The sequence below is a fragment of the Furipterus horrens genome, unplaced genomic scaffold, assembly GCF_987537825.1.
Source record: "Furipterus horrens unplaced genomic scaffold, mFurHor1.1.pri manual_scaffold_4, whole genome shotgun sequence".
In the NCBI taxonomy this organism is placed as follows: Eukaryota; Metazoa; Chordata; class Mammalia; order Chiroptera; family Furipteridae; genus Furipterus; species Furipterus horrens.
Window position 1 is genome coordinate 15104395 of NW_028327174.1, and position 144179 is coordinate 15248573.

General features: G+C 40.0%; 1 protein-coding gene across 5 annotated transcripts; it reads left to right on the forward strand.

Moving 5' to 3' along the window:
- Positions 1 to 24648: 24648 nt before the first annotated feature.
- Positions 24649 to 95168, forward strand: IGF1 (insulin like growth factor 1). 5 transcript variants are annotated; one of them, XM_090272606.1, is made up of 5 exons: positions 24651 to 24961; positions 29345 to 29501; positions 78447 to 78628; positions 80113 to 80164; positions 94956 to 95168. In XM_090272606.1, exons 1-5 carry the CDS (start codon positions 24899 to 24901, stop codon positions 94979 to 94981), a joined length of 480 nt encoding a protein of 159 aa, XP_090128732.1. In that variant the 5' UTR covers positions 24651 to 24898; the 3' UTR covers positions 94982 to 95168. The 5 variants fall into 5 exon arrangements, with proteins under 5 accessions (XP_090128730.1, XP_090128732.1, XP_090128733.1 ...); XM_090272604.1 differs by lacking the exon at positions 94956 to 95168 and having other exon boundaries at positions 24649 to 24961; positions 80113 to 80589; XM_090272607.1 differs by lacking the exon at positions 80113 to 80164 and having other exon boundaries at positions 24661 to 24961.
- Positions 95169 to 144179: the final 49011 nt, after the last annotated feature.

Genomic DNA, 144179 nt, shown 5'->3' on the forward strand with positions numbered 1-144179 from the left:
ATCACCATTTTAAAAAATCAGAGATGCCCGGAGACTGATTACAGACTTCTTTAATCTGTAGGTCAGCTAAGGTATGAACGTTTGTTTCCCCCCACCACCACCCAAATTCATATATTGAAATCCTAATCCTTCAGGTGATGGAATAAGGAAGTGGGGCCTTTGGGAAGTGATTAGATCATGAGGAAGACACTCTCATGAACAATATTAATGCCCTTAAGAAAGATACCTCAGCAACATCCTTTGCCCCTATGTGAGGATGGAGCAGTCCGCAACCTGGAGGAGGAGCTCCTTCACTGAACCATACTGCCATCCTGACCTTGGACTTCCAACCTTGAGAATAGTGAGCAACATATTTATGTTGCTTATACGATACTAAGTCTGTGTCATTTTATTATAGCAGCCCAAAGAGACTAAGACAAGATTTATATTTTTAGCAGGCACCTGTATATTTGATCACTTCCTCAGATAATTCCAATGTATAAGCAGGGTTGAGAGCCTTGAATATAGCATATATGTGATCCAATTGGTCTCAGATTGGGTGGTTCTGAGGCAGGTGAAATACAGACTACACTTTGAGAAAGGTTTTTAGCCACTGAAGGTAGTTCAGAAAAGGTGATGCAGCTTCTGCCTAGTTATCTGAGAATACTCCCCCTTGGAATCCAACCACCATGCTGTGAGAAACCCAAGCTCCCTTGTGGAGAGCTACATATGGTAACGGCCAAGGTCCTCTTGGGAGTGGATCTTCTAATATCAGATTAGCCACTCCAAGCAACACCATGTACAACAAATATGAGCTGTCCCCACTAAATCTTACCCTAATTGCAGATCTGTGCTATGAATAAATGATTGTTGTTTTTAAGCCTTTAAGTTTTGCTGTGTTTTGCCATATAGCAATAGATAACTGGAGCACTTAGCAAATGGTGGACCTCACATTTGAACACAGGCATTGTAACCCCAGTGTCCATATTTGCATTTGCTCCAGAGTGCTGCTACTGGTCAGATTCCCATTCAGGGCCTGAAGGCATATTCACTCAAATGGTGGAAGTGTTGCCCACTGACAGCTGTCAGCTCTCAGGCCTCTACAGCAATTGCCCGTGGCTGAAAAGTACCATCTCGCTCAGGGTCATGACTCCCTTCAGGGGAAACCTGCATCCAACATCTGGCTGATGCAGGGATATAAAAGCTCAGTCTCTTTAACCCCAACTTGGGCCAACTCGGAAGGGCTACCTCAGCTTCAGAATGCTCTGGGAGGTCAGCTAAGGCCTTGATGCTGCTGAATCAACTTCTCTCTTTTCCCAGTTCATTCTTTCACTTCCTCCACAGGTGCTGATCTTGAGAGACCTCCCCCAAAACCTCCTGCATGCAGATCTCCATTTCAGAATCTTCTTCTTGGGGAACCCACTTGCAACACTTAAACTACATTATGAGTGAAAGGAGGTGGTTACAAAGGTGGTAAGCAGGAGGCATTCAAGCCAAGTCCCTTGGTGGGAATAGGATAGAGGGAAGTTGGTCTGTGTCAGCTTCTTTTGAATGCTTACTATATGGGAGTGTAAAGATAAGAGACTGTCTCTACCTAGAAAAGCTTGCCATATAATAAAATATATAGGCAAGGAAATATGAAATTACAAGGCAATGTAATAAATACTATGAAAGAGAGGGATTCTAACAGGGCTATGGGAACCCAGAAGGCCAGGAAAGTTTTCTCTGAGCTTGGAAATATAGAAAAACATGAGCAGTGTAAAGGGATTCACAGGCACTGCTCAAAATACAAAGGATGGCAAATGATAAGTGATGTAGCAAGAAAGGGATAAGTGATGGGCTAGACCATGAAAAGCATTGTGTACTCTGATTAGTGTAATATTTTACTTTATAGGAAAATAGGGCTCCACCGAAGGGGTTCAAGAAATGGACTATCAAAGTTGTATCCACATTATCGAAAGATCACTATGGCCCCACCTTGGAAGATGATTCTAAAAGTGGCAGAAAGGAGAGTCTTTGGGGTTGGCTGTTGCAAGATCCAGATGAGAAATTCTGATCTGGTGCCGACTAGGAGAAATGAGAGTTCTATACCTTCCCCTCCCCACCAAACTCCCTGCCAAAGACTGAACCCTCTAATCTGGGCTGTCTATGCTAAATGTGGCTGTCTGTGCTGATTAAATTGAGCAGTTAGCTGATTAATTCTCTCTTCCGTGGAGAGGCTGAGAAAGCAGAAGAAACAGCAGTACTTTACCAGTTTCATAAGAGCAAATGAGTTCCTCTATCCCCCAGCCCTCCAGAAAAAGCATCAATTCCCCAAAATGAAGATCTGTGTTGATTAGTAGACACTCCTGTGACACGCCACTCACTGCCCAGCCAAATGTTGAGACATTCCAGGTATCCCTGAGGAGTGCATCCCTACCCAAGAGTGTCATGACCACTTGAGAAACTTTCCTCAAGGATGAGGACATTTCAGCTGGCAATGTAGTATCAAGAACGTCTATTCCAACTGGTGCCAGAGCTTATTTGTTATTTGTGTTTGTCTTAAAAACATTCATCAACCACCATTTCTTTGGTTCCAGGAAAGCAGAGACCTATGAAAAATGCAACAAAGAATGAAGCCTGGAGGAGATCGCTTTCATGATCGGCTTGGAATGGAACAACCTCATATTACACATCTAAGAGTTCCAGAAAATTGGTGGAATCCTTTGAGATTAAATTCCCTTGGGATTAGAATGTGGGACTGGAGGTAGGGGAAAGAATTTCTATTTTGTTTTATTAACTACAGTCTATACATACATACACACACGACTACTCCAATTCACTTAATATTTTAATTTCTTAAAATAGGTTATACGTGAACATTTTTAAAAATTAGTACAACAGGTTATATTAAATAAAATATGTTTTCTTTTCACTTTGTCTGCCTTTTCTTCCATTCCCAGTTTCCATTTTCCATACCAGAGGAATCACTGTTTCTAACTTCTTCTGCATCCTTCCAGTGATAGCATATATATACTCATTTTTACAATGTATATATATTTCCAGTGATTATATATATATATATATATATAATTTTATAAATATTGTAGCATACTATCCAAAGCTTTATGCATCTTGCTTTTTTAAACAATAATATATGTTGACTATCTTTCTGTATCAATATAAATAGACTCATATTTATTTAGTAGCCACATAGGATTCTGATATATGATTGTGCCATAATATATTTAACCAGCATCCTACAAATAATTCTGCAGTAAATATCTTTGAGTGTCTGTGTGTATTTGTGCAAATGTGTGCATTTATCAAGTGTGTAAATGTGTACAAGTGCAGTTACTGCACGGAAGATATGTACATTTCACATTTTGTAAGATACTAACAAATAGGCCCTGGAGCATTGCTCTTGATGCCCCACCATATCCCTTCCTTAGTCACTCATGGATTCCTACAGCAAACATATGACCCTCTTTGCCTGAGGGATTTCCCTGGCTCTAAGAGTGGGCTTCATTCACCCACCGGGCTGGCCAGAAATGGTGAGGAGTGAACGTATCCAAGAGCAGTCCTCAGTCAACAACAAATAGGAGTTGATGGAAAAAATGTTCCACTTTCTTCATCCTTCAGCAGGGGCCCACTCTGCCCAACAACAGTGGAATTCTACAACAGTGGAATTGAGCCTCAGCTGTCGCCAGTGGTAACTGTCTCATTAACATACTCTTTTATTGACTCCCTTCTTTTTCTTCTCTCACGTTCCCACTCCATTACCAGTGCCTCATAGGATCACCTCCCAAATAAACTACTTGTCCTCAAATCTTTATCTCCAGGTTATCTTCTAAGGAAGCTCAATTAAAAGGTACCCTCTAACTCAGTTGTAATAATTTTCACTTCCATCAGCAATGTCTGTCCCCCATCCCCAACTCAAAGTCAGTTTTACTGTCTATTTATTCATGTGTTCATGCATTCAGTAAATCTTTGAGCATTTTCTATGTGTCAGGCCACTTGCAGGCCCCTGGATACAATACTGAGCACAGGAGATCAGACAAACTATCTCCATTACTTGCACTCTTACCCCCCTAAGATGACACCTATAATACTTCTAAGAAAGCTAAGTCCAATGTTATTCTACAGTTGGAACAAAGCATTTAAAATGCATCACCTTGACTAAGCAATGCATGAGTGAGAGTTTCCAATAATCTAATCAGCAGCAACTATACTGGTTATCAAATCCTTCCCAGGTTTGCTAAGGGATTGGGGTTGAAGAGATCGGAGATATCAGACCTTTGAGGTAGGTCAGGGGGTCTGGGACAAAAGATATGCTTCAGAGATTTGACATGTTGAACTAGACAAAGGTCTAGCCAAGACAAAAAGAAACTACACTCAGCAATATTGTCATAAGACTACAAATGGTCTACTTTCATGATTTATGGACATGTTTTTGTTTTTCAGACTGCCTGTTTTCATAGTAAAGAGCTTATTCCCAGAGCACTAATTAATGGAGGTATTATTGTTTTTAAAAGAACCAGAAGGAAATTCACTCCTTTCCTGGATAAATGCCACAGTCTGCCTTCTCTGCTCTTCAACCAGGACTGCCAAGCTTTGCTGGGAAGAAGTCCCTCCATTCAGTAATCATGGATTCCAACCACACGGGCCCTTGATGCCTTGAATAAAACTTGTAATTGTTTATAGTTAACTTTCTCCCATTCTTCTCAGCAGCTGTTTCATACTTTCTCCTTTCCCTTTAAATGCCTTGTTCTTTTACTTTCTCCCTTCCTCTAAGCACATGAACTTCTTTTCTACTTTAAAGAAAAATACCCAGCATTCCAAACATGGTCTTCTCCATCCACAAACCTCTCTATAGCTGCCTTCATAACCTGCTCTTGGTTGTTGGCCTTTTCACCTGAGGACCTCACCTGTTTCCTCTGGTCCCATCCAACTCATTATTCTAGGGCTGGCCTCCTGTAATATTCAGCTTCTCAAAGCTTCACTACAGCCCTTTGTCTTCAGCCAATAAACATGCCCAAATAACTTGCATCTTTAAATAAAAAGGCTTTTCCTATCACTCATTCTAGCTGGCTCTCTCTTTCATTTCTCTGATAAGTTAGCTCCTTGAAAGAATCATCTCTTTCCACTGCCTCCACTTCTTCTCCCAATCTTTCCTAATTTTTCTGGATCTTCTTCTTCCCACCACAACACAGATATTGTTTTCCTTCCCCACATTTTCAAGTCCCAAAGACCTTTTTCAAATCTTACTTTATTCAAAAATGCTGTAGTAGTGTTTTTCAGAGGTAGTCCCTAAACACCAGTGAAAGAAAGAAAGAAAGAAAGAAAGAAAGAAAGAAAGAAAGAAGAAAGAAAGAAAGAAAGAAAGAAAGAAAGAAAGAAAGAAAGAAAGAAAGAAAGAAAGAAAGAAAGAAAGAAAGAAGGAAAGAAAGAAGGAAAGAAAGAAGGAAAGAAAGAAAGAAGCAGGGAGAGGGAGGGAAGGATGGAAGGAAGGAAGGGGAAGGAACAAACAGAAAGAGAAGGAAAAAAAGGGGAAGGAAACAGAAGAGCAGGAAATAAAAGAAAGAAACTTGTTAGAGACTTAAATTCTTGGGTCCACATGTCTTCTTACTGAATTATAAACTCTGGGATGAGGCCCAGCAGTCTGCATTTTAGCAAGCCCTCTAGGTGATTCTGATGACACTCTCAATTTCAGTTCAATACTCCTAACCTCGCCTCTTCCTTTTTGATATTCTTTCTTTATCTGTTTTCTGTGAACTTGATATTGCCTGTTATTCTTTTACACTCTAAGCTGTTTCTTTTAGTCTCCTTCTTCCATTCATCCCTAACTTTGGTTATTCCTGGTGCTCTATTCTCATACTGTCACTTCCATGTGATGTCATCTATTTACAGCACTTCAGCTACAACCTGTGTTAGTAACAACTCTTGGTTATGAATGGAAGAAAATGTAATTCAACTTAAGCAACATTGAGCAACATTAAACAAAAGATGGAATCTATTGGCTCATGTAACATGTTTGTCTTGATCCTGGATCCTAATATCCCCAGGATTTGGCCTCATTCTCTTCTATCTCAGCTTGGTTTCCATCTGAATTGGTTTTGTTTCCAGCCTAGGTTTCCCCATGTGGCTCCTTGAAGCTCCAAAATTACATGCTCACAGTTGTTTTTTGTATGCATCCTAAACCAATAATTGTTGCCAAGAAAGCAGAATATGATGACTTTCTTAAGCCTGAGCCACATCACCATCCATGACACTCATTGATTTAACATACATTGAGCACCTGCTATGTGCCAAATACTGTTTTTCATTCTGGGGATGCAGCAGTGAACAATGAAGTCAAAGTTCCTAGGCTCATGGAGTTTATATTACAGAGAGAGATATAGGCAATAAACAAATAAACAAACAAATAGTTAAGTATAAGTACAAGAAGATAAAAAGATGAAGAGTGATGAGGCTGCTGAAGGGCAACAGGAGTAACTTCCCAGAGAATATCAGCATATTGTTGACAGAAGGAGGCTAGGTGGGTGAAAATAATAGACGCAATTCCTAGGTCTACATCTTTAATAATTATACCCAAACGTATGAACCCTGTCACTTAACAGGGAAATTGAAATATCCCAGATTGAAATTAGTATATTACTTACTTTGAACTTTCTGCTCAGTTTTATTTGAATTGACTTTTCTTTATAAATAATTATTTAAACTAATGGGGGTAAGTATCTTCTCTCCACTCCCTCATATTGAAGATAAATAACAAGGGGTAGTAGGAAGAAAGCCACAAAAAAATAGAAATGGAAAGAGGTTACAAAGACTAATTTTGTGAAGTCTGAGGTAGAAAGTCCTTGAAGGATGTTCAGGGCAGAAAGAAAGGACCTCTCTAAGAAGTCCCCTACAGATCTTCCAATGAAGTACTCTGAGAAATATCTCAAATTTGGAATGACTCCACTAGTCCATTATCCCTAACTTCTACCTAATGGCTCATGATATGAGCAAAGCTGATTATACAGTTAGTTTCACTCACCAAATCATGCCAATTCTGCCTCCTAAATGTTTCTGGAAAGTATTCTCCAACTTACATTATTGTGACCATTGCTCTAGTGTCTGGCCCATCATCTCTTTTCTGAATCTCTCATCCAAATTTTACCTAGTATTTTTGCTTGTCTCATTGTCTCCTCCCCTGATTTTCTACATATTATCTCTGGAAAGGTCTTAGGTTTCCAGACAGTGTTGAAGGTTGACTTGATGTTTGTGGTCAAAAACCTAATGTGAAGCTGTTCAGCCTAATAACCTGTTTCTTCTGCCACATTCGTCTTCTCAAGTGTAAGCATGGGGCTGGCCAAGGTTCAGAGTTGGGGTTATACCTGGCAAGTATGATGGAAGGAGGAATGGATATGGTATATATACAAATGGAATGGATTAAGGTGATGGGTCATGGAATCTAAGTTTAGTAAAGAAAGAAGCAAGAGCATGAGGGGATATGGTAGGGTTGGCCTATACCAACAGGGACAAAGAATGGTTAGAGGAAGAGTACTAGAAGAAGTGAGCTTCACAGAGAGAAGATTGTGTGCAGGGCAGAAGATGGGATAATTGAAATGAATATTTTGGAGGTAATTCTTTCACTTTTTTCCATTGAGAACATGTTTATATAGTATATTCTGAAGTCAATGGAAAGTGAATTGAATTTAATTAATAGTAGAAGCACACTTCAGCATTGGGGCTGTCATGTGATAGGATTTGGTGACCTAAATAAAGGTTAAAAGCCACAGATGCCCAAACCGGGATTTAAACCCTAGACCCTCAGATTAAAAGTCTGATAGCCTACTAACTGAGCTAACTGGCTGGAGATAATTTATCTAACTCTGTCTGGAATATAAGTGTGGGAGGTGATAGCTAAAGTGGAGTGAAGGAACAGATGATTGGATGCAAACAGATCAAGGACTTCAGAGCATAGGTTGTCAGAAGGACACTCCACATGGATGCTGAAGTCCTCAAGAATGGTGACAAGAACAGTGGTGGAAAGAAAGGCAAGATCCATGTAACGAATCTTCAACAAATGAAGTGGAATGACTGGGAAGACAATGGGAAACAACAAGAAGATGGAAGAAAATGGCATATTTGGATAGGCTGCAGTCTAAAGGAGCTGGAAGTAGAGTAGCTTAGGGAAGAAAGAGCAAAATTCAGGAAGTAGTCTTAAGCAGTAAGGAGGATACCATCGTCTCCAGATTCTGAAATTCTTTGGGGTAGTTAATTTTTTAGATTTAGTGCCTACTGTGGATTGATGACAGGGATAGTAAATTTTATCCTAAATGATACTTTCTAAGGGCTCTGCGGTCATTCGTGTTAGCTGGCTTATTTCTCAAGGCTTAAATAAATTTTTTGAACACCCAAATAATTTTGAAGCAGGTCACCTTGACCTTGACCCAGTTTTCTAATGAAAGAGAGGCCATCAGGAAACTCTGTATGCTGATAATACAAAATATCTGCCAAATTGAAAAACTTTATGGGTTAGTGGTTTATACTAAATATATACAAACATCCTCATACTTATAACATCTGCTTTATTAGCACTTTTTGTGTGCTCAATCTGTGAGGTAGGTATTGATAGCCCAATTTTATAAGTAGTTTCCCAGAGAATGAATAACTTGATCAAGGTCATTCAAGCAGTCAGTGATATTGCTGGGATTTAAGCCTTGGTCTATCTCGACCTGAGATTGAAAGTAGGAAACCTCAGAGAGAATGAGGTTTCCTAGGGCCACAAAACTATCCATTTGGCAACACTTCTGGGATTAAAACCCAGATCTTGTCTCAAGTTCTGCAACTCTGATATGGGGGGACAGTTATTTACACTTTCCAGCACTATGCTTCTATTTCCCCACCTGGACCATCTTTAAGCTTGACCCACCCACCCCAAAATCTGTTTCTAAACTTTCTTTGTTTTAAGTGTTGTCTTTCATTAGGAGGCACATAAATCTAGAGGAAGTGCTTTTCCCAGGCAGGTGCCCATCAGTGTGTCCAAAAGCCACCCTGTTTATCATTTGTCTCTTCTATGAAGTACCACATTTGTGAACATATGTAACAAAAATGCACATTTCCTCCTTCTTGTTCCCTTGCCCAGTTGGGATCATTGTACCTTATTATTCCGTACATTATTCCTCATCAGTTCTCCCTTTCTCCATTTCAATAAGGTATCAAATGAATAGGCAGTTGGACCTGAGATGGCTTCTAAGGTCCCGTCCAGTTCTAAAATTCCATGTGTCTATCAATGCTGTAATTCTGATCCTTGTCTTGAAACATGACGCATTAAGCACTGGTAGCAGATAATGTTTTTTCTTTGCCCTTTCCATGTTTACCCTCAGCAAAAATATGCATAGTAATTCTTTTAAATGTTAGGTTTGCATTTACGTAGTTTCTTCTACGATGTCAAGTAATAAGGTTTGATGAAGGGAGAAGATAGCCATGGTTTTCCATATTTGCAACCCTGTATTTCAAGTACTCAGTGGTAACATGAAAAGATGACGTTGATTGGCTTCTCTCTGAGGCTAAAGATCAGTATGTATTTACCAAATTGTTCATGTTCTTTATCTAGAAGTCTTTATCTGTTCTTAGAAACTGTCTTGCCAACTTACCAGTTGAGCTTTGTCTATTGAAGTCTCTGATTTACTGTGATTTTTCTCAAACAGGTATTCACCTACACCTAACACAATTTTTTGTATGTTTTATTAATTATGCTGTTACAATTGTCCCAATTTCTTTTCCCTTTGCTCCCCTCCACCCAGCAGTCGCCCTCCCTCCAGCAGTCCCCCACCCTTAGTCCATGTCCATGGGTTGTGCATAAAGCTCTTCTCAACACCCCCCTGTTTATTCCCCACCCTCCTACTTTGCTTCTTAATTCCTGCATTTCCCTCCCTCTTCCCCCTCCCAGCTGCCCTCCCCCGACAAGCTCCCCATACCTATAATTCTGTTCCCACTCTGGTGGTCTGCTTAATTTACTTTTGTTCCATTCCCTAGCTTCTGTTGTTGAGAGTTGTGATACTGTTTTTATTTTAATGTTCATAGTTTTGATATCCTTTTTCTTAAATAAGTCCCTTTAACATTTCATATAATAATAGCTTGGTGATGATGAACTTCTTCAGCTTTACTTTGTCTGGGAGGTATTTTATCTGCCCTTCCATCCTGAATGATATCTTTGCTGGGTAGAGTAATCTTGATTGTAGAGCCTTGCTTTTCATCACTTTGAATATTTCTTGCCAGTCCCTTCTTGCCTGCAAACTTTCTTTTGAGAAATCAGCTGACAGTCTTATAGGTACTCCTTTGTAAGTAATTCTCCTCTTCTCTCTTGCTGCTTTTAAGATTCTCTCTTTATCCTTAACCTTTGGCATTTTGATTAAGATGTGTCTTGGTGCAGTCCTCCCTGGGTCTAGTTTGTTTGGGACTCTCTGTGCTTCCTGGACCTGTATGTCCATTTCCTTCCCCAAATTAGGGAAGTCTTCCTTCATTCTCACTTCACCTTCTGGCAACCCTATGATTCGGATGTTGGCACGTTTATAGCTGTCCCAGAGGTTTCTAAGCCTCTCCTCAGTTTTTAAAATTCTCATTTCCTCTTTCCGTACTGGTTGACTGTTTGTTTCTTCATTATGTTCCAATTTGTTGATTTGAACCCTGGTTTCCTTTCCTTCACCACTTGTTTCATATGGATTTTCCTTCATTTCAGCCAGGATAGCCTTTGTTCTTTCCCCGTCCTGTTTAACCTTTGTTGTCAGAGTTGTGAGCATCCTGATCACCAATGCCTTAAACTGCGCATCTGTTAAGTTGCCTATCTCCTCATCCATTAGGCGTGCTATCTGCTCATTGCTTAGGTGTGCGGCTGGGACCTTGACCTGCCCCTGCTTCTGGGTCGTACTTCTCTGTCTCCTCATCTTTCTGTGTTTGCCTCTGTGATTTGGGGAAGCGCTGTTGCAGCTCTTATGATCTAGGGGGCAGAGCCTTAGGGATCCGTCAGTATAGGGCGACCCGTTTCATCAGGTTGTGATGCTGTATGTGGGGGAGGGGAGGGGTCTGAGAGGGAGCAATACCACTCGCTCAGCACTTGCCCCTTTTCCCAGGCACTTCTCCCACTTCCGTATGGGACTGGCGCCTCTCTAGCTGTTGCCCTGCCTGTTGTTCCCAGAGAGGGTAGGTCTGTGGACATTCTAGGACCATGGGAGCCCTTTAAACAAGCGGACTCTGCTGAAAGACCAGCAGTTTCTTCCACCGCCCCAACTCCTACTGGTTTGCACAGTCAGAAGCAATGAGGCTTGATTTTCCCTGGTGCTAGGACCATGATCTTCCAGGTCTGATCAAGAGCTGGGAACGCTCTCCAGGTGTCTCTCCTGACTTTTTAAAATGTGTAACTGCGCCTTCTGCCGGCCTGCTGCTGCCACGGCTCCTGCCGTCACCATACCGCGTCCTCTCCGCTCTGGCTCCACCCCTCCTACCTGCCTGGATGAGTATTTCTTCTTTATATCTTTGTTGGATTTCCATGCAGCTTGATTTTCTGGAACTTCTGGTTGTCTCTAGTTTTGAGGTAGTTGTATTTCTTCTTAGTTGTGGAGGGAGATGCAGCGTGTCTGTCTAGGCCTCCATCTTGGCCAGAAGTCCAACTAACACAATTTTGATATAGTTCTATAAGATAGATTAAATTATTCCCTGCCAATAGACCAAAATCATCATAGTTAAAATTCAGTTACATAAGCAGCAGTACCCTATTTGCTAAAAATTTGTGTGCCAAATATTCATCTACTCCAAGAAATCAGAGGTGTACAAAGAAGTTGAGGCCTGAGGATATTAATCCACTTGCTTGACTCTTGGCTGTGAAGTCACACTATAGTACACAAGTCCTTACTTTTATCCCCATTTCTTTTGTAAATTTTTAAGAGGTCTTTTTTTTTTTCTGTTGTAATCAGACCTTTAGAGGTTCTTAGTAGTGATAAACGATGATTGCCCCTGCTCCCCATAAAAATAATATTTTAAAATTAAAAATTAAAACAAAATAATACTTGTGGCAAAAGGAAGGAGAGAAGTGAGGTGGCAGCTCAATGGGGAAGGAAACTCAAGATGGAAGGAGGGCCAGCGTACACATGCACTGATGAGAATGATACAGAATAGAGGAAAAGAATTTCTGGAGTGAGGTCTTTGAATAGGCAAGAGAGGATGCAGGTGGCAGTTGGTCTCAACTAGGAGCATGGGCTTTTATGTCTACTAATAGGAAAGAAAACCATACATGTTGTGACCCACCCCCCTCAAAAAATGGTGGCTAGTTGAGTATTGTGGGAGGAGCTTGTAGAAAGTTTCTTATGGTTGCTTCTATCTCTCTGATGAAACTGGAAGTAAGATTTTCAACTAAATGTAAAGATGGCAGTGTAGGTGGTAGAGAACTTAAGGGAGAAGAGAAGATCTGAAACAGCTATCTGCCAGAGAAGGTGAGTAAACAGACAAGGGCAATGGAGTATGATTGCCAGGCAAGGTCAAGGGCCCACTCTTCCCTCTCTGCCCACCACAACAATAAATACATAGTGATAATCAGACAATTTAGATATTGATCATGTGTTCAATTTAACACTTGATAAAGGTTCTCTAATTTTTTTGTGTTTAGTGTCTCATAAACTAGATAGCAAGCTCCTCAAGGTCATAGATCCTGTCTTGTACTTCTTTGTGGCCCTAAGGTGCCTACCAAAGGAACTGGGCACACAGCAGAGGTTTTATCAGTACACAATGCATTCAGTTAGAACCATCATGCCACCTCTCTAGGATCTGTAACTGACCTGGTGTGGCAGAACTCACAAGGCTGACGCCAGCACAGAAAGAGAATACAGCTCAGGAAGGTTGATTCAGAGCTTCTTGGATATTTTGGCTTGGGTGTCATGGTTGGGAGGGCACCAACTGAGATACAGATATCCACACTGGACAGTTGTCTGTTCTGTGCAGACATTAGACTATAGAGTTCTCTTTGGAAGACTTCCTTGTGTTCATTATAATGTCTCCAGGCAGGCCTAATGAAACATTATCTGGCCCATGGAAATATAGTAAAATCTTTATCTATAGCATTTAGATGAGTTAACTGAGATTTAGTCTTAATCCATTTGCTTGCTCATTTTTCAAGAACATTTGGGTATTTGTTTCCTACCTCCATGTTTTCAATTTATAGAAACTACAATTTCAAATAAGAACATTTGATTCAGCTTTTAGTACTAAGCTGCTTCTGCCAGCTAAGAGGTTTGAGGCAACTTGAGATTTTAGTTTTTTATTATTGCTTCTTTAAACCATGATTACTATAACAGGTTATTTTTACATGTCAATTTTTTTGAGAACTACTTCTAGATTCTTATATTTCTAATCTCATTTCAACTTTAAATTATCTACCATCCCTCAAGTCTAGCCTATTCTTTACCTGCATTAAAAAAATTACTTTGGTTTCATGTTGTTTAGTTAAAGCCCACAGTTAGTGCCCAGAGCACATTTTCTCTCTGTGTTTCTAGGCCTCTTTTCAAAGTGGGTCAGTGCCACAGTCAATTAATCTAGGTGCTGGGTAGAAGAATACATGTAGAAGAATATAGGTTGGATTTCCAGTTCTTAGCATGTTGCCTATTATGTTCAAAAACTATTTTATGAACAAAGGAATAAATAAATATATGAATGAATGTCTACATGCATACAGAAACACAAGGGGAGAAGGCATGACAGGCAAGAGGAGAGTTCACAAGACAAGTCATCTCTCTAGTTGATGCAGGGAGAAGGACTGAGAAGAGATGGCAGGAAGTTTGAGATATTGAAAAATCTGCCGACATTTTCAGCCAAAAGCGTTGGGGTTGAAGTAGGGGTGAAGATACTTTAGCAGAAGCTAAAGGTACAAAGAGGGCAAAGCATGTCTAGAGTATGATCAGTAGTCCAATTTTGACCAGAGGGATAGATGAAGTTATACAATACGAGGTATATTTGTTTGCAAAAATTAGTTTCAGGCTGAATTGTAAAGGGCTTGGGATTTGCATGGATTCCATAATAACATCAACAAAAAGTTGGCGTGTTTCAATACATTGCCCTCCAGGATAAAGAACACTGTGAAGCAGATTCTGCAGTTTGAATGTCTAAATATTTTTTTTTTTTTTAAGTCTAAATACCTTTCTAATGACAGGGCTCCTTAGGGGTTGCTTAGAACTAATTCCTTTTGGAGGAGATTTTAAAATGTAAGCAGCACAACAAATAAAAGCATCTTTTTTTCCTGATCATGGAGAATACTGAATTATGTGGATTTTACAAAGGTCGATTACTCAGCGGTGCAGTCTGCCTGATCTACATCTGCCTTTACATATTTTTCATACCCTTAGCCCTTCCCAATGAAGGCTCAGTTGGACAGAAGAAATGAGGCTCCACTGGGAAAGACCTCAGGTCAAGATCCTAAAGTATTGCCTTTGCTTGCTCTTTTTTTTTTTTTTTTGTCTTTTGCTCTTTCCTTCTCCCTTCTTCTTTTTACATGTTTGTTTTGTTTTGCACACATACACTTACTTAACAGGAACTATGGGATTTAGCATTATAATTCCAACTGTATCAGATTTCAAGTGTGTCTCTGTCTCAAGGACTAAAATCAAACTTCCTGGGCAAGGAGAAAGCCTCCACTCTGCACCCAGCGAATGACTGGGATGTAATGAACATCTGGAATGTATACTCAGCTTCTTTACATGATGACTGATAGACCCACTCTCATTGCGTTCTTCCGGCACTATAAAAATGTGTTAACAGGGTTACATCACACACTTCAGCTTGTTTGTATAAGGCATGATTTTGCCACATGACACTTATTTGAGAAAGTAAATAACGGTCCCTTTCAAAGTGACGCGGTAGCTCAGGGCACCCATGTGAGCCCGGCCCTGGCATTTCCTGCCCATTTTCTGGACTTAACCTAATTGCTTGATGCTGAGCTGCATAAACTTATTTTCCAGGCATCATAGTTCAGTTGTCCCAAGAGGATAAAGTTTTCTCTAGTTTGGGGTGACCCCGGCTTTAGTGTGGGTGGCAGGGCTGCACCAACAGAGGAGATGCACCTTCTAGTCATGCATTTCAGAAGTGGCTTTCCTGTCACAAAGAAAATCCCTCCTGTGTAGGATCAGACAGCACCTTGTGTGGCATGCTTGGGACACGGTTGTCACTGAAATTTTTCAAAAGGGCTTAATGAAGATCCTATGGAATTGTTATTTATAAACTGCAAAATGCAAATTTTTCACAACTGGTACTAAATGCTGACAATTGCTATTGTCTGGTTATTCCTGATTCCCCTTAGCATCTGTTCTTGGTTCCTCTCTCCTGCTGAAAAGATTTCATGCCCCAAGAGCTTTGGGTTTTCTGTTTTGCCTATTTTGTGTTTGGATTCTAAGAGTTGGTAGGGTTTGGATCACAAAGGTCCTTTGCCCCACTGAAGCTGTCCACAGAGGCAGCACATGGTAAATTGTCTGTGGTTTTGATGACACTTGCTTTATCTGCAAAAACCACAAAAATGAGTGGGTTGGAAAAGTCCAGATGTTGGAAGACATGACCTAGATAGCCTCCTGGGAAAAACAGACGCTCTCACTTAACAGCCCCAGCCTCTCTCCAAACTTTGCAAATGCTACAATTGCCTCTGGAGGTCTCTTGCTTTCCAAAGCGATGGAGTAAGTTTAACAACCTTGGCTCCTTGCAGAGCAGCTAGCCAGTCCAGGATGTGGGATTGCTACCTTGATGGGAACCCAAGCTAGGAAGCAGCCTGCCAGTTGGATTGGCAGTGCTCAAGCCCCAGCAAGATCCAAATCTTAAGTCACCATTTTCCTTGTGAAGAATCAGGGATGTAAAGCCAGAGAGCAGTTGATTAAAGGGAACAAGTTCAACTAGTATTCATTAGCCAGGGAAAGAGGGGAAAGAAAAGGGGTAAAAAGGAACACAAAGAATAACTGGTAGCCAAAGTCAAAATACTAATCTGTGAACACATAATAGGATCAAACCATCCTACCTTGAATTGCAGGAAGTTCAACAAGCCTTTGGGAACTGTCTATCATGAACTCCATTTGGAAATGGCCAGATAGGAAAAGCAACAGTTTTCTGAGAAGTCCCAAGCTACACTGATTCTAAAGCAGGTCGACAGGGATTTCCTATGTTCTCTATCCCATGACAACCTACAGAGGTTTCCCTAACCTTAGGAAGTAAAGATACAAAAGATTGAGTTTGCCCTAGCCTGTAGGACTCCAAGAGATAGAGCAGAAATTATCATTAAGTGGGAAATGTTTAGGCCCTTATGTCTCATCAGAACAAAGTTTATCCAAATCAGAGTGAGATTCAGTAGATAAATATTTGGCAGCATGACTTCCTTTATTTCAGAGCACTACATCAAAAGCTCCAGTAAGACTACACCCCAGAAAACTTGTCTTTGGTTTCTTCTACTGCAACCAGAAAAATATAAGTGTGTTCTTGTCTGAGTCAGGCTTTGCCTGAGCTTCTGACTTGGACTCTTGCTGCTTTGGTTGCTTGTTTTGTCTTATTAGAGGCAAATTCCTATAGTGAAAAAATGGGTTTTCTTCTCTACATATTCTGAGGCAGTAGCTCAAGCTGGCAGTGGTATGAATGAAGACTAGCAAGCATAATTTTTCATTGTCAGTTTCCCCTAAATACTCCAAATATGGCTATAATCAGACTACTCCTAAGTGTTCATCTCTGAACTTTTCAGACTGGCTAATTTGGAAATGGCTATTATAATTATTTTAAACAGATGTTTAGAATTCATCATTTCTCTATTATGCACCAAGGAAAGTACAGCCTTGTAATGTCAAGCACATAGGGTTATACCACAAAATACTGAAAGAGATCATCCATCGACTAAAAGTATGTAAACCATATAGTGTTGTGTGTTAGACCAACCTGAATTTGAACCCTGGCTCTGTAACTTACTAGCTATGGAACAGCAGGCAAATCATTTAACTTCTTTCAGCTCAGTTTTCTCTTCATTCATTTAACAAATATTTTTGAGAATCTGGTATATTCCAAGAACTGAACTAGACACGTTGAAATGAAAGTGGAAGTGGAGTATCTATTTCATTGAAGTATGTGAGAATTAAGAGAGATAATTAAAATAATTTGAAGTAAAGAATTAAATATAATTGATACTCAAAGAACATTAATGCTATTATTATTATTAATTAACAAATATTTATAGAAAACCTATTCAAAATGAAGAACTATGCGGGGGCTAGGGGTATACTGAACAACAGAAGGTTATAAAGAAGCCATCAGAAGCATTAGCAAGAGAGGATGTGGCTGAGAAAGGGAATATTTTGAATGGCAAGAGCAACTAAGCACAGATGTTTATGTGTGTGATTGTGTGCATGTGTCTGAGTCTTATAAATGTGTGTGTGTGTGTGTGTGTGTGTGTGTGTTATATGCACACTTGTTCCCCTTGGTGGTGGGAAAATATGAAACACTTTATTTTCTTGCCATCAGTGAGCAACATCTTTGTAAATTATTAATGGCATAATTGAGGCAAGTGTCCTGTGACTTTTTTTGGCAAATATCACAGAACAGTAAGTGCAGGAGCCAAAAGTTTAAGAAAAATGTATGGGAAGAAAACTTAGAATTGGGAAATGTAACCTATTTACTTGAGTTTTCTTTTCTGCAACTGGGTGAAGGCTATTATTATTCAGTTTTAGTGAGGGAGGACCAGAGAGTACACTTTTTGAGAACCACTGGTGTGATGGTTAATTATATTGGTCAACATTCTAGATGTTTCTGTGAAAGTATTCTTTAGACAAGGGTAACATTTAAATCAGAAAACCTTGAGTAAACCATCCATAAAATGGATGGGCCTCATCCAATCAGTTAAAAGCCTTAATATTAAAAAAGAACACTAGCCTCCCCCAAAGAAGAGGAAATTTTGCCAGCAGATGACCTTTGAACTCAAACTATAACCTTTCCCTGAGTCTTCTGCCTACACTGTAGATTTTGAACTTGCTAAGCCTCCATAATCACATGATCAATTTCTTAAAATAAATTGATAAATAATAGGATAGATGGATAGATAGATGATAGATAATGATCCAGTTAGTTCTGTTTCTCTGGAGAACCTTGATTACTACAAGTTGGTTTAAGTACCTATTTTGAGCTCTGAAAGAAGCTGAGGCCTTCACCAAGGTGTGAAAAGGAACAAAGTATGTTGTAGGTCTACCTGAGTCCACCTGGCACACTTTTGCTCCATACTCATGGGTGTGTGCTGGGTGGAGGATGAGGTACAATCTCCAAAGGTATATGCTTACCAGATGGATCATTAGCAAGGGCTCCCCTAAATTCTGTATCTTCTCTTCAACTGATTACTGAAACTTCTCTTTATGCAGGGAACCCTACCAAGGAGTCTGAAATGTTCCCAGCGGCTACTTTTTTTTTTTTTAATCCTCACCCGAGAACATGCTTATTGATTTTAGAAAGAAAGGAGGGAGAGAGAGGGGGGAGGGAAATGCCAATGTGAGAGAGAAACGTCAATCATTTGCCTCTCATACGTGCCCATACTGGAGACCAAACCCGCAACGCAGGCATGTGCCCTGAGCAGGGATGGAACAGGTGACCTTTCCGTTTGCGTACAGGATGACGCTCCAACCGACTGATCCACACCAGCCGGGGGCAGCTACTTCTAAGTAAAGAACTGAAGCTGACGGTATCTGCCCTGCTCTCAAAGAGCACAGCGTACATTCCGTCACTGACCCACATGAAGAGTGGAATGCTCTGACGAACCAGGTTTTGTAAGACGTTGAGGGTTTTCCAGAAACAAGACCTTTTTGCCTCAACCCATACAGTGGAAAAATGGTATCAAGCACAATCATTTTGTTTTTCCATTAAAATCTACTTACCAAAGTAAAAAGACTACATTAAATCTTTCAAAATGGACTATCTGGCAAGAACATTGGGTGATCAATCTACACCCCAGTTCTTCTTACCCAGGACTGCTCAGATTGACCTCGGTTATAATGTAACCTGGGTCTGTTGTTACATATTTACGGTGAGCCACTATACCATTCCCAGAGTTAATCACAGATTCAGTTACACATGAAGCTTTGTACACAAGGGAGTCGGGAGGGAGTTAAGACTGTTTTTCCAGTCTTGCAGCTATGCAAAGCCTACTGATGGGAGAGGAGAATAAAGGCCTTCCACAGAGCACGCGTCTGAGCGTGTGTAGAAATACAGCCTCAGCTTCCACAGTACCTCAGCACTGAGAGCCTCCTCGTTCCCATATAATTTTGTCCATGCTGTTCCCTCTGCCTGGAATAGCCTTTATGGTCTTGTCCATCTTGGAAGTGAACTCATGCCTCAAAACTTAACTCAAATGTTATTCACTCTACCAACATCTCCAAATCCTATGAGAGGCTAGAATTAAAAAAAAAAAAAAAAAAATGAATGTGAGCCTACAGGGTCTCTAAATTATCAAGAAGCATAATTAATACATACTTGTGGTGGCACTTTTTGTACCCAGGGTCTTTGCTTTTTTGTTGTGGTCATATCTTTTTTCCTAGTGCATGACATCTTGTATGGCAGTAATCCCAAACACCAGACATTCAAACACCAATTAGACACATTTTGTCATAACTTTCAGCCACTTGTAATAGTACTTATTTACTCTAAATTTTTTTCTTAAATTAATTTTTAAGACTTAGATAAATATATTTTAAAGCTCTTTTAACGTGTATTAAAAAAGTACCACTTGTTCTAAATAAAAGGTATTTCTTAAGAACAAAACAGTATTATTAAATTCTGGATAAAGCCGCTGCCTGTAAAGACTTTGGGCTCAAGATTAGTGGTTGGTTGGTTGCTGTTAAAAAGAAAGGTTAGGGAATATTAGGTACTGAACACTGGCTAGTCCCAAACTGAGACCTTCTTCTTGGTAAATTTAAGATAAAAAGATAATTGAAAATAGAACCACTCCCATACGTATGTGATTCTTAGATGCCAGGTCTGACTCTCAGAGCTTTTAGTGCACATTTTGAACCCGGATACGGTAGAAAGAATACTGAACAGACAGGGGGACTGAATTTAGGATCCATTCGTGAGCACGTAAATTTGTTTTATTAAAAAAAACCCTTTTTTCTGATTGCCCTCCTATGTGGAATCTAATGAACAAACAACTAACAAGTAAAATAGACCGACTCATAGATGGAGGGCAGGCTGAGAGCAGGCGGACGGCTCCGGAGGGGGTGTGTGGGGTGTTAAGGGTGGAGGGATTAAGTAAAAACCAGAAAAGACTCGCGCACATGGACAACAGTGTGGTGAATTGTGGGGGTGAGGAGGATACAAGAAGATAAATGGTCATGGAAAAAATGCAAAAAAAATTTTTCTAGAAGTCCCTTGCCTATCTACTCTTGCTGCCCACCCTCATTTTTATCTACAAAATGAGGGAGTTGGTCACTTAACTCTCATAGAGTTTCTTTTTATGTTAAATATTTTACCTTTAGAATAATTAATTTTCCAGACTTTCATTCAACCAACCCAATGTTTTGAGCCCATACCAGGAGTTAAGCATGGGGAACACAGCCATGAAGAAGACACCTGGGCCCTCATGAAGCTTATCTTTCTTTATCCCCTTAGCACGTTACACCTTTTAAAGACTACAGTTATTAAATACCTAGCTTATTTACTTTAAAAGGATTAATAAAACTAAAGATCAGTGCAGGTTAAAGTATATTTGAATCCAGAGCTTTTCAAACGCCCACTCTTCCCCCAAAACGCCGAGCAACGGTTAAACTTTCGGTGGCAGTTTCCCCAGAACCCACTAGAGGGCGCGCACATTTTTTGATTTCAAAAGAAAGCGCGTTTGTGGGTACTCGCCCTGAAGTTTAGACCTGGTGTCTCCTCTCCCCACTTTCTCTTCGACTTGGGGCATTTGTGGTGAACCCTCTGCTTCTCCTAATCCACGAAGCCATCCTCGCCCCATGCAGTGACTCCTCGCTGCCATTCCGAAGAATTCTTTTGCTCCCACAACCACAGCCGTTTTGCTTCTGACTGCTTTCAGCATTTGCCCCTTTGACATTTTAGAAGAAATAAGATCCAAGTTTAATGCTGAAAAGAAAGCATTGATTTCTTTAGTGAGAGGATTTCTTTCCTCTGTTGCTGTTTTCCCTTGCTGTGAGGAAAATGCTCCTCCAAGGATTTAAAGCTGCTTCTTTGAGCTACACAAGATCTTTCTGAGGACTAACAGAACTACTTCTGAGCAGATCTTTTGGAGCCGACATTAGTCCCCTTGTTCAGCAGAATGTTATGTTTTTGAAGTCCAGCCTTTTCCTTGGAGTTTTACATTCTGAATTGACAAGCTCTTGTTCTCAGACCTCGGAGAATACGCTCCCGGACCAACCCTCCCCACAAACCATGATCCAAGACACACGTCCAATAGCTTCCCCAAGTTCTTGGCCTGGTGGGTGGTCCTAGAACCTTAGACCTCACCCTTTATTTGGTTCCAAAGTCCTTCTACCTCCAAATATCCATTTTGAGCTTTTCTTGGGAGTCAGCAAAAACATTAATAAACTAAATTGTAAATATGCCCTATTGCACGTGGATATGAAATGAGCTTTTGGATCAGCTCCTCTGCAGTTGGCGCGGGGAAGATGGGGAACATGGCTTGAGCAGAAGGAGTGGGGACTGGGCCTTGCCCACATCTTTCTGTGAATCTCAGTCAGCCTACATGTTAAGGAGATGAACAACTGTTTTTCTTTCCTTTTTTTTTTTTTTTTTTTTTTTTTTAAGGTGTTGGAAGTCTTCTGAGGCTGCAGCTTTATGCGAATGCACTGCTCAAGAAGTAGACTTTAGGGTAGAGTTATGTATATCCCCTCAGCATTATGCATGCAAGAGGCGGAAATGTGAATCTCTGGATTTCCAGGAGTGGATGTTCTCATGATGAGCACATTCTTGCAGTTAGCTATTTTGGTGGCACACAATTCCAATACCTAACTGTCAGAGTTCCAGAGAGGAGATGACACAATCCTTCAGTCATTTTAGAATGGCCCCATAGGTTTCTTCCCACTGGGACTACATGACCTGAACTTCCCTGGAGATTAGATTTACTACCACCTTGGGCTCTCTTAGTAATAGGTGCATTCATTTTTTTTTTTTTTCTCTTAGTCAGGTACAGCAACTCAGTCATTAAAAGGTAATCATGTGGCACATTTATTGCCCTCTCCCTTTCATGTTGACTCTGGAATTAGCAAAGAAAATGGCCATTTCTCTAGGAAATGATTGCCCTGTTCTGGGGCTGGCTCACCCTATGTAGAAATATAGACCATTCCCCATATTGAAATATACAATAATTGCTCCAGGAAATTGCTTTTCCTATTGGAAACTGAGAGCTCACATTGGAGTGTTTCCACAGCACAGCTGATGATAATTACGACTCATTGAAATTTCAGTTTTCTTTGATTGTGGCATAAAAACTGGGACATAAATTAAAACTCAATTATCCTGTAAGGGTAATTAGGGTTATAAAACCAAGAGACGGTGAGTCAGTGTGTCGATATTACAGGAGCACAGAGTCTGATGGAGTGGTATGTGTTCCATCTCCCAAAGCAGCCCTTCCCATGACATGGTTGCCCAGGGCATGCCAAGAGGTTCCAACCAGACTGGGTTCCAGCCTCAGAGAAATGCAGTGAGCTCCTAGGACATCTTGAGACAATTAAAACATGCTAAAACTGTAATGGGAAGGTCCTGGCCTTCACCTGTGATGGTGCATGGCTAAGGAGCAAGGAGCTCAGCAACAAGACTAACTGATTCCTGAGGCCATGCACATGGAAATGGTAGTTCTTTCTACCTGGGAGATAGGTGTAGCTCTTTGGTTATACATTCGACATCATCGAAGTCTACACGAGAAGGATGGACTTTGTTTTTCACAAAGTAGGTGATCCGCAAAAGCTGCAGGGAAAAAAAAAAAAAAAGAATTATGGTAAATCAACTCATGAATGAAATGCATGAAGGGGAGCTCGTTAAAGGAAGTCTTGCATTATTCTTTAAGTACAGGAATTGCCCACACATGTGCGGATGCCTGCCTGGCCATCTCTTGATAATGCATGTTTGTATCCACTGAACTTCCCAACTTTGTACCCGAAGTGTGTCATGATATATCCCTTCTCCCCATTCTGGATTTTCAAAAGATTTTCACTTCCCTGTCTTTCCAGAGAATTTATTACTCCCCCACAGTGTGCACTGCTCATATTTTTAAAAGAGCAGATACCCACTCCATGACAGTGACATTTCCTCCCTGTCTCTGCCGCTCAGCTGAACACCCTGAGGGGCTTTGACCATGATGCATGTAGTTGGGCACACAACAGGCACTCAATAAACTTGTGCAGCACTGAAACAGCTTAAGTCCAGAGAATTTCTAGTTTTTCTTTCTGGAAAGTACACCTTGCTTCAAATTATTAACCACACATCAGACTTGACCATACTGAACCCCCTTTCAAAATCACCCAGGTTTTCCTTTGAGGGCACTCACACCTGCCAACAACTTTCTATCCACAGGACAACAAAAAGATCCAGACTAGGGTTTCCAGCACCTTCTGTTTTCAGTTGATGCATCAGTATCATCATGTCCCCTGAGCATCATGAGAGAAAGATGTAAGCTCCAGGTTATTTCCACCATCCCTGGGAAACCATGCCTGGATAGGCATCCAGGGGAAGTCTATAATCTGCTTTCTTATCTCCTACCTCTCAAAACCAAAGAGAAATTGCCACGCACTGTATTGACAAGAGATCAGAACTTGATTCTCAATGGCAAAGGCAAGTGTACATTATAAATAGCAAAACAGCTGGCTTGGACCATGTTGCCGGCCACTTGTCCAGTTGAGGGATTTGAATGACATCATAACCCTTGAGAGGGTATTGCTAGCCAGCTGGTGTTATTTAGAATACACAAACATTGGAGAAAGAACACACACACACACACACACACACAGAGTTTCCAGTTATGCAGAACAATATGACAAGGGGAAAATAGTTGGCCCCTCAGGTGCCCTTTCCCTGGGGGGTGATAGGCAGCCTCGTAAAGGAAGGAAAAAAAATATTTTTTTATTTTTTCATTTGGCTTTACAGCACAGCAAAATCTTTGCCCTGTGGTGGGCAAAAAGCACAGAACAGTGTCGTCCTAAAGGGAGCCAATTGCAAGGCTGCCTGCCCCTTTTCTAGGTTCTAGGAAATGAGATCATTCCCCTCGCTTGGCAAGTAGGACAAGGGGTCACCCCAGTGCTGTTTTCCAATCTAGTTCACCCCAGTCACTTTAGGGTTAAAATCGTAGCTTTTGCTTGGGGTGGTCTTCACGTCTTTTATTTTAATTTTGCGTTTGCTCTAGAATTTAAAATTGCTCACCCATCCCCCATGTACCTTCCTTTAAGACTGATAAGGTGTATTAACAGATGTGTGTGTGCCTTCATGCCCAGGAGAAAGTTAATCAGAAAGCTGATCTTCATTTTCTATGGCAGCATCAGTATTTTTAATATCTGCTCACCCTGTCACTAACACACATTCTTTTAAGGAAAAAAAAAATGCTTCTGTGCTCTAGTTTTAAAATGCAAAGGTATGATGTTATTTGTCACCATGCCCAAAAAAGTCCTTACTCGATAACTTTGCCAGAAGAGGGAGAGAGAGAGAAGGCAAATGTTCCCCCAGCTGTTTCCTGTCTACAGTGTCTGTGTTTTGTAGATAAATGTGAGGATTTTCTCTAAATCCCTCTTCTGTTTGCTAAATCTCACTGTCACTGCTAAATTCAGAGCAGATAGAGCCTGCGCAATGGAATAAAGTCCTCAAAATTGAAATGTGACATTGCTCTCAACATCTCCCATCTCTCTGGATTTCTTTTTGCCTCATTATTCCTGCTAACCAATTCATTTCCAGACTTTGCACTTCAGAAGCAATGGAAAAAATCAGCAGTCTTCCAACCCAATTATTTAAGTGCTGCTTTTGTGATTCCTTGAAGGTAAATATTTCTTACTCTTTGAAGTCATTGGGGAATTTTCTTTTAAATTGTGTACTGTTTGCTTCTGCCTAGAAATGTTATTCATTTCAGAATTTTCATTGTTTCGGAACTGGGAGTTATTTATAAATTGCTGAATATGCAATTCTGTGGGATCTGAAAAAATAGCTTCGGGAGATAGATGCCTTTGCACAGAAATATGTATGAGTAGAAACTATTGCAAGGTACTTATGCTAAATCCTCCACTTCTGCAGAGCTTCAATGGTATCATTATAGGAGATTCCTTTAATTCCTGTCTATGATTAAGGGCTATAGAGCATGGATATATGGACTTTGGAGATTTTTTTTTTTTTTTTTTTGCAGGTGCAGATGTTTAATTTTAAGACCTTGTTCTTGTATGTGTGTGTGTGAGCATGTGTATGTATGTGTATATATATATATGGGGGGTGTGTAACTTGGTAGGACTTTTATTATAAGGCATGCCACATACAAAGAGTTACATTTTAGATGGTATTAAAGCTTTTAAATATGATCTTTGGAGTTAAGGTCCCGGAACTCTCTGCACTTTTGCCCAGGGAGTCAAAGTTAAAGTGAAGTTTAATTTGCTCTTCCAAAAAAGAACTTGACAACTCTTGCTGACCTTGCATATTTGTATAATTTAAACAAATGCATACTGTACACGGAAAGTGGAAAATTTCTAGCAACTGCTTGTCCAAGTGTTCTGATTTAAAGAGGACTTTCACGGGCAAAGTTTGGGCTTGGCGTTTGTGTTGTAAAACTCTGATTTCACGCTCGGTGCTGTGAAGTCTCTTTAGGTGAATCCGACTGCCACTATCAATGCACTGGCTTCTCATTTCCAATCACTGGCCCTAGTTCAAGTTTCCATTCTCAGCAAAATTATATCCTTCAAGACTTATGTTTTTCCAATTTGCAGGCACTTTTAAGCTGCTGTCACTGGTTCCCCGATGAAATTGCCTGAGGTCTCAATTCATAAAATGTCCCTGCCCCTTAGTACAACATTCATTTGCTGCTTTTAAATGCTCCACCACCGGGACTTTTCTAGTGGCTTAGGAGTTAAGGGTCCATGCTCATCATCAGGCACCTGAGATTCTGCTGCCCTTGAGAAGCCAAAACGCAGGCTGGCTACCTTGTTCTTAAAAGAAATCAAGTCACTATACATATATACTATGTGGTCTGACTGCTGGGGGATTTGTCTCCCGGCTCAGATGATCATAAAAGAGGCAGTGAAGTGTTATGTCTGCCTTAATTACAAGTTTGGAAAACTGTCTCCAAATGAACTTTCCATGCTGTGTATGCTGAACTTTTCAGAAGCAGAACTAGCACTACGTTGTTACTTTTTCCTGCACTTTGAGCAGGAAGTGGTTTGAGGGAGGTGAGTGGTCTTTCAACCGTAGTTTGTAATTCGGGAGTAAAGGTGTCCTGTCTAGAGGCAGAACTCACAAGCTGATTGATTGTACTCTGAGTCTCAAGGTATTTTCCAAGTGTTTGAGTCAGAGGGAAGGGGATAAGGGAGAGGACTGGAGCTTGGGTCACTGTTTGGGGGAGCTGCAATCGGCATACATACAATGGAAATTGGTGGCTTGATTGAAGGGAAGAGATTGCCACAAATCCCAGCTGTGCAATTTGTTCATTGTTCAAGTGGACAAAAGGCAGTTTACCCAGACTTATAGCATACCTGCCTGGGTGTCCAAATGTAACTAGATGCTTTCACAAACCCCACCCACAAAGCAGCACATGTTTTTAAGTCCTCAGTTTTCCATTCACATCAGCCTCATAATACCCACCCTGACCTGCTGTAAAAGATCTGGAACAAACAAACATGGTTACACCTACAGTGAGTATTTTCTTATGACTATTGCCCTCAAATTTTGCTGGGCATTTTCATTGTAGCCCAGACATCTGGAATCAATTGATATTCCATTTATTTAAGATAAAAAAGAAAGGTCTTTTAAATTTTGGATTTGTAAAGGATTTCTGAGAGAGAGTGCTCTGATTTTTTTCCTCTTTTTTCTCTTCTCTTGCTGGGTCTTCCTTCCTTTATCTCTAGCATATCATTCCGTTCTCTCTCGTTGTTTCTCTTGTGTTTGGCAAAACAAAAGGCCAAGGAAATGATGAACATGTGGAGCCACTTGTTTCAAACTTTTAACTCCTAAACAACTTCATTATTGTTTTCTTTTGGGGAACGTAATGTGATAAATTCTCTGGGTCTCTGTGGGTATGCTGAACTGCTTTGTGAACTAAAGGAAAATGCACTAGAGGTTCTATCTTGTCCTAGAACTGTAAGTGCTGATATTTATCTGACAATATAACTCAGCAGCAGAGAGAGAGGAAGGGGAAAATCTGTAACAAAAAATCTTAAATTCTTAACTGCTGGAGATTTATATGTATTGCCGGGCTTGAGTGTGTTATACCAGAAATAACTGTTAAAAATATAGTTTTGACATGTAATGAGGTCCTGAACTCACTAAGGTTATAAGTTGTGTATCTTTTCCCCTGGATTTCATGAGAACTGAAGAACTTGAAGGCATCTACAATTGCAGGTGCTTGGCCTTGAACATTACCATAAATTCAACAAAGAAGGGAGGCGTGGAGAAATAAGATTAGCAGTGTAGGATACATTCTAAAACTGGCCCGTTGCCAGGGTGCGGGGGTATGTTCTGTAAGATCCATTACAAGTTGCTCTTTTGAAAAAGGTAATGAAGTCCAGTTGGGTTGGTTTTGTTGTGATTTCCACTGGAAATATTGGTAACTAAGGAAAATGAGGATTGGATGATCATTTGTTTCTAGCAGTCTCGGTGGTTTGGGCTTTGTAGGGGTGGAGGGTTTCCATAGGGCTCCAGTCGGGGTCTATTGAGAAAAAGGAAGAAATGTTCGGTTGTGTTTTTACCTCCTCTTCCATTTTATGTCCATTATTTACAATGATTTGCAAATAGAGGTTGCTTTTTGTGGTCAATTGTTTAACAAGAGTCAGGGGTTTAGGGGTTTTTTTCCCAATTGCTCAGCTGGAGTTCTGGCCACAAACATGGAAATCTTAATTTAAAAGATGGGGCACACTTTGCCACTGATAGAGAGCCATGAAGGGAAGTGGTAGAAAAATCAATGACTGAGTCTGCTTCTGCAAAAGTGATGGGGTTGGACAGACCTGCCACTACTGGGAGGTTCAAAAAAGGGCTCTTTTTATCATGATGGTTTCCAGCCTAGTTCCACGACTCTTTGATAGGATCCCTCACTGAACCTCTTCTGAGTGACTCTCCCCACGCTGCTGAAAGGAGATGCGTCTAAGAAAGGGGAAACTACTCATATTAGGAGCCTTCCTAGAAGAAACCACATCTTTGTGGCACAAGCAGCCATATGGAAAAACTTAATGATCACCTTAGCCTTGTTTCTACCGCTTCAAGTGAGGATGGAGATGTAAGCCACAGGAATTCTGCCTCTGGCAGGGCTGCCACCTGGCTGTCTGTCGCTGGCTAAGGCGAGCCAACCAGGGGTCCCTCGGTATATTTTGCTATAAAATGGATATAGTGTCACATAGGTTCTCCAAGAGATGAAGTCAGACTTCCTATGAATTCAATAAAAAAGAAGAGCTTTTGTAGGTTTTGAGCTCAGTGCCCTGTTCATGGAAGGTATTCTACCTATGTGTTGATTTGATATGGAGCTTGACACACACACACACACACACAAAAAAAAAAAAAAACTGTGGAATGCATAAGCCAATTTCATTCCTAAATCCTCACGTTTTTCCTGTTTCTGTTTTTTTACTTCCGCCTGTGGTTGTGTTAACTTCTGATATCCCCCAGGTAAGAAATATCTGTTTCTCTGTCTTTCTTCTCTCTTTCTTGTTAAGTGAAAAAAAAAAAAAGAAAGAAAAAGAAAAAATCTATAACAACATGTAGAATTTCAACAAGTTCTTTTCTTTAGCCACAGTAAATTCTCTTTAATCACTAACTAGGGAAGGATGTTCTGGCTTATTTGATATTCTGGTCAATAATGAATGCATATGCCATCTGTGGCTGGCCAATCTTTAGAGAATTTAAATTAATAAAACATATTTGACACCAGATCTGGACTGAGCACAATTTAAACTTCGCTAACTCAAAAGGTAGGAACCCATAAAGAAGGGGCTCGGGGAGGAGTTTTCCAAGGTTCCACAGTAGCAAGGGGATTAAACACCAGGTCGTTTGACGCCAAGATGTGCTCAGTGCAGGCCACCTTGTGGTCTCTCATGCACGCTGTTGCACTTCTGTGCAGGGTGGTTCTGACTCATGACAGTGATGGAATGCTGGAGGTCAACGCACCCGGGCCCAAGCCCCCGCCCCTTGCAAGGACCGAGGAGGAAATATGACCCTCCTTCTGTTTCCTCCGCAGATCAAGGTGCACATCATGTCCTCTTCGAATCTCTTCTACCTGGCCCTGTGCTTGCTCACCTTCACCGGCTCTGCCTCAGCCGGACCAGAGACACTCTGCGGGGCTGAGCTGGTGGACGCCCTTCAGTTCGTGTGCGGAGACAGGGGCTTTTATTTCAGTAAGTAGCCCTCCCTTCCACGGCTCTGTGGATTTACAACTGCAGAGAGTGTGTGAATAACTGAATGACTGCCCGTGGCTGGCAGCCATCCTCAGCCTGCGATTCCTCACCTTAAAGGAAACCTAGTGTTTCAGTGGAGCTCGGGCAGGTTTTGTAGATTCCGGATGGAATTTTCCTCCTTCGCAGCTTGTCTTTTAACTACTTCCTGATGAGCTCTCCAGCAACTGGTCATGCCCTACCCTCACTATTCCATTCCCTCGGTACAAGGGGGGAGGACACGAAGTGACCCTGGGGGATTGAGGTTTTTGTTCTGGAGACCCATGTGTGCACATATAAACATATGGAAACGTGTAGACCTGTTTGAAGTGCTAGGTAATTTGGAGTAAAATACTGAGGCGGACTTGCAAAAAGAATTAAGGGGGCACATCCCAGATGTCTCCATGATAAACAAAATCACCAGGAACAGACAGAAGGTGAACTCCCTCAAAGGCACATTTGCAAATACGCAGATTCCCTCTTAAATGCAAACAGAAATGCCAGGTTAATTTGTCCTCTCTGCAAACTGACCTTGGTTTTTTGTTATTGCTTTCCTTTGACATAGCCCTTTTCGGAGGCTCCCCTGTGATACCTCCATCTGGAGAAGGGTTTCTGACAACTGTGGGGGTTACTTATCCCACCGGGAGGTCTCAGGCGATTAAAAAGTCAACAGTCAATAAAAAGTAGTAGGCCAAGTCAACGCTTGCAAATAATAAACACAAACAAAAGTCAGTGCTGCCTGAGAGAACTCATCACTGAAACTAGGATCTACCTCAGAAGCATCTCTCTCATTGTACATTACAGAACAGTGGACTTTAAAGCCAGATGCTCATTCTATGTAATTCTTTGGAATTTTGGAGAGTGCCAGGACACTGATGTTCAGGTCCTCGGTGAACATGAATCATTCTTAGAGATTCATATCCCTCAAGTGTAGACAGCTTACCTCAGTTACCCACTAAGTTTGAATAGCTTCTGGGATGACTCACACATTTCAAGTCTCTCTCATCTTCTTCCCAGGGAATGTGGTGGTGGTGTGGGGGGGGGGGGGTAGAGGGGGAGACTGGGATAAGGGTCCATGCATATCGGTCTGGGATGGGTGGGGGGATGGAAAGGAAGAGGCTAAAAGGACAATTGATTGTGTGTACTCATAGATTTGGCAACAAATAGCATTTAAACAACTAGTAACAGAGAACGAGATGTGCTTTCTGCTACTTGAATGGGCAACTTCCCACTCCGTTTCCAGCCAATACTTTAATTGAACTAATTCATCTATTTTTCTGGCAATAAAGTGATTCTATCCAGTTCTTGGTTGCAGTGCAGATGAATCAGTTCATCAGGTGGGTTCTTTCCAAACAACAGACTTGTTTCACGGGAGGCAAATATGTCACATCAACATCACTCAACAGTAGGTTGTCATTATTCTGTACTGTGCTGCTACTGATCCACATTAAAAAATGAACAAGTAGTCCTCATTTATTATGCCCAAGAGGATTTCTTTCAACCTTGATAATTCATCTGTGCAGTTTCTTTTGATCCAGTTCACTAGGTGAGATTGCCAAGCCTGCAAGTGTCTTTTCTGCTATGTGCCAGGTTGAATTGTCTTGTTCAACGTGATATGCTCCAAGATTTCCATACACAGTGCATGGAAACTGAATCCTTCCATGCCTACAACGTTTGCATTAGATGGTGAAAAGTGGGAATGGAAAAAAGGGTTTGGTCCCAAGTAATCACGTGGTACCTATGTCTGTTCACACCGACACTTAAGAATATTGGACAACTACGATGGAAACCAACTTCAAGGCACTGAAAGTATTCCTTTGTTCTGCTGCTACAATGATCAAGTTTAAGCAAATGTGTTTACACTGAAAATGGCAACTCTTGATGTTTAAAATATGACTTTGGAGAAGAAGGGGTTTTATAATTTGTGTATTATTGTCAGTACTGTCATTGAGAGTCTACGTTTCATCAGGGTTGTAGGATACAATTCCATGGCTTATGTTAATCCTTTCTCTGACAAATACCCTTATGCACAAAAGTGTTCTTCTTAACTTTCTAGCCAACTGGACGATCCTGTTTGCCAAAGAGAAGTTAGCACCTTTAAATTCTTTAACTCAGAACATTGATGGAGAATTTGCTTCATGGAAGACACTATACTAGTTATTAATGAGATGCCTAGAAATGAATGAGAGAGAGAGACTTTGCCTTCAAGGAATTCAGACTAGTTACTAGTTGGGAGGTTTAAAAAAGTGCATAAAAGTATTATCAAGTGTCATAGGAGAAAAATAATCACGGGAGATTAGATTATAGTTATTTATGCTTTTTCTAAATATTTTGTCCCATTTTGAAATTGCCTAAGCAGGATTTACCCTTTCAGTGGGCTCCTTGATGCCAAGTGCTCTATTTATTTACTATTAAATTCAAGTACCTAGCTCAATGCCTGGCTTCTATAGTAGTGGTTCCTATTTGGTTGTTGAACTGACAGGATTGAATTGAATTGAATCTAGTTGAATGAAATGGAATTGTTTGGGTTCTCGGTCTTCAACACCATCAAGTATTAGGTTTGTCAAGTACCTTGGGTAATTCTTCTCACCTCATATTTACCTAGCTATTTGATAAAACTGTTTTTTATAAGGACTACAACATATACTAACAGACTTAGAGACCACATTCTAGTCATCCCCCAACCTACACCGATGGTCTGTTCTGTGTCTGAGCCAATTATTTTTACAGGCATTAACTGTTGTCAACAAATTTTATTGAGTTTCCTTTTTGTCCCCTGAGATTTACTGTGTGTGGGGAAGTCAGCTCTAAGCATTTACAGTCTTTGAAATACTTACTAGAGCAAAGCAGTCATCTCTACCTCTGTCCCTTGTCAATTAACTCTTATATTCTTACCCTTATTTTCAAAGTTTTATTGTGGCTGTTCCTTTTATTTTAAGCTGCTCGAAATCCCATTTTGAAAGTATGGATTTATTTATTTATTTTTAATAGTGGAAGACAGTTTTGGTCCTACTTTGAAGTTCAAACATCTAAAAAAAATTGCCTTCATATCTATCATCTTTTGGGGGGGGCAGGATGTTTAACAAGGGAAGTTTTTTTAAAACCTTATTAGAAACACAACGGAATAAAATGTTCTGTCATGCTTATTTTGTATAGATTGACTCAGCATTGTGAATGAGCTCATATTTTTCTAAGAGCCCAAGTTCCACTAGGGCACAGTGGAAAACAACCATCTAGATGATCTTTTTGGGGAACATCTTCCCAGCATAAGTGAAACATTTCCTCTATAATTAATGCAGCTTCCCCAGACATTTTCGGAAATGAAAGTTCCAATGAAGAGCTAATTACTGATTCTTCCCTATGCATCACAGTAAGAGAGCGTATCAGCCAGTCTTGTGTGCTCATAGTCCTATGAGAAAAATGGTGGCTTAATGGAGGTGGTACATTGGGGAAGAGCTGGCTATTATCTTACCAGATTGATGGAGCTCTCACAGAAGGTAGCTTGTTATAACCTCATTTTGTGTGAAACTGCAAGAGGAAAAGGGCTTCAAGTGAAATAGGAGACATTAAGCTTACTGTAGATATAATTTTTGACAGCCATCGACCATTTTAACATGTACTTTAAGGGCCTGTGGAATTTCTCTCCTTGGAGATACTTTAAAAATTGATGAAGCCATCTTGTATGGTTTCAATTAAAAGCAACCAAAAGGAAGTGAATTTCTGGGGTCTTTTTTAGTTTTAAGAGTCTATAAACAGCCCCTTAAATAAACTATATATGCTTTACTTCAGCAATCTGGGAAAAAGAGAAGTAAATCAATTAGAAAAGAAAGTTGGATACCCTTTCAGCTATTCCAGATTTATAGCTTTTATAAAACATACTTCCAATGCATCGTTATTAAGAACAAATGGCATTCTTCACATGTTAAAACATACTGTTTGCAGAGTTTAAGTAAAATTTTGCCATGAATTTCATTGTTATTAATTGAAACAACCTCCTTAGATCTAGGTTATTATTATTACCTCAAGCTTTTTTCATTTGAAATGTAGTGCTCAGAAAACTGCTCCCAGACCTGTCATTCATTAGCTCTATGACTTTGGCAAACATTTAAACTTCCTGGGCTGAAATGTCCTTGTCTGTAAAACAAGGAGATTTTGTTAAGGTAAATGACCTCTTCTAACTTTAACCGACTCATGGTCTCAGTTGTAATTAACAAAGATTTGGTGCTATTCAAGAAAGGAGAATCTGGGATTTAACTAGTGACCAAAGAACGTTGAATCTCCTTTATCTTCTTTACAGAGATTCTGTTTGTCCCCAAAGACAGGAGATTAAACCTACTGAAAGAAAGAGGAGCCCGTTTCTTTGTTTTGTTTTAAATTGGATTGCAAACCCTCAGAGATGAACTAGAAGCTCAGTTATGATGAAAGACATACAGGTAATCTGGCCAAAAGGGCACACACCTCATGAAAACAGATGGTCATTTTTCTTTGCAAGGAAGGATCAACTGGCAGTTCTCATTTACATTTTCTCACTCTCTTGGACATGATGGGGACAAGTGAGGTCAGATTTTAGCTGCCCTTTATTAAATGAGAAGGGACAAATACGGCCTTTTCCCAACCCATTGATACTGCCTTTCCAATTAAAGAAGAGACTGTACAATTTGGGGCAAAGATATAGTCACCCGCTATTACTAGCATTCCTTCGAGTGGGGCTGGATTTAAGCTGCACTACTGGCATTCTTGGCTTGGTACCTCTTAGACCACCCGCCATGCATTTGTGTGACAGCTGGTCAAAGTTAGGGGTACAGTTACTGGCTAAGGAAGAGCTTTTCTCTTTGAAACCAATTGACACATGTGTAGTTTGACCTTAATGCCCGACCTCATCATTAGCGCTACTAAGCTAATAAACCACAGATATTCTTAAAGAAAAACACTGTTTTTATATTGACCCCTAAGTACTTGCTGTTACTCTTTAAATAGGTTCAATAGAACCAAAGAACCACTGAGAAAGTAGTGGTTTCTATACAAAATTAGAGAATAATTTACATTTTTCTGCTATTTCAATGCTTTCAAGATCATCTGCTCCCTGACAGAAAATTATGAGAAGCAGAAGAGTGAAGGGTTCAAGACCAAGAACATGGTCTCTAGTGCCCAGGCCTTAGGGTTTGAATTCCAGCTCTGCAACTTACTTGGGGGGTGAACTTAAACAAATGACCTAATCAGTTTGTTCCTCGATTTCCTCGTCTGTAAAATGGGACCTGCCTCAGAACTGGTGTAAGGGTTAAATGAGTTAATATATTAGAGCATATTAACCTAGATGTTTTCCTGGCACACGACGAGCACCTTACACATGTTAGCTATTATACTTATTTATTCTCCTCTGGAATTAGCTGCAGAGCCTGTTGCAAATGTTAAGGTATCTGAACGACCAATTTATTATACACTTATTTTCTTTCCTTAGGGGCAGCTTATAAACCCTGTTATTAGTAGTAACAATTAAATAGTAGGGTCACGAACAAAAAGAATGTCTTATGTTTGACTAGTATTTTTCAAAATCCAGTAGTATGAGCTCTATCTCCTTGTCTATATCCCAGTCTTGGAAGGCAAGAATTAGAGCTTCATTGGATAAATGAGAAATGTGAGACACTGAGACTTTGCGACTTAACCCGCTGGATGGATCCGGAACCAAAGTCAAGTTCTCCACGTTGTTTAGAGGCTCAGAATGTTGTAGCAGAGGAGCTTTCAAAATCCCAGTCCTCTTCTAAGAAGTAAGGAACAGGAGCCACTCGGTGACTCAGTTGATTTTGAACACTTCTTTGAAAGAGGGCATGAGGGAGATATCCATGTAATTTTACCTTCTAGAAAAATTTAGGAAATAATAACAGAATTTTCTCAAGGTGCACAAGAAGTCTTCTTGATGAGAGGCTGCTGCTGTTCAAGAGCCTTCACAGACTGGATTCTTGGACCCCACTCAAACAGAATACTGTAATTCACCTTTGGGTACTAGGATATGTAACATAATCTGGGAGAGCCCTTCCTTGGGCCAACTTCAAGTTTCCCTCTATCTCTGCCAGCAAGCTTCAACTTTTCATTTCTTCCAACTATTAGTTTTCTTGGTTTTTCTCAAAGATCTACTGAAGAAGGGCTTTTTATCTGGACCAGGGACCTTTCTCTGGGTGCTATGAGAAAGGGGGTAAAGGAGAGGTGGTCACAAGGTACCATAATCCCAATAGTGTACTAGGCAGAAAGGGACTTCCCCAGCTTGACCTAGAAAGAGTGATGGGAGCAGCCAAGGGTTTGGATGCAAGGCTTCGACCTGTGCAGGAATCACTCAACCAGTTGTTTGAGGACCATTGATATTGGAATGTCTCGTGTCTTCAGTGGCTGGTAGGTTAGACATTTTAGAACTAAAAGAGTTTTGGTGTTCTTCAGATTCTCTAGGCCTTCATGTAGCTTGTCCAGATATCATGCACCATGCCAGCATTCCTCGGGGCCTCTGTTAATTAAAGAGCCAACCTCATCCCTCTCACAGCCTTCTTTCTGATTTCACAGCCCATACCAGAGAATCAGACACACTAAAAACAGGCAAAGGATCTCCCAAGGAGGTTTCTCATTGTTCTCAATAACAGGCTACAAAGCCTGTGCTCTTTTATGCAGCCAGACATCTTTAACAACCATGGTGGCAAAAAATCGTTTTGCACTGAGCTGCTGCTTTGGCCAAGTTCCATCCTACACCTCTTGGTGAAACATCAGCAGGCTCTTACATCACAAAGCATTACTTTTGGTTGCCTGGAAAGTTCAAATCCTCAGGCCTTATTAGCTGTTAGACGAAGGAGATGACAACATAGCATTTTGTTTGTCTTTATCTATATGCAAGATCATGTTTAAAACATAGCAAAGAGCTGTTATTTGACATGCAATTTCTTAACTGCAGTAGGCTGTATGCCTATTTAATGCATTGTTTAGTCTCACATTGGCTAAAGCCACTTAAAGGAGCACTTGGCAAGCTCTGGCTTCTCATTCTTGGCATAGCTGCCCCTCTTACTTTTTCACTGAACCTTAAATACCAAGAAAAACCCTTCACTTACTTTGCATTTGGCATATTGCTTTATGCAATTGGCCAGAATTTTTGCATGTGGCTCTCTGCATTTGTCCTACGGTAATTGACGGCTTTGCAATATCTGGTCAGCAGCATCACAGATACAAAGAGAAATTGTGCAACCAGCAGATACCGCAGTCTTTTAAATTAAAACCTTTTACATTACATTTACATTAAATGCACAAGTGTTCTTCAGGAATAAGGGTTTATATGCCAACTAAAGGGGGTGGGGCATGTGATAACCCTGGGAAGACACCCAAGAACCTGATTATTGATTAAGTACACATCTCTGTAATATCTCCCTCTTAAAACTACCTCATTGTTCAAAGGAAGTAAAATTGAAAACTGCTACAAGCTTGGAAGCCCTTGAAAAATAATTTTGTCAAACACCAGGCATTAAACTCAGAGAGAAGTGACGTATGCAAAGTGACACTGCTCACTAGTGGCAGAGGTGGAAGGAGATATTATTGATTCTGTTTTCTGATTCCAATGTCGTGCTCCGTCTTCTGCAGCCATAAACCATGCCTATGTCAAAGTTACCTGGTAAAGTAATATGACCAGGGGAAGCCTCCACTCAAGCTTACCCAAATGAATATAGGCCTTGGTGGCTCACCTGAGACTTACATTAACACTTCGGTTTCTTTGCATACAAATTCATACATATTGAAGGGACCCCCTGCCTGTTCCCTATACAGTGCTCAAAACTTTCAGACGTGCTTCAGGCATTCCAAGTCCACTTAAGGTCATATTTAGACTATTATTGTAGATTGTATTATTCTGACTGTCTCTCTCCAATGTCAACTCGGGTAGAGCTGCTCTGGAATGACTTAGCAAAGCCGTGCTCCTGGAAAATCTGAAACAGTCTGACGAGTTGTTGGATTAGCTTTTTTTTTTTCTTCTGGATATTTCTCTGACTGCCCCAAGCCAAAAGAAATTTACACCTGATTTTTTTTTTCTTTTTTGCAGTCTTCCAAGTAAATACTCTATGAATCTCTTCAGGCTTTCTTCTTTCATCTGTGGTCTTTATGAGGAAATGGAGAGGCTGTTGGAGGGGTCTTTCTAAACTTTGAAAATGTGTTAGTTACGGAATCAATTCTGTGACTCTTGTTGGGAGGATGGAACTACCTCTGTGCCATTTACCCTGATGAAATGGGTCTTTCATCAGAGGGAAGTGATTAAGAAAGTCTGCACGGAGCCAACCCATATGCAGCCAATTCCTAGTTATCTATGAAACTGGGGAAAGGAGCACCAGGAGTTAGAACTCTAGATTTAAAAGATTTCAGGACACTGTAGATTTCAGGTCCCTGGCTTCCCCTTTCTCCCTGGCTTCAGCCTCAGCCTTTTTGGAAGACCAAGTGGCATGTTTTTAAATGCTATTTCAATTTTCCACTCCCCCACTCACCTCCCCCAGCAGTGCCGTTGGCAAAAGAGTTTCTCAACCTCCACACTATTGACATTTGAGGGCAGATAATTTTTGTTGGGGGCAGGGGGTTGTCCTGAGCCTTTTGGAATGTTTAGCACCATATTTGGCTCTACCTCTACATGCCAGGAGCCCCCTCCTCCCAGCTGAGACTATCAAAAATGCCTCTAGACATTGCCAAATGTCCCTGGGTTGCGGGGAGCGAAAATCTCCCCTCTTTGAGAACTAATGGACTAGAAAAATCTCTAGAAAAGAAGTGACTAGAGATATGGGAAACCATGAGTGGAAAGTAACACACAAATTGTCAGTCACCGGTTAATCAGGAGTCTGTGGGCCATTCCCCAGAGTAAGCAATAAGAAGAGTGATTATGGTTTTGAAAGCTTTTCTCTGAAAATAAAAAGCTCTTTCTATAGGATAAATACAAGGTGTTTGCAGGTCCTCCCTTTCGCCTTATAGCTATGAAACTCATTTATGTTAGTTAACAGCAGTAAAGGGAGGCAGAAATGATAGAGAGCAAAGCTGTGTGCTTAGAAGTTTGTGGCCATCTGAAACAAATGAAAGAGAAGCTGGTTATCTTTGTGACTTCAATGTTTGTGGCCATTCTCTTCTTGGTTATATAATAAGCTCTCAATTCCTCACAAATGAAAAAACCTGGTTCAGAGATAGTGGCTACAATATTTCTCCTCTCTTCTTGCACCTTTCCTACTTGAGTAACATCACAGTCATTTTATTGCTCATGAACAGCCCAACCAGAAAGCAGAAAGAGAAGACCAATGAAGTTTTCATTTGGAAATCAGAAGTCCCACATTTGGGCCTCACCCAATCCCCCTACTTAATAGTTCTATGACCTTGGAGAAGTCACTTAATATCCTTGGGACTTACGTTCCTCATTAGTAAAATGGGGATAAAAATATTGCACCTCAGGCTGAACTATAGAAGGGCTCTGGAAACCAGAAGGACCAGTCATATGTGTCTATTAATGGATTGAATCAAATAGTTTGCCTTGTCCCTCTAATCACCATTCACAAATTAATTTAGTGGTTTGACTTCAACCATTAATGACATTGGCCCATTAACTCAATGGTTCTGCAATAATTGCAGTCTAAAAAGTTAATTTGGCAGTGTATCTTCTCAACCTTATTAATAAAAAAAAAAAGCATGTTCGTATCTCCTATTCACATGTCACCTTGCATTTAGACCACCCAAGAGATAATTAATGGATCTTCAGAATGCTCACTCAGTATTACTGCTTATTTCCTCATTGGAGGAAGCAGAAAAAAGATGGGCCTGTCACTTTACCACAGAGAGTGAGCTTGCTTAAAGAGTTTGTCTCTATAAGGTGGTTCGGTGGTCAGTGAGATATCACACACATAGGCGTAAAAGTTCTATTCTCCCAAGTCAGCTGTTGGTGATTTCCACTTAACCTCAAAAGGTAATGTTCAGCAGAAGGAAGGTACTCACTAATCAGAAAAGTTTCTCTGGACTCCCGCGTTGCCCCTCTAAACTGCTTCCTTATCACAGCCTGACTTAGGAGAATTGAATTTCTTTGTTTAAGTGTGGCTTTGATGAAATCAAAACTGTGAGTTTTATCACCATGTGGACCAGTGACCATGTGATTCTATCCCAGAGGCTTCACATCCAATGGTTCCCAGAGATGCAGCATTTGACATTAGGTAAGACACAAACAACACAATCAAATGCCAGTTACTGCTGGTGGGAAAATTTTCTTCCTCTCTATTTTGAGCTCTTTCAGGAAAAAAATCCTCAGTTAAAAAAATTTTTTTCCATCCTCCACAGCATCCAGTGGTGGGCACTTAATTAAACTCCTTGACTTGATGTTGAAAAAGGCATTCCAAAAGCTATTTTCTTCTGCCAATCTCCAGAATATACCCCACGACTTTCTATTTGCTACTGCCTCCATCGTGGATCTCAGATCAAAGGTATAGATTTTAAAAGCCTGTTTGATTTGAGGTGTCATCTCTTGAGACCCCTTGACAGTTGTCCCATGGAAACTTCTCCCAGATTAACAGTAAACTAATTCTAGTCAACAGGGAGTTTTCAAGGGCTACCACAAGAGGCCTCACTGATAGGTTCCACCTCTGGAAGTGGTTATGGAAAGAGAACCTCCACTCAATTTCTCTATCTTATTTCATCAAGAGAAAGTACTCAACAAATGATATGTCCCTGGCAAATAAGCCCCAAGGCAGATATAACAGCTGGAGCACCAGCCCTCAGAGATTACTACTAGCATTGCTCTATTTCTGTTTGCCAAAGCATAATTGAAGGATTGGAGCACTAGAAAAAACCATATACAGTATTCCCTCACTTATCGTGGGTATTACGTTCTAGACCCCCCCGCGATAGGTGAAAATCCACGAAGTGGGAACCTTACATTTATTTTAGTATTTATATATATCTTACGGCTTTATAAACCCTTCCCACACACTTATAAACTGTTCCCAGTTCCTTATTAACCTTTCCCACTCCCTTATTAACCTTTTCCACTCTTTTATAAACACTACTTATGTTCTTAAACATATTCTACACTCTTAAACCTATGTAACTTTAACATACGTATACAGTACCGCAAAATCCTGCGATATAGTGAAAAATCCATGATAAATAATTAAATATAATATTTTAGAAAGTCCCGCGATACAGTGAGGCCATGATAAGTGAACCACGATATAGAGAGGGACCACTGTAGAGCAATCTGGTTCAGTGTTCTCACTTCCCAGGTAAGGAAAGCAACACCCAGAGAAAAAATGATGTACATGAAGTCACAAAGCGTACTCCTGGGAAAACCAGCACTGTGATTTGGTCACCTTATTCCCAGTCTAGAACTCTTAGCAGAGTGGAACACTTTAAACTTAACCGTAAAACTTACACGAAGGTAAACTGCTATGTCATAGTCTTCTGGTATAATCCATCAGAATTGTCTTTGAAAACTCAAACCCTTAACCATTCATAAAATCTTTTTTCCAATTTCTACCATCCATTGAATAATAGCATCAAGTTTAAATCAGACCAACCTGACTATAGGACTATGGATCTTCATAGACCTTAATAGTCTGATGGATAGGACGCTTTTTTTAAAAAAAGTAATGAGCTAATTATTTTTTAGAGATAATTTTAATTTGAAGTCACGTCAGCTGGTTGACAAGTTTATGCCTTTTGTATTGCATGTTAAGTCAGATGCTACCCCAAACAAAAGGTGCTATCGATGCATTAGTTCTGTCTCTGCACATTCCTGACTTGCTAGTCTTCCATGAAGGTCTTCCATGAAGAAGCTTAAATTTTCCTACGTATTTTGAGTTTTATGTTTCTTTCCATTAAAGTTTCCAGCCGTTCATAGACATATTTAGTTTGGCAGAAGGTAGTGGTGACTCATAGAATGAAGAAATTTGAAAGCAAAGCTACTGAAAATGGATCTAATTTCTTTTTTGGGTAATTTGGGAGCAAGCGATTGATAATTTGTCTAATTTTTCCTGGTTTCATCAGCTGCCATACTGCCAAATATTTGTTCCATATGGATGCTTTGTTATTCCTGAAACATAACACATTCCAGCTGCAACTATATATAATATGGCCAACGGGTAAGACTATTGTTGGCTCATTTTCTCATTGTTTTTGGCTGGACATCCTCAATCAATGGGTATTGAGTGAAAATACAGGATCATATTGAAACCATTTTCGGCATGTTCCTTCCTATGGATCCAGCTCTTTCACTGAGTTTGTCAAGCACAGCAAATGTTCCCTATTACAGGGATGATTATGTTTTCGGCATAGTCGAGACTGCCAGCTAATTGCATTCAGCTTATAACTCCACTCTCTGTTTGATGTAGAGATGTTTTTGGCTCTCCAAAGATTCCTTCTTTTCAGCTGATTCTTGTCTCCCACTATGGAACAGATACTTGGGGATAAATTCTGAGAAGACCCGTAACACACTCATACAATAGACATCATTTCAGGCTTACCTTGAGATAAACAGTTTGTGGGCCCTGAGTCATATGAATCATAAGACTTATAACAGGTATTACTGCTGCAAATCTGGCTGGCATTTCTGTAGATTACTAGTGCTTTGCATGCAATTATGGAAATCCTTACCAGAGAAGCCAGACAAGGGTTCATTAACATTGCACAAAAACACCATGATGTGTAAACTACAGACATAGAAGGATTTACTTCTGGCTGGTTCTAAGGTAGGCACTGATCACTTTGTGTCTTAAAGCCTTTCAGCAAGTGATTGGTTTCAATCATTATAAATTATTTTGATGCCCAACCCAATAAAAAACAGCAATAATAATGAAGAACAGAGAATCTGTCCCTTAGAAGAAACAAGATTTTATTGCAGGCCATGGAAAGTGTTTTGTGGAAAGAAACAATCTCTTGTCTATAAGGGAAAAATTTAGTTTGATTAACAAATGGTCTCAGGGGCACACATCATCATCACATAGTAAAAACAGAGTTTCATGTGTAAAACAGATCTAGAGCCTTGCTACTGGAAGCAACCTGAGAGCTTGTTAGAAATGCAGAATAAGGACCCTACTCTGGAATAATTAGTACAAAAACTGCATTTTAACCAGATAACCAGAGGATTTGCATGCATCTTAGGGTTTGAGGAGCCCTGGCCTAGGGAATCACAGGAAATAACAGGTAAAATAGCATGTTGATTGGTGCCTCCATCTGTTAAGAGAGAGCACAAAATAGGAGTGAACTTTCACTGAAGATTTGAAAAATGTTGTTGGGGCCAAACATGCTTTTTTGACCATTGACAGTATATATGCTGATTCAGCTACATCAAATCTCAATTCCCTCAAGTCAGTGGAGCCTTTCCTCAGAGAAAGTATAGAACTGCTCCAAGGATAACCCCATGGCCTGACCTTCTGTGAACTGGAAATTGGAACTCCTAATTGCTGTGGCTGCAATTTCCAGACCCATCACTGGGGCCAGAAGCTGCAATCCAGTCCTTAAGATCTTGCCAGTTTCTTTTTCAATAGTTACATTTTTTAAAGAATAGCCAAGCAAGAGTCCTTAAAAAATTTTTTTTCTAATTGCATTGAGTAGACAAATGTGTTTTATTCATATCAAATTACTTCCCTTGTCATGCTTGGCCAGGTTCTAATATTATTTCTTATGACTCTGAGTTGATTAGTTTTATTAGGGTTGCCTATTAGGATTTAAAAGAAATGCCTATTAGAAGATGAAGGGTAAACTTTGAAACTGTTTTTTCAGAGACAGCTGACTCCTTAGGTGAAAGCCTGCACTAGACCTGTTCTGGAACTCAGCATGTTCCCTAGCCTGAGCCCATTAATGAAGGTTGAGTTATCTAAAGGATGTAACTTCAGAAAGACATTATCCCACAGCAGGACAGGTAAGAGCGACAGAGAGTCAGTTTGTAACTTCTAGTCCTTAAATGACATTAGAAAAAAGGAAGGGCTTTGAACTTGGGAGTTAGGAAATCTTGAATTTACTCAGTGCTTTACTACTAAATAACTGGATAAATTTGGTAATTAGTCCCATGGGTCTCAAAACCTGTTTCCATTGGAACAATGATATTAAGGTAAAGCAAGACATTCCACTTCTGAAGTCGGATCATTGTGGTGTCTTTTTACAATTTTCCAAGGGAAGAATATAAAACACAGAGTTTTCACTTTTTTTTCACATACATTTTTCTTAAACTTAAGTACATGCCACCTCTTGATGCTATCCCACTCAGGATAACATGATATTGGACTTAGCTCACAATTATATATTTAATTTGTTTAGCTTTAACCCAAAGCATAAGACAACAACATACCTGACTTCTTAGCACTCTACCAAATGAAAGAATGTGTTGACCAGATAAGACCTTTTTCAGAACTAACATCTACTATTGTTTCATAGAAATTTCTAAAATCCTTTAAGAAATTCAACTGGATATTTAGTTTATTGTATGTTTCTTTCTTAGCATTCTTCTTTCATTACTTTTGCTCAGTGTTTTAACAAAATGTGTGGAAGTAAAATTATACCACTAACCAATTTAATTATAGCATCATCAGTTGAGTACCTGCTCTGCACTAAGCAATATACAAGGGAGGGTGAAGGTATGCCTTCAAAGAGGTTTCATAATAGCATGTGGGGACCCATTAAGTATCAGTCCTACAACCCCAAGCTTAAGTCAGATAGGAATATTTCACCCTTATATTAGTCCAGCCCATTGTCATTCATTGAGTGCCTCCAATTTTGTCTGGTCTGCTCAATATGTTTTCCTAAATTTTGGAATTATAAAAATGAAGAGATTTTAAATAAAAACAATATTTACAGCTTCCCTTTTTTAAAAAGTTGGGTCCTCTTACGTTGCTGACCAGAATTCCTGAATGGCAGCTATTGGCTGGAGCCTTTTAGGCAGGACGCATGCTTCTGTAGGTTATTCATCTATATACCCATCTGGCCTGAGCAAAGGTTGGCCCATGTTACCCCTGCCCCATGTGTGCAACATCTCTCTGGATGTTAACCATATACCTTTCTCTTTCATTCAGTTCAACACTCATGTATGGCCTTTGTACTACTATCTAGACTAGACTAGCCACTGCTGTTTCAGATGAACAAGACGCAAAACTTATCTTTAAGGAACTTCAAAGCTCTCTTCAAACATAACAAGTATACAGCTCAGATAGAATTTTTAAAACAACCAAGTTCTCCTAGGGAGCAAAGAACCTAAATCTGAAAAACCAAACATTCAATAATTTACAGATGATCAAAGGCTTATTTCTTCAAGAGCAAGTTGAGTTTTTGGCCAGTGACCTTGTAAAGCAGGAAAGGCCAGGTTCGCAGGCAATGCAATAGACAACTTACACAATCACTCAGGGTGTTTAGGACAGTGGAGGCCATCACACCCCACTTTTCAGACAAAGCGAGTTGTAGCATTGTAGTTTATTTTGCACCAAGTCCAGAACAGCTGTTACCACTTCACTGAAGATTACACGTGTCCCTGCTTCCATTCCCATCACTATGTAGGTCCTCCTCATCACTCACCAAAACTATTGCAACAGCCTCCTCAATGATTAGTCTGTGTCCAATATTGGTTGACACCAGCCATCCCACCCATGAGATTAATCTTTCTAAAGCACAGCTCTAATCACTTTATCCCTTTTCTAAACAATTTCCAGTGACCATCCATGACTAAGTAAATTGAATCAAAACTTCCCAATTTGACAGTAAGGCATTTATATAAGGCCTCTATATAACTCTCTGATTTTATTTCCTAATTTTTCCCTTCAGCAAAACTCACAAACTGGCAGTCTGTAAGTTGGATCCAATCTTCAGGAGTGTTTTTTTTTTTGAAAATAGTGTACTCTTATAAAACTTGAAACGATCTATATTAATAAAGTACTCTCCCCTCTATATTGGCACATGCTTTTTGCTATCAGAAATCCCCACCGCTCTCTATTAACTTACTTTGGCCCACTTAACTTCTTTATATGATTTCCTTGGTTCTGATAGGCATTTGAGTTTACAAATGCCCTACATATTCCAACATCCAGCCTAGATGACTTACTACCACATGTTTTATTTTCCAGACTTTCCTTCTGTTCTTCTTTCAGATGTCACCTCCTCTGTAAAAGCTCCTACTAGATGTCAACTTTCTTCCCTCTGAATTGCAATCATATTCTTACAACACTTATAAGCTATTCTATATTGTGGTTTTTTGGTGAGTGTTCATGCTTTATACCATAAAGTTGATTATAAGCTCCTCAAAGATGAAGACTGCCTTATTAATCTCTGTAAAATCCTATATATTCCTTGTGCACAGTATGGTCAGTGTCTACATGGAATTAATTGCTATCTATTTTTCTTTCACTGTCCAGCCCTAGATTAGTTATGTATAGCCATAAGAAGACAATAACTCATTTGAAATGTAGACATGGCTGAGTCAGAAGGCCCCCATGGATTTTTCAGGCATTTCAAGTAGGGAGTGAGAAATGCCGTATCTAAAGGAAACTACTGAGGGAATTTGGGTAAACAAAACATGATCCTTTTTCTTGGAAGCTGGCTGTGATCTTCCGATTAAGTCACTATTGCAAGTCTCATGAGAAACATCAGCAAACACTTTAGTATTCTTAACTGGTGTCAGAATTATAGGCGTCAATCCATTCCTGGGGGCCCTGCTGAAATAGTGAACTAAGCCAGGTAGAGCTCCAATACCCTGGAAAAAATGAAACAGAAAGAGCTCTGCATGCTGCATTCAAGAGTGCCCATTTCTAAAGGCTGAATGCCCAGAAAAGAGCTCTCACTCCTCTTTGCTCTGGCAGAAAGGCTGTCACCAACTTACAGGGTTATAGAGTTAAAACTCGGTGGCTCCAGAATTGATGCAACCTAATGGATGTTCATCAAAATGACCAGTTGTAAAATATGGGCTAAAATGAAGAAAGTCACTCTTCTAAAATGAAGTTCAATTTGGCAATGTTTTATGGACTACTCTGTATCCAGAATAGTTCTAGAAATCAAGAGAAAGCTGGAATAGGAAAGCAAGTGCAGACAACTAACATTAATGAATGCCTATCATGTTTTCAAAGTGTGACATAAACCTGTGTTGAGGTTATCTTCAATCCGGTTAAAAGTGCACCCTTAACCCCCATATAGGAATTATTATCAAAGTTAACCGATAGCATAAAAATAATATATATAAATGGCATTGTTTTTTCCTATTCCTCCTAGACATGACAGATCTCAAAACATGCTTACTGAATTTCCAAATAAATACCAAGAAGATTCATGCTCCTCTCCCCATATACAGTCTTTTGAGGTTTTCCACTGAGGTTTAAAATAAGGTGAAATTTGTCTCCTTCATTCACCTTCTGTCTCCCTGGGTCCTTGACTAGGTAGAGGTATAGATGTGCTCTGTTACCCAGGAGGGGCCAGAAATACTATGTGAACAAGCAGCTTTGATTTTGAGTTGATGGAAATCTCATTAAAGAATCCTTCCTTTTGTGAAGTTGCCAAGCCAATCTTTCCAATTCAAGTTCAAGTTTACATCCAAATCCCACCTGGAGCCATGACATTTCCCTTCCACCTGATCCTCTGTATCCCTCAGTCTAGATGGAATCTGATGCAGAGAACATGAGCATCGGTTGTACCTCTTCTTTCAGGACAAGGATTCCTCAAAGCAGAGATTTTTCCAAGTTAAACAGGAATCCAACGGTGAGCTGGATTGGGTATATTTGAACAATATTTATTTTGTTGCCAAAGAGAGAATCTTAGGTATCAGAAGGAGCTCTGACTATGAGGTGATGGGACATGAACACCCTAAAGTGGCTGTCTGGATTAAAAGCAGGGTGCCTTTGGGCTATCCTCTTGCTTGTAAAATGGATAAAGTCAGCTCTGCCCTGCATCCCAAAAAGGATTTTTCTGAGATAATACTTATGAAGTAATCACAAAATTGTCAGGTAATCAAGGCCAGCTATAGGATTCTAAAGATAATTTGAAGTATTTTTTTAATTGAAGGGCACTAGATCAGGGTGCATTTGGAAGTTGCAAATGGGTTAGCCAAAATGGCATTCATGAATATTCCTGTAGAGATTGGGGGACTGCCATTCCTTTTTGGGTCATGTATGCTTCTTGTGGACTGAAACCACAAGGCAAAAGTAGTAATACCTATGCTATTGGTCAGTGCTTCTTTACCCACTATCCATGAGTAGGGATAAGAGGTTAATTAAATACATCTCTTGGGCAACAGAAATGATCAAGGCTGTCCCTGGAACACAGTTGCTTCAAAAAGTAGGCTTTTGTTTCAGGGAAAATCTCCCACAGAGAAACATGGAACGCTGAAGAGAACTATAAATAGGACTATCATTTATGTCAATTATAAATAGATTTGTTCCCTTTTGATTAGAAGATTGGTGCTAGCTGAAAACCTGGAGTTGAACAGAAATGAGGGAAAAACTCCTGACAAAATATTGTTACACGTTAATAGTTAGATTTGACATCTTTTCCTCCCTTAGGTGTTTTCTCTGACTTTCTCTAAACGAAGACATTTGAGTTTAGAATTCAGTTTTTAGCCTTTGAAATATATTTGTTCATACTTCCTTAGCTCCTCAAGATCACTTCTTACCATCTAGATTAGAAAAAACACACACATGCACATACACTTTTCTTTACGTGGAAAAAATTGACTATCAGTGTTAGAAATTCAAAAGGGGCAGAACATTCTCCTCAGGTGTTCCCAAGATGGTCACCATATACTATCACAAAAGTTATTTTCTATTTTGTTAATAAGATTATATAGGTTTCAAGTTGTATACTTCTATGATACATCATCTGTATATTGCATTGTGTGCCCACCATCCAAAGTCACCATATATTTGATCCCTTTACCCTTTACTACTCCCTCACTGGTCACTGCCATACTATTGTCTGTGTTTATAAGTTTTTGTTTTTTATTTTTTCTGCTTGTTCATTTGTTATTTTCAGTTTTAGATCCCACATATGAATGAAATCATATGGTTCTTAACTTTTTTTCTCTGACTTATTTCCCTTAGCATGATATTCTCAAGATCCATCCATGTTACACATGGCAGTATTTCATCTTTCCTTATGGCTGAGTAGTATTCTAGTACACACACACACACACACACACACAGTAGTCCCTCTCTATATCACGGTTCACTTATCGTGGCCTCACTGTATCACGGGATTTTAAAAAATATTATATTTAATTATTTATCACAGATTTTTCTCTATATTGTGGGATTTTGCAATACTGTATATGTATGTTGTTAAAGTTACATAGTTTTAAGAGTGTAGAATAAATATAAGGTTCCTACTTCACGGGGGGGGGGTCTAGAATATAATACCTGTGATAAGTGAGAAAATACTGTATATATATCATCTTCTTTCTCCAATTATCTAGCAAAGGATACTTGGGTTGTTTCCATGCATTAAAAAAATAACAACGGGGGATATCAAGGTAAAAAGAGTTATTTTCATGAAGGAGATTCTTCCAAATTCCAAATTATTATGTACATGTAGGTCCTTAGAAAACATCTATCAACAGTGAGCATAGTGACTGAAGGGAAAGATCAAGTGGAAGAAGGGACACATCCCAGAGGCTGTTGCTACTGAGCACTTGTCAGATGTGCAGCCATTTTCCTTTCATGCTGGAGGGAGCCTTATTGAGAGGGGATCCCAGTTCTTTAGATCCGGTTAACCATCTCCTTATTCTCTGCTCAGGTTCATTACTCATCTCTTCCCAGGGCCAAAAAGAGACATGGCAGCTTCCTGTCCAAGTGGTCTGCTAGGCTTATCCTGGGGGGAAGGTTTATGGATAAACCAGAGAAGTGTCTCCATCCTTTATGAAGTTCAATTGAATGTATGTCTCCCACCTGCTGGGATGAGGGGATAGAAAATCTTACCTGAGTTTACCCACCTTACCTCATGGATGCTCTTGATTTCAGCTACCCCAGACTCAGCATTAAGAAAGAGAAAAGAAGGGACAGATGAAATGAGCAGGGACCCTACTGGGACATTACTCCACAACTTTAAATGCCCTATTCTGGTCTCACTGTGGAATATTTAAAAATGAACTTAGCTTGTCAACTGGAAAGTCACTGCATGACCTGAGAGTCAGGGAGGGTTCTGGGGGAAAAAAAAAAAATCAGACTAATCAGGGATTTGGAAAGCCTGGATCCCAACACATAAAGAAATATATTGAATATTTTTAAAGATATAAAATTCTTAGAACTGTTGGACAGGTTTCTGCGGATGACCTCTCTCTTCCAAGGGGCATTGCTCAATAGCCCGGCTCCCAGCAGAAGGCTGACATCATGCTGTTGTGCAAGTCACAGCCGTCGCAATATCTCTTTGCCGCGGCACTGGCTGTGCGTTCAACTACTGAGAAGTCGAGCAGCTTTAGGTTTTGACTCAGAACTTCGGAGCAGGATCATTTCCATGAAACCCGAGCCCTTGGTTCTTCTAAAAAGTCAAACTACATTTGGATCTTGCAAATCGAGACTGTCAGAGCCAATATTTTCCTCTTTAATCAAAACTCAGGAATGGCATGGTGGCTGGGGCCAGGTCCTCCCTTCCTCCCCTTCCTTCCCCCACACTCCCAGCTGAGATTCCCCAGGCTTGAGAGCTGAATGGGAAAGAAACACGCTCAGCCCTGAAGCTCTCTGCCAAACACGGCATTGACGGTGGACTCTGACACAGTGAGATGTAGAAACATGAGCCTCAGATCTCCAATTTGTTCCCAGACTGATAGGTAAACACAAAACAGGAAAGGCTCCTTCCCACTCATCCTCACATTTTCAATCAAATGTTAGAGGTTCTAGCCAACAGCCTGACTCTATATCCAATCTTAGCCACTGACTTGGTTGACCCCTTGGTGGAAAATCCTCCCTCCATGCTGGATCCTTCCTCTGGCTCAATCCGATACAATTTTCAAAATTGAGGAAATAAGCCCCTTTTTCTATTCTTAACTAGGCTGTCCCAGAATGTTCTTGGGAGCTTCATGCAGAACTCTGAGTCCTGGCTTTGATGGCAGTGGCCTTTAGATTTGGCTAACTGAAACATTGGCACACACGGGTGGCCAGCTTTATCTTGTTCCTTCTGTGTTGCTGTCATCTTTCAGGGAAATCTAGAAATAAAGAACGATGAATCTTCTCCTCCCCCCAGTGCATGCACGCCCCTCTAGAGAGAAGGAAGGGAAAACTGTGACATTCCCCAGACCTCATGAATCACCCCAGAGGGTCAGTAGTAGCCTTGGTTAATGGCAAGTTTCAGAAAGGCATCTTCCAAAAATTTGCCATGACGTCTGTTAAGTGCAATAAGGTTACTCACATTTGTCGGGAAATCATATCTGGCTATGATAGGCTTTGATTAGATAGGATTTGATAGATGGAGAAAAATGGAAAAACACATAGCAGAGGATAGAGCATGTGTACATGTATGTGCATGAGCCATCAAGCCAGGAATCTGGGTAATATGCCAGTGGAGAGTAGTGCAAGATAAGCCCAAAGACATAGGTTAGAACAACATTTGTATTAAAGAATAAAAATAGCTAGCATTTTCTGAACTCTTATTGCACGCATGGTGCTATTTTAAATGTCAATATCTATGTATTAACTCTTAATCCTTACGACAAACCCAGAAGGTGGGTATAATCATTATCTTCACTTTACAAGTGGGGCCACAAAGAAGTACATAACATGCCTAAAGGTACATAGCTTCTAAGTGGGACAAAACCAGAGTTTTAATTCAAGCAACTGATGCCAGTGCCCATGGTCTTGGCAGTCTGTACAGCACACTGCCCATAACAAGCCTTTATTTTGCCTTTTTTTTTTCATTCCCTTCCCCTAGCTGTGGAAATACCAGGTAAGATCTAAGACCAAGCTTATATATCCCCTTCTTAGTGAGACCTCTTGCAGCTCCATCAGCAAGAATGTGTCTTTCTCTAATCCAGACTTTTCTTTATTTTTAGCTACAGTAATATTTCCAATCTAACTTATATTAGAGTTTAAGTATGTGCTCATTTGCAGACTCCTTGTGTCCATAATGGACATCAAATTCCTTTTTATATCTTCAGATATTGGAACAGTAAACTGTGCAGGTAGTCAGTGTTCAATTAGCATTGTCTGAATTATATTGAATATCAGAATCCACTGGTTGAGGCCTAAGGAAATATCTGTTAACCCCCACCACACTTCTTTAAGATCATCTTTCCTAATTTAAAAAAAAAAAAAGAAGAAGAAGAAATCTTGAGCCCCACAGGGGACTCTCTCACTCCTGAAAACCTACAATCCATAAAAAAAAAAAAAAAAAAAAAAAACTCATTGGAAAAGCACAGTGTGGACAATCCCAGGCCACAGACCAAGAACACCATTCCAGGTTTAGCCCTGCTTGGCTGCAAAAGAGTGCTAATGGTAACAGTGCTTCTAAAGGCAAAAACATAGCCACACAGGGGTGAAGTGTATCACCAAGCAGCGTGGAGTTCCAGGATTTCTGAAAAGGCTCCCTTTAGCCTGATAAAGTTCTCAGCTTCTCGACCCTCTCAAACCCAGCCTCCCTGTGGGAGACTGAAAAACACCCAATTTAATTAAAACCTCTCTTTTTCACATTGAAGTCACAAGTTTCCACAGGGTGCAACGTGTTGCTAACTCAGCAGTTTCCAGACTAGACTGCTCAGCAAAGCAGGTGTTGTTTTCTTTTTAGGGTCCATGTCCTTAAATTGCTTTGCTGCTTAAATATCTCTCAGACAATCTCTAAGAAAGACATGCTTTCAGATAATCTGCTCTGGCAGATTCCAGGCCAAGGTCTCCCTCTTTTACCCAACTCTTTTCTGGCCTGGAAGATTCCTTTCTCCCATGGGTGAGGTTAGCCAATAGAAAGGAAATGCCTTATACTTAAAAAAAAAAAAAAGTATACTTTTAATATTTAACATTACTTATATCCAAGCTCAGAGAATCAATAACAATAATAAGCACAACATTATGCCTTGTGGAAGAATGTCAAATAAACATTTGAAATGGCCTACAATTATCTATTTGGCAAGAACAGTATTACACAGCTTGAGCATTATAGAACTGCAAAGTTGAAGGCTAAAATGTTATGGCTGAGTTCACAGATATTTACTGAGCACCTATTACATGCCAGGCTCTGTAGTTTACACTGGAGTTATTGAGTTGAAGCAAACTGACAGGGCTCCTGCCTTAGGTGCTCAGAGTTTAGCCAGAAATGTTCTGATGGCTAAGGAATAATGAGACCCCGTATCCTGGAATCATCTGGGAGAACTATACAGTACATTCAGCAAGCTTTCTTTCCTTCCCAACTGTTGGCATATCTTTCTCTTCAATCTCCTATCTTCATCTTTTTATCTTTTCTTCTTCTTATGGTCCTCTACAGCATGTATTGTTACACACCCACTGTTATAGCTGCTGGTTTTAGATTCTTTGTGGCAAGGAAGCCTCACTGTTAGGTTCATTCGGAGCTCTTGGTTTTTCCTCTTCTTATCCCAACCAACCAAGGGAGGCAAGTTAAATTGTATGATGTGTGGTTTCCACCTAGCGTCAGACTCATTGTACCTCTCTGTTTTCCTACATATATTGAGACAATCAGGTTGGAGCCTCTTGTCCTGGGAAGATCCCCAATTCCTGAGGTGTTAAGAAGAGGAAACCATACAATGTCCATGGGTTTATATCTTGGACCTTGACCTCAAGGTGCCGGACTCTTGAAAATTTATTACCCACTCTGTGTAAACAAACAAACTAGGAAGTAGTAGAACACATTAGATAGTTTTCAGATTACTTGTTTGAGAAATTCTCAAGTGATCCTTTAAGCTGAAATCCATAAGGAAGTCACAAATATTGATACAACTTCATTAATTAATTAAATTTCTATCTAGGAATCAATTGGTCTACCTAGGAGAGTCCTGGAAATAAACAAGCTAGACTAGGTATGGGGGGAAAAAAACCATTGATGAAGTTCCAGCTTTGAAACTGACTCAGCTGATATGACATTAGAACTTATATTTTGACATTGGCTTATTTTCTCACCATTAGCCTTTTTGATTTGCCAAAACTCTTTTCCTTGCTCTCCTCTGACACTATCAGACTAACCTTCTATAACAAGATCATGTGAAGCATCTTTTAAGACTGAATTTCTGTGGTTCTGTTTTCCTAGATCCCAAATTCTAAAAATAACAGACATTTAGGAGAAATGATCCAAGACTCTCCTTCTGAAAATCTACCCAAGCTATTATTAGAGTTGTATTAGAATTGGAAAGAATTAATCAAAGTTAGATGCATAGATAAAAGAATAGAATATTGACAAACAGCATCAGATCTTGAAAAAAGAACAAAATAAGAAAATAGCAAAAAACACTTGTTTAAGTGCACCAAATGAGTTTGAAAGAAACAAAAGCAAATGTGTCCTTTATCTACATTTGCCAACACAGAGTAATAACCATAATCTCCAAATTAGATGGTGCATAGCCTTGGCCTTCAAACCCAGGGTGAAAGAAATTGAGAAGTCCACAAAAGCAGTGTTTTATCAGGTCTAATTTAGTCCCAGAGCTATCAGGAGTCCGTTTGTCTCCAAGTGGAGCATTGCCTGGTGGCTGTGTTTCCATTCATGGCAGAAAACTGCTAGGGCCATCAGAGTAAGAGAAAGCTCACAAAGAAAGTCAGAAAGCAGCGCCAAAAGGCAAATACGTTCCTGTCACAGCCAAAATAGTTCAGTTAGCTCTTTGTGTTAACTCCCTTACTCTTTGTTACGGAGCAATTTCTATGAGAATTGTGTAAAAATAAGATTTTTTAGCTTTGAGCAATAAACGAGTGAACTGGGCAAGAAAAGCATGAAAAATGTTAGTGAGAAAAAGAGCGTGATAGGGGAACAATATAAAAGCCCTGGGAAAAAAGTGTTCCCCCTTTAAAGAATCTATAATACCACGTAAAAATCCACACCTCAAAATCAGGTCTACTCTGGATGGATTTTCTCAGTTCAGAAGAATCCATCACTTCACTAAAACACTTTTAAGTGTTCATCTCCTGACTTCACGTTTGACGTGGTTCAGCACTTCCTTTTGGACACCCTCTTTGTCTCTTAATTGGAAGAGATGAAAAGGAGAATCCATGAGGTGGGGGTACCTTGGAGGTCTCTGTGCCTATCCATGTTTGTGCTTCTCTTCTGCCAAGTGGATGTAATATGACAAACTTGGAAACCCTGAGAAGCCCAGAGGGTAAGAGTTTCTGTCAAGAATAAAGATAGAAGAACTGTGGAACTAGAGGACTGGAAAAAGCGTTCAAGCTCATAAAATCTATCTACTGAGAAGTAATCGCTTCTTCAATGCCCTGAACACAGGCCTCTGCTAAAAATGCCCCCAGTGGTAGAACAACTCTACTGCCACCCCTGTTCTGCACTCAGAAAACCATAGCAATGGGTGTTACAGCCATTCATGAGATGGGCATCTCTCTCATGAGTGGAGGTGGCCCCTCCGTGACTCAGCACAGTTCCTTCTCTGAAGGCACTTAACCTCACTTATGGTCACCTGTGGGTTATCTCATCCCCCTGCTGGGTGGTAAGCCCTTTGCTTTATACAGCCGTTTTCACATGCTCTGCTACACTTAGGACAGTGTCTTAAATATGCCAGCTAACCAATAGTTTCTTTGGTTGTTGCTTTCTAAAGTGACTTTTTAAACAATATTATTTATTTATTTATTCATTTATTTTGAGAGAGAGAGGAAAGTAGGGAGAGAGGGAGAGAATCCTCGACGCGATAGGTGAGTGAACATCGATCAGTTGCCTCTCGCACACCCCCAACCAGGGGCCTGGCTCACAACCCAGGCATGTGCCCTGACTGGGAATCAAACTTGTAATCTTTCAGTTTGCAGGATGATGCTCAGCCCACTGAGCCACACCAGTCAGGGCTAAAGTGACTTGTTTTTGAATTGTACTTAGTTCTACAGAAAGAGTAGATTAAAAATGATTTTGTATCACCACATTTCCCTTAATGTTTAATCCATAGAAAGTATGCCTGACACATAGTATACAGTTGATAAGATTGTTGAGTGAATTTAAGAGTGAATATATCAGTGAATGACTGCTCAGAGAAGGTGCTCCCCTTTTCCCTGTGAAGTTGAGGCAGTGTTGAGAGAATTTTTTAATCCATCTCATCCTAACTCTCCTGTTTCAGTCTAGTACAGCTGATTCAAAGGTATCATCATCACCATTAATTCAATACTGATGTAACCTGAACTTTTGCTCTGTGTAATCACAGATCTGGGTGAATTTCCTAGAAAAAGAACAGTCCCTGAACTAAACTGTTTGAACAAAATAAAAATTGGGCCTCTTCCATATTGTTAAGAGCAAGGATGGCTTTAACTCTGCTCTGCCCCTTCCATTGTGGGCCCTGCATCCCATAGCTGCACCCACAGAGGCCAGGCATAGAACTATAGGCACCTAAAACCTGCCTATTTTGTGCCTCCTCCTGCTTAATTATGCACCCTAGGTGATCTGTTGCTTTTCTCCCCAGCAGCTCTCTATAAATATATCTTAACCCAATGGAACAAAACTGTAATGGGGACATTGAGGTAACAGTAGCAACTAGCAACCTTCAGTGAATTTTGTTCATTCAGTAAGTGGTTATGATTAAGATATTTTTCAGGTAACAGAATTCCAGGATTATTTTGGCTTAAACAACATGAAAGTGTATTTCTTTCATGTAGAAATCCCAAGATACATAGTTTAGGGTAACTGAACTATCTGCTGAACAGCAGCTCTGTTTTACAAAATCCTCAGAGATCTAGCCTCCTTCTCGCTTTCTATTTTACCATATTAACATCATGGCCAGCATCCATATGACCCAAAATAGCTGCTGCTGGAGCATCTTGGAGCAACATTCCAGCCAGCAGAAAGATTGAAAAGAAGCAAAGGGTGCATGACAATTGTCTTTTAAGGAAAGATCCCAGAAGTTGTCATGTAACACCTTAACTTACAGTCTGTTATATAGAATTTGAGTAAATGGTCACACATAGCTGCAAGGGAAGCTAGGAACTAAAGTCAACTGAAAATTAGTGTTTCCATTATTATGAGAGGAGGGAAGAATGGATATTGGGCAATGAGCAGGAATCCCTACCAGAAGGACCATCTCAAGCCTTTTAAGTCATATCACCTAGGAGCTCAACTATGCACTACAAAATCAAAGGTTGATCTAGTCTCAGCCAGATCCAGATGCCAATCCTCACAGTGTCACTTCATGAACTATATGATCTCTGAACTCTTCCCCATGCTGTTAAAATCAGAAGTAAAACTTGACCCCTAGGTTCCTGGAGAATGATGTGAGATGATCAGTAGTGCCTAGCACAATATCTGGCACAGAGTAAATGTTCAGCTAACATTTATTGTTATCATTATTATTCTGCCTGCATATAAGGCTGGCTCTGTTCCAGGCTTTAGACCAAGTTGGTTATAAAAACATCAACAATGCTTTTGGTGGCCACATTTCTTGAGCAATTTCATACTCTCTCTATTTGCCAGATGTGTTAGAGCAAATGAGTTGCTGCTAAGAGAATGTCTTTATCCTTAGTTGCTCTTTCCTTTATGTCTTTGTTGGATTGTGTCCAAAAAGACAAAAGCAATTAATAAACTTCACAGCACTGTAAGAAATGACAAATAATATCAGCAGGGATTTTTTAAAAAGGAGCTTAAAATGATGGAGTGGAGCATAGTGGGCTTTTTATAATGCAAACAGCATTCATTTTCACTTCATTGTTTATCAGGCCAAGCATACTAATATGGAAAGTTACTCTGGAAAAGGGTAAAGAAAAATATACCTCTTTTGGTACCATCTGTTGTGCCATACCAAGTAAATGAGTTAAGAGATGTACTGGGCTTTATTTTTTTATTGCTTCATACTAATTTCTCTGAGAAGATGCCCTAAGATGCATTACACTCACCCCATTGGTTTCTGTCTAGCCAGAAAGTTTCTACTCAAGTTGAGAAGTACTGTAATAGAATACTTAGTGCTCAGACAGAGCTGAGTTTGAACTTTGGCTTAGCCACTTAATAGGTGGGTGATCTTGATACAAATTAATAAACTTGTCTAAGGCTCAGTATTTTCAACTTTAAGATGGGAATAATAAATGATGCCCATCTCATAAGATTGTTTAAGAACTGAATGAGATATTATATGTATAAAGAGACATCCCCAGGTTTTCCCATCTTCTTGGATCACAGTTTTATCCAATATCTATATAAAATGGCTTATGACCCCTTTTCATATTCCATGAGAAGACCATGCCTTTCCCAAAAGCTCTGAAGATCTGGAGTACCATGATTTTCCCAATTCATTCACTCTACAGTCTGCTTGCCAACTCTTTCCCACTCCTAGCGTATCACTCTTAACTCCTGAACTTAACATCTCTATCACACATTCCCTTTCCTGTAGCTCCTCTAAAAGATCAATCAAGGGCAGGAAAAAGCTGGAGGCAGGAGAGTCATGAGTGCCTGGGATTTTGTCAGAGCAGTGGAAGACCCAAGAAGTCTTAAAGGGACTAAGAATATCCTCCAATATATCACAAGTGATCTCCACAAAAACTCATTTGTTAAGTCCAGCAACTGAGTTTCTATTCATTATTATTTTTGTTTCTATTCAATATTACTAACTAAAATGTAAGATCACAACATCATAACATATTGCTGTTGGAATAAGTCTTAAAATGTTCCTGGTCCAAATGCCTCACATATGGGGAAACTCTTGTTGTCGGCAGCCGTCCGTCTCGAGAGACGATGGTGTAGCTTCTCAAGAGTCCATCTGCACCGCCGAGAATGGCTGTGCAGTCCGACTCGGGAGTGACATCGTATCTGTCTCCTCCCGCGTTGAATCGACATCTTGCGATGACGCTGAAGCTACAGAGCCTGGGCAGGGTGATATGGAGGGTCTGCTGTTGCCCATGCAGCAGACCCCCCCTCTCTTCGCAGCTGAAGGGTCCAAGGGAAAGACGGAGTCAATACAGCTTGGCTTCAGGTGCGCCGCAGGAGTTGCCGGTGTTGACTACAACGTCAAACCGCCTTAGGGACTCCGGCTCCGGATTTTCTGTCAGGGTTTACTCCCTTAGCCTTTCCCCTGAAGAGGTATGCCGCAAGGCAGCGGAGGTTTTTTGGAGTCAGAGTTTTCCTTCTCTGATGTACCCTGACTGGAAGATCGAACCAGCGACACCTAGCTCGCAGGCCGACGCTCAATCCACTGAGCTAAACCAGCCAGGGCCATGGGGAAACTGATCTGCTAAAAAGTATGGATGATTTATCCTTGCTTCACTCAAGTTGAGTAAAGCTGTCAAGTGTCCATATAGCCTACTAGTAGAATTTCAACTCTTCCTTGCTCACTTTTTACCTACAGTTCAGCTACTGAAGATACATTTTCAGACATTCTACTGGCATTAAAAATGTTTCTCCCAACTGAAGCACAAGCACAGGTAGTGAGGAGAGCCAGAAGGCCTGAATTTCAGTCCCAGGTGGAAAGAACTGGCTGCATAACGTGAGGAGAGTCATTTAGTCTTTCAAGATCTCAGATTCCTCATTTAACAGCAAGGGGATCAGTCTGAATGAGCTCTGAGGTGCCTCGAGCTTGAATATTCCTGAATTCTTGGCGGTGTCATCTGTCTCCCACTGTATCCACATCTTCCGATCCCACACAAGATGGAGAGCAGGCCCATCCCAGTATTTGGGGAGGCCCATCAGGACAAGAGTTGTCCTCTCTCTGTGGGGACTGGGGAAGTGAAGCAGCTGAAGCAACACTATCCATTTCCTTCCCATTCAGAAGAGAACAATCGAGTTCCTCCCAGGGGACATCATCAGGATTTCGACAGTGTGGGGTCTGTCTTGTGACGGGAATGGAGGATTATTATGGAAGGGGAGTGCTTAGTGGCTGTGATTCTGAACACAGAATCAAAGATGGAAGGAAAGCCAAGAGGTCCTTAGGTCCAGTCCCCTGCCTCTTTCTAAGCCTTCCAAGGCAGATGGTTGTCATCCTACATTTAAAAATCTCCTGGGCAGCTTCCCACAGCGCCCTGGGGTCCATATGTTTTCCCCTTACAATCAAGAAATTTTTCCCAATATTTTAGTGAATAGACTTTCAAAGTAGCACAAGTCCATTTATCCTTGTCTAGTCTTGGAGATGAAGTAGAATACTCTGTGTAATAATAATCCTTCTTATACCTGGCAGTCGTGATTAAGTCACCTCCTGGCCTTTTCTTTTGGGGGATAAATCTTAATTTTCTGTCCAGTTAATCTTTTTTTTTTTTTTAACTTCTATCTGGACCCTTTCCAGTTTCCCCAAATGAGTCTTAAAATAGAAGGATGAAATCTGAGTTCCCACTCTAATTAAAACCTCAGCGATGCCAAGTTTTGTGGAAGGATTAACTCTAGGCTTTCATTTCATAATTCTCGACATTCACACTCCTCATATTACAGTTTTGTTGTAGTACTTTCTTGCTCACTCAGGGCCCACAGTTATTTTGCTGTATAGTACTTCTCTCTGACCGTTGGAGTCCATTTTTGTCCATTTTAAACATCTTTCTGTTTTTAATGACCTCTCTCCTTTCTAAATTGTTAAAGGTCATTTCAAATTCTAATCCTACCTCCTAACATTTGAAGATGTTTTTCTGCCTCAGTGCAATATGAAAGACACTCTAGTCTATTAACTTCAGTTCTTGAGGAAGGAATCTCAATTTATATCAACCCTAGAAGGGCCTGAATGTCACTCATTTCTTCCAAGACCCACAAGTGTGGTTTTAGCTTGAAAAGCAATGCAGACTGCCCCTCTCCACTCATTTATTCAACCAACATGTTTTCCACTACCAGTGATATAAGCACTGGGGCTATGAACAGACGTTCCTGTTTCATTAAGCACTTACTCTCTGCAGACATGGGGTGGGTGCTGGGTTTAAAGCAGTGAAGAGGACACATAAGGCTCTTCTTCCTTTCACGGACCTCCCATTCCAAAGGGGATGATGGGGGGAGACAAATTACAGGTCAACCAATAAATAAACATTACCATGTCAACTCTTGATAAATGTTTTGAAAGAAACAATGGAACAATAGTCCTCAGGGTAATGGCTACCTTAGATGGGGGAGACAGGAGAGGAGACCTCCCCAAGAAGGGAGCTCTAAAGACCTTATAGTCTAGCGGGCAGGGTCTGCTATTCTGAACCAATTCCCTTTAGCAAACCAACTTTCCTTTTGTCTCTCTTCTCCCAGACCTAGAACTTTCTTTTCCTGGGATGTTAATGGCTGACAATGTGCCATTTATTAGTTAAAGTTAATTACTAACATTTTCAAAGGACTCTTTATCATTTCTTTAAACAAAAGATGTGATAAACAGAAGGAATTTCAGGATATAGTTGCTTTAGGTCCTCAGAAAGTTAATAAACATTCCTAGAGGGCCAGTAAGTGGGGAGAGTGGACTTTGGTGACAACAAATAGATGTCTTCACTGACGTCTCAAAACCTTAGATAGGCTGGTGAACTTTAAGGCTTTCCAAAGTGTGATAACATTTGCAGCTGATTCTTAAGCCTTTGGCATGGAACCTCTTGAAGAGCCCACTCTTGGGTGAATGCTGGGCTGAGGAGATACCTTGTGTCCTTTGAAGTCTTTTGACATTGGAGTTGGCATTTGAGGTATGATTCTGATCACAGCAGCCAATGTACAAGCCAGACCTGGCTGTTTCTGAAAGGTATAATGTATGCAAGACAAGCTTCTCTCAGAACTTGGACCTGTACTTCCCTAGTTTCCTCACATCATGGAGCCTTTGGAGAATGTTTTAATTCAATTCATTGGGGTGACATTGGTTAATAAGATTGGCTAGGTTTCACGTGTATAATTCTATGATATGTCAGCTGTATATTGCATTGTGTGCCCGCCACCCAACATCAAATCTTCACCTGTCACCTTTACCCTTTACTGTGTCCTTACTCCCATGTTCTCTGGTGACCACCACACTGTTGTCTGTGTCTATGAGTTCTTGTTTACCTCCTTGTCTTGTTTGTTCATTTGTTGCTTTCAATTTTATATCCCACATATGAGTGAACCATATGGTTCTTTCTTTTTCTTTTTTTATTGAATTTATTGAGGTGACATTGGATCATAGAAGTACACATACAGGTTAACTTTTTCTGTCTGACTTATTTCATTTAGCATGATATTCTCAAGATCCATCCGTGTCATTGCAAAGGGCAATATTTCATCTTGAGACCCTTTCGAGTGTCTGAATTTCCTCTGTCCAGGAAAAGCCACAAACATACATAATTACACATCATGCAGAGGGTTCACAGGCTTCCCCTCAGAACTCACCCACAGATGAGGATTTCTAAGGACCTGTTGGTGCTCAAGTTCTAATAAGTTTCTGCTCTGAGATCCTGTTGACCCTTTGGTCCCCATTTTTATTAGTCTCTGGGTTTCTTAGAACCTGGCCAAGTGTTTTTCCTCCTCACAAGCTTCCTGCAGCCTTCATACAGTGCTCAGTACACAAGGGGGGCTTATAAGTGTCCTTGCGCCTGTTGCCACCTCCCCAGAGGCTCCCATGGTGATTGCTACCCGAGAAACAGTCAGAGAGGGTGGGGAGACTCCTCACCACAGAAGTACCTGCCAACCCTGGGGATACCCAGTTGGCTTCCCAATTAGTAAATGAAGTCATTTCCCCTCTGATCTTCTTCAGAAAAAGATCTGTGAAGAAAGCGTGTACTGAAACGACCTAGCCAGGCAACTGGAGGGAAGTGACTAGAGAGAGAATCATTAAAAATCCAACTCCTTCTTTAAAGGGAAATGGAAACAGGGACCTGGAGGAAAGTTATAATTGTCAAGCCAGCAGTGGCCCCAGCTCTCCTCCCAGTGCTCCCAATATGGATTTCCTGACTGCAGGGAACCATTTGATTTAAGGCCACAAGAGCCTTGTACACACTCTCAGGAGAAGGGCTGAGAAAAAAGTAGAGCAGCCTCTGCCCTCTTTCTGCCACTTCCATACGGAAGCAGTTGAATTAATTAACCATTTTTTCTGAAAGATCAATCCTAACACTTGCTTGAGAAATTTTGGTGATGTGTAGCCTGAGTGACAAATAACAAACTATACGTTTGTTCTTTTTTTGTAAACTTGAACGTCCTTTGGTTTATGTAACCACCTCTTCTATAGGCAATCATCAGTAGTGTATTTCCAGATTGCTCTCCTCTGCCACAAGTTTTGAATGATCCATGAAAGGGTGCTTTGATGATGTGCTCCTGAAGGTGTGCCAGAAACCCACTCTACCTGTTCGGCTTCTCTGCATTGCCCTAGGAGGTTATAAAAGGAGAAAACACAGAAAAGGTAGATTTAGGTCCTCGGAAAGTCTGTCTTCTGAACTAAGTTTTACAATCATGCAGATTGGCTTAAATACACACCTAACAATTTTGAAAGCCTAAAAATAAATTCAACCTGGTACTTAGTAAAGGCAGCTTTTATTATTATAGGATGTCCCTGTGTTCCTAGCTTTAGTTTTGGCCAGGGAACCTGAGAAGGCTCTGATTTCCTTCCCTGTAACCTACCTGGCATGTTGTCTTCAAGTGCTAGCTAGAAGACAGAATGACACAGATGGAGTAAATAAATAAGGCAGGAAGGGGAAAAAGATCAACATGTATTTTTTGTTTCGGTTTGGTTTCTTTGGAGGGTAATGACTTTTATTTTCCTTCTTCGATAAAACTCGTTCTGCTTACTAGACTAACATATGGATACCTATATTAGGCAATAATCAAGAGATATGAAGCCTTTCTGGAGATCCCAGAACTGCAGTCCTCATTGGCCCTTTTTCCTCTCTAGTGCTCTTCTAATTAATCGTATATCATACGCTGTACACTTGTTGGAAGTCCACATCACACAGAGGCGCCGGCATCAGCTACAAACTTGTCGGAAATGCAGGTTCTCAGGCACAGCTCAGACCTATTAATACAGAAACTCTGAGGGTGGGGCCCAGTGACGATATTTTAACCAGTCCTCTAGGAGATACTGAGGCAGGCTCACATTTGAGAAGCACTGATATATATCATCCTGTCACCGTCCACCCCACTGCCTGCTGGTCATGTTGGGCTCTGGCTATTTCTGGGACCTCCACAGATTTATGAACCTGAAATTCACCCTTTCATGGGGGTCAGGGGTCAAGTATGTGGGTGGAGAAGTTTTACTAACTAGACTCAAAAGAACTTCTAGATTTGTAAGTCACTTAAACTCTGTTTTCTCATCTATAAAATGGGAATAATTCCATCTATTTCCTAGGGTTGTTGAAATGGTGGCAGGGCGGAATGTGTATGAAAGTGTTTTGTGAACTGCCAGGCACTCCCTGCAGTTAGCTCTGGAGTTAGCTTGGTGGGGGGGCGGGGGCAGGGGAGGAGAGAGGACACATACCCTCACTCCTTTGTCCTCATCAGTATTCTGAACCCCGAGTCCAGGCACATAATCGCCATTCACTGACTCCTTGCTGAGTAATTGTAGCTAACATGTGGTAAGTGCTTACTCATGCATTCATCACAAGGACCCTGTGAGGTGGGTTTGCATCCCCTTTTCAAATGAGAACTGAGAGTTTAAATAATCTACCCACAGCCACATAATTAGAAATGGGTGGAGCCGGCATCTAAACTCAGGCACACTGGCTCCAGAGCCTGTGCTCTAACCGCTTCACCACACAGCCTCATAATGAATTCATCAATGGCCCTGCCTAGGATGGGGCTAGAAAGTGCTGTTTCATGAGTGCTTGCTCTATGCCCCTTGCTGTTCCCAGCTCTTTATTTGCCTTAACTCATCACAACCTGGTAGAGGTCAATACTCTTATCATCCCCTTTTAATAAGAAAGGAAACAGAGATGTTGGGTCGTTTCTTTCCTCTGTAAACATTTCTTTACATTGTGCCTCTCTGTGTACTGATTTTTCTCTCAACTTTTCAGCCCACTAATCAGTGAGCATTTATGAAGTGCCTGATTGTGCTTCTAGACACAGTAATATGAGACACTTAAGATGCTTCAAATCAAGCTGGGGAATTGAACCAGTTCTCATTAAACAGAAAATAAAGGCTAATAGATAGTTAAGGGATAGTTTATGATGCACAAAGGAATCGTTTTACACCTTCACAGAGGTTAGTGGGAATAAGTCCTCAGGCAGGGATTTCCCAGGAGCCTAAAGGCAATGTCTCCTGCTAAACTCAGCCTTAATGGCTCTGGGCAGTTGTCATTAAACTGTTGAGTTCAGCAACCCTACACTACAGTTTCCTTTATAATTGTCATAATCATCAGGGTTATAAAGGGGATGGTGACCTCTTATCTCATTTTTGTCTGTTTTGTTCACTTTGGATCCTCAGTACTGAGAGCAGTGTCTAGAACATATTAGGTGCTCAATAAACATTGGGGATTGCATAATTTACCATCAAGAGAGAAATGATGTGGCTGAAGGAAGACAGATGTAGTTGGCCAAATTTTTGTATTGGTTAGGGAGGCAGGCTGTCAGGGATATTACTCCCTGAAAGAAGATTGAAAGACAGCATATTGGGCAGGAGCCTGGTGACCCAGAAAAGACCTCTGTTCAGAAGGAGCATAGAAGCAGAGTGTTATTTAGAACATATTCCCCCTCTCCATACAGTGGGGTGTGGTGCTGTCTTGACTCCTTGGCCTTCCTCTCTCCCCACCCTAAAGAAAAAAACTGACAGGTACTTGGTGCTTTTGAAAGTTGAGAATCAGTTTCTCTTGTCATCAATTTCATTTTCCCTGGTTTTTCTTCTACTTGGCAAACCTTTGGGTACCAAGCCCAAGTCTTGGTTACACCCCATGTTTCCTTCAGAGGAAACTGCACTAGTAATTGAAAACAGAGATTGGTTCTCTTATTCTCATTCATGGGATGCAGGTAAGATTCCTGTTTGCATTCCACCTTGGCCGTTTCTTTTCTAATCTTAGAAGAAAATCTGGTTATAATTCTCTGCTTCGGTCCTTTGGTCTTCCTTTCTGGTCCTTATGCAAAATGGTGAGCTTTTGTCAAAAATATTAAATGCACTTATATTCAGAAAAAAATAAGACTGTCTGATAATATCCTTTGTCTTAGTAATTCCACTCCTGGGAATTAAGTCTTATAAATGATCTCAAAGGGGTAGAAAGTTATGTGCTCAGAGACACTGCTATATTAGTTAAAATTATGATAAAACTGTAAATAGCCTAAATGTCTAATAATGAGAAAGTAGTTAAAAAATAAATTATGACAGATCTACTTAATAAAGTACTCTGTGGCTTTAAAATGATAATTATGAAGCATATGCAGCGGTATGAAAAATGTTTGTGATATAATGTTAAGTGAAAGAAACACAAAGCTACCTTAAATTTAGGTTGTGACTGTAGCTCTGTCAAAATGTGTACATCTGGATGAGAACTAGAAAAGTTACAAAAATGAAGATAATGTGATTGGTTAGGATGCCAAGATAATGAGTAAAATGTCTATATTAATTTCTGATAAGTTTTTTTATAACTTAAAGCAGTTCAAGGAGATTGGAAATAAACTGGTCTGGCTGCATGACAGACAGAGCCAACTGACCCATTTGAAACTGGAAAAAATCACAGTGTACTGGGTGAGAAGTGAGCTTTGCCCTCAATGGCAGGATTGCACAGACTTCTGTCTCTGGCAAAAGCCATGCATGACATTCCTTCTGGCACTCTCTGGAGTACCCAGGATAAAACTCTGTCTACTGCACATGATGAAATCCTGGGCTTGGTCTTCTGACTTACATGACCTCACTCATACATACCTTCATGAATATTAGCATTATGTACCTTTGGGAATTCCAGTAACAGTGTCAACTTAAGAGTTTGATCTCACCTGGGAATTCTCTCACTTACAAGATGTCCCCAATTAACTGGCTCTGTACTTACTAGCTATATGGTTTGGGTTAAGTTACTAACCTTGCTACACCTGTTTGCTCATATGCAAAATGGCTATAATAATAATGCCTATTCCATGTAGTTGCTGTAGGATGTAAATGAGATAAGACATGAAAAGTAATATTTGCAATAGTAGCTTAATAGAAAGCACTCACCAAAAGGAAGCTATTGGTAGTTATTATTTCAAGGCTTCCTGATGTTCTAAATGTCAAATAAATAAGTTTAAATATAAAATGAACAGCAGAATGAAATGCCCCCCTTTCAATCTGAGAAGAAGCTTGTGTTTAATGGAAAAGTTTCTGATCTCATTTGATTATATTTTGGGGTCTCATTATAGTTTTTTTTTTTTTTTCATTAGCTGATTAGTACCCTCTAGGTTTGTGTCTTTTCAAGTGTTCTTGTTGCATGGAGATGTTTGTCCTCCTATGTTTAAGTCATGTTAGGGAGCTTAATTTTGCTTAAACCAGGGAGCATGGTCTGCATAGCAAATCTTGCATTTAAGAAAATACATAATTTTAGATAGAAGGCTGGAAGAAATATACGACTCTTGGTGGGACCAGAGATGGCTACCCTAGACAGGGTGATGAGAAGGCTGGGAAGCCAAGAGCCACAGCCAAGGACAAGAGAGGAATTTGGTGGAAAGGAGAGTATTAAGACATCAACAGCCTGAAAAGAGAAGTCCAAGGTGATTTGTGCCCTATTGAGTATCAGGAAATGAGATGTGGCAGAAGAAGGCACAGATGTTCTGAAGAATAAAAGGAATTTATATGATGGCTCGTAGTCTGACTGCAGAAAATGCCTCCTGAGGGCAGACATCGCAGGACCAAAGGAGTACTGGTGCAGTGAGAAGATATTGGAAGACGAAGACTTCACAAGTGACTTTAAACAATGTTTCATCCTGAATCAGGAGCAAAGGAAGAGGAGGACTAAATGTTGCCTGAAAACAAAAAATAATAAATTAGCAAATCTTAGAAGTAAATTAAAATGTTTCTAAACCAGCAGCCCCTTTTTTCCTACCATACTTTTCTTTAAAAGTCATTGCCAATGACTTAAGTTCACAGTTCAGGAATGGGGATCTGTGTAGCTCTCTACATTCTCTTATGAGAACCTACTATGCAGTCAAAAATCTTCACCTCTCTTCTCCCATCCCTATTATACAGAAGCTGCTATAAGACCTTAAGGGGTCATTTCTTCTCATCAACCTAACAGTTTATATATGCAGTTTTTTTGTACAAATATCCGTCTGTTTGCCATCATGGTGATTGTGGAGACCATACCCATCCAGAGATCCATGGATTTTTAAAAATATTTTATTTTCAGAGAGAAGAAAAGGGGGGGGGGAGAGAAACATTGATCCATTGCCTCTTGTACCAGCCTCAACCTTGGACCAAACTCACAACCCCAGCATGTGCCCTGACCAGGAATCGAACTGGTGACTTTTCACTTTGCAGGACGATGACCAACCAACTGAGCCACACTGGTCAGGGCCAGAGGTCCATGGATTTGATATTCTCCTTTCTCACAAGTGTGAGAGGAAGCAGTAGAAAAAGCAGGTACAGAAGGTCCTTGACTTATTATGGTTCGACTTAATGATTTTTAAAATTTATGATGGTGCAAAACCAATATGCATTCACTAGAAACTGTACTTTGAATTTTGAATGTTGGTCTTTTTCTGGGTTAGCAATATGCAATACGATACACCCTCATGATGTTGGACAGAGGCAGGGAGCCTCCAGCTCCCAGTCAGTCATGTGACTGCAAGGGTAAACAGATGATACTCCTCACTGTAGTATTAACTGCATTTTCAACAAGATATTTTCATCTTACAATGATGGGTTTATTGGAACATCGGTACTTAGTGGAAGTCTGGGAAGATAAAATGGAGGTTGCTGGGCTAAAACACTGTCCATCAGGAGGTAACACCTTGCCTCTGAGCTTGGGCCCTCATTTCTAGCTGGTTAGGACAGAGCCAATTATGTCTAAATATTAGCATAAGCAGTACCTCCATACAGCCTTCCCAATACAGATCTGAGCCAAAGAGAGGAGACAGAAGGCAAGTGTTGAGGGAAATAAAATGTCCCACAAGCAGTTATTCTGGTCCTGTGTCCCTGCCCAAAGGAGCCTCCCCAGCTTTATGTCACATTAAGCCTCACATTGCTTACTCCTAATGAAGCTAACTAGCTCTGCAACCGTGGATAGGTTTTGTGATAAACTGAATATAACTGCTGGGGCAATTGTCCCCAGTTTGCAGAAAGGAAATTCACAGAAGTGAGTGATTGTCTAGGAGGCCAAGTGACCATTGCCTCAAAGTGGTGTCCCAGAGTGATGTGGTCATTTATTCACAGTGTGTTGGAATAGTGAGAAAAAATTAAAAATAAAAAGTTTGATTTTTTTCAGCCAATATCAAAAACTAAGAATGTTTTTTTCTTTATTGAATTTAGTGAAATAAATAAGATCAGGTAATATTCTTGATTGATAATAACATTTGCTATAAAGTATGTAACGAGGTTTGGAGATATGGGCATGATATTGACCCCAGATGAAATAAAGATGAGGACAGGATCTAGCTTGGAGACAGGCTGTAGCTGAACCAAACCGCTCTTTCTTCTTATTCATAGTCTTTTCTTCAGTTCAGTTCAGTTTTAGGGGTAAAAAGCTAGCAGGTTCAGTGGTTGACAGATTACTAAGAATCCTCTAAAGTTGACTTTGAGTCTTGCTATCATGTGCAAAGATATATAAAATTCTAAAATACAATACTTTGAGAAAAACCTCTTGGTCATGTTTAAGCAATCAAATAGTAAGGGAAATGTTATAGCAGCAAAATTCCATAGGAGTTAAAGAAAGAAAAGAGGGTCTGATAAGTCCAGATTTTAGCTGAAGTTTCCTGAAAATATAATCACTCTCTAAATGAACCCATTCTGCCTGAGTCTGCATACCTAAGTATTTTGATGAAAGATATTAACACATGCTTGAGAACTCCTTGTACAGACTTTAAAATTTCATTTAACATTAGCTTATTTTACAAAAAAGGGAAATGTTTGAAAAGCCATGTTTATAATGGTCATATTCTAATTTTATCCTCTGGGCAGAAGTTGGGTACCAATAGCAGAGATGATGACCTTCCTAGAAGCCCATTCACATTACTGGAGATGAGATAACAGGTAGTGATAGCTGGAATTTTTAAGGAACACTATGCATCTGTTCCCTGGCAAGAACTGAATATTGTGCAGAGGATTCATATACCATTGACAGATACTGAGGAAACTAGTAAAATAAAATGCTGGCCACATTGAGCACTAGGAAGATCAACAATATTAACCACCTTCCTAGAGCCTGTCACTTACCTGTCTTTGAAGACGGAGCTTTGTACAATGTGGTGGTAGTGAGTCATGCCCCGGGATTTCTAGAGTCTTCTCACACTAATCCTCATTTCCAAGCACGCACTCAAGTGAGGGTCATTCCTTTTCCTTATTCTTCAAAGCTTTAGGACCCTGGTTTTCAAAATGTATTTGACTCTTTCCACTGTTTCAAGTGTCCAGTAAATGACTGTCATCCTTCTTGTCCTTTTTCTAATTACACATGTGTCCTGTCTTGAGCTGCCTTGTATAATCCCCATAGATGGTCTTATCTCCCCACCTTACTTCAGCCTACCTCCATATTGGACATTTTCCCCATTTTCCTCCACCAAACTTAACATTGATCCCTGATTTCCTAAAATCCAGCCTACATATCTTGTTCTTATCAAAAATTGAACCTGATAGAAAGAAAATCCCTGGTTCTCTCATAAAACTTCTCTTCATTATGTATTTGCCTCATTTTAAGGAGAAACACTGATATGCCATATATATCTTATTGATTAAAAAAGTGGGTAGCATAACCATCCAGGTAATCCTTAGAGTCATCTTGTCAATAAAAGTGCTTAATATTATTACCTAGTGCTTTGGTTGTCTACGTGAGAAAACTGAATCTCAGAGAGTTTGAATGACTTGTGAGTTCACACAAAGGCTCGGGGGCTGGCGTCCAATGTTGTTTTCATTCCCTCTCTGCGTATTGCCCTGTGCTGTGTGCTCTAGAAACACGCCCCAGGACCTTTCAGTACAGAAACAACACTGTTGACATGTCGGTGTGAAAGGCACACCCCACACAACCCAACTGGCACCGAAGCGCACACCGGACAGTTATTTATGTCATGTCGTGTATTAACCGCCTTCTCCGCCTTCCCTCCTCCTTCTCTCCCTGCGTTCAATTTGTTGCCGGCTCTGGCTGTTTCTGCTCTGCAATAATGTCAAGGACTGTCTCTGCTGCTGTGGAGGCTGCCCTCCGCCAGCTCGCCCCCTGATGCGGGCCCGGACACCTCTCCTCATGGGGCCTCCACCTCCTGACACTCTCGCTCAGACGCACCAGACTTCCCTGGCAGACGTTCCGCCTTCACCTGCCATCCTGACCGTGTCACACCCACCCCTGGGAAAAGCTCCAGATGTTCCCTGAGCAAAACACGGAGGCCCAAGTGAAGAGACTGACAGGGAGCAGGGCCCCTGAGAACACAGGGCAGGTGCCAAGTTGCAAAGAAAAGAGAAATGATAGACTTTAGAGTGAAACTAAAAATAAAGAGAATGTGTTTTAATGCTCCTTTGGCTGATTCATCTATCTGTGGAACCAGAAGGAGGGGCGTTCCCCTCTATTCACGAGTGCCTTCTGTTTTGCCTACAAGGCCTCTCTTCCCACATCTGAAAGAGTAGACTAACAATAACAGTGAAAGAATAGGAGATAATGCTCGTGGCATGGCTACAATCTCCAGCTTGGAGCCAGGGTCACCTTACAATTTCCGTCACAGTCTTTCTCAACCAAAATGAGATAACTAAGGTCCACATACGCGATTCCTCAACATCCCTTCTTATCCTTTCTCTTGTGGTCTGTTTTCATCCATTCCGGCATGGGTCCAAGATGGAGTAGTGATTACATGGGGCTGGTGACATTGTATACTCAGGGGCTGCTTATTCCCAAAGCTTGTTTGGCAGGAGATGGCGCCTTAGTTCTCAGTCATTCCAGGGAGGAAACTAAACTCAAATTCCTAGCCTACCATGAACTCCACGTAGCATGAGCTTTTGCCCAGAAGTTCATCAGTGAGTAAAAAAATGTCAATGGCTGCCAATAGCAGGAGACTGGAAGATACAGGTAAAGAAGAGAAAAGAGAGAGGTGCAGCGTGAAATAGAGAGGAGAGAAATGTGCAGGCTTGTTGAAAGTGACTGGGAAACCCCTCTGACCTGTATTTTGCCCCTCTTATGCCTTGCCACACTGTTTTGAAATAAGCAAATGGATACCAATACTGAAAACCCAATTATTTTAGAAAGTAGATTATTTCGGAGAAAGCAATGGTAACAAGTGGCCAAAAGAAGCCCACGTGCCTTGACCTTGTTTGACTTGGTTGCAGGATCCATTCTCATAAAGTGTGTATTTCATATTAAAACTATTCAGAACAGCCTACAAGAGCAGGCCAATGTGGGTTTATAGTCATGAGTATGCAAAACACAAGGGTCATTCTTGTCTTATTGATAATTGTATTACTTATTTGTATTGTAAACCCACCCTTGTATACAACATAAAGCTTGGATAGCCTTTCAAAAGAACAGATATTCATTCATTTTAATAGAGAACAGTCTTCCTTTATCTAGAAAGGCATCTTTTCAGTGAAATTTTGGGAAGGGTACATTTTTAAGAGAGGAAGAGGATATCTACCCAGATAGCTTTGTTAGCCAATTCAACTCAATAATAATAATAATAATAATAATAATAATAATAGCAACTAACATTTATTTAGAGTTTACTACCTATCAGGCATTGTGCAAAATACTTTACATACATTCTCATATAACCTTCACAGTAGCCCTGGGAGTTACTCTTTATTATGTCTATTTTACATAAAAGGATCTAAGTCTTGGAAGATTTGGTGTCTTGTCCAGGTGAAGAGTGAATAAGTGGCAGAGTCCAGGATTGTCTGACTCCAAAACCTGTGCTTTTAGCCACTCCACATAGTGCTTCCTTTGTTGGCACGACAGATGTCACAGGCAGATCATACTCCAGTCCTATCATATGTTCTAAATAATTGAAGCTATATAACTAGAAAGTAGTAGCTAACTTATATAGCAGACCCAATTGAAATAATTCAAACATAAAAATGACCTCTTTGGCATTTGATTATCTTTTACCTTAGATGTTGATAAACCAAACCGTTCCCTTAGGACAACATTTCTGTCCAGCAAAGCATTTCTCTTGCCAAAGTTTAATATTTTGTTGGCTACATCTAGCTCCTCCAAGCCCTGGAAACAGAACTAAGCTAGTAAATTGTGCTGTCCTGGCAAGACGCTCATCCTCCAGGGCATTATATCAGGATAAAGTAATACATCACATCGCTTCCCACTCTGTCGGCCCATTTCTCCAAAGAGTCCTAAAACAGTAATGTTTCTCCTCTGAATCTCTAGTTCTCTTGTCTCTAGGCCTTGGGCTTTAGTTCCCTGGCCTGGGAGACAGAGGCAGGCTGAATGGCACTATTTTCACACCTGCCCTTGAGTTGGAGCTTCCAAAAGAAAAGAGGGTTTGAACAAAGGGGCAGCTCTCTGTTTCATTCTTTTTAGGCCCAAAGATACACAAACATTGACTTGATTGGGCAATAGAAAGACTTTGGTCTTTTGAGTTATGAGAATTTTAGTAGCTGCGAAAGAGTTGCTGAGTGCTGGGGGTGTTGGCAGGTCAGACAGGGTCATAATTCCTAGAAAAGATGATCTCGTCCAATGGAGAAGTAGTGGGACCAACAAACACTGGCAATTAAAAATTAACACAAGCCAAAGTGAAATCGATGCCTACATTTGATAGGTTTTCAAGAAAAGTTTGTGACATGCAGTTCATAGAAAAGAGAACATTTTCTGTGTTCACTTTTACAGATGCCAAAGGTCAATCTTACTTGGAAAAATCTTTCTTCAGAAAAGCAGAAATGTAGAGTCCTCTAGCACTGTATAAGGCAGGCAATAAGTACATACTTTAGAAAACTTCTTCAAAAACAATTCTAATTTCAAAATGTTTGGCAATAGTTTTGATACTAATGGTAAGTCACTTAATTCCTAATATATGTTTTAATATCTATGTGACTATGCCTATATTAATCTAAGTGCATAGTGTTGTGGCTTGTTTACAGTAGTGAAATCCACATCTTTACTAAGCACATGAATACATATGTCTCAAAAGTGTTTTAATGCAAGTGTGATTTCCATAGACTTTTTAAAAGGTAAAATATTGACTTATCGAAAGGCTTTAAGTAAAATGTGAATCCTACCAATTCAAGGTAGTATTACATTTTGGGTCTGGATAATAATCTTATCATAATTTTCTTTATATTAGGAATTCATGAATGGAGTCCAGTTTTGCATAGAAATCCACAAAATGTGTAAGCAATATTGAGAACTGATTCTAATTTTTCCAGAAATGAAAATAACAACTGAATACTAAAATGGAGAAAACTTTAAAATTATTCACACTTTACCCAACTTTTCTACAACAATCCCATGCAAAAGCATGTCACCAGAATGAGTTTCTATTGGATAAGATAGTCCATGGAGCAATGCTGTGCTAAGAAACTAACCATTCTGAGTTATTCTAAGCTGTCACTCATGCCTGGAGGTTTTGGATAAAGAGTTCGAGAAGGGAACATAACTTTCTGCTTTCTGTAGATTTTAATTGTAGTATTTGATCATGTAATCAATCCTCACCTCAGTTAATCAAAGTTAAATTCAAATTAGCTTTTTCATAAGTTAATAATCCTATTTCTTTTTTCCATAATTGTGAATTTTCTAGAAATAGCGTTTGAATGGTTCAACTTGAATGGTCTTACTTCTTTTTTCCTGCTCTCAAAATATGATCGAATTTATAATAGAACCTCCTTTTGTTAGCAATTTGTAGAGATCAATTTTATTCCTCGGAACCCACAGAGTAACAAATGTAATATCTTCAGAACAGCATATTTCCCTATATGGAAAATGTTTGCATTTTTTGTTATTTAAATACTGATTCTTCAAATCAGTGTCTCCTCTTTTTAGTGGTAAAATTAAATTAATTAAAATAAAGCATTCTCAATAAACAAGAAGGGAAGTTTCAAAGGTTAATGAAAGTTGAGTACAATGTTCCAATTACATTCCCGGAAAATTATAAGAAACACAACCCTAGGTAGTACCAGAAGAGGTAGTGTCATTTTTACCAGTGATGAATGACCAGAGTTCTCTTCTCTAGAAGTGATGACACCAGTTAAATCTCAGCCTTACCCCTTCTCCTTCAGGGATGAAAGGAAGCGAGTGGCTTGCAACCAGGACAAAATGTGACACTCAGCTAATTGGTGTGGTTTTGATGATGCCACAATTCTGCCCAAAACCCTTGTAACTAGCAAGTTTGCCCTGAAGATTATTGAATTACTCCACTGACCATGCATTATTTAAAGGGAAGTGCTATTATTATATAAGCCAGTTGTTTAACCATTGGAATCCTGTCATTTGTCTAACTTTCAAGGTACACCAGTGCACTGTAACTACGTATGATATCTATTCACAGGGGATTCAAGGCCTAGGTTAGGTGGTGGCCAACTTGTCTGCTAAGCAATCTTCAATTTGAATGCTCTGGAGAAAAATTACTGACAAAATAAATATATAAATAGGTCAATTCTCACTGTCAAGACTTTGTCAAGAAGAAAAATTCTATTAACTTTTATATACGTCTGTTCACTTTAATGACTGAGTGACTGTGCAGACACTTCATTATGTCAGTACGAAAGAACTCTGGAACCATACCTAGTTGTAGAAGGGACTATTCCAGTCACCTGTCTTTTGTTTTAGCATCAAGTACGGAAAAATGTTTTGAGCACCTTGGGGAGCTCAATGACAAACGTAATTTTTTTTCACCCTGTAAGATAGAAAATATTTCAACCTTTCTCGAAGACAATGCATATGGCTTCTAACTGTATTGAATATTTGGCCTGGATGGGTTTTCTTCTGCATTTCTTCACTTGTTACAGATTCTTTGGAATAGAAAGCACCATAGCAGTCATACATTGTGGTCAGTACAGGAATATAATCCTAGGGTCTTCATAGGTGCTCATATAACTTTTACTTAACTGCTTCTAGCAACAGGAAGTTTATTAATTTTAAAAGAAGTCTGTCCTATTTTTAAAACCTTTGAGTTCAAATTGTTACAATTTTTTTTTTCTTGTATTAAGCCAATATTTGTTTCCCGCTCACCTACCAAGTTGTGATTCCACCCACTGGAGCAGAATTGCAGAGTGCCTAATGAGGAGTTTTTAAAGGAAAGGGTGAACAATTTGCTCTATGACATTTAAAATTTAGTCATAATGGCTGTAGCTACAATTTAGAGGTCATTAAAAATCCTTGTTTTTCTCAAAATTGATATTGGATCAAATTATGTTACTGCCTTTCTAGTAAACCACATTGTATCAGGTTTCTAGTGTTAGTTCATAGCAACAAGTGTCTTTATTTCAGTTCTGAAAAGAGAAGTAATGTGAGGCATTTGAAGATAAAGAGCAAAACTTTGACCCTCAACTGTGACCTCTCAACTGGTGAGAAATGATTTTTTTGTTAAATATCTTGATGTAGAACCAAAAACCAAGCCTATAGGATACTTCAAGGGACTAATTAAACTTTGAAAGGCAATAGGTAGACACTGTTATATTCATATATCCCCGATGAAATACAATTAGTCAATTGTAGACATTATGAATAGATAAAGAAAAACATCTTTCTAGGTTTGTGGTAGAAAAACTGATAGTTACCTTTATGGCAAAATCCAGGTCTTTATACCACTATTTCAACAACATTTAAAAAAATATATGGACATAAGGTAAACTTTCTTTATAAAACATTACAGAAAAGTCCTAAATCTCTCTGTCCCTAAATTCATTGATCTATGGACTGGAAAAGCAAAGTTGTTTTATAGACTCAGTCTTCTGCACTGGCTGATCTTCAAGCCCCACTGAAGTTCCAACTGGGTGCCTGGTCCCCCAAAGCCCTCAATCACAAGGAGCCCACAGGGTTTGCCCCAGCGAAAGGAGCAGACTCCATCCAGAGAGACCACAAACTGAACCCTCACTGAGTTACTACCCTCTGGTGTCCTAAGTGACAATGATCCTGCCTGATGGGGAATATGCATCCCCAGTCTCCTGTGCTGAGCATTTGAGTTCTTCGAGGATGCCAGGAATGGTTGGCCCTTTGAGCACCAAGACTGCCAAACCAATGTGGTGGTCAGCCATGAACCTGGGTCTGATATTCCCCATCCAGAGAGTTCAAAATACACTTTAGGGATTCTGACTTTCAAAATTCTATCCTAAAGAATGACGTCATTATTATGCAAATGGAAGACTTTGTTATTTAAAATATAATGCTGTCTTCTGTGCCAGGAATTAAGACTGAATGTAGGTCAGATTGATTAATTGGATTTTTCTGGATAAATGGTGTACAAATTTTCTTCCATGGAGCCTGAACAACAGTGGAGAAAACCCAGTCCACCCCACCCCCACCCCCACCCTCGCCACGTCCCAAGGGAGTTAAGGGAAGTGAAAGAAAGGTTAGACCGGGTCTCCCTGCCCTTGCCTGAATCAGCGCAGTTTGACTTTCATCAATTTTATTTATTGGTGTATAAGCAAGGTTTGGTTTAACAGAAGTTCTACTATGACAGCAAGCTTACAAAGAACTCAGGTACCTTTTAAGGTCCATGGAAGCTTGTTTTGCCCTTTCTTTTAATTCTAGAGCCAGGAAAAGGTGTGTTCAAATCAAAACAAAAAATGAAACCAAACCAAAACCTACTTGCCAAGTAAATAGGTTTAACTGATTTGCAAATATCAAGAGAAATTTGACTCATGGTGTTCCTTACAGGCAATCCAAATCTCATGAAAGATGGACATTTAGTTCATTCTCGGTCTGATAATTATTCCATAAGAAAACAAAATTGGGGGGGGGGACCAGAATTGATTGTTCTGGTCTCTGTAGTGTAATAGGGAGGGAGCCCCATCACACTGGGACTGGCATCAGCTCCAAATTCTAAAGTTTCTGGATGTAATCCACGGTCGCACTGTTTCTTAACAAACCATATAAGGTCCTGGAAAGAGGTGCTCAAAGGACATAAACCAATATTTGTTTAAGACCTACTATGTGTTTGGTGATACTCTAAGTACTTTTCATACATTATCACACATAATCCTCAAACAATCCTTACAAGAAAGATATCACTAACCCCACTTTACAGATGAGTAAAGTGAGGCCCAGGAAGTTTAACTGCCTTGTCCAGAGTTGTACAATGGGTCTTCTGGGCTCTACAAATCACTCCAGCTTTGCAGAGAGAAGATCTGAGTTTAAATTTTGATTCAACCATTTGCTACATGATGACTTCGACCGAGTCATTTCCAACTCCATGTCTCAGACTCCACGTCAGGGAAGTGGCAGTCCTTTCTAGATTTAAAACTTCACTGATGCTTATTCTGATTTTACAGTGGAAGCGATTAAGCAAAAAAGGCAAATATTGGGGCCAGCCTACATATAAAAACTATGCAGATTTGCTAAAAAGATTCAGAGAACTGAATACATGATCTTCTTTTCATTAATACCCCTAGCAGTTTCTCAACTAAGCCAACATGTAAGGAAAAGCTAGGATTGGGCAAACGCAAGATTCTTGATGTTGCTGAGCACTTCAGGAGAATGAACACAAGTGTGCTGTGAATGAGGTAGTGCTAACACGTACATTACAGACCCCAGGAGACACTCTGGACCCCAGAAGGATCTATGGTGACAGGAATTGTTGGAGAAGCTTCAAAAAGAGGTTGGCGTACAAACGTGTGCGCAGCCTAGGTGCGGGGAGAGGGGGGTCTTCAGGGGCTGGTGACACCGCAAAGATGGAATATCCCACTCTAACACCAGGCCACTCTGCATTTGATTTGCACAGACAAGCCCACAGGGTATGGCTCCAACAGTCGGAGAGCGCCTCAGACAGGCATCGTGGACGAGTGCTGCTTCCGCAGCTGTGATCTGAGGAGGCTGGAGATGTACTGCGCTCCCCTCAAGGCTGCCAAGGCTGCCCGCTCGGTCCGTGCCCAGCGCCACACCGAGATGCCCAAGGCTCAGAAGGTAAGCCAGCTGGGGTGGGATATGGCCATCCTCAAGAGATCTGTATCCCGTACGTGTTGGGGGTGGGGGTACGGGGTGGGGGAGACGGGAATAATATCGCCTTAGTCTCCTGGCTTACAGGTCAAAAGAGCTCCTTTCCCACACTAGATGTCCATCCCTTCGGTTACCCCACATTGCAAATTCTCTCCTCTCCTGCTCTGGATGAGCTAATAACCAGAAGGTGCAGGAGAACAGTGACTAAACATAAGTTTGGGAGTCAGACAAAACTGAAGCCCTACCTTGGCAACCCACCAGTTGAGAGCCCTTAGTGGAATAGTGTAACCTATGCAAGCCTTACTTGCATCTACAAAATTGGGAGGATGATAATAGCTACCTCATTAGGTTGCTGTCAGAATTAAGTTAATGAACATATGATGCTCCCTATGTGTCTGCCCAACGCAACTGCTGGACGAGTGTGAACATCTAACATAACTGTAATTCACAACAAAGCCTGGAAAATGGCAAGCCCTGGTGTTCTGCAAAGGCGCAAAAAAAAAAAAAAAACCTCTAAAACGGGAACTATTTGTAATTCACATTCAGTGGCAAACAATTAAACAACATTAAAAATAGAAATTTCTGTCTGGCTCAAAGAATACCTAGAAATTTCTAATGACCAAAATTTGTAAGTGTCTTTTTAAGGGCTAAACTTTAAACAAACCTTAGAGGTACTGTCTCTGCCATCAAAAGTGTGTAAACCATCCGATGCACGTTCGTCACCTGATAAATTTTTGTTGAATGAGTGAATGAATGAGTGAGCAAATGATTAAAATTTCAGTCATGAAGTAGAGAAAGGGAGAACCAAAGAGGAGGTGAGGGAAGAAACGGGAAGTGAGGAAGGTTGAGTAAGGAGAGTGTCTCCTTGGGGACTCTGTAGACAAAATGGAAAACCAAACCAAACAAAATCCACCACCTGTGGTTTTAATCTTTGGAGCCAAAAGTAGCATTGTGCAGAGAGCCCAAGAGGAGGACACCCTGGCCGCTTCCTGGTCCTAAACTGCAGCTGCGGCCGTGGCCGGGGCTGGTGGAGGACCAGAGGTATTGAGAAGAGATGAGACTCCAGGGAGCCGCAGTGAGGGATGGAAAGGGGCTGGGCACAGCCTGATGCACAGAGAACACAGCAGCCAATGGTCAGGGAGCAAGCATCAGGGCAGCTACTTTGAGGTGAATGAAACGGGAAAGCTGTGCTGGGGATGGAGAAGGCAGGTTAATTCTTTTTCTTCTCAGGCAACTCAGTGTTTTTCAATGCCTAGTTGGAAAAACGGTGGGGGTCAGGGAAGAGTCCCAAAGTTCTGGAATGTTAGGTCCCGTGATTGAGATCTAGACACCAGTGCTGTCTCCCGCATCCTGTGAAGCCCGGGCATTCTGGGCTGACTCAAAGGCTCTGTCTTCTGGGACGCCAAGGGACCTGCCCGTTCTCAATGCAATTATTTTTGTGATGTTTACAGTATCAGCCCCCACCTACCAACAAGAAAACGAAGTCTCAGAGGAGGAGGAAAGGTGGGCCAAAGAAACATCCAGGAGGGGAACAGATGGAGGGGACGGAAGCAAGTCAGCAGATGAAAGGAAAGAAGAAAGAGCAGAGGAGGGAGACTGGAGCTAGAATCTGAACACAGAAGCAAAATGAAAAATGGAGGAGAAAAGCAGAGAGAGGCAAGGACAAGGAGAGAGAAGCAGACAGCGATAAAGAAAAGTGGGAAATGCTATAGAGGAAATGAAGAACAGTAGCCTAGTGGAGCTAGATAATGCCCAGGACGGAAGGAAAAGAAGGAACCTGTTGTAGGATGTGGCTATTAAACGTGGAGAAAGTGGAAAAGAAGCATGTAATGGCCAAGAAAATCCAAAGAAAGACAGTGGCAAGAATGAAAAAAGAACAAAAATTATAAAAGAGGCAAATAAGCCACAGTTTTCTCCCCCCACCAAAAAAAAAAAAAAAAATTAAATAAAAGAATTAAGATTAAAACATCAAGGCTTTTATATGCATTTTAAATTTCTGTGTAAATCTACAATCAAAGAATTGCTCAGGTCAATATATGTCCAGAGTTAAATATTGGTATTAGCCCCAAGTTCTCTGCAAGACTGAATTGTGCCATAGAAGTTCCCAGATTTCCTTTCCTGCAATGTCCTTGGAGGCTGTGTTTCTTAGTCAAGTCCAGGTTTGGGCCAAAGGGCATCGAGTATTTGCCTAAAGGCCTGTAAGGTAACCTATGAGAAGAGATCATTGAATCTTTTTTCTTTTTCACTTTGGAATCAGATATAAAAGCTGTATTAGTTTGTGAGGGCTGCTATAACAAAGTACCACAAACTAGGTGGTATAAACAACAGACATTTATTTTCACATACTGCTGAAGGCTGCAAGTCCCAGATCAAAGTGTTGGCAGGGTTGGTTCCTTCTGAGAAATATTAAGGAAAGATCTGTTCCAGGCTTTTCTCCATGGCTTGTAATTGGCCTTCTTCTCCCTGTGTCTTCACATCATCTTCCCTCTGTACATACCTTTGTGCCCAAACTTCCTCCTCTTATAAGGACACCAGTCATGTTGGATTAGGACCTATCATAATGACCTCATTTAAATTTAATTACCTGTAGGAGGACCCCCATCCCCAAATACAGTCACATTTTGAGGTACTGGAGAATGCCGCTTCAATATGTAAATTTTGGGGTGGGTGGCACAATCCAGCCCTAACAAAGACTTCTGATGTGTGATTTACTACCTTCTGATTCCATCTCCTAGAAAACTCTCTCTCTCTCCCAACACACACTTACATTTTTAGATCTGAAATCCTGAGTTTCTGCTCCATGGAAATACTAGGACCATATTATATTAGAGCTGAAAAAGGCCTCAGAAAACATTTGGTTCAATTGCTTCATTTTAAAGATTAGGATACCCATTCCAGAAATGGGTAGAGATGTGTTTGGGGTCTAAGCTGCTTTCCTTCTGGCCAAGAAAGAACAGCACTTAATCAACATGGACTAATAAAAATTCCAAAAGAAAAAGATGGGGCAGAAATGACCACATGAAATCTTCCACTAATTTAATATTTTTCCACCACAAGGAAGGGAGTAAATGAGAGTAGAGGTGCTGATTCTCCTGAGTGTAAAGAAAAGCTAAATCGAATCACAAAGTGTAAGTCTTGGAGACCTACACGCCCCTTGATTTAAACAGTAGAGTTAGGGTCTTCATAGATAATAAAGCAAAAAGTCTCAAGACCATCCAAATGATTAATTATCAGATCTGAGAGAGGGTAAAGTCCTCAGCCAAGCAAATGATGACCCTTGGGGTACAAAAATGACTAAACCAAGAAGCAAAGCATTTTGTCCCAGTAGCCTACTTTGAAGATGTCATGGTATAAAGGAACCTCCTTTTTGCCTGGCCCTTCATGCCGCTGCCATGATTTCTACTTCAGGGTCATCCTTCCTCCATGGTTCACTGAAAACCCAAGACATGTAATACATGGATATGCTCAAGGCTCAATTTAAAAGGAAAAGGTCCAATCAGAAGCCTCTCAAAGCTCCAGATGGGAGCCAAGCCACTACTGCTGTGGTTGCAAAGCAGATCCTGGCTTATCAGAGCAGACGACAGCCAGCCTGTTTACCTGGGCCCATCTGGCTGCCCACCTTACTCAAGAGATGCTAGGTTCTCCCACTAACACATAATGCTCTAGGACCAGCCTCAGGCACAGGCCAATACCTACTGTGACTACCACCTGAGAGTAGCCAGCAAACACAGATGGCTCTTCAAGGGACCATAGCTGAGCAGAAGAATTAATAGTTCATGTCTTACAAAAAGGTTCCTTAGAGAATTATCTCTTCCTTCTTTCATTCATGACAGCATAAGTGTCAATTATAAATCAAGGCTTTGGATAAACTATAATTATATCCAGTGATGAACTTCATTCAAGAAGAAATAAGACAAAGACATTAAAAGAAAAAAATACAATAAAACTTTCTATAGTTAGAAAATATTTAACTCCAAGATTATGGATTAAAATGTACTCCTTTTGGAATGGGTTTTTTATCAACTCTAAAGCAATTATCTTAAACGACTATGAGTTATTTCTGAATAATATGAACTAAGTAAACAGGAAGAATCTATTATTGTCTTTTCACACACACACACCCCCATAGTATCAATACTAATCACCTAGTGACACATGGCATATAATGCTGGATGGATGGATAGACAGACAGACAAATGGATGATGTAGGCAGGTGAATAGTGGTAGAAAGACAGATATAAAAATACATAGCACTGGTGAGACGGTAGGATTCCTCTCATCCTTGCATAAGCCAGTGAGTCAAGTACAGAGTAAAAGAGACAGCAAAGGAGTTGTGCTAATGCAAATGTTACATGTTTAGAATTTTCATCTCTAGCCTAAATTGAAATTATTCAAGACCTACTGCTAAAGGTAGCAACTGCCTCAGTATTTTATAATGAGTATTATGTACCTATTCGTCCCCTCAACCCTTTTTTGAATTAGGCAGAGTAGTAGTCATTATCTGAAATTCTGTTGTTTCAGCTGTTTATCTTAGGGAAAATTGATGATTGTGTGTAAAACATATGGGAATAGGCAAAGAATCAGGATCCTGAAATAAAATAAAATTGTTGAAAATATATTTGTTTATTGAACACCTACAGTACGCAAACTTCTATACTTGGCATGAAGGAGAATTATAAAGATTGGCGAGGCAGTAAAACACTAGTGCGTTAAGAGTACGGAATCTAGAACCACACTGCCTAGGTTCAAATCCTGACTTGCTTACTAGTGGTATGAACTTGAGCAAATTATGTACCTTACCTGTGCCTCCATTTCCTCATCTGTCAATGAGAATCTACCTAACTGATTCTATTTGAATAGTATAGTTGTGAGGATTTGAGATTCTGTGTGTGTGTGTGTGTGTGTGTGTACAAATATATATTATAGTGAATAAATTGTTGCCTGGTACATAGTAAGCACTATTAAAGTTTTTGTTAATATTATTTTACTTAGTTCTAGAGAGGCATCTGAAATAGAAATAGGTCTCCTCTGGTAGAAGTAGGACTCATATCACTCAAAACTTTAAGCCCAAGCTGCCAACACTTTTCAGCAACGTGGTAGTGGGTTTCAAGCATGACAAGAAAAGAGAACTCTGTGACCTAAGACCTCTTCCAACCAGAGAACCCAGTTCTACAAATAATTAAAACTTAAAAGGAAACTCACTCCTCTCGTGCGAGGATCCTTTAACTTTTATTTTTAGGTCATAGAATGAACTTTCAGAAAACTACCATTTTTCTCAACCAGTTAAAATCAAATGTAATATGTGTTTTCATTTCATGGTGCCTGAGGAAAATTTAATTGCAGCATCAACTCCAGCTCTTACTAGTTTTAAGTCAAATTGCCAAAATAAATAGAAATGTGGGATATTTCCGGGCTCACACCGCTTCCGGGACATTTCAATTTCTAGGGCTGCCGATCCAGTGCTTTTCACAAGCATTTGATCTTCTTTCAAACATCTCTTGAAAACAAACAAAACCTCATACAGCTTCTAGTGTGAGTTCTGTTAGGATGTAAGGGTGGAGAAAGAGGCAAAGAAATGAGCTCCAGAGAGCTTTTCCTCTTCTCTCCCTCCATCCCCTGACCACCTCCCCCCTCCACCAACCACCAACGGTAAACAGTGTTTTCCTCAGTAATACATTTTGCAATTTCTCATGTCCATTCGCATCCATGAGGGTAGATGAGGTTTATTCTCTTTACTTGCTTATATAAAGGGTATAGGGATTTTTGCAATATTTACTAGATAAGAGGGAGCTGACTTTTTAAATTTTTATTGAATTTATTATGGTGACATTGCTTAATAAAATGATGTAGGTGTCAGGTGTACAATTCTATAATAACATCATCTGTATTCTGTATTACGTGTTCACCACTCCAAGTAAAGTCTCTTTCCATCACTGTTTATCCCCCCTTTAGCCTCTTCTACCTCGCCGACCTCCCTTTTCCTCCAGTAATCACCATACTGTTGTCTGTGTCTGTGGGAGCTGATTTTAATCCAAGGGTGAAGTTGATAGTCTGAAGTTCAAGTGGAAGGCTTTGGTAGAAATCATTTTTAGATGAAGTCGCATGTTCTTAAGGAGGTTTGCAATATCCCCTACAGAATCCCTCTGCTTGTTTGCTCACCAGCTACTGATTGCTTTGAAAAGTCAGTGACGATATTTATTGACTTGAACAAGATAAGTCCATTTTTAAAGCAGGAGCAGGTGAGATTAGCAAAGTGGCCACTGATCTTTGAAACCTACAAGGTCAAAATCAGCTTCTCTATTCTCAAGGGCCCAACTGAAATCTGAGCGCCTTTCGCTGATGCCCACGTATTTGGGGTTCTTTTTTAGCGGGATTCTTGGAATATTTTTAGTGTCACCTTATTTTTATTCAGCAACTAAAAGAGATAATTGAGAAATAAAGACTCAGGTTTAAGCTCAATCAGAGAGAAATAAAAATTGAGAACAGCAGGGAAACAATGAAATGTGGGGCAACGGGTCTGTGAGTCTATATCTGGTACTTTTCGAGCAGCTAACAGAGTTCTCACCATACTAGGAACTCAGTTATAACTCTGCTAGATAAGTAATGGGTGGTAGAAAACATTTTGGAAAATTTCATCTTTACTTATTAATTAATGTGGTTATAGTTTTAAGACCTATTGGTCAGGAAACTAGCTCTTGAGAAAGTAGAGGTTTGATAAAAAATAAGAATGCTAAAGGTACATTTAAGTTATTTTAATTTTAAATGCCCTTCATGGTAATATGCAATCTGTAACTGCAGCAAATAGTTGAGGGAGGGGGAGTTATTTTCTCTTCCTGACTTTTCTTTGTGTGTGTGCGTATGCGTGTGTGCGTGTGTGTGTGTGTGTGTGTGTGTGTGTGTGTGTCTGTGTAGTGATATGTAGTTTTGTTTTTTGCATCCACTGGGGGTTTGGAGTGAGTCACATTCTAAAATTATAGGTAAAATCAGCTTTCTGGCTTTTCTTTCAGTGAAGGTAAATTACTCTAAAATCTAATCATCATTCAGGAAATGCATAATTCATCTTCTCAAAGGTTCTAGTCCTAAGTTAAATATTCTTCATGAAATAGAGGAAGCATTATTGAAGGGGCAGAAAAAAAGTTTTTTTGTTTTGTTTTGTTTTGTTTTGTTTTTTAAAGTGTATCCTCTAAGGATCCAGATACTTCAACCACTTCCAATTTAATCTGTAGTGGTCCTATAGATCAGAATCCAGTAACTTTCACATAGAACTCATTTGCACCTTAGAAACTTTTAGGTCTCATTATTGACGCAATACAATTGAAGGTCAGTGGAACCAGCCAGTCTTGCCTTCAGCATCCCCTGCCTTCTTCCACCAGAGAATGAGATTATTGGCAAAAACTCTCAGATGTTCTTTCCATCGCTTTCACCCTCTGGAGCCATTAACCTCTAACTTCCCCTATTTACTCTGGCATACACTTTTGTTCCCAGAATCAGATAAAGGAACATACATTTATTTGAGCAGGCACAGGTCATTGTCATTCTGGAGAAAAGGTGGCAATTGTTTATACTGCCCTCCCTGGCTCCTCTAACTGGTTTGTCAGAATTTCCAAAAGAAGGTGAGATGTTATGAGCAAAATCTATGAAAGGCTGAACAGGATGGCCACTCTCCCCTCCGGTAAAATAGCCCCAAAGTTCCCACTCAGAGACGAAGAGATTTTACATCAAACCCAAATTAGCCAGGTGGCCCCGGCTCCTGGGTCGGGATTCCTGCGCCAAACACTTTTACAAAATTCTGTGTAAAATATGTAAATGTTCACATAAGGCTTTATGTCTGGCCAACTCCAGGAGGTAAAATAATCAAAGACCAGCCAGCCCTGCCATCTATGAAAATACTATGTGCTACTTTCACAGCCATAGATAACAATTACGGTAGGAAAAAAATTCCAAATGATTAGAAACGAACCCATGGCAAATCGAGGGCTGGGTAAAGATTCCTAATCAGCTGACAACTGTAGACTTGGGAACATGCAATATGTATGTCATGGTATGCGTGCAGCATGCTTGAATAGTTCAGGAGCTAAAAACTATCAAAAGTATAAATGGATCAATAAATACATAGCATTATTACTATTTTGCTGGTATTGGTTGACTAAGGCCATTATTGGGTTCTCTGGTTTGTCTCCCAGGTAAATAATGATGTTTGTTTCTTCTTTGAAAGAGCACTAGGATGAAGGTAGTGCCTTTAAAGTACTTTTGACACAGTGCGACAATTCTGATTTTTTAAAACGGTATACACACATGAATTGTTCTTGTACCATTTTCTGTCTTGGAAAAGCACTGGCTGGCACCAGACATGTTTCCTTCTGTGTGCCGTGGTGTCCCATCAACCTCAAGCAGTTGCAAATCACTTCAACTTGTCATAGTGTAATTTTGTTCATCCTCAAAGTTCAGAAGAGTCTTCCAAACTTCCAAAATTTCCCTCAATTCAGTGTGGAGGAAAGTTTCAAACACAGTATTTTTTTTTAAATTGAATTTATTGGGGTGACATTGGTTAATAAAATTATATAGGTTTCAGGTGTACATCGTCTGTATATTTTGTTGTGTGTTCACCACCCCAAGTCAAGTCTCCTTCCACCACCATTTATCCCTCCCTTTATGCTCTTCTGCCTTTCCACGCCCTCTCCCCCTCTGGTAATCAAACTGTTGTCTGTGTCTATAAGGTTTTCATTTGTTTACTTTGTTTTTGTTTTTATTTTTTGCTTAATCCCTTCACCTTTTTCACCCAGCCCCGCAACAGCTGTCAATATGCAGAACACAGTATTTGAATGTTCTGCCCAGATTTGTCACACACACCAATAATGAGGTGAAGAGGGCAACACCTTTTCCTACCAATCCTGTGACCTATCACTATTGCATTGAAATGACACCAAAGGGTAAAAAACTCTGGGCTTCACATCTCCCCAGCACGTTGTAATATAAATTACTGCATACACTAGTGTAAATAGTCTAGCATAAGATGTCTGTCAGATGAAATAATGGCATTTTGGAGGCTTAACAGAAATAAATAATCAAACTTAGTTTTTAGACAAAAACGTGTTGACTCTTTAGCACATATTAGTGAAATTGCTAGACTCTGGTGTTTCACTCTTTTAAACACCACAACATTTGAACCTTTCAGCAATACCAAAGTCCACTCCCTCTGGGAAAGAGAGTGTGCCTAAACATTTTCTTTTTAATTTAAAAATGTAAAAATATAACACAAACAGCTAACTAAACAAGCTGTCCATAACATGAATAGTCTAAGCAGCCGTGAACACTGAAGTATTTTACAACATCCTTCAAGACTATTAAAGACAACAGACCCTGGCTGGTTTGGCTCAGTGGATTGAGCATCGGCCGGCGAGCTAAGTGTCGCTGGTTCGATCTTCCAGTCAGGGCACATCAGAGAAGGAAAACTCTGACTCCAAAAAACCTCCGCTGCCTTGCGGCATACCTCTTCAGGGGAAAGGCTAAGGGAGTAAACCCCGACAGAAAATCCGGAGCCGGAGTCCCTAAGGCGGTTTGACGTTGTAGTCAACACCGGCAACTCCTGCGGCGCACCTGAAGCCAAGCTGTATTGACTCCGTCTTTCCGTTGGACCCTTCAGCTGCGAAGAGAGGGGGGGTCTGCTGCATGGGCAACAGCAGACCCTCCATATCACCCTGCCCAGGCTCTGTAGCTTCAGCTCCACTGGAGAGGACACTCCAGCGTCATCGCAAGATGTCGATTCAACACGGGAGGAGACAGATACCGTGTCACTCCCGAGTCGGACTGCACAGCCATTCTCGGCGGTGCAGATAGACTCTTAAGAAGCTACACCATCGTCTCTTGAGACGGACGGCTGCCGACGACGACCGATTAAAGACAACAGAAATGCCTCTTGCCACTGAGGGAAAACGCCCCTCAGCTCTTTGGTTTTCGGTTTTGTTTCTTTCTCTTTTTCTCCAGGCTGAGTGATTCCTTACATCACAGGCAGACATATTTGAAATGGACTTAGATGGTATAGTTTGAAGAGTAAGAAAGTTGTTAGGTCAAGATAATTGGGCAATAATGATGGGACATACAGTAGTTCCCTAATTCCCAGGGATTCCTGGGGATGTACAAGTCCCTAGGAAAAGAAGAGCTATCCACCTGCTATCCCAGCACTCAAAGGGATTCTGGGCATCCAGAAAGGTAACTACTCTTTCTCCAGCCAGGGGAAGGGCAGCACCCTAGCAAGGAATGTGTCTTGACAATAGTAACTACCAAAAATAAAAGGCAATATCAATAACAAGGGCTGGTCTTTATTAGGCACATGCCCTACTTAATCTTCAGCATTCAGCCTGTAGGGTACATACTATAATTATTCCCATTGTGTAGGTTAGAAAACTTGGGCAGAGTAAGGTTAAATGTCTTGCCAAAATCTTGCTCTAACAAGAGGCCAGACCAGAATCCAAATCCAAGATGGGCTCCAGTGTGTTAACTATGCACTGCACTCTCTCTTCTTAATCTGTTTGTTGGCATTTACCTTAGCACAGCCTACCAATTTTAAGTTCTGAGACGGGAGCAGGCTGTGTGCTCCTTGTCCTTGTACCGAGCACAGCAGGAAGTAGGTAGCCTTGCTGTTGACTTGAATGAAGTCTATTCCACCAATTGTTAAATCAACTTAAGAAGTATTTCCTGGTGTGTTTGCTCAAAGCACCTTGCATCCGGGGTAGATACAGAGGTGAAGGACCCATGCTACTGCCCTCAAGGACCTTACTTTTTACTGGGGAAACAAAATACATACAAAATTACTCTACAGCATATAGTGGACTCTTGACAACACAGAAGCTAGAGCAGACTGATGTTGCAACACATTCATAAAATGGACCTAAACCAAGGGCCCTTCAAATGGTAGGCTCTCTTGCATACAACTACAGATATCTCTCTACACCAGGTAAATGTGTGAGGGAGATCCAATGTCATCATTACAACATTCTGAGAAGAGGATACTGAGAACTAGAGAAGAACATAGTGATTGTCAAAAGTCAGAAAAGTCCCATTTGGGGAGCTGTAATCCAAGGCACATGTGTAAGCCCAAGTCCTCCAAGGAACAAGAGATGAGACTGAGTTGAGTGAGTAAGGATTTTATTAGGGAAAATTGTATAAAAGGAAATAGGAGAGAATCGGGGGAACCTGAGCAAGCCGTCAGAAGGCCATGCACGTCTGACCCCAAGTGGTGGAGAGAGGAGAGGTAGGTTGAGTGGAAGCATCCTAGTTGGCTGTACAGTCTAAGGAAAGTCCTTGAGCCAAAGCTGGTCCATAAAGGAAAGGTGTCTTGTATTTCCCAGGAATGAGTCTGCTTTGGTATCACTCCCACACTCAGACTTGGGGCTTGGGGAAGGAACCTGCCCTAGGCCAGTCCACTATGGCGAGGGGATAGGGTCATATTGGGGAAAAAATGGCCATTCCCAGGATAATCACATAAAAGGTAGGAGGTGGTGGTTTTCAGGAAAAAAACAAGAGGCTGGCCTGACCAACACTGTGTCCAGTCTGCATACCTTTCATTTTTTTTTGTTAAAGAGGCAGCTACTCCATCAGGAGCACAAGTCTCTCAAAATGTGCACCTTGACCTCTGGTTTTAGAAGTCACATTCCAAAGTGCTGAGTAAAATCACATGACGCTCATCCTGCTTGGCTCACGGAGAGGAAAGGCTGACCTAACTCTCCTGAATTGGAGCTTGTGATTTCCCCAAGTAAAGAGATATCAAAGTTGATACTGAGACATCTCCATTTTCCTCCACAATTTCATGTCTCCGGGCCAAGACAGCAGAATAGCAAGGGCACTCCCTTTTAATGGGGGAAGAGCTGGGGCTTGTGCCGTCTTTTCAATCATCCACTGTTCTTTCTCCCCCGGTGCTAAGTTAGGACCTTATGCTTTATAATAGGCTAATATTCCATGCTGGACAGTATTTTCCTACCATTTTTATAGGGTGCCAGACTTTTCTTAGAGTTATGCCATACAATACTCAACTTGTTTGGAGTGGGTAGAAACGGAACCATAGTCTACTGAAAATACCACTGCTTCCTCCTTGAATGGAAAAAAGCCTATTATCATCCTTCATTTAGATTCTGTCTCACAGGCAAAAATCTCATCAAGATAGGCAGGGAGAAAAGAGGGGTTTATAATACCCATGGGGTTAGCTTTTGCTCACTGAATACTGTGCTACTATCCTCTATCACAATCATACAAATGGAGCTCGGTCCACAATTGTAGTCAGGAGGGCACCCGCCCCCTAAACCAGCATCTACCACCATCTGGCCTCAGGGGGCGTTCATGACATTATCAGCTACAGCTCCTGGAGAGAGAATTGGACTTTGAGGCACCAGACATTGTTTTACATCTTGGGGAGGCCACCAGGCAGAGCAGCTAACTGGTGAGCTCCAGAATCAAAGGAACTGGTGTAAATCCCAACCAGTTACATCTTCACTGCAGAGGAATTAGGCAAGTTGTTTAGCTTTTAGAAGCTTCACATTCCTTAAAAGTAAAATGGGCAAGACACTAGTACCCACTTCCAAAAGAACTAGCAGAAATACATAAGAAAACATACTCAGTTAACATACATAATACAGTGTCCAGCACGTTACATAGGTACAAGTGATGCAATTGTTATTTTGTTAAAGTAATAAAAATTTTTGTTATTAGTCCTAGGTCTAATTTGTTCTTATGTGACCTGAAGCAATTTACTAAATCTTAGCCAGCTTCAAATTATATGAGACTGATGGCAGATAGCATCTCAGGAAGTTATTGTGAGATTACTCTGTAAACTGTTAAGTATCTGCAAATGTTAATCAAGATTATGATTATTGCCATTGTTATTAGCTCTCAGTGACCTTCTTAATCAAAAGGTGTGTGGATAGCTTTCCTTTGAAATGCTTGGCGGTAGGATTAGAGGCAAGAGATAATAGGAGCATGTGAATGACCACTTCAAGGCCTTTTCCAGCTTCATAAATACCTATGTATGGTACACAGTGTGTAATAATGTATATTGCAAAATTAAACCTTACTCAAACTCATTCCCCACTGAGTTGGTCAACCCTTCCTTCAGAGAAATAAATTTCCTCAACCAACCCTGGTGAGCTAGAGAACCAATGTTTTTTTAAAAAAACTTACCTTCCCTGGTGTCAATAAGAAACAATATTTACTCACTACTGTTTTTCTTTCAAAAATCTGTCTAGTTGTGTACTAGAAACAGCTTCAGCTGGTTTGTTTGTCTTGGACAAGCTGTTGAAGTGAAAAGTTTTTGCTTGGCTGAATGTGGGACAGTTTCATAACCCTTCAAGAAGTGCACTGAAGTTGGGTGCCAGCTCTGATCGCTGCCTCTGACATGCCCCCATTTGCTGTCCATGGTCAAGGGTGGCCAGTATAATTAAATTCAAACAATGAGTAAAGCAACAGATGCAACTGAGACCAAATCCCTGAGTGCTTTTGTTTTGTCACTGTCATTGTCTGCAACAAAGAAGTCACATGTGAGAGCCTGGGAAGAGAGCCAAATGCAAACCAGACGGCATCCCAGCTGGTTTTGAATGGCCGCCACCGAACGTGTATATGCATGGGAACCATGCTACTTGGAGCAGAGTTGGCTTTCCTCAAGTGAGTTTCTTTCCATGGCTTTGTTGCGATGCTGACACAGGCCCAGAAGAAATAGGCCGGATCCCTCTGTCCAAACTTTACACTTTACACCTCAGCTTTGAGACGGAATGAAAAGACTCTTCCTGTCAGGGAAAGGATAACATCTATATGGTGGGCCAATCTAACCTCTGTTCTTTTTGCTACAGCACCGTGAATTCGAAGAGTGAAGCATAGAAGATACCTGAATTTCTTCTGCAAATCTGAGATTTAATTTGGCTTGAGATGAAGACTAAAGATTAAACACCTGACGTGGCTTTCTTTCAATTTATTATTATTTTATTCTCGAGTATTTTCCTAGTTTGGGTATTTTCCATAGTCTTAAAAAAAATTTTTTTTTTCTAAGTTAGTATGCCTCTTAAAGAGAAAAAGGAAAAACTCAAATTAGCATATTTTTAGACTTGGTAACATGGTCAGTAGTTTGGTAGAGAGGTAGTGTCCTTAATAATAGCTGTTTGGAGTTTTGATTGTCACATACCTAATCAGCAGGGTTTACTGAGAATTTAACAGAAATGTTTTGAGGCATTTGGGATGACAGTGATCCTACTATGTGACCCCATATATCTTTCTTCCATTCTTCTGAAGAACTCCTCTAAGAAAGTAAAATAACGTATAATATTAGGAATACAAATTTACAGGCAGTTTAACAGTAAATGTTTTATTCAGCAAGAAATTCATATTAAGTGGACTTAATAAAAGGTATATGATATTTGGGGAAAGTGCCAGGATTATAAACAGATGGCATTTCAGACTATCTTATACAAATACCCAATTTCTTTCCGCAAGCTTTTTTCCAGTGGCCACTGAGCTAGATATTTTTTAAATAACTTATTTATTTGTTTGTTTATTTATTTTTAGAGAGAGGGGAAAGGAGAAAGAGAGAGAGAGAAACATCACTGTGTGTTGCCTCTCACACGCCCCCAACTGGGGACCTGATGTGCAACCGAGTCATGTGCCCTGACTGGGAATCGAACCAGTGACACTTGGTTCGCAGGCCGACGCTCAATCCGCTGAGCCACAGCAGCCAGGGCTTTGAGCTAGATATTTTAATAAATATTTTTACAGAATGATGCCATCTTTCTTCTATCCAGTCACTACAGGATATTGACCATCAACTTACAAAGTGCTAACTGGGCTTTTATGAAGGACTTGGTGATAACTCCAATGTTCCAGGTAGAGCTGAAAAGCATGTGTAAGAAAAATGACCAATTCCTTACGGGCCTTAGCACAGGGGGTAGTAGTTGATTCTGCCTCGGCTTCTCATCCTCTCCAGGTATCATGTCTGAGTGAACTTAAACTTCCCTTACAATGATCTCTATGCTTCTAACAAGATTGGGTGAGTGGTGATTGCCTTAGCCAGAAGGAAGAACTTGGAGATTCCAGCCACCATGGAAAGAACTATTGTTTTTGGTCTTGACAGAAACCTATTCTCTAGTGAAGCGCCATTGTGGATCTTTAAACCCTATTCTGTACCAACAATTACACATTATATTCTTCTAGAAGGGCCTCCTGGCTAGAGATGAAACCAAGAGAAGAAGCACCTAATGTTTATGCATGCAAACGCCCCTTCCTCCTGGGTTTTATTTCACATCATATGTATCTAAATAAATTTTGCAATTTAAATATACTCAAGTATAAAATAACTATAAGAAAAGTAAAGTAACTTGACTACAAAATACTCATTTATTCATACATTTAGTTCATTCTACAGGTAGGTATTGAGCACCTGCAAAATCATGGGCGCCATTCTAAACATGGGCTGTAACAGTGAACAAACAGACAAGTCCCCGCTGTCACAGTGCTTCTGTTCTTAGCAAAGCGCAGCTCTCCTTGGATGAAATCATTGCTTGTTGATGAGTGACTGATAGCACCAAAGCAGGGAGCCCTGGGATTTTAATCCAGGAATGGCTACTTTCCAATAAAAATGAAGCACTGATAATAAAAAGAGTAAAATAATAATAATAATAGTTATAATAATTATTATTATGCAGTGCTTACCTTGTGCCAGAACTATTATAAGTGTGCTTTTATGTACTAATTCTTTAATCCTTAATCCTGCAAGGCAAAAACTATGTCAATATATCTGTGATTTCACAGACTCTGAATCAATTACAAGTTTTCCCAATCTTCTATTTCTAAAACTCTGCCTTTCTCCACAGGGCAAAAAGGAAAAAATAAAAAAGAAATATCCTCTTTTTACAAAATATTAAAACAGAACAAAATGCAATAAAATAACTGATGATAACCTCAAAATATGCCTTTTTTTCCCCCCTCATTAGGAAAAGATGCTTCAAGCCAGAAGACTGAATGTTTCAGGATCTCCTTTCTATCCATAAATCTGTGATAGCAGCAGATGAATAGAAACACATGTTTTCATGGTTATAAAGTAATCTGTGGTCCTCATGCCACATAGAAATAGCTTGAGTGAGATTTAGCTAAAAACCTATTTACTTACATATGTCTTTCTCAGAAAAACCTGGCCCAAGCTCTCTATTAGGTTGACTGGTGAGCCATAAAATATAAAAAGGTTGAGATCTAATTAGAAGTAGATGAGTAAGGTATATAAAACTTCCCCAAGTTAATGTCACTTTTTCTCTCTCATTTTTAGGAAGTACATTTGAAGAACGCAAGTAGAGGGAATGCAGGAAATAAGAATTACAGAATGTAGGAAGATCTTCCTGAAGAGCGAAGAATAACATGCCATCAGCAGGGTCCTTTGCTCTGCATGAGTTACCAAAAAATAAGTTTGATAACATTTCAAAAGATGGGCACCCCTCCCCCCAAGCAATGAAATACACAAGTAAACATTTGAAACATTGTCTTTAGGAGTGATTGTTAAAAGCTTTGCACCTTGCAAAAAATGGTCCTGGAGTTGGTAGATTGCTGTTGATCCTTTATCAATAATGTTCTATAAAGAAAAAATATATATCTATATCTATATCTATATATATATATACATATATATATATATATATATATCTTAGTCCCTGCCTCTCAAGAGCCACAAATGCATGGGTGTTGTCTAGATCCAGTTGCACTACATTTGTCTCTGAATCTTGGCTGCTGGAGCCATTGACATCAGCAGTCTTGTCTAAGTGGTTTATTAATTTTTTTTATTTGCACTTCTCTCTACGCAACACAGGCTATTTCTTTTACAGTGTCTGATTACCTTGTTTGTCTATCTCCGCCCCCCACCCCCATCACCATTATATTTGCCGAATTTGGCCTCCGTCATAGCAGCAGCAAGCAGTCAAGTGGCATACCAATTTTTAACACACAAGATTCTATCTGTGGCATTTATACCAAATATAAGTTGGATGCATTTATTTTAGACACAAAGCTTTATTTTTCCACATCTTGCTTAAAAAATGCAAGTAGTTGCAACTTTGAGGCCAAACATTTTTAAGTGTATGTATTAAGCATAGAAAGTCTCAGACTCTCAACAGTTCCTTCAAATGGTAAGTTAGTGTGCAACCTAATTAGCAACGTCTCCCTTTTGATTTTTTCCATATATGGCACTATGTAAATTTCACATATCAGCAACACAGGATATATCAAATAGTATGTAAAATTCTCTTTTTTAGTACAATGGTGCTATTTTGTAGTTTGTTATACGAAAGAATCTGGCCAAAACGGTAAAAGGTGAAAGCAAAACAAAAGAGGATGCCTGGAACCAAAGATGACATAGAGGGGAAGGATATTAATAATCCATCCATCTGGGAAAGAAGGCAAAGTACCCCCAGTTCTGCCTCCCAAGAGAAACTTAAGACACCAAGTCCACTGATGCAAATTTGTTTGGCAAGTCCAGCGAGGAGTGGGAGAAGCAGAAAACTAGGAGCGCAACAGTCCTGGTTTCTTTTTCTCACTGAAGAACAAACATCTGCCGACTCGGCCACGGACTCACCACTTTGTGACCTTGGGCAAGTCACTTCACCTCTTTGTGCCTCAGTTTCCTCATCTGCAAAATGGGGCGATATGTCATCTACCTACCTCACAGGGGTGGTATGAGGATTAAAAAGATAAAGCTCCAGATTATTATCCTGGGTTGCTATGAAGGTGCAAAGTCAGAGCCCTTGAGTTGCTGGGATGCAAGGAATTCTATAAACAACCCATTTAGAGCACAGCTAGAAAATTGATTAGCTTAATGTTCCTGACGTGCCGATTCTTGTCAATACAGCTACCCAATTATGTATCCAACTAGCCAGTTGTTAAAAGCTAGCAGCTTGATCTCTTAAAACATTTTCAAAATAAGTTAGAAACATTTGATTAATAACTTGATTTTGAATTCTGCATTTGGGTTTATAAACACAAAGTGAAAAGAAAGGGGGGAAAAAGAAAAACAAAAAGATTTCTACCAGCAAAAGGGTGATTTCTCAATTTGTTAACATTCACTGACTGCTCCAAGCAGTTACTAGAAATCCAGTAATGCTTCTTTTAATATTATAAATGATACTCAGTTCATTTAGAAAAACACAGTTATTCATTCTTAGACAATCTTTAAAATGACCCAAGATTTCAACTATTGAAATAATATCTATTAAAAAACCATAGTTCCTTTCTTTAATAAATTTTGCTTTTATCCTTGGCCATATATGTATATTTATACACATATGTATTTTTAAAAAATTTTGTTAAAATATGCTTGACTAGTTGAGAGGCAAAAATTTCCTTCACAAGTAGAAATTTTCCCTCATGTCTGCTTAGAAGAATGGACCCTCGCCCTCCATGGATGTGTCTTATTCATTCAACTAAAAATTGGTATCAAAAAATTTGATGGCGAGGACAAGCCCAAGTACAAAATGTTTCCTGTCTACGTACCAAGGTTTTCTTATTAGAACCATGAATCACCCACCGTTCAGATCTTTTATCTGCCCTATAACTTTTTGGTGAAAAAACAACCAGGTTTGATTATTTCATGCATATTGCATCCCTTTTAATCTTGGAAAATATATATAAAAACAAAAATAACATCTTTAGTTTTCATCCCACTGGTTCACCTCAAGGTTCAGAGGCCAGAGATAAAAATACATACATGCACACTTCCTGGATTTCAGAACATACGCAAAAAGAAGGCCTATTTAGCGGGTGCCCCTGCTCAGCCGACAAGTATTTTAACCCTCAGTCCACAGTGTTATTTGAACTGAGCATCTCTGGCATGCTGAGTAATGTTCTGACCACTATGGGCAAGTGTAAAAGAAACTAAGTAAATTTTGCCCTTCAGACATAGGGGTTCTGTGGAGCAAGGTGCTGGACCTCTCTTCCCAAAATGGCACTTCTAATTTTTATTTTCTTGTTCCTAGAGTGTACCTTTTTAAATTACTGACTCCCATTACTTTACATGCAATCTTCTGCCAGCCTCCAGGTTTCCAGGTCTAGCTGCATAGGGTAATTCTGAGTGTCTATGACTTATCTGATACACTTAGTAATTCTATTCACAGCTGAAACGCGCTAGTGAGGAAAGCTTAAATGTGCAAAGACATCATCTTTCTTAAGTTTTCCCAATGCATAATCCTCTCCAACTGTATTATAAGTCATCTAATTAAAAATTCACTAATTATTATAACAACCCACTATCTTATTTTCAAATGAATTAAAACTAGAAGACAATTTGTTGTAAACTCCAGAAGTCAGTTGATCGCCCTATACGACAGCAGAATTACCCAGGATTGACAGAAAGGACGCCACTAAAATTTCACAACTGAAAACTTTATAAGCTTTGCTCTGGAATTTTAAAGTGAAGCAATTTCAAGATGTTTATGAAACAGCCATAAATATTAGAAAGAATTAGCTTTCAAGTTACAGGCTTAGTTCTAATTTAAATGATCATACAGAATAGCTGGCTCAAATTTTTGTTCTCATTTCCACAAATAGATAATAACATTACTTAAACATTTTAAGATGATGAGGCTCCGCTGAAAAAGCTGATGCATCTTTCCATCAGAAACCACTCTCCTAGAGCTAGAGAAAAACTCTCCCAACACATCACACAGACACACACACACACACACACACACACACACACACACACACACATCCTTAGAGCCCAATGCAATACTGAGGGGAAAAGTTACTTCCCTATTTAAAAAAAAAGGGGGGCGGGGCCTCCCTGAGAATCCTTCCCCTCCTGGGAATGTCAATGTGTAGATGAAAGCATCCCATGCACCGTGGCTCCAGGGTTTCTGTTACTAGTTTATGCACTTGGGAGTATGATTAAAATGGAAGACGTAGAACAATTTTGCTTTCCCATTTATTGTTTGGCCAGCTATGCCAATGTGGTGCTATTGTTTCTTTAAGAAAGTACTTGACTAAAAAACAAAAGGAAAAAACAGAAAAAAAAGAAAGCATAGACATATTTTTTTAAAGTATAAAAACAACAATTCTATAGCTAGATGGCTTAATAAGGCAGCATGAGGTCTAGTCATGACCGCCTTTCAACTTTTTATCACTCACAAGTAGCGGAATGTTTACCAAATTGTCAGTTTGGGGGAGTAGGGACAGAAGATGGAACTTGTTTAGAATCAGAAGGCTCCATAATTTTATTGGCTCTCAAACTCAACAAAATCAGCACTGTTACCCAATCTGAACACCTTGATCAGATCATGGAATATAAATCGGGGAAAAATACCTTATAGACAAATGGCAGAACTAAAAAGATGATTAAGTTACTTATTGATTTTGTGTGTGTGTGTGTGTGTGTAGGCTCTGTGCTCTAAAACAGATATTCAGCAAGTGGAGAAAATAAAAACAAAAATAACAAATGCATAGATTCACCTGCTAAAAATAGCTTCTCCCACATCTTCCTTAAATAAACCTTGGGCATTTGTTGGTTTAGAAAAGATATTCTCCCTTCATCTAAACATCTCAAAGAGCAATAGCTCCCCTTAAAAGCAATCATCGATCTCATTGGGAAATGTTGGAAAGTATTTCCTTATGAGATGGGGGTTATCTACTGTTAAGGAAAGAGAAGAATTTATGAGAAATTGTTGAAAGAGATGGCTAACAATCTGTGAAGTTTTTTTGTTTTTGATTTTTACTTTATACAGTCTTTATGAATAGCTTAATGTTCAAAAATGATTTGGTTCTTTCTTTTTTTTTTATATTGGAATGAGGGATGATTAAGTTAAACCCACATAGACTCTTAAAACTATAGGCTAGATAGAAATGTATGTTCAACTTGTTGAAACTATAATCAGACTATTTAAAATGTCTTTGCTATTTTTAAATTTAAAAGATTGTACTAATTTATTAGAGACAGATCCTGTTGGGCTCTCTTCATGAGAAAGAGCCTTCCCACTCAAGTCAAGTGGGCTTTCTCAGCAATGTTTTCAAAAGATAAATCTGACTTATGAATCATTATGGCATCATTTTTTAATTTAAAAAAAATTTAAATAGAAAAATTGTGATTCTTTACACCCCTCTCCTGCAATGATCATAAAGTCCAGAATCTGAGGGAACAAAAACAAGACAAAAATTTTGTTGGTTCTTTGTTTCTGGTTTTTTTGTTTGTTTGTTTTCAATGCTAGTATTTAATCCTATAATACATATTCGCTTATTGATATTTTAATATTCTAAAAGACTTTCCTGTTAGGTATTAGAAACTGATGCATAGATATCTTTTTCATATGATTTCTATTTTTTTTTAAAAAGGGAGATGAGAAGACTGTCTGAAGTTTAAAGTGCGTATGGTACAAGATAAAGATATCAATTTAAATAACCAAGTCCTATCTGGAACTTCTTTTAGGAAACCTCTCATAGATAAGACAGAGGCCCAGGGAATTTTTGAAACTGTCTTTATTCCTCCCAGTCCTTATTTGTTTAGTATCAGCCTCAAATTTTTATGGAGGACTGACCAAGTTGAATCCCTAGAATTAAAGGAACCTCTTTAAAAACATACATTTTAGATGTTGCCTCTTAATTTATGATTACACATTGATTTTAAACATAGTCCTTCCTTTCCCATTCTTCAGCTGTCATCCATAAGTCTTTCAAGGGGAAAGAAAGATATTTTTTTATTAAAAAGAAAAGAGAAAACACAAAAGTCCAAATACCACTGCCATCTGAAATATGAGTTAACAGGGAGAGATAAGAATTCTTCTTACTTAACCCCTGCAGAATCACCTTCAAAATGACCTCTCACAATCCTTAGAATCTGACCCTTTTTTAATTGCCCAGGTTAACTGTATCCTAAATATAAACACGCATTTTCTTTGACCCAAAATGCACTGATGTAAACGTAGGAAAAATGAAAACAAGACTCGCAAATCCTTTCCAAGCCCCCCACTGACCCCACTCGCTCACCCATGGCAAAGCCACTTCCGTTAATCCCTTAATCTGATTTTGTTTGGATACTTATCTTGTACCTGCTGCTATACACACTGCAGGAGGGACTCTGAAAACTCAAGCTGTCTACTCTCATCTCTTATTTGTGTCTGTGTATCATTAAAATGTCTATTCAAAATATCAAGAACTTTCAAACATTATGCAGCTTATATTCAGTTTACGTAAGGGCCCCAAATACCATGTCATATCTCTTTTTGCTAAGAGGATTAATATACTATGACAAATGGGATTACATCACGTGTTTTGCTTCATATGCTTTTGTCAAACGTATAGGCCAAGAGGGATAAATAAAATTACAGACACTGAGTTAATTTTTCCTGCTACTTTGAAACCAGAAAATGATTGATCATTCATTATGTCTGTCTTAGTTCAAAATCATATTTTTTATTAAATTAACTCTGATTGTATTTGAAATTATTATCCATTTATGGCAGAGGAATATCAATCTTAATGACTTCTAAAAATGTAACTAACTGAATCATTATCTTACATTTACTGTTTAATAAGCATATTTTGAAAATGTATGGCTAGAGCGTCATAATAAAATTATATATCTTTCTTTAGTAATTACATTAAAATTAATCATGTTTGATTAATCAGTTCTTTCGGACAATGTTGGTGTAATGTGTCATTCCTGAAGAATTCTACTTTTATATAGCATTTAAGTCACTGCAACAAATAAACATGAAAACTGCCCCAGAAATATAAAACTAATCATACACCAGAATGAAGATATCTTATAGAATTCACAGACTGACAAATATGTTTTAAAGAACTTGTACAAACTATATGAGATGCATGAATTGAAAAATATCTTCATTAACAAGAAAGCAGGTTTAAGTTACTGACTCCATTCCCATACAAGAGTAAGTTATAATCTATGACACAAAACATTTGAGAAAAGATTTTCTATCGTATATATGGTACATATAATATACAAGTAGCATTCAATACACTCCCATGTTGAGAGATTTTATAAGAATGTGATCTCTCACCACTGAGTTTTTGTTTCAATAAATCTAATTTTTTACTGAATAGATACCATGAGTATCAAACTCCCAGCAGCATTTTTAGAGGACAAAATGGAAAGATTAGCAATTTCCTTTTTGTTTAAAAGCATCGCATTTCATTGTCCCTTTCTTAGACCCTCTGTGAACTATTTGTAAAATAAAGGCTCACGAGCTTTGTGCTTCATTTTAGGGAACTAGCAATAATGCTGAAGTTTTCTTGTGTTCTCTCACACCGTTCACCATCACTCCCAACTTTGGTTCCACAAAGTCTCCAGGGCTCTCCCCAGGACTAACGTTCTTGAGCCATCTCATCCTCTCTGTTCAACATCCTCCCTCCCGTGGCCATGAACTTCCTAATGCATTGCTTCTTCTCACCCTCTACCCTGGGCAATACTTTCCTCCCTTCCCTTTTCATCTGTCCACACTAAGCTAATCTGGGTACACCCTTTCACTGAAGGTTTTGTGGGTGACACAGTGGGAAGGCAGGTAAGGACAGGGCACAAAACGATGGCCAGTGTCAAGCCATCACTGTTACTAAATTCCATGAAGGAATTTCTGGCTGCTCATTTGCCTCTTGTCATCTTAGTAAGATCCCTTCCTCTCTTCTGCAAATGTTCCCAGGAATTACTTTCTATCCAGCCCTTCATCCTCCCCCTTATAAAGAACTTGCAAGAAGGTTCTAGCATCTTCTTATGCAGAGAAATCTTTCTCCTCCACAGCTTCACTTGGTGTGGGGGTGGGGGCAGGGCCCCACTCACCTTTTTATATTTAATATGGCAGAAAGGTTTTTTTTTCCTAAACACAAGAGCAATTCTGTCCCTAAGAGAAATTCTGTCTTCCTTCAAGGTCATCTAGGTCAAACATGGCCTTTTTTTATAAATGACTTTTTTTTCCTGTAAGATCTGTACGAGTGATATTTGCTACACACCCCAACAATAATGAGGGCTAATAGTTGCCCTCAACTTACTATGAGTTGGTCACTATGCCAAGTAGTTTAACTATGTTATCCTGTTAGTCCTTTAGAAATTCTGTGTGTCAATGACTCTTTTGAACCTTCTTTTAGAGTCCCAAAGACATAACTTACTGAAGGTCACAAACAGTCGAGGCAGACTGGAATCTGGGTCTGAGGTCATCAAAACCTGTATTTTCACTATTTTATCCCTCACTCATGCTCTAATCCACACATAAGGCAGTCCCATGTACTGCCTAATACATTTTTGTTCAAGTTCGGTTCTATGTACTACAGGCAGATTTATAGCTCATTGCCCCTTTGAGTCATTAGCTATTTTTGAATATGATGTTATTAAGATAAATAAGCATTTCTGCTCAAAAACGATTTCTAACTGGGTTTTCAACCTTACTCACTGTGACTCGTTGCCCTTCAAGTCATGCATGTGACATCCAACGGTAAACCAATTTCAGGATACCTCAGTGAGAAAGGGTATGTCTTAGGCCCTTATAGAGCCCAGAAATAAACCATTTCCACATAAGTAAAACTAGAAGCTGATCATAAAGAATCTGGCCAAAAGCCCTGGAAACTACACACCAATTCGTGGTCTCAAGGGACACAGTTGGATCAGGGCTTCCACAGACCCAGCTGTGGACTTGCGGAGTATCATGAGAGCCATATCCCTGTATCCCTGCCCTTCAGTAAGGCCTTGGGTTCCCAATGGGTACAGTGCTACCCTCGGGTGCCCACCCTCAGGTTCCCAGTGGGTACAGTGCTAGCCCTAAATGGCAGTTTGGAAAGGTGTGGGGACATTTGGGGTTGTCACTCACAATGACCACGTAGGGCATTATTGGCAGGCACTGAGGAGGGGTTAGGGCTCCAGGCATTTCATGCAGATGACAAACCTACTTATAATCACCTAAGGTAGTACTTTATTTCATTTGGAACTTGACCAAGTATTGTCCACTGTTTTAGAAAAAGACATCATGGATGGCAACGTTAATTGACTGTTCGAATCTCTCCACTCTCCACCTGTATCAATCTGCCAAAAGCTGTCACATCCAGGATTCGCCATGTAGGGATTACCATCTGACCCCTTCATCTCATTCCCAAGTGCAGTTGTGCCCGAGCATTTCTGTCTTGTAATGCGTGTTATCTTATTATAAATGGTTTTCATTTGAGTCCTCCCTGATAACTACAGTTCAGACATCGCTTTGATTTTTGTTGAAACTGTATAAGCCAGTCTGATCTATGAATTTCACTTTGGGACATTAAAGGGCATAATCATAAAATATTCATCATAGTGGGAGTGGGGCCGCGGAGAGCAACAGAGGAAAAATTGGGACAACTGTAACGGAACAATAAGAAAGGAAATTTTAAAATATTTATTATAAAAAGGGGAACTTAGGGTCTGATAGGGCTGAACCGCTGGGCTGTATACCCATGCCGGTTATGATCCTCTCTGGGTCATAACGACAGATGGAGGGCAGAGCTTCTGCCCTCCTCTCAGGGAGGTGTCTTACAGTGCGAAGTTGAGCTGAAAGCGGGTGTTCTTCTCACCTTGTTTATGAACAGAGATTAAATGTCCTTGAGATCCAATAAAGGATAACGGTTATGGTTAATACAACATCTGGTTTCTAAATGTTCTTTCCTTCACCCTGTGATGGGATGAGATGATTTTGAAAAGAAGAAAGCAATCACTAAAAACAAAAACAGATGTAAATTGGATTGGCGACAATTGCAGCAGTACAGCAGAAGTAAAATTCGACCTTAGATTTCCAGGGAGGTAGGAAATGTGGCCTTAAAAAGGGAGGTTTCTCTTTTTTAATGGTTTACTACCAGGAAAGGCAAACATTGAGCAACTGTCTTATGATTTCCTAATGCTGCTTTGTTTCTTTAACACAGTGGCTCTTGCTTAGCCCTCCACCTCCTCCGGAGGGAACAGAGATATCTCTCCAGAAGAAACAGCAGCGAGAATTTCTCTCCAAACGGAAATTGCAGGGGGGAGGGTGTCATGGTCTCTGTCCATGGCTATTTCTCCATATGAGTGCTATGGCTGACCCCATCACTTCACTTTGCCAACATGAAACTCTCTGAACTCAAATCTCTCAAACATGAGAGAAAGAGAGGGACAGGGAGAGAGAGACTGTTCCTAGGGAGAAAACACTGACAGGATTGATACCCAGGACTCTGCTGCCCCCTGACTTGGCCCAAAGCTTCTAATTCAGCCACCGTCATAGAACCTAAAGCACTCACAGACAGGGTTACCTACCAAAAGACTAATTTCTCTTCTTATTTCTTGTCTCTCTCTGCTTTAAAAGTCATTTGGAAATGGAAACATTTTGATTGTGTCCCCCCACCCGACCCACCCACCCCAGCCAAATGATTGAAAAGTCTCTTCTGGTATCTAGCCCCCTCGGTCACCACCATAAAAGGTGCAGTGAAATAATACCATCCTCATATCTGCTGGGCTGTACTAGTTGTTTATCTGTTTGCTCTCATATCTGTGTCCCAGCATTTCTTCATTGCTCTGTTTTGCAAGGAACTACATTCCCCAGCCCCTGTGTTCTCCGCTTCCTGGATAGGTTTGGCTAATAGGAGGCGCGAGAAAGATGAGGGCAGGAGAAAGGAAGAAGCTAGGGTATTTCCACCCTTTTCTCTCTCTCTCTCTGGCCCAAGCAGCATCTTTGGCAGTAGTTGCAGTTCCTCCCTCCCTGGTCCCTACCCACCACCCATGTGAGCAACACACTATCCCCCCATCCATCCAGATGGCGTTTCTCCGATGGGAACACCACCTTCACTCTATGTATCCCTAAGTCCTAGGGCTGGTGGTGACTGACTTCCTGAGGTTATTCATCACTGGGTTAGCTCTCCTCTATTATTTGTGTACTCATCTCTCCCATCAGCTGTATTAAATATCCTGTTGAAAATACCTAGGATGATTTCTGCTCCCCTATGGGGCCCTAACTAATAGCCACAAGAATAGCATGAAGGTAAGAACCATGAGCACTGAAATAAAGCGGACATGGGTCTGTATTGTGGTTCCAACACTTCCAGCTGCGTGCTCCTTACAAAACGAAACAAATTCTGCGAGGCTCAGTTTCCTCTTTTGTAAAATGGTAGCAATAATAATAATATCATATACTTCATGTTGGCATTTGAAGATTTAACATTATCATGCAATAATAGTTCCTAAATTTCTAGATTTCTCAAAATAGTGAAATTTGCAATAATAAAAGTAGAAATTGCAAGAAATTGGCATAACTTGCAAAATCTTTATTTGGCTAAAGTTAGGACATTTAAAAAAAAAATCAATCATCACCATTATGTCATGACAAGGGAATTCATTCCATAGCATGACTACCTCTCAGAATAAAGGGCGGTTTCTTAAATTTAATAAACTAGCTTTATGAAAACTGATCACACTGGCTCAATCCATTGTTCTCATTTTTTTTGGTTTCTCTATGACTAGATGAAAACACAGTCCAGCCCTGGCCTTCTGATCAGCTCTTGTTCAGTGCGCTTCCTGACATTTGTATGATTCCTTTTCTTGTCACTGCTTCTATTGTTATTATTAGAAAAGCGAATGTCAATTAAGGATCTAAGACACGCAAGGGTAGCCTCCTCTCCATTGGTTTTGTCACACCCTGGTCTATGTGCACTCTGCTTCACGGGCACAACCTTTCGGACACTAACCAAGTGACCACCTTCTCCCCTAATTTGACCCTGACTTAGCAAAAACAGGTCAAAAGTACTGCTTGAACCTAAAAATCCTTGCACCATAAAGGCAAATATAAAATTTCAAGCCTAGAATTTTTTTTACTGGGTCACTATGATCCTTTCTCTTTTTTCTCCCTGGCCTAGCCAGAAGGGCTGCAAATTTTCCATACAATAATTTTTATATGATAGGTTCAAAATAATACCAAAATAATTAATGTTGTTGATATAATCAATTTGAGGAAACGATGCAAATAAATCACTTGTTTGTCAGTATGCACACCCAAACACCAGTAATTTTCAACTAGTTTTGCTGAATTCATCAGCATATAAGTTTAGTTTTTCTGCCTTTTATTTTTAGTCATATTTGTTCCATACCATATTCTTCTAAGCGATTGCTGTTGTCCTTAGCAATCTATTAAATGATATTTGATTATCCTCAGCCCTTTAAATTTTCCATAATGTCAAATATTAGAAATATCCCTGATGTGGCAAGCACCTAGTTCCTGAAAAAAAAAAAGTGAACCTATTTTCAAGTCCTTCTTAAGATGATTTATTTTGAATCTTTCAATATGGACATAACATTATTCCAATCCCCTTTGGGGTTCCTCCTGCAGGACCCAGGGGCATATCAGTCAACTGGAGAAGCAATTGATTTTTGAAAATGCAGTATCCTCAGAAACAGACTTCAGCTGCTATCCCAGAAAAGCTGCCCACTTTGTCCTTGTGTGGAAGATGCCTTCTGTCGGTCTGTCCAAGGGCTGTTCTGTGGACGCTGTCACGGCTTTCAACACAACACCGCCTACGCTGTATGCTTGTACGACCATTTTGCAAGAATTCCGAGTCTAGACTTATATTTCCCAATAACAGTATTCTGCAAGATATTGCAGCCTGATAAGGACAATCTCTCAGTGAAAAGCTGGCTGAGAGACTCTTTTGGGCACATGCATGCTCTCCAGGGTTTACTTGTACAATATTAATAAGTCAATTCTCAAAATCAAAATGATAACACTCCAACACTTATGAGCAGACAGCTGCATCGAGAACTACACAATCCTGGATCATCATGTTACTTTTCACCTGAAAAGTAAATGAATGCAAAAACAAAAACAAAAAACAAAAAAAAAACCCAGGTATGCGTGGCCACAAACAGAACAGTTCCATGTGTCTTTGGTCAGGATACTGTCTCTGAAAATGTAAATGTCTGCCCCGCAACCTGAGGGTGGAAGGTAGGCAAAGCTTCTTGGGGAAGAAACCCAAACAAACCCACTTGGAGCCAACCTTCCAGCAGTTTTCGTGGACTGCACACAGCTACTCACAGGTTTTCACTGGGCCTACTTGGGACCAAAACTGCGTTGTTTAGAGACAAGTAGATGGATTAAGGTGAAGTCTGTGGAACACAGAGCCCCATTGTCCTCTCCATAAAACTAACTGGCCCTTGTGGGGATCAAACCCCTGACCCTGGCCTTGTTAGCACTCTACTCCAAACATGCCCAAAACAAATACAAGTTTGAAGCCAGAGGAGATGCAAACCACACATAAGAATGTAATCAACAGAACCACAGGAAACACAAAAAGTAAACACTTTCTATATAGGCAAAAAGGACAGAAGATTTGGAAAGAGCCTACATTCTCTGAATCCCTTAGTCATCCGCAGGCTTACTGGAAATTTCCATTTGTATATCTTCCACCACTTTGACTTCAACCCATTTTCCTCTCTCAAGAGCCTCCACTCCTGAAAGGAATTTATTTACCACTTGGAACTTTTCGTCTATGGCACCATCACTGTCAACCAAGTTCAGAACTTTGGTGTTGTCCTTAGCAACACATCTGGCCATCGAATGCATATTTATTCCAAAACAAAATCCACTGAGGCCTTTATTCAAACATCTTTCATACCTCTCCCCCTGGCTGCTCCCCAAAGTAACACCATAGTTCAAACCTCATTGCCTTGTGGACACTTGCAAGAATGGCTTACCAGCTTTCCCCTCTCCAATCCATTCTGTATACTGTCCTTAAAATTCTGCTTAGTACACTTTCTCAAAAACTTCAGTGACCACTCCGTGGCTATTTGCCCCAACCTGACATCTTACATTTTCCCAGTATCTACTCGTATTACAACTAAACTATACATGGGCATTCCACCTTTGCATAAGCCCTTTCTTTCCAAATATCGAAAGGCTGGCCACCATTTAAGACATAGCCCTTATCCCAATTCTCCTTCCAGGGTACTTCAAAAACTATGGCTCTTCTCTCTTTTTAACTCCTGGACCCCACATTAGCAACATAATCCATTAGGAATTTAATTCTCTACTACTCTATGGTTAGTTTATCTTTTCTCTGTGCAGACTTTGCCTGTCAATCATATTGCAAATTCTTTAAAGGCAAATATATGGTTTTTATCCCAAAGGTATTTATTGTGTCCTAATGTATGAGGGATACTATTCTGGAACTATAGTCAAGACCAACATAGACTTTCATTATAGTAACAGGGAGATAGACAATAAACTAATACATGAACAAGGTACTTGCAGACAGTGGAGAAAACAAGAGGGCCATATAAGAAAACATAAACTGAATCACTACTATTGATTCACCTCTTTTCTAGGGCAATCTAATGGGGAAGTCACACCTTTTCAAAATGAATTAATACCCCATTCTGTCTTGATTTCCTTTCTCCTCTAGCATTCTTTCCTTGACAAATGTCATCCTATCATCCAGTTTCATCCTCCCTGCAGATAACGCCAGACTGATCTCTCTCTTCTGAGATTTAGTCATTATAATCTATTGCCTACCAATCACCTCCACCTACAATTATACTGCCCAATACAGCAGCCACTGGATACTTGAAATATGGCTTGTCCAAATTTGGCTGAGCTATAGGTGAAAAATACATACTGGATTTCAAAGACTTCACATGAAAAGATACATAACATAATTAAGACATGTTGGGATGATAATATCTTGGCATTAAGTAACATATATTAAAATTAATTTCAACTGTTTCTTTTTACTTTTTACATGTGACTACTAGAAACAATTTTAAAATGACATATGGCTTACATTTGTGGCTCTCATTATTCTTCTGTTGGACAGTGCTGACCTAGAAGATCTACCAACGATTCAACAGCTATGGAGCACTTGCTGCATACCTGGCATGATCCCACCTGATGCCTAACTTCTAGTACTGCCAGTACTTCAACCTGGTAAATTTAGACCAAATGTGTCCTTTCTCCTCCCAAGGCTACTCAATATTTCGGCTTTGCTACGTCTGTCAGCTCTGCTCCAAATTTCCAGAAGTAGGAAGTCAGACATCTTTATCCTTCCTCATAGTTTATTTTTTGACAAGTCTCATGCAGTTTCCTCTGTAGGTTTGGGTCTATTTCCTCCCTTCCCTTTATTCTCACACTGCTGTAGTTGACATTTCTCCAAGGACAGTTTCGTGAGATCTCTGCCTGTGTCTCCCCATTCCAGTCTAACCTACGTGCTGCTGCTATACGGTCTTCCTGAGCCATCACACCGATATCAGAATCAGAGAATGGTACAATCCAAGGGACACTGGGAATCCTTACAAAATAATGGATTTTATAGGATCCTTACAAAATAATAAATAGATAAGATCGGGGAAGGGAGTACTGCCTGTTTGCCACAGACTATGAAGTACCTCACATATAATCACATTTTATCATTCCAACAAATTCATGAGAGACATACCAATACACCCATTTGGCAGATGGGATTACCAAGGTCCAGAGACACTTGATAACATGCCCCAGGACACAACACTGGTGGTGAGTCCAGGTCTATCTGATCCCAGAGGACTTGCTTTTAATTTCTATGCTATATTATCAATGTAAATGGGGACAAGCCTGCTCCTCAAAACCTGCTATTCTCTTTAGATCACTAAATGTTACCACTATTCACTCAATGACTCAGATAAAAGCTGAGTCATTCTTGATATCTTTCTTTCCGTCAAACTCCAAATTGAATTAATCAGTAAACCCCCTCGACTCTCTATTATTATACAAATATATCCCAAATCCAACTTCCCATTGTCTTCATACATGTATCCTCATCATAAGTTCACCTAAAACTCTGATTTGGTTCCTTACTTCTGTAGTGGGTTGAACTGTGCCCCTCATCAAGATATGTTCAATTTCGAGCCCTCCACAGTACCTATGAAAGTGACAGAATTTGGAAATACAGTCTTTACTGCTGTGATGAATTAAGAATCCACAATGAAATCATCTTGGATCTAGGGTGGGCCTTATATCCAATGACTGGCGTCTCTATGAAAGAAAGGGGAGGGAGATTTGGACACAGAGACAAATGAGAGAAGGCCATGTGAAGGTGGAGGCAGAGAATAAGATGCGCTGCCAGAAACCAAAGCACTCCAAGAGCCACCAGAGTTGAGGAAGGCCAGGAAAGATCCTCTCTAGAGCCATCAGAGGCAGCACAGCTCTGCCAGCACCTTGATTTTTGACTTCTGGGCTCCTGAACTGTGAGATAATAAAATGTTTGTTGTTTTAAGGCACCTGATTTATGGTAATTTGCTATGGCATCCGCTAATGAACTACTCTTTGTCTCCCATAGTCTATTCTTAACATAGCAACCAGTTGCCCATGTGCCTGAAAGTCGGATCAAGGTACTCCCTGCTCACTATCCTCCCTCTGTGATTTCTCATCCCACTTGGAATAATATCCAGTCTTGTTATGGCCATCCAGGCAAGATATGAACTTGTCCCTAGCTACGCTCAGATCTTCCCATTTTAAGTTCACTCACGCTGCTCTAATCCCTCTGGCCTTGCACTGTTCCTCAAAGGCAAACATAGACTCCTGCCTCATAACCACTGCCCTTCCTGTTTTCTGTCTGGAAGGCTCTTCCCCCAACTATTCCCATGGATTTTTCCCACTTTGTACAGGTTTCTGGGGAAAAGGAAGAGAGGTCATCCCTGGGCACCCTAAAAACCTGACATAGCATACCTTTACCCTGCCCCATAGCACTTCTTACTGGCTCCACATTATACATGTGCTCATGAACTGATTTGTCACTTGACCTCAGGATGCACCTACCACAGACTCTGACACATAATAGTCTCTCAACAGAACTTCACAGACTGCTTGAATAAATGAATTGAGTCTAAGACTAAGAAAAATTTAATAGGATTGTGAGATAGGCCAAGGATTATAAATCAGGGTAATAAAAATATAAACAATAGTAGCAGCAAACATTTCTTGAGGGACTTCTGTGTGCCAGACACTGCATGAAGAGCTTTAGGTATTTTACCTCAAGCCTCAAAATGACTCTATTAGGTGTAAAAATAATATAAATGGAGCCATCTTAAAATGAAGTCAGTGCTACCATCCCAAAGGAACTGCCTTGCACATCTTATGCCTCAAACCTTTGGAATGTTAAATCAGGGCAAAATAACCTTTGGACTGGGCCTAAAGCAACATTGTGTGCCGAAGAACAGTTTGCAAGGATAACAAAAAAGCAGATATTATGACTAACAGACTGATGACTACCACACTAAAATTTTTAAACATTGTTGGAATTAATGTCAATATGTTAGCTTATATGAACCTATAGAAAGGCCTTCCTTCTAAAGATAGTTGTTTCCCTACCCTTTCTCATAAATACCCCACAGATTTTGCCTCCTAATTGGAACACTATTTGGACTTCCACCTGAATCAGTGCTTCCAGAATAACTATTGCTTTTTGTTTGTTTTTTTATCACAAATAAATACTTACTGCCTCTCCCTTTGGCCTTTTATTTTTAAGTTAACATAGGTAATTATGATTACCTATTGAGTAAACTGAGCTTAGAAAGGTTAAGTAGCTTTACTATAATAACATAAAAAAAGTATTCAGAACCTATACATAATCCTTATAAATTAATACAAAATTACAAATAACTCAGTAGAAAAGAAGGCAAAGATATGAACAGAGAACTTGTAAAAATGAACAAACAAAATGATTGATAGTCACATGAAAAGAAGTGCTCACTCTCATTTATGATCAGAAAAATAAAAATGAAGCCACGCTGAAGCCTATTTGAATATGACCTTTTGTCTCTGTGGCTATAGGTTGAACGCCCTAGAGAGAAAGGTCAAGGTCTTTGTTAAATGCAACATTAAATTTTACTTTCCTTCACCCTTTAGTAAACTCCTTACAGTCAATCAAAAAGTGGACATTCTACTTGGAATTTGATTTTTTGAAATCAAAGAATTATTTAGGGAATATTATGTGGTGTTGCTTCATTAACACTGCTCTGGAAGCTTCCCTATAGTATTCTTTTTTGTGAACTGAGAAACAATACATGTGTATAAATGGTTTATCTTTGACTCTTCTCTCTCCTTTATTCCTGTGGCCACCTGTAGCCGTCAAGTCCTCACATTCTGCTCTTTCCAAGGTGTCATCTTGTCCCATAATCACTGCCAACACTCTGGCCCTGCACCTCAGGGGGACCAAACTAGCTGCACAGAAGAATTCTCAGGGTGTTACCTAAACTGGTTCAGGACTTCTGGAAATTTAGACCCTAAAATCTTCATTTTTAACAAGTTCCTCAAATAATACTGTTTTGGTGAACATCTGTCCACGTTTGGAACACACTCTACCATATGCAAGGTGTATTTTGGTGTTTTTGGAGATCAGAAAGAAGCACACCCTTGGCCCCACCTAAGAGAGAAACAAATCTGAGGAGGTGAAATAGGACTTCCATTTCTGAACCAATAAATCATCCTCAGAGAAGACTGCTTGAGTCTAAAGTGCAAAAGGCCATTTTGTGTGTAAGAAGTAGTGTCTGTGGAATGAATAAATGAATAGATAACAGTTGAGCCCAAGGAGGGAGTGAGGAGACGCTGCATTCAGCTGTAGTCTACAAGACTGGCCAAGAACTCAGCACATCCTGTGTTGAAGAGCTGCCAGGGAGAAGAAATGCCCAAGGCCAAGGAAAAGTTGTATAAGAGGAAGACTTAAAGGACAATATGGAAGTTTGGAAAGAGTCACATATGAAATAAAATGTCCTTTATTCTTTCCTAATCACAACTCACTTTAATAGGAGGATTTGGCAGGAAGGGGGCCCTGTTTGAAATAAAGATATTCTCTTAACCAAAGAAGCCAGTGGAGAATACGTAACCAAATAAACTGTAACGGCCTTCCCTAATTTACCAGCTGTTTCCTTTCTGTTGAATGGAAATAGAAAAATTAAACCTTCTAAACTCAATATGAAAATAATTCTATCAGACTCTAGAGAGCATGATCAGTTTCTCACAAGAGAAACTATTTAGTGGTGACTTAATAATGCATCACCAGAATACAGATTCAAGGGATCAGACATGGAATGTTTATCAGCCTTTCTAATGGCATTCGCAGGGTTATTTTTATGCTTAATTAAATGAGTCTCAGACAGCTTTTGAATATGGAAAGGATGATATACAAATGTTTGTGCCAATTTCTGGTTATGCACTTTGCTTAAAAATTGACTTGGACTAGCTGAAATCTTGGCTGAAGGGTTTTCTTGGTGAGAACACAGTAAAATATGTGGGCATCTTATCCAAGCTGGGGAAGGTGTCACTTCACTTTGCATCCCAAGGGTGTAAAAGGTCAGCTAGGTGACAAAGTGACAAATTCTCATCACACTATTTAACAAGATTTTATAGATTACATGTTGAACTAGGAGATTTCCATTACCATTTCCAGGATGGGGAATACATTGAAATCTTCTTTTAAAAGGATAATAAATGGCCCAGAACATAAAAATTAAAGCATGTTCCCTTCATTTATATTTGCCTTAAAGATACAAATGTGTAATAGAATATAATTTAGAATTAAGAGGGACACAAGAAAACATCTAACTCAAAATGCTTATTTCACAAGTGAAAAGAAACCGTCAGATTTAGTCCATAATTAGAGCACATAAGGATTGACTGGTATGGAAGTAAGAGCAAGGCTCTCTGAATAATAACCCATGAATAGACAGTGGTCATTTCCCTCAAAGTCCTTGTCTTTGTATTTTCCCCCAAATACACTGGTTTCTAGGAAATACCTAGTGAAATAAAGCAAAAAGGGGAAGGGAGACCCCAGCAAAATCTTCCTAAAACTACTAATTCATGTGAAGAGAAAAAAAAAATCATTTTTTCCTTGGCTAAAGTAATTTGGTTTGGCTTTCCACATGACCCAAATTCACCAGATAATTACCAGTTCTCCGTTTCTCTTCGTGCTGTTTTGGCCTGGCCTTTGAATCCTGAGTGTACCCACAGTCCAAGGGATTAACTGAAAATTTCCCCTGACATTATTAAAGCCATATACCATGCAGTTTATAGCCTGCTGCAGGACCCCAGATTGCCAGGATGAAGAGATTGGCCTGGGCCCCCAGATCAGATAAAGGAGTTATTGGAAGAGACCAGCTGGAGTTGTAAACTACATGAAGGCAGGGACATGTCTGTCTTATATGTCATTTTGTCCTCAGCACGTTGCAGTGCCTGGCAGGCCTATAGAAGGGGCTCAATAAATATTTCTTGAAAGCATATACAAATGAATGAATAGAAAATCAAATGAACTACCCTAGAAAGTTGAGATTGTAAAAATTAAACTTCTCTCTTGGTTGTTGTAAAAAACTGTCAGAGTTTGTCAGCTCTGTACTCCCTCACCTCAGCACATGTACACACAAGTCTGCCTTGGTATGTCTGAACATGAACAATTAAGGACAATTATAACAAATATTCAATTCTACTACGTACCAGGCATTGTTCTAAGTCCCTCATGCACATTAATTCTTTTAATCACTGCAAATCCATGTAGCAGAAATCATGATTATACTCCCTTGCAGAAGTGAAAGCCACATTTCATAAACTTTGTTCAAGTTTCCCAGCTAATGAGGGAAGAGAACCAGGATAGAAGGCAGTCAGTCTTGCTCCAGAGACCGACCACACTCTCAGTCACCATGCTCTATTAACCCCTAAAATTAATATCAAACCTAGGTAATAAATGTGTTTGGTGAACAAGCAGTACGAATTTTGGAAACATGCCCTCCTTATCTCCATCCATCTCTGGGGACTGTGTTTCATGGCATTGATTAGTGGTCCTTGGTCATTAAAAAAAATTAAGTATCCAAATAAATAGCTAATACAGAACTTAGCAAACTCTTGGGATATTGTAGGGTATTCCTTCTGGGCATAATCCATGAGTGACATGTAGGCAGCTGGCTACAGAAGGTCCTCGATGGGAAAGGCTGAGAGAAACAGTCCTCTTCTAAGTGACAATGCATTGTTTTCGAGGCATACTGTCCCTCTATGTTCACCGGCTCCCCTCTACTGGGCCCCCTCAACTCTGGGCTGCTCATTCCAATCCTCAGCTCACCCCTTGTCTCTCTCTTCTAATCAGGCGACCACTGTCAGAACATGGTGGCAGCTGAACTGCCCCCACTACAGCTTTTGACATATGCAAATGAACCATACGCAAATGAATCATATGCAAATTAACCTGGTCCCAGCCTCTCCCATAGGGAATAAAAATGGACTTTGCTCATTCCCAGAGGAAATGCTGATGGACCTAACATGATATATTGACTGGCCTGGTGGGAGAAAAGCAGGGAGATGTAAGTGACCTGCCGAATGTGTTAATGGGTAAACTCACCCTAACCGAAATGTATGTTTGGCAAGGTGTGGAGACGGCACCTGCAGACGCACAAGCAGGCAATTTCTCTGGGCCCTTGTGAGCGACCAGAAGTCTTCACTCCCCCTCCCCCGTCCCTACAGGCCCTTAAGTTGGTCTGGGAGTTTCCTCTTTCTTCCAAGTCCCTTCTTCCTCTTTTCTCAATTAACCTGGTATAGGATTCTAGATTGTTCTCTGAGTGATTTCTCTGAGCAAGGCTACCAGACAACCACCACCTCCACCTGCTAGCCTAGGAAGGGGACGTGGCAACCTGGTTTTTTCTCTATTGTCTTCATCACCTACAGCTTCTACAGCCAGCTTTTTAAAGAGCCTTCCCTTTAGATTCTCAAGGGCTCTTTCCTCTCTCAACACAACCTGGCTCTTATAAATCAAAAGCTTTGTATTTGAATCCACGTTTCTGTTGTGAGTCACAAGACCCTATTTCACTAGTTTCTTCCTTTTCGCTTTTCTGATCTAACAATCGGAACACTCCTCAAAGCAATACAAATACCTCTGGCTAAACAGAAATGCTGAAACATAAAGAGAAATTAGATTTCAAAGCAAAAACAAAAAAACCTTCCTTTCATGCCAGTCAACTACAGGCCACTCAAATTAAGAAATCACCAAAGTTTAATAATTTACCTCATTGAAGTGTCTTGTTTCATTTCTTTTTGCCTTCTCCCCAAGCCTACAGAAGCAATTCTTGGACATGGCACCCTTTGCTCCAGAACAGAAAAGAGTTCTGGGCCTTAACTTTTGTCCTAAGTCTGTGACTAACTTACTGCAAAACTCAGGCAGGCTGCTTCCCTGCACTGGGTGATCTGTCTCAGCTGCACGATGTATGGAACAATAATTTCAGCCACTGTTTATGAATGGGCCCAATTACTGTGGGCCAGTCCTCTCTGGGAAGTTGTACATGCACTGCCTCTCTTGGCTTCAGAAGGATCAAGAGCAAGGAAGGTATTGTGGTATTGTTATCTGCATTTTACAGATAAGGCAGCTGAGGCTAATTGTCCAGGAAAAAAAATGATAAATCCAGGATTCAAGCCCTGGTTCTCTGGACTCTGAAACCCTTTGTCACTCTACAGCTATGGTATTTAGATTAGATTGTGTGTGTGTGTGACTACCCAATAGTCAGTCACCCTAGTCAAGGAGCAGAGGCACAGGCTTATCCTGTTCTAAGAAGATATGGGCAACAAACATGAGTGTATGGAGACATTACCTTTGCTTGACCAATCTGGGTTGATTATGTTGTTGGGACCATTTCTCACCCTGCTAAGGGTAGACCAGAATTGCAGAATCTTTCAAAAAGGACAAAGGAGAGACCACAAGCATTCTGGCAAAATTCTGGTTTGCAGTGGTCCCTCATGCTGACTTATTTCTGCTGAAATGATAAGGATCTCAGGCAGGCTCTCTGGGCAGGAAACTCCAGGGCCTAGGGAGGGGGCCTAATTGAGAAATGAACAATGAACCATATGCACTCTTATATCCCTGACACAGCAAAACGTACTCTTTGCTCTGGATGACAAAGTTGTTTTCCCACTGTGCGTGTGGGAGAGAGATGACGTATTCTGTGACAGTAACTGCGAACAGGTGGAGGGAAAAACAAGGGCCACTTCCAAGAGGTCTGTTAAAACTTTCCCTTTTCAAAGTCTGAGGAAATAATAATGTGGCTGCCCAAGTGAAAATCTATCTGTTGCTATGCGTTCAGTGTACACCTTGCTTATCCACTCAAAAGTCTCAATTAAAATCACAGCTGTTATTTGTGCATTGGGTTCAGACATTCTCCCACGGTCATGGCAAAGGAACAGAGGAAAATAACTTTGTTGGTTGTTACACCTGCAACTGGGATGAATGGTAGTTGATGTCAGCTGCACTTATATTGTATCTGGAATAATAATAATGCTTTTCATTTGCAGAGAACTTTACAGTTTAGGAATTCTTTTTATTTGATGCATTGCATGCATTTGTTAAAATTAAATATGGTGCCTCCCTTACAGAAAATAATACACAAAGATATTTATTTAAAAGCCAGCTTCTGCAGCAGGTAGATGACTAAATGTTTCTGAGCATCCAAATATATTTGTTACATGGTCATAACACCCCAAGATCTCCCACAAATTTCATTTCCATCAAACAACAGTCACACACACCCACGTGCGCGCGCACACACACACACACAGACACAGCATATTTGCTGTTTTTAGTTGAGTTGTCTAACTTTTTTTTGCTTACCAATTTATAGGGGTCTCATACATTCTTGATTTAAGTTCTTTGTCAGGTATATGATTGTGATTATCTTCCAGTTGCTTACTGAGTCTGTGATTCATATACTATTTGTTGAACTTTAGAGTTAGAAAAATTGCTAGTGATTCTCTTACCCAATCTCTTCATTCACAAATGAGGAAAATTGGTCTAGTAGCTAAGTACCACATAGTTACTTAGTGATAATATAAAGAATAGTTCCTGACTTTTTCTCCTGGACTATGGTTAATATTCTGCACTGGTGAATTCTTAAGTTGTGGTAGTCATATAATATGATATAGTCATATCATTCACATATATCAATCAAAATAAAAACAACCTACTGACGTATGTGACATATGTGACAATATGGATAGATCCCACATATAATGTTGAGTGAAAAAGTCAGACGTAATAGGTTATATACTGTGTGATTCCATTCATATAAAGTTCAAAGCTAATCAGAACCAACCTATGGTGGTAGAAATTAGACATCTATTCCTTGGAAGAGGATGGTGGCTGAAACAGAGAACATGAGGGAGCTTTCTCTGGGCATTGAAATGTTGCATTTCTTGGGAGGTAGTTGCATAGATGGATACATATGTAAAAATTCATCAAGCTGTATATTTAAGATTTGTACATTCTACTGAATGTAAGTTATACATCAATAGAAAACAAAGTAGGAAACCAAAACAAGTACTTAATTATTCCTCACTAACTTGACGGATATTGAGCAAAAGGGCCTTCAAATGATTTTTAATCTAAATTATTCTTTTTGGATGACTTTCACTGTTACACAAACCACAAAATTGCCAAATCTCCACTGCTTCAAATAATCTGGCTCTGCCTTGAACAAGCTGTGGGTTGAGCTACTTGACCTTTAAAGTCACTTCTGCGTTAAAATTTCTTGGATTTTTTTTTAAAAAAGATGCCAAAATATACGTAATCTCTGAGTGGGAAGGAACACCAAAAGTTGCCCGGCTCTTGTCTGTTATTTTGTAGGAGGACAGAGTGAGCTTGAAGAATGGAAGCGACTTGTCCAAGGCTGTCTCAGTAGTAATTCAGGGCAGCTGTAGACTTCCTCTCAATTCAGTTCAAAAAATAACCCTTGAGTGCCTGCCATGTGCCAGGCACTAAGTCAGACAGTACGTTGGGTTCCCAGGTTCCATAAAAACACAGCAAAGGCATCGTTTTACTGCTCTGTGAGAGAGCAATGTGCTCATTGCCTACATCCTAGTGTGACATTCTGGTGCATCAAAAGACAAAGTCAGAAGACTCAAAAAGGAAGTAAGACAAAGATCAAAGTACCGAAGTAATGCAACCCCATTATGTTCTTCGATGCACTCAACCACTGAACCATCAAAGTCTCTCCTTGTCCCAGGGTAGTGGTTCTAGGCCTCTAAATCATGATCATGACAAGGTATAATTCTAGAACCTACTACATAAATATTCTGATCATATGGATGATCTGAAAATATGTGAACCTAAAATCCCCTATTGTAAATTTCTACTTCTTTTCTGGTGAAACTTATATTTTTAAGCAATGTACTTTTTTATTCTCCAGCTGACTTAGCACATATGAGGAACTAATTATTGCAACCTTCTTACAACGTGGTTGTAGGAATCAAGCATGATGTAAAATTTACCACTCAAAGCATACAAAACATAAGAATTTACCATAGTAGCAACAGCTTAGACACAGGCTCAGAGATAAAGTCAGAAGACATGGGTCTGTCTTAACTCTACTCCTGACTAGCTGTGTGATCTTCTTTCTGGGAAGTCACTTCTCTCTGAATCTCTATTTCTTCACTTACAAAGGGGTTGGGCCAAAGAATTGCCCACAGTTTTCTCAGCTTTAATATTTAACAAAGGCTGTGACTCAGGCTCTTTAAAAAACTTGAGTCTGGTGGGTTTTTGCTGCTTGTTCCTGGGAGCGTTATGGATAGGGAGAGTGCAGAGGGTTAGAGAAGGGGAGAATGCAGACTCTAGAAGAGGGAAAAAGAAGAAAATCTAGGAGACTATAAGAGGGAGAGACTTCAGTGAGGTCTCTGTAGCCAGCTGCTAAGTAGGGCTTTCAGGTGGCCCCTACATTGGACTCCTGACTTCTTCTCCTTTGTCTTCTCACCTGTACCCATGAAATATTTGATTCTGTCTTGATCAGGCTGGCCCATGAATGTCCCAGGATCTCAGTCTGAGGTAGCGACTAGATGTTTTCCCATACTTTCACCTTCGCCTTCTACCTTTCCTTCTTCTGTGCTATTATGGTCCACCCAAAAGTTCTTTGTGTCCCAGCGGCACTATAATTCACACAATACATTTTCTTCTGTTTATGAACATCAGGGACTTTTTTGAAGTGTATATCTCTAACCTGGGAGCCTAATGGGGACACTGTGAATGTGTAACACATCCCCTCTCCAACACCACCACCAATATCCCTTGAAATTTGCCTCCTTGAATCTTAGCATGGCTCAGAATTCACCTGGGGTTCAGATGGGGATTTTTTTTTTTTAAACAGAGGGAACATGATAGGTGCCCAGTGAATCTCTGAGAAAGAAACAAAAATACTCAATGCCCAATTACCAGGAAAGACCAGTTATCCTGAAAACATAGCTAAGCCACTTCATGCAGACAAGTTCCCAGAACATCCCTTCCCCCAACACAAAGGGTATAAGTATACGGACCACATTGGGTCTTGTTTCCAAACATCACCATCTAATGAGACCTAAATAGAAATAAGACTTGTAGGAGACACCTCCCCTTTCTCTCTCCATCACCTACAAACTCAAAACCAAACTCCTGAGCCTGGCATGGAAAACCTTTCAGAAACTTCCTACAACTCTATCGTAATTTGTAGTGGTTCTCCACATGCCTGTTAGACCTTCTTGAGTCAAATGTTTTAGTTCGGTGATTCTCAAGTTGGTTCTCCACATTAGAATTACCTGGAGAGCTCTAAAAATCCAGATGCCAAGGGCATACCCCAGACTTATTAAATGAGAATCTCTGAGGGTGAGACTGAGGCATCAATATTTTGTAAATCCCCACTGGTGATTACAATGTCCCAAGGTAGAAAACCATTGCTTTAACTGGTTTTAAAATCATCTAAGGGGATTGTTAAGAATATAAATTGCACCCTGGCTGGTGTGGTTTGGTGGATTGAGCGCTGGCCTGTGAATCCAAAGATTGCCGGTTCGATTCCCAGTCAGGGCACATGCCTGGGTTGTGGGCCCGGTCCCCAGTTGGGGGCGCCCAAGAGGCAACCACAAATTGATGTTTCTCTTCCTCTCTTTCTCTCTCCCTTACCCTGTCTCTAAAAATAAATAAAATCTTAAAAATATATATATTACATATATATATATATATATATACATATATATATATATATATATATATATATATTGCTGAAGCCCCACCCCTGAGATTCTAAATCAGTAAGCATGAGGTGGGAGCCTTGAAATGTACATATTTAATAGGCTCCCAGGGGAATTTACAGTGAAGATGTCCTGAGGACACTTGGAAAATAAATTGATCTTGGTGCACCAGGGTAGTTTATCCAAGTTGCCTGAGCACAGTGAGCACTCTCACTCTCCTTGGCTTTGATTCGGCTGAGCTCTCTGCACTCTCTGCCTGGAATGCCCGCCTCCCCCTCACTCCTCCCCCACCCCACCCCCCAAACCTCTAAGAGAACTTTCTGTCACCTTCCAAATGTAAACTCTTCTCTGTGACTTTTCCTGACCCTTCCCAGCAGGAATTAATCACTCCCCCATCTGAGTTTCCATAGCGCTTTGTACATGCTTCTGCTAAAGCATTCATCACACCATATTATGGCTGTTTCTTTAAGTGTCTGTCACACCCTTTAAACTATGAGTATTTTCCTATTTTCATCTTGCCAGCACCTAGCACAGTGCCTGGGACATAACTCAAGTCAGTAAATGTTTATTGAATTAAATGAAGTTGTTTGTGGAGTTGGTCATCATATTCGATATCCATCTATCCATGTGTGGAAAGACTACAGACTCTGGGATAGGGCGCAGGAAAGATCCCAGTGCCAGAGAGGAGGGTTGGCCATAACGTGGCAGGATGGGAGAACTGCCGGACTCAGCACTAGGGCTAGGGCACGACTCCTCCAACTCAGAGGGCATACAAAACCGATTCAACTTTGTTTCCTAACACCAGCAAGCACAAGGAAAATACATAGGGTAGGAATTGAAAATTAGATGTAGATATGAAGGAGAAGTCCAGGCTTAAGGATATGGTTGGTAATTATGATAATAACTGGGGCCCTTCTTCTTTAAATTAAAATAACATACACCCTGGAGCCAAAGCTCAGACCTGCATCAAAATCTCCATGAGACATGCTGAAAATCTGAAAGTTTAACAAGAACCAGAAGTGATCCTTATGATCCGTCAGCTTTACGAAACACCTGACTAAGCAACTTCAGGACGTGCCGAGAATGGGTAGAAAAAGTTTTTAATGCAAAGGAAAGCTGGCATCCCCAGGCACCTAATGAACTTCTCTGGTGGCACTGAGTTCCTATCACATGGAGAGTGAAAAAACTTAAAGTTTGGGGGACAGTGGCAAAGGGTCATCCCTGAGTCCCATGAGGCCGGGTCTGACTTAGAGAACCTTAGTCGTGAGCCGCACCAGCTGAGAGGCAGCTCTCTCTCTAGGTCCTACCTCTGGGAGCCTGGAGCTGGGCAAGGCTGAGTACAAGGTGAGCGACATTGGAGAGAGGAGCCAGAAGTTGAGAAAGACTGTAGAAATGAAGCCAGCACTGATGGAGTGGGTGGAAAAATAAATCAGAACACCAGCAAAGGTCAGCCCTGTCTCTCCCAAACTACAACAATGTGATGTTGTGATTCAGGTCATGTTTCAAACTCTGGGAAAGAAGGGGAATGTGGGGGTGTGATTATGGGACTTAGCCAAACAGCAGTCTCAGGGCACACTCTTCTAGACTGCCCTCGCTTCTCACAGTAAAACTTCCGACAGCAAGTTCGGGAGATTCCCAAAATCGCCACAGGTTTGTTCATTCACTAGAAAGATTCATAGAACTCGTGCAGCGCTGTTATACACTTGGTCATGATTTATTACAGGCAAGGATTAGAACCAATAAAAGGAAAACTCACCTAGGACAGAGTTTAGGGGGTTCCAAATGCAAAACTCCTGATGTCCTCGGGACACGTTATCTGCCCTCCGCCCCCAACCAGCATCAATGTGGGACAATATGAACAGAGTACTGCCAACTTGGGAAACGCAGCCTCAGTTGTTCAGAGTTTGGACTGGGGCCTCATCACGTAGGTATGACTGATAGTTAAACTCAGTCCCCAGGGGCACGTTCCCTTCCCCAGAGGATGGGCTGGAAGGAGTCTGAGGGTGACGGGTGCCTGGTCTTTGCCACACTTGAAGCGGAGTTAAGGCTTACAGAATCAAAACTGGATTTCTGTGGAGCTGTAGGATCCTCACACACATTGCACAGTCATGGGATCAATCCAAGAACAGGTTAGAAATAGTATAGCGACCAGGGACCCTCCAAGATGGGTCCCTTCACATGAGAGAATTAGATGCAACATGGAGGTGAAATAGCAGCAACTGAGGGGGTGTAGCAGCGAAAGTCCAGGCAACAAGACAGACACCACTTGAAGCATTTCAAACAGAAGTAGTTTAATAACAGGGAATTGGCTACATAGGTGATGGAAGAGTTAAATAAGAGGCCAAACAAAGGATGATGAGGCAACCGAGACGGCAGCAGAAGCAGAAAGCCACTGCCATCATATCTAGGGCTGAAGGGGCACAAGATACAGCATTACCAGAGCCAAAAACAGAAGCCACTGGGTGAGTTATCTCTGTGGCAGGGGCTGCTCCACAGAAACAGGGACCACAGAGGATGGGACTGACCACCAGGAGCTGAAATTGCATAAACAAGAAATAAGCAAAATCAGTGAGTGCTGGAAGCCTCATGTGAAGCAAAAAGGAGGAGAAGCCCTGGCTGGTGTGGCTCAGTGGATTGAGTGCCAGCCTGTGAACCAAAGGATCATGGGTTCGATTCCCAGTCAGGGCATATGTCTGGGTTATGGGCCAGGTCCTCAGTTGGGGATGTGCAAGAGGCAAGCACAGACTGATGTTTCTCTCCCTCTCTTTCTCTCTCTCTTCCCCTCTCTCTAAAAAATGTAAAATAAAATCTTAAAAAAAAAATGAGAAGAAATATTCTGATTCATCCTGCCCTCTGGCCTTCCACTCAAAACCTTCCATTGGCGAAACCTACTTGGCAAGGGAAGCTGGGAACTATAGTTCCCTGGCAACACAGGTGGCATCAGCTCTTCAAGCAGCCCGCCACTATGCAAACTGTTGAGCTCAGCCCCCTGAATTAAAGCAGCCTCCGGCACCTGTACTGCAGGCCTGGGGTGGTCACGGCCAGGCTGGAGGTGCCGGGTCTCTCCCAGGCCTAATGACTGGAAAGATGAGTCATAATTACAGTCACACTTGGGTGATGCCAGTGATTATTTTATAATTTGTGACTAAAACAACTTTGCAATGTTGCCACCACCATGAGGTGACCGCACTGAGTCCTGGGGTGATGTAGTTGAGGGTCAAGGAATCACCTAAATGTGATTCTGTCAGGATTTGTAGTTCCTAAGAAGACACATGCAGCAAATGCCTCTATTTGATATCATCCCTAGTCTTGGCTGAGACCTGTTTTCTTTACAATGACTTCATAAAATATAATCCACATAAAGATATGTATACTGGGTGCCCATTTTTACCAATTCTCATACCCAGTCTTCTGTGGGACTCACAGAGGGGTTAGTGGCTTAAACCTTCAGACAGCCCAGTTCCCAAAAGAGGTCTACGGCTGGAGAATAACAGCAATAATGGACAACCCATTGGTCATGCCTGTTGGCTTATTTAGGAGAAAGGTTGTCTCTTTGGAGCAGTCTTTGAGACCCTCACACAGAACTGGTTAGATCCCGCAAGGTTACTGGGACAAAGAAGACATACTGGATCCCTGGCATTGTAAGAGAAGAAGGGAAACAATCAATAGGGGACTTCCGTATTGCCAGTTCCAGCCTTGACACTTTTCAAATATAACATCTCACCAGTTCACGTAACACCCCTATGCAGTAGTGGGGTACTCCATTTCATTAACAAGGAGACTGAAGCTCAGAGAAGCAAGGCACTTTCCTAAGGATGTATATAATTAATGAGTGGAGAACAAAGTTTGAGGTAACAGCACCCAAGACCATCTTCCCAGAGAACATTTGAGAAGACCCCTCAGAAAAAGAAAGGCAAGTCAAAAGATTCTTAAGGTCTAGAATCAAAGTCCCTTAAAACTAAATCAGATCTGATCCAAATGTGATTTAGAAAACTTTCAAGGGGAAAAAAAATATGAGAATTTATGACACTGAATTAACAGAGGATTCTGGAGCCTTGTTGAGCAGTGGTTTTTGTCCAAACTCTTTTTATAATTGCTTGAAATTTTCAGTGTAAATAAGTAGTAAATAATAATTAAAAAAAAATAATAACAGGCCCATGTCAGGGAAATTTTCTCAAGAGATTATAGTGGGTTCTGATGGTGTTTTAAGATCTTCCAGAGACAATGAAGAATGGAAAGGAGGAATATTTGTTGTTAGGTATATATTGACCAAAGCATTTCATATGCTCATATTTGCAGGAGTATTTCTGACTTGCTGTGCATACTTGCTGGTGTTCTCTCTAGGGAAGAATTTCTCCTGAAAAAGTAGTCATCACATTGGCTAAAAATGTTTTGTTAAAATATAAAAGTGCAGTCTTAAGTGATATGTGTGTGTGTGTGTGTGTGTATGTGTGTGGTTGGGATCAATGACTATTGCATTGAAATGCAGAGGTGGATTGTGAAGCTGTGAACAGGATTGTGCAAGGAAAATGGCATTGTCCGGGCTGGTGGAAAAGGCTGGAACCTGTGTCAGATGTGAGCAGGTAGCCTAAACAGTGGAAATGTCACAGCAAATTACACAGCACCATCACTGCAAAGCCACCTACTCCTGTGATGGATTTATCAGAGTTGCCTATTACTCACTTAACTGAGGGTTGAGGGAAAGGAAAGAGGAACTATGTACCCCATTTGCGCTTGCTTTCCAGCACAGGATATCTCTCCTACCCCTTCTCTCCACCCCCACTCACATCTGACTGTGTCCAGAGTCATCTCCCTCACACGGTATCCTTTGGGCACCAACTCCAGACAAGGCACTTTACCACTTGCCCGGGAAGTTCATACTCAGCTTCTAGAGTTGGAGTCAAAATGCCATGCTGCTGGTAAGCTCAGCTCAAGTTCAATGCTACCCACTCTGCTTACTCATTTATTTAATAAAAGAATGCTTTCAAACTATAAGACAAGTCCTTACTGGATGGCCTGTCACTGTAGGCCGCCATTACTAGTCTGCTGGCTTCCCTGTCAGGCCATTCCTGCTGTGCTCCGGCCTGGGGATTCAGGTTCTCTCTGCTTACAGACAGATTGTCCCATTTCTACCTTCCAGCCTCAACTGAAGCTATTGTCCTAGGAGAAGGCTTCGAGCAAGGATAAAGGGAAGGGGGAAGGAAGGACATGCCTCACTCTTTGGGGCCCCAGAGAAGCCAGGCTCTTTCCTGTTATCTATCTCCTCCCTCCAGCCCATAACCTGGGTCCCTGTAGAGGATGTCCTTTTTCCTGTCTCTGGACTAAACAAACCGGGATGCCCTCTGGCTTTGGGCCTGCGGGCTTTGTCAGCAGCAGCGCTGCCCTTTTTCTGTATCCTCTCCACTCTCAGCCCTCTTCCTGCCTCAGTCTTTCTCCCCGCCGCCACCGCCAGGCTCACTCTTCCTGCCTTCTGCTCTTTCCAGCTCCATGATCTCTCAGGCTATTGTTCCAGGAACTTTGCCCCTTCACCATCAACTAGGGCATGACCTGCTCACATCTGACACAGGTTCCAGCCTTTTCCACCAACCCAGACAATGCCATTTTCCTTACACAATCCTGTTCACAGCTTCACAATCCACATCTGTATTTCAAAGCAATAGTCATTGATCCCAACCACACTAAAAAAAAAAAAAAAAAGCTTATATTTTAACAAAACATTTTTAGCCAGTGATGATGACTTTTTCAGGAGAAAAGCATTCTTTCCTAGAGAGAACACCATCAAGTATGCACAGCAAATCAGAAATACTCCTGCAAATATGTGCACATGAAATGTTTTGATCAATATGTCAACAAAGTTGGTCAAAAATTTTTTCTCCTCTCCACTTTTCATTGTCTCTAGAAGATCTTAAAATACCATTAAAACAAAACAAAACAAAACAAAACCCTCCATAATCTCTTGAGGAAATTTCCCTGACATAGTCCTGGTCTTAGTTACTTTATACATGGGCAAGTCTATTAAAATGAAAATTTATGTAGTCCAGTGTCAAAGGCCAAGAAGAAAAATATATTTCAGAATGAGAAAGAAGCAAGCAACTACAAAGTCAAGTAGAATTCTGGAACAACTTCAAGGAATGATGGAACAGGACAAGCAGGAGAAAGGTGAGGCCGAATAAATTGATTTTTGTAGACGGATTTCTTGCTAAGCCAGAGAAACTGGTAGTATCAATTCCCACAGATACCACAAAACTCGAACCAAAACTAAAGCTGCTCTGAGGGAAGTTAAGGACCAAAGAACAAGGTATTTCATGGAAACATAGAGTTTTCGAGCTGGAAGGGACTTTAAAGACCAGTTATCCAGGCAATTAGATGGTAAAAAGGTAGGCTCCATAAAGTCGGTCTCAAATGGTACTGGATAGCAGAATGATGGCTAACACATTTTTTAATTACTGCTGTAGAAAGAACACAACCCGAGATCTTCCCTCTTAACAAATACTTGAATGCAGTATATTCGTGTTGTACAGCAGATTTCTAGCGCTCACCCATCCGCTTGACTGAAACGCTATGCCTATTGATTACTAATTCCTCTTCGCCTCCTGTACTCAAGACATTACAATGTGGAATCCTCCACACGAAGTGATTTTTATTCATTATTTTGTTTTACCACACCGCAGCCCTGTGAGGGAGGTATTGCTATCATCCTCATTTTCCAAACAAGGAAGTTGAGACTCAGATTAATTAACTAATTTAAGCATCTACAAATAGGAAGCAGCAGGGCTGGCACTTGAACAGAAACACCCTGGCTTAACCTCTGTGCTATCAAATCATCACAAGCGTCTCGTCAATTCAAACTTACGGTTGAACGACCCCGATGATGAAAATAAGTACATTCAGGAAGAGCTTTTTAGGTTTTTACTTTCTGGATTGTTGGTGCCTACGTTAGTCAGAATAATCGGGGTGGTGCTACAATAACAAACAATCCCCAATTCTCAATGTCCTACGACAAACGTTTATTCCTCCCTCATGCTATATTGGGTCAGTAGTGAGTTAGGCTTCACATTATCCTCAGTCAAGACTCAAGCTGTCTGTTCAATAACATTCCAGAGGGATGTTATTGAATGTTAAGGTTGGGAGGTGGGAAGATGGTGATTTGTGCACTGACCTTAAAATCTTCTTCCTGCCTTGGCTGATGTGGCTTAGCGGATTGAGCACCAGCCTGCACACCAAAAGGTCGCAGGTTTGATTCCCAGTCAGGGCACACACCTGGGCTGTGGCCCAGGTTCCCCAGTTAGGGGCATGCGAGGGCAGCCAATCGATGTATCTCTTACATATTGATGTTTCTCTCCCTCTCTTTCTTCCTCTCTTCCCTTCTATGTAAAAAGTAAATAAATAAAATCTTTTAAAAACATCTTCTTCCTCAGATTTCATTGGCCAAACCAAGTTACATGGCCATACCTAACTTCAAGAATGTGGAGAAATACAGTCTCACTGTAAGGATTGATTGCTAGTATGCTATGTGGCATGGGAGTATTGCCAAAAAGGGAAGCCTGGAAATACTGGCAAATAGTCCCGATGGCTACCACAGTATCAAATTGCCCTGAGACCAAGTGAGACTCTGCTTGTGTTGACTACCTTAATTCTGTAATTTAAATGTGTTTGAGCACTTTGAATTTATTTGTGTACTTCATGAACAGGTCTAATTACAAATTATTTACTACCACTGTTGGTCTTTTAGAACACTAAATACACTTTCCCTCACATACAAAACTACACAGGTAACATTTCAGACCAAATTCATAAAAATAAGATTTGGGTAAAATCTTGAATGAAATCTGTATACCAACTAACAAACAGGAAAAATGAGACCTTATGACATGCTATATTACTTCCAGAAATTCCTAGCATATTGCCTGGCACAAAGTAAGCACTCAATAATTGTTAACTTCCTGAAACATATTAGACTCCATTTATTCTTTCTTCAAGAGACACATCTATCTCAATATCTGTCGAAGACTGCTGAAGGCTAGCAATACTTCTGCCTCTCATGCTAATTACCAGACACACACCATACTAAAAAGGTAAAGGACAAATATTAATGACCTGGAGAGATGTTATCCAAAAGATCTTCTCCAGGGAGGTGTTAAAGAAAAGTTAGTTCTCTGGGCTACAGTTATTTTCTCACGACCTAAACCTCTTAAGCCATAGCTCTTTCTAATTAAGAAGAACAGTTTTCAAACATTTCTAACACGTGCTAATCATCATCATGCAATTACACCTGACTACAGAATACCGGAGGTAAAGGCAGGTAGAGGGCAACAGAGGTTATTTTCTCAGGAAGAAAAGAACAAAACTACAATTGGCACAATGGAATTTTTCTGTTATCTGCTGGAAAGATAGATATGGTGTCCAGAGGCAAAATGGAGGGGGAAAAAAAAAAAAAAAAAACAAACCTCCACATGAAAGTGAACTATGTTTATCAGAATTGTAAATCTTGAGGGAAACCCATGGTATGAGAGCAATTCTGCTTGAGAACTTAGAAAACAAACAAGAGCAGTGCCAATCACATAATTCTGGCTCATCCCCTTTCTGATTAAAACTGGGGTCAAAAGAATGTCACTCTGCTAGGGGAAAAAAGGATTTTTTTTTTTCTTACTGGTTTTACCCATGATGAAGACACTTTGACGATGGGAGATCTCCCCAACTTTACTCCACCTTACTTAACCCCAGCTATGAATACCTCCAACTGAAACTTGCTGCTTTAATTTGCAATATGAAGAAATGCTTGCTGGGGGATCTTTCTAGCCGGATAGCCTTGAATACACTTCCTGATGAAGTGGGAGACGTGCCAGCTGCTACTACAGATGCTGAAAGAACTGGGAACAAGTGAAGCTGATTGTAATAACATGTTGCATGCGGCTGAAGGAGTAATGGTGGTGGACAGCCCCAGTTCAGTGGGCAGGCACCTTCCAGCTAACAGAGGTCACAGCAACCTGGCCCGTGGCTACAGCAAAACAATGAAGATTGTTTGCTGATACATTATATGGCACTAAAGGCTGCAGAATATCTCTTTTCTTTGTTTGTTTGTTTTAGAAAAACAAGTGATTTTTTTATTGTTGTTCTATTTGTAGAATATCTCTTTAAGAGAAAAAGAAATAGTAGCATCGGGGGAAATTAAGTTTCTTGTTCCTAGAGATTACAATTGGTAATGTAAGTAAACTGTACAGGCTCTGATTTCAGTGACAAAGAGAAAGCTCTCAGCCAAGAAATATATCATTTTACTACTGGCAAATACTTTCATCTCCATCACTATGGATGTATTTCTTTGATCTAAGTCTTATTGGGTTGTTAGAATAAAAATTCAGGCCATAGCAATTTAACATCAAATCCTTTGCACTGGTCTATGAATTAATTAATATGTTATCATCTCATCCAAGAGAATTGTCAACACTTCCTAGTAGCAAAATGGGGGAGAAAGAAAAATAAAAGGATGTTCTATGCTTGAGGGGGATTTTATAGCATACAGGAACAGATTACTTTAGACTTAAAAATCAGAGGTTGAGAGTTAGGTTTCTTGAAATATCATAGGAAGAAGGAAACAGATGTGGATGGCAAAAGTAAAGTTAAATTTTATTCCTTAATTTGAACGTTTCAATTTGTTTCAGTAAATTGTTGAATGGAGCCATTTGCAAAAATGGTATTTTTGAAGGCTAAGATATACTAATCTTTTAGGCCAAAGATGAAGTCTTGAAAACTAGCATTGTCTTATTCTTTTTATTGCTTTTAGCTGTCTTTTTACTGCTTAGAAAACCACTTGTCAAATGGAAGACAAATGATATTTTTTCACGAATGAATAAAGGAAAGAATAAATAAAACTAAATCTATAAATCCAAATAAACAGCATTTCCTTCAAAGTTATCACATGGGGGATTGTAAGCTTATTCCAATGTTTCCTCATTGCTTAAAACGTATTCAGACACTGTTCTGAGAATTGCCAAAGCAAGTGACAAAGTCATTTTTAAATCATAAATGGTGTCAAGTAATCTCTGTCTGGTGAAGCGTTTGTTTGTGTGTTTGTTTTAAATTCATTACACATTAAATAGCAGATGAATTTCCAAGCTCACTCTATTTTTTAATCCAAAATGAGATATAATGCTATAAAAAAAGTTAGGCTGGCTTTCTTATGTGACACAACAAATCTAAAAGAGAACCCCAATCACTGTAAGAAAGTTCTAAACAATCTCAGCATTGTCAGGCCAATTGGCTAGACCTCCCAAATAGTTCCTTTGAAAGATAAGACTTACTTGAATGTCTAAATTTTTGGTCTGTTTGCTATTAAACAAACAAATGAACAAAAGTTGTATTAAAGTCATATTCTATGCATCATAAAAAAAGATAACATTTAAAAAATCTCTTTCAAAGTACGGCAATGATGCATCCTTTTTTTGCATCACTGTATCTCACCACTTGCCCTAAATCCAGTTTAGGCAATAAATACTATATATATATATAATAAGGTCTCCCACATAAATATCTCCAGCTCTGACCTACCCCCTGAGATCTCAATTTATATATTCAACTTTCTATTAAATTCCCTACTTAGATGTGCAATACCTATCTCAAAATCAACCTGTGTAAAAAACATCTTGTATCCTTTAGTCTTTTGCTTCTCAATTCTTGCCTATAAGTCTAATATCTCCTCAACCAGAGTACTTTTTCAAAAACACGAATCAGGCAATGGATACCCTCTAAGAGCTATCATCATCTTAAAATCCAAGCTTATTGCCATGGGGCCCAGTACTCTGACCTGGCCTCTGCCTCAGCTTCAGCAACTCTCTCCCTTTCCTCACCCGGCCCCAGCCCCTCTGCCCTGTCTACAGAACCATCCAGCTCAGTATAGACTCAAAGCCTTACATTTTCCCTTTCTTCTGCCTAGAATTCCCTTCCCCCAAATCTTCACATGTCCAATTCCTTCTCGTCATCAAGACTCTGTTCAAAGGTCACTTTCTTGATCTATCTAAAATGTCCCCACCTTAGTCACTCTCAAGTCCCTAATCCCTAATTCCCTAATCCCTAATAGGAATAATCACAACTGAAGTCATTATTTTGTTGTTTAGCGCCAGTTCCCCTACATCTAGAATATCAGTGCCATGAAGGTAGGAATTTTGCTTACCTTCTTTACTGATAGAGTTTAGAACAGCACTTGGTACATAGTAGGCATACAACTATGAATGAATGAATGAATGAATGAATGAATATTCAGCAGACCATAAAAATTATATGGTAGTTCTAAAAAAGATTTATGATCAGATTGCACTACTCCAAAAGTAAAAAATAAAACAACCTGCCAATGCAGCCATTAGTCATGTAAACAACCCACTGGACTTAGGACAAATGCATGTACACAGGCTTGCCTAGGTTCCTCGTTGTGCAGCCTGCATTAAGTATTAGCTGGCAAACTGGGTTATGCATCATTTCACACTGTCTTCACAGTCTTTGAGTACTGAGTCAAACGGTCACTTGGGCAGGTGGGAGATGACCTGAAGTAAAGGAATATACATTACCTCAGCCGGTCCTGAGAAGGGGCGGAAAGTGACCAGTGTTGGCATGAACTAGATGTCCTTCTTTGCTCTCTCTTTCTCTCCTTTTATTTTTATTTATTTATTTATTTATTTATTTATTGGTTTTTCAATTACACTTGTCCCATTTCCCCCCATTGCTCCGCCCCCACCTAGCCCACCCCCTCTCCCACAATCATATTCACCCCCTGTTGCCCATGTCCATGAGTCATTTATACACGTTCTCTGATTAAACCCTTCCCTTACTTATCCCCCTTCTCTCCCTCCCCCTCCCCCTATTGACTGCTATTCTGCTCTTTGTTCTATTTAGTTCATTTGTTTGTGTTGTTCTTTAGTTTCCTGTATTAGGTGATATCATATGGTATTTTTCTTTCTTTGCCTGGCTTATTTCACTTGGGCAGGTGGAAGATGACCTGAAGTAAAGGAATATACATTACCTCGGCCGGTCCTGAGAAGGGGTGGAAAGTGACCAATGTTGGCATCAACTGGATGTCCTTCTTTGCTCTCTCTCTCCTTTTAAAGCATGCAGACTGTTGGAAACGAAGCTGCACAGAGTTCAAAGCCTTATCTTATCAAATCCCCATAATTATTTCAACTATGTGGCATAATCTGTGTGCAGACAGTGATTAAGCTGTGCCACAATTAAAACAATATCATGGAACTAATTACGAAGAGCCAGACAGCCCGTGCTATCTTTCTGCTTGATGTCCGAATGTTACACAGAGGAATGTAATTCTACTGCGCAGACACCATTAACGTCTTCCAACATATTTTTAAATCCCTGGCTGCCTGAGGGGTGAGTCAGGTCAAGAAGGACGGGTGATGACAAAGAGTGGGGAAGAATCCTGAATGAATTTGGGGCTTTTAGAAAAGCCTTTCATCATGAGAGGGGAAAATAATTTAAAACAATTCTCAGGAAGACATTTTTTCTCTTTATAAAAACTGTCTAATCAGAAAGCCAGATAGTTTGGCTGGACTACAGGCTTTATCTAGAAGACAGAAAGACCTGGCTGATATTTCCCCATTTTGACCAAAGTAGTTATTTTTCTAGTCAGAGCATATGAGAGAAAGAAGAAAGAATCCAAAAGTTAATGTTAAACTTATTATTTCACATGGTTATTCAAATAAAGTCAATGGCACGAATAAAACATATTATGTGTATGTATCCCTTTGTTAACAACAGGTTTATGTGTTAGGTTTATGTGTTGTTTTCATTGATATTATTTTTAGTTTTATTTCCAACTAATGATGGGAGAGGCAGCCCATAAGTACATGGGCTATATGGCAAACAAAGATAACTGACATTTAAAAAATGCCCCAGGTCACTAAGAAATGGCTATAAAGTAATTTAGACTGATTTTTTAACTCCAGTCTAAGCCTACCCTGAGAAAACTGTACAGCTGGAATCACTCGATGGAGTTACACAAGACAGTGGGAGAACAAGCCCTGGTAGAAGGTAAGTCTCTGGGTTTATTTTCAATCAGCTGGTCCTGGACCAGGACCATGTGCATGGCCTGGGAACTTGCCATAAATGCAACTTCTAGAATCCTAACCCAGACCTACTGACTCACTCTGGAGGTGGGACTGAGCAATCTGTGTCTTAACAAGGCCTCCTGGTGATTCCGATGCCTGTTCAAGCTAGACACCCGTCGGCAGCCGTCCGTCTTGAGAGACGATGGTGTAGCTTCTTAAGAGTCTATCTGCACCGCCGAGAATGGTTGTGCAGTCCGACTCGGGAGTGACACGGTATCTGTCTCCTCCCGTGTTGAATCGACATCTTGCGATGACGCTGGAGTGTCCTCTCCAGTGAAGCTGAAGCTACAGAGCCTGGGCAGGGTGATATGGAGGGTCTGCTGTTGCCCATGCAGCAGACCCCCACTCTCTTCGCAGCTGAAGGGTCCAAGGGAAAGACGGAGTCAATACAGCTTGGCTTCAGGTGCGCCGCAGGAGTTGCCGGTGTTGACTACAACGTCAAACCGCCTTAGGGACTCCGGCTCCGGATTTTCTGTCGGGGTTTACTCCCTTAGCCTTTCCCCTGAAGAGGTATGCCGCAAGGCAGCGGAGGTTTTTTGGAGTCAGAGTTTTCCTTCTCTGATGTGCCCTGACTGGAAGATCGAACCAGCGACACTTAGCTCGCCGGCCGACGCTCAATCCACTGAGCCAAACCAGCCAGGGGCGAGCTAGACACCCACTGCCTTCTTTTTGTAACTGTTGTAGAGTTCTTTTTTCCCCAGCTTTATTAAGATATAATTGACATATAACAATGTGTAAGTTGAAGGTGTACAAAGTGATAGTACTCCATCACTTTTGCTGGAGATTTACAGGATACAAACATGCCAATCCCTTGGTGTTTCAGGCCTTCCTTCTTTCTCTAACCTTGACCTTCCCATATGCTAAACCTGTGACTAACAAATAAAATTGCCTGCTAAATTCCCCTGTATGCCAGAGGAGAGGAGTGCAGGTAGACCCACCTACCAAACCAAATCAGAAGGAGAGTGATAATTTCATGTCTTTTCTCCAGGTAGAGCTATGCTATTAGGAAAAATAATAATTTTTGATAACATTATACATTGGCTTTTAGAACTAGAGAATAATCTATTGTAAATGCTTTGATTTGTAGTCACCTGATGTTCTTTGGTACCTGGCAATGATGCTTTAACAGCACTGGAAATCTACACACACTTGTTCAAATGAATAAAGTAATGTATTTAACAGGCTCTAGCTATTGTATCTATGGGAGGCAGTTATCTTCAGTTCTGTTTTTTTCTCTACTGTCTTCCAGAGCACTGTGACCTAGCCATGTATATCCCTGAAAATAGGGAGAGATGGCAATTTACCAGATTCCCTGAATTAAAAGTCAGATCTTATTGGAAAGCATGAATGCCACTCATTCAGTCAGACTTCTGTTTATTTAACAGCACATCTCTGTTTATTTAACTACACATCTCTCCTCTGGTAGGCGCTCAGCTAGAAACTAGAGAAACACACTCCCATCTGACATCATCCTATACCTGGGAGCACACAGTTTAGTAGAAGGCAATACCTGTGAACAATTAAGCACAGCAGGAGATGCTAGTTACTATGATGGAAATGAGCACAAGATAGGACATGAGACAAAAGGGGACCATTGTACTTCCAAGAGTGTGGCAAGGTGTCCGGTCGCCTTGTGCCTGAATATACTCTGTATATACTTCTAATCCAGCAACTCAAAGGAAGTCAACTCTGTGGGGATTAACATCTCGGACTGTGATCTAACAGTGATAATGGCCAATATTAGTCCGTTTAGAATAAGCCAGGGATATACAGATTTGAAAAAAATAAAAACTTTCCTTAGACAGAGTCATCTGAATATTCTTACTGCAAACTACTTCCGCTGGGCTGTACCCCAAATCTGTGTGTCTGTTCCTTTGTGCCTCCTTGACAACTGAAGTCAAGGCCTGGTGCTTGGCAAAAATCATTTGAGCAACATGCCAGCCAGTCCCCTCTCTGCTGCCACAGTGATTCTAGACTTTGTACAAATCTATCCTCGGCAACTCGGGACTATAACTAGGGGAAATTGATTTCCTTAAAAAGCAAAGGGAATCAAGTTGCCAAAAGAGTTTCTAGGAGGATATGCCTGGAATTTGGGATTTTTTATTTGTGTTTCTACAAACCCTGGGCAAGCTGCCCTACTAAAATTACCATTAAGTTGAATTTATGACCAAGTAATGGTACATTTCTCTCATTAAAGGCAGATCTTCTCTATATGTCTGGGCTGGAGCATGACCCGCATGGGAAAACAATAAACGACCAGCCGCTCACTGCTCTTTTGTGTGCCTGGGAGTAGAGGTGAGATGCCAAAGCAGTTAAGGTCAACTTTGTGATTTGTGTCCCAGGAGGGTGGAAAAATCAGTTTGAGGATTTGCTAAAGGATCAACAAAATAATTGATAACCAGTGCACTGGCATGACTCTGCGGTTGGAATGCCTCTGAAACTGTTCCCAAATGGCCCCAGGGATTAGGGAAGATTCTTAAACAGAGAGTGAGTTATGTGACCTGAGGCATACTTTAACTCTGCCATTGACCTGGGTGTCGTGGTGAAGAACACTTAACCCCGGTGACCCCCTCGTCAGTCAAGTAGGTAGAATAACGGCTGCAACCCAGTTGGACACCCCCTCTCCCTGCCAAAGCACCAAGAGACACCCTCTAAAAGCAGTCAGTTATTATGAGGGGCCTTCTCAACCTTTCTATTAAAATCAGAGACACAAAAGCAGATAAAAATAAAATCTTATTTCAATCCTCAACCCCAAATTATGAGATGCCGACAGCCAATGTTCCTTGCTTGAATTTTCCAGTGCTTCCTCACTTTGAGACTTTTGCCCAGAGAAAACAATGATAATTGGAATACTTAATATCTATTGAGTGTTTGAAACCTTGGGCCAGGCACTGTACTAAGCTCTTTACCTGTATTTCATGTCATTATCACTACCTTCTGGGGTGGAGCTTTTTAGCTCCATTTACAGATGAGAACCCTGGGGTTTGTGGAAGCCAACCCAGGAATAATGCTAGGACTCAGACCCACACTGGGCTCTATCTAAAGTCCATATTCTTAAGCACTAATGAGCTGTCACAGAGGAAATAACGAATGATGAACTCCTACCTGTTCTTAAAATTCTAGATCAAATTTTTCAAATATTAGATAAAAATTATAATATTAAGAGGCTTAATAATTGTTTGCTTGGGAATATCTCTTTTAAAATACTGTCACCATGTAGAAATCCATTCAATAGCCATTCTTTTCTGACTTAATATTCACTGTATCTTCCCATTTTGCACTTAGGATATTTAAAGCAAAAGCATTTCAAGATAAACTCTCTACCTTAACCCCATTCAGCTCTCAGACTCCATTCTTCTACAAGTCTTATATCCTTTAGAGCCTCAGACCATATCATAAAATAAATTCTTTTACATTATCAAGTATTTCATTATATGGTCCTCAAAACTTTATTCCCTTTAAGAACTTACAATTTATTCCAACCATTTCTGGAAATAAGTTATTATAAACTTTTTGATGACTCAAGGTCCTCTGAAGAATTCATGCTTCTAAGGCCTTCTGAGGCTATACAAAAGAAATCCAGACTTCTGTGCATTGTCGTTTGGGATTTGTATTTTGTTTCTGTCTCCTCCCACCATTGTAAACTGTTACACTACATGCTGTCAGTGTGGCCTTGCTGCTTATAATCTATCTTGCTTTATAAATAACTGTCTGGATAAAGGTCTGAGGAAATATTCATGTTTTTACTGTGGAGTAGAGTGCATGGACTTTGTGACATGTATTTTTATATTATCATTTAGTTTACCTCTGAGTTCATAACAGTCTTCCCAATGGTTATGTCTGACTGAAGACACAAATTGAATGGGAATGCAAGTTGGATTTTTTTGCAAGTCATACATACATATATAGAAATAGAAATAGATATAGACAATGATAAAGGTATAGATATATAAATAGCATGCATGGGTGTTTTACTTTAAACTGTTTGCAGACCAGACATAATACAGTGAGAACCATGAGAATGAGGACATTTTTAAAACTGGAGACTGTTTTTAAGCGTTTGTTTTGGGCCCAGAACTTAAGCTTAAACATTACTTACCACAGTGCTTATTTATATTACAATGCTTTATACAGAAAAGTAATTCAATAAATGCTAACTAAAGAAAATCATACAAAAAAGGCATCAAACACCAAATTATTGAATTGTTTGCTAATACTTCTTTCTTCCCAGATCCACCTATGCTCCTCTTTGAGGATAAAAGAGTTTATAAAATCGTTCACATGTGTTAAAATTTTCTTTTTCTTTAAGAACACACTGAACACAAAGAGAATTCAAATATAAGCCACCTACTGAGACAGAATATTTACAAATTATATATCTACTGAAGAACATTTACTAAGAATATATTTTTTTAAATATCAAAACTCAGTAAGAAAATTGACAAAGATTTGGACAGACAATTCACCAAAGAAGATTTATAGATGTCAGATAAACATATGAAAAGATTTTCAATACCATTAATTCTTAGAGAAATACAGATATGAATCACAATGAGATACTGCCACATGCTTATTAGAATGACTAAAATGAAAAAGAACGACCATACAAAACGTTGGTGAGGACACAGAGGAACCAAAACTCACAGACTTGTTGGTGGGAATGTGAAATAGTGCAACCGCTTTGGAAAACAGTTCTTGAAATATTAAACATATCATATAACTACCAGATGATTTAGCCATTCAACTCCTATGTGTTTACCCAAGAAAAATAGCAAGAATTCATACATGAATATTTGTAGCAGGTTTGTAAATAATAAGCAAAAACTGGAAACAACCCAACAGGTGAATAAATAAGTTGTGGTATATCTATACAATGGAATACTGCTTAGCAACTAAAAGAAATGAATTATTTACGCATTTAGCAACATGGCTATATCTCAGAATAATGATGCTGAGTGAAGAACGCCAGAGGAAAAAAATACATACTCTATTTTGCCATTTATAGAAAATTCTTGAAAATTAAAACCAATCTATAGAAACAGAAAGCAGCTAGTTCAACCGTTGCCTGGTCCCTGGGATGGGTAAGGCTAAGAGGGAAAACTTGCCAAAGACAAGAAGGAAATCTGTGGGGATAATGAACATGTTCACCATTTTGATTATGTCAGTGGTTTTATGGAGGTATAAATGTGTCAAAAATTCTCAAATTGTATACTTTAATTTCATGCAGTTTATAGTTTGTCAATTGCACCTCAATAAACCTATATATAGCAAAGGGGGAAAAAATGAACATAGCAAACAAAAGAAAGGGGATTAAGCAGATATAGGATCAACAGTTTGGTTCTGAAATAAATTTAACAGATTAATCCATTTACTGATCTATTATATGAATAAGGTAATTGGAGCTAGACAATGGTTAGCCAACAGGCCAATTCTCAGGGACACCAAAAGAACAAAAAATTAACAAATTTGACAACTAGTAATTCAAAAACTATTATCAATTAGTCATCTTAGGAATTTTGTGTTGCTTACAGTTAAATAAGGATTCAAGGTGCCATGATATGTTCCATGCTGAGGACTTGTAAGCATCTTAATCCTGCCGTGGACCCAGAAATGTCAAATGGCTTGACTAATCTCATGATCCATGGCACGGCAACAACAAGCCTTTAAACTCTCGTTCCACGGCTCTAATCCTTGGAATAGATTCACAGAGCTGGAGGAGAACTCCACACCTGAAGAATTAGCAGTGAGATGACCTGATGATCTCTAACCAGAAAGAAAAAGGAATTATGTTATCAAACATATTTGTATCTAACTTGCCAAAAGCACTCCTGCAGCAACAATAGATCTGACAGATTGTGCAAACTTCCACTGGGGTTAAAGGTGTAAGGAATGCCCTGATGATAAAAAGACTTCTTAACAAAACTAGAAAGAAATAAAGAAGAAAGAAAGAAAGAAAGAAAGAAAGAAAGAAAGAAAGAAAGAAAGAAAGAAAGAAAGAGAAAGAAAGAAAGAGAAAGAAAGAAAGAAAGAAAGAAAGAAAGAAAGAAAGAAAGAAAGAAAGAAAGAAAGAAAGAAAGAAAGAAAGAAAGAAAGAAAGAAAGAAAGAAAGAAAGAAAGAAAGAAAGAAAGAAAAGAAAGGAAGAAAGAAAGATGCTTACACCCAATGGTTGCTTCAGTTGGGCTTTTGGCTACTGCAGGCTCTTGTCAGGAGGAGCCAAGCAGAGGGCAAGGAAGCCTTCTAGGAGAAAGTAAACATGGGCAAAATCTGTATACTTGCTCCAAAGGAATGCTTCACAAGGTAACAGGCGACAGAGATGGCTAAGCTACTAGTGTCTTCTCACAGTTGGAAGGATTACCAGGTATTCCAGGTTTCTATTGCTGTATAACAAGTGACTCTAAAATTTAGTGACTTAAACACTAATCATTCATTTGGCATAAGAATATGCAATTTGGGCATGTGTTTGCAGAGACAGCTTATTTCTGCTCCATGTAGCCTGACTGGAATTAGAAGTTCCACCTGCAAGAAGGTTCATTTACATGGCTGGTAAACTGGTGTTGCCTATTGGTTCCTCTCCATATGGATCTCTCCATGGGGTGGCTTAAGCTTCCCCATAATATGGAGACTGGGTCCTAAGAGCAAGCATCCCAAGAGACAGGAAGTGGAACAGCTGATTCCTTAAAATCTGGTCCTGAGTCTTACCAGATCCAGTACCAGTTTCCAAACTCATATTTTAAGAAGCTGGCCCAGAAGCACTTCTGCCACATTCTGTTGGTCAAGCAATCATAATCCATAAGGATTTAATGGCAAGGGACACAGACCTCCTGCCTGTAGAAGGAAGGAGGATCAGAAATTTGGGGGCCATATTTTAAAGCCATTACACCAAGATGCCATGCAATGACTACAGTTAAACATTACCTGGACACTTTCGTCACTGTCTCCTTAAGCCCTTGCACTCTGACAAAAGAGTGCAGAGATTATTACTAATGGCCTTCACAGAGAATTAGCTGATAAAAAGTTAAAATTAAGTCAGGAATGCACTACTCTTCTTTTCTTAATGAGAAATAATAAGTAAAGCAATTAAGTATTTTTAAAGCAATTTTTTGTAAAAAATAAAAACTACTTAAAATAGCAAAGATATGGAAGCAACCTATGTGTTCACAGATAAATGAATGGATATAGAAAATGTGAAATACACACACACACACACACACACACACAAACACACACAAACATATACAATGGATTATTATGCAGCAATAAAAAAGAATGAAATCTTGCCATTTATGACAACATGGATGGACGTAAAGGGTATTATGCTAAGTGAAATAAGTCAGACAGAGAAAGATAAATACCATATGATTTTACTTATATGTGGAATCTAAAAAAAAAAAACAAAAAAAAAAAAGAAAAGAAGAAGAAAAGAAAAACAGACTCATAGAAACACAGACCAAAAGGATGATTGCCAGAGGAGAGAGTGGAGGGATGGGGACTATAGTGAAGGGGACTATAGTGTCAATAATATTGTGATAAGTTTGCACAGTGACATATGATTACTAGAAGAGGGATGATCACATTGTAAGGTATGAAAATGTTGAATCACTATATTGTACACCTGAAACTAATATAATATAATATTATATACCAATTCTACTCGATTTTTTTAAAAAATCAAGACTACTAAAATGAATGTTTCCAGGTTCTCTGCAATTGCAAACAAAGCCTGATCACAAAACTGTCATCAGGCACACACACTTGGATCTACTGAATGTCATTATCTTCTTTGGGTATATGGGATGCTCTAGCTGAGACTGACTGCCTTCAGAACCACCTCAGGACATATAGTTCATTGCCTGTCTGTCACCAGTCTAGGATTATAGCGTTCCCCCAGTGAATTAGATTTTCACATTTTTCTTCCCTTTTACTGCTTTATTATAACTCCCCATATCCACCACACATACACATATTGAGAAAAAAAAGACTCTGAAGTTTAATCTTAATTTTCACTAAACACTCCTCCACTCCAGCACACCTAATAGGTATAGGGACTTCATATGTATTATCCCTATTTACCCTCTTCAAAATATTCCTTTTAAAGATTAGAAAACTGAGCTTCAGAAAGTTTAGCAAAGGAAAAAAATAGAAGAAAAAAATAGATTATTTCAAATTTTTGGAAGATAACTGGTCTAACATATATTGACATGTATTCCCAGAATAAGAAGAGGGAGAAGAGGGAAAAAAATTGAAGAGGTAACTGTCAAGAATTTTCTGAAATTAAAAAAAGGGGAAACAAGACAAAATGAAAAAAAATTAAATCCCAGAACATCCCAAACAAAATAAATACACATATAAATAGCACAGCTATGAAAATTGTAGTCAAACTGCTAAAATTGAAAGATAAAGAGAAAAATCTTGTTGTAGAGACAGAGAAAGGAAACATTTCTCACAAAGGAAAATAAAAATTACAGCAGACTTTTTGTCAAACTATATAATCCAGGATATAATGGAACATCTATAAAGTAATAAAAGAAACAAAATAGTGAATTTAGAATTGTATGTACAGCAAAATATTTTTCAATAAAGATTTTCTCAAACAAAAGTGGAGAGGATTCATTGCCTGAAGACCTGCACTACAAGAAATATTAAAAGAAGTTTTTCAGGCAGAAGTGTGATACCAGATAGAAAGTTGCATCTGTATAAAGTAATAAGAGCACTGGAAATGGTAAAAATGCCGTTAAATATAAAAAATATGATAGTAATAATATATTGGGTTAGCCAAAAACTTAGTTTGGTTTTTCCATAAGATGATTCCAGTAGCATTTAGTTGTCTTTAACTTCATTAAAAACAATTTCGCTATTGTATTGTGACAGCTGTTATATCCCCGTGTATTTAAAAAAAGACATAAATATTAGTGAAATTTTGTGTGCCATTTTAATATTGAAGATGGAGGAAAATAAGCAACATTTTCAGCATACTAAGCTTTATTATTTCAAGAAAGGTAAAAACGCAACTGAAATGCAAAAAAAGATTTGTGCAGTGTATGGAGAAGGTGTTGTGACTGAATGAATCTGTAAGAAGTGGTTACAAAGTTTCCTGCTGGAGATTTCTCACTGGACAATGCTCCATGGTCAGACAGACCAGTTGAAGTTGATAGCGATCAAATCAAGACATCAACTGAGAACAATCAACATCCTACCATGTGAGAGATAGCTGATATACTCAAAATATCCAAATTAATAAAGTTATTGGTGAAAATATTAAAATTGTCTTTTATTTTACAGAAAAACTAAACAGACTTTTCGGCCAACCCAATATGAATGTATTGGCTTGATAATATGTGAAGAAGAAAAACATGTTAGCAATAGTATAAAAAATCAAAGAAAGGAAATGAAAATATATTTGGTAACGTTTCTACACTATATGTGAAGTGATATATTTGCAAATA

Coding starts and splice junctions, on each gene's coding strand:
- IGF1 (XM_090272604.1), top strand. CDS start 24,899: ATGGAAAAAATCAGCAGTCTTCCAACCCAATTATTTAAGTGCTGCTTT. Junction 29,502..78,446: donor AGACAGGGGCTTTTATTTCA/GTAAGTAGCCCT, acceptor TGATTTGCACAG/ACAAGCCCACAGGGTATGGC. Junction 78,629..80,112: donor AGATGCCCAAGGCTCAGAAG/GTAAGCCAGCTG, acceptor TGATGTTTACAG/TATCAGCCCCCACCTACCAA.